The 126,611-nt window shown below is 38.5% G+C and overlaps 2 protein-coding genes across 5 annotated transcripts; one reads left to right on the top strand and one right to left on the bottom strand.

Moving 5' to 3' along the window:
- The first annotated feature begins 47,251 nt into the window (after positions 1 to 47,251).
- On the top strand, positions 47,252 to 107,074 carry RASA1 (RAS p21 protein activator 1). 2 transcript variants are annotated; one of them, XM_052700513.1, is made up of 25 exons: positions 47,252 to 47,646; positions 62,078 to 62,227; positions 65,882 to 66,017; positions 66,635 to 66,705; positions 69,422 to 69,539; positions 70,589 to 70,620; positions 72,323 to 72,375; positions 73,028 to 73,178; positions 76,708 to 76,786; positions 79,521 to 79,641; positions 82,191 to 82,347; positions 84,694 to 84,781; positions 87,275 to 87,352; positions 89,189 to 89,346; positions 89,626 to 89,702; positions 93,288 to 93,460; positions 93,658 to 93,817; positions 94,011 to 94,153; positions 94,938 to 95,053; positions 96,185 to 96,271; positions 98,937 to 99,004; positions 102,169 to 102,257; positions 103,087 to 103,164; positions 104,372 to 104,506; positions 106,209 to 107,074. In XM_052700513.1, exons 1-25 carry the CDS (start codon positions 47,267 to 47,269, stop codon positions 106,290 to 106,292), a joined length of 2,982 nt encoding a protein of 993 aa, XP_052556473.1. In that variant the 5' UTR covers positions 47,252 to 47,266; the 3' UTR covers positions 106,293 to 107,074. The 2 variants fall into 2 exon arrangements, with proteins under 2 accessions (XP_052556473.1, XP_052556474.1); XM_052700514.1 differs by lacking the exons at positions 47,252 to 47,646; positions 62,078 to 62,227 and adding an exon at positions 64,891 to 64,982.
- A 2,972-nt stretch (positions 107,075 to 110,046) lies between these two features.
- Positions 110,047 to 118,658, bottom strand: CCNH (cyclin H). Of its 3 annotated transcripts, none has more exons than XM_052700546.1 (9): positions 118,422 to 118,658; positions 118,167 to 118,289; positions 117,156 to 117,229; positions 116,687 to 116,897; positions 116,255 to 116,418; positions 114,360 to 114,430; positions 112,439 to 112,550; positions 111,831 to 111,891; positions 110,047 to 110,211 (listed from the first exon to the last, which is right to left on the bottom strand). In XM_052700546.1, exons 1-9 carry the CDS (start codon positions 118,536 to 118,538, stop codon positions 110,113 to 110,115), a joined length of 1,032 nt encoding a protein of 343 aa, XP_052556506.1. In that variant the 5' UTR covers positions 118,539 to 118,658; the 3' UTR covers positions 110,047 to 110,112. The 3 variants fall into 3 exon arrangements, with proteins under 3 accessions (XP_052556506.1, XP_052556507.1, XP_052556508.1); XM_052700547.1 differs by having other exon boundaries at positions 110,047 to 110,215; positions 118,422 to 118,657; XM_052700548.1 differs by having other exon boundaries at positions 118,177 to 118,289; positions 118,422 to 118,545.
- Positions 118,659 to 126,611: the final 7,953 nt, after the last annotated feature.

Consider the following 126,611-nt stretch of genomic DNA (forward strand, 5'->3'; position numbering starts at 1 on the left):
TATGAAACCTGCTTTAGCAAGAGTTTGTACTCGATCTCCAGAGACCCTTTCCAACCTCTAAAATTCTATCATTCTGTACTTCTGTGAAAGGGAATTTTTGATCCAATCCATATCTATCTTTCTCAATACCAAGCTTGTATTTTCTCAGCTCAGTAGATGTCAGGGGGATGAACTGAAGGAAAAAAAAAAAAAAACATTTGAACAATATATATGTTTACCTCTTTTTTTTGAGCCTTTAGAATCTCTTACTCTGCAAAGGGTTGGGGAATGCATGTTCACATCTGAGTTAGTAATCACAGCAAAAGAAGACTTGCCAGAGCAATGTCAGAGGACCTAAGGAAACACTTTTATCTGTGTTGTTATAAAACACTCTGAAACTGAGAGTAAGTGAATTGGCTTTTTGTATATCCAAGTCAATTTTTATCTATTCAGTATCCACACTTTTGGGGAATTTGGCTAGTATAAAAAGTAATTTTGGGAAAAAAAAACCACCTTAAGCATGTAGCCATACAGAGCTGTTGAGAGAAAATTGTGAGGTAGAAGATACAGAACTCTGTGCTGACACTCAGTCTTGTCTGCTTTCTCTATTAATTTCTTACTCTGTTTTGAACATGAATACAAGTCCTTGACCATGGAACGATCATATTCTGGCATCTCCTGCTCACCTGATACGTGATCTTACATGGGACATATAAAAACTTGGTTGCTAGAATAAGAACTGTAAGAGTATGGGCTGATAACTCTAGAGTGCTGAGTCATCCATGAGTTACCCAGCTAAGTAATCTGAACATTTTAATAGAAAAATTTCTTAGAATCTATTTTTGAATAACATTTGGAAATGAAAAAAGAAGCAGATACTCTGTGGAATAGGGGGAAAGAAAGAAAAAAAAAAGGGGGGGGGAGAGGGAAGAAAAGAGAACAGGGATTCAGAACAGGGAAAAATTCATAGGGATTTGTTTTCAAAGGAAAAGTCAGCAAAAGGAGAAGGAATACTGGATTCTTCATATGATCTAAAACAATGGAAAACAAATAAAGCAGAAAAAAAATCATAAATATTTTATTTAGGTTTGCTTTTCCTCCTTGTCTGAACTGCAGTTTTCTTGCTTTTTGGGCATTTCACCCTTCAGGTGTCACCACCTGCTTTTCATTTCTGAGTCCACTCTTCTGTGTGATGGAATACTTTTACTTTCTCTCTCCCCATTTCAACTGTCAAATTTTCTTTTTACCTTATGCAAAAACCTGCAGAACCTTTAAGATAAGAGCTTGGGAAACACTAATATTCTTGGCAGTTTACTTTCTATGAGATTTAAGTAGGTGTTACATTATGTTACTCTGAAGTATTCAAATCCAACAAGTTGCTCAGTAAAAAGCTCCTATGTAGTTGTATCTTCTCATGGCTGTAGGGTTTTTTTTGGTCTGCATAAGCTCATTCGACATCTGTTCTCCTCTCCCTTTCTTTAACTTTCCTAGACACATAAAGACTAGAAAACTTTTTCTTGTAGCAGAGGGTAAAAAGCAGGTTGCTTAAATCACTGAGATAAAAACAATTGCATTGTCTCATGGACTGGTTAAGTTCTAAGTATGGTTTCAGGTCTGATCCTGTCTACACGAAAACCCGACATAAAATTTCCCGTTTTCTGAATAAGAATGTATGGCTGAACATGGAGATGAAGTTTAATACTGAAAAAGTTCTCTTTTATTTTTAAGATTTTCCCCTGTACTGAACCACAGTCAGTGCAGCTGAATAATATTTTGGCAGACAGGAAAAAATTCCTCAATTACCATTCTTCCAAAAACTTTATCTGTGGCTCAGAATGACTTAGAAACTTAGTTATTTTTAGCAAATATATAGAGAACTTGAGTGCTGAGAATCGAGACGTGAGACTATCAGTTTCCATCCAGCTAAAGACCGTGATTTCAAGAAGTGGAACTGTGTGTCTTTATTAATCTCACAGAAAATTTATGAATATCCTGAGATCCGTAGGTGCTCCCTTAGGATTAAGCATGAGTGGACTATCATGGAACAAAATGTTGCTAAAACCTAACCATTTCATATGTGACCCTTTTGTATTTTGTTTTTAAAAATGTGGTCTGTTTTGGATGCTGCTGTTTTTGAGGATCTGTGGAATAGTGTCAAAATAACTACCTTTTGTTGAAAATGTAATTAGATGTCAAGCTTGTTAATTGATTTTGTTTCAGAAGTTCCTAGAAGACATTTTGAACAGAAAACAGGAGGTTTATTAAGTATTTGATGCTTATCTTTTAAATAATTCTTATGAAGGGAAATGTGTTTGGCAAAATTATAATTCGTAGATGTGAAAATTGATGCACAATTCTAGAAGCCTTGCTGTTTTTACCTAACTTGTATCGTTACCAGCTGAGATTCTCCTCTTTGGCTCTGATGTATTTAATTTTTAAAAAAGAAGATAAAAAAAACAAAAACACACGATTCTCTTGAACATTTATGAAATATCTCATAGTTATTCTAACCACTTTGCTAACAACAGAGAGGTAAAATACAGGAAAAATGAACATCTGGGATTTAACTAGTCTCACTTTACAACTTATTCCCTTCACAAAACCACAGAATGATTGAGGTTGGCAAGAACTCCAGAACCATGCAGTCCATCCCCAGCTCCAGCAGGGACACCCAGAGCAGGGTGCCCAGGACCATTTCCAGGCAGCTTTTGGAGATGGCTTTTGAGTGCTGAAGATTGGCTTTTTGGGTCTCTCCAAGGAGGAAACCCCATGGCCTCTGGGCCCCTGTGCGAGAGCTCCATCACCCACTCTGTGCTGAAATGCTGCCCCATGGTCAGAGGAAACCTCCTGTGCTCTATGTTGTGTCCAGTGCCTCTGGTCCTGGCCACCATTGAAAAGAGCCTTGATCCATCATCTGTGTACCCTTCCTTCAGGGATTTATGGACACTGATGAGATCCCTGTGAGTTTCTTCTCCAGTCCCAGCTCTCTCAGACTTTCCACACAGAAGAGATGCTCCTAGGCCCTGCAGCATTTTCATGGCTGTTTGCAGGACTCCCTCCTGCATGCCCAGATAATTCTTCTACCAGGGAGCCCAGAACAGGACACAGAAATTTGAGTATGGCACTAATGGTACTTAGGGATATCAGTGCTGAGCAGGGGAGAAAAACGACCTCCCTTTATCTACTGGTGATACTTTCCCTAGTGCAGCCCAGAATGCTGTTAATCTTCTCAGCAGCAAGGACAAATGCTGGCTCATATTCAACTTACTGTTTCCACTTGCACCCCAAAACTTTTCAAAGCTGCAGAACTGCTTCCAGTTGGGCTGCCCCTAGCGTGTCCTGCTGTCTGGGGCTGATCCTCTCTCAGCACTTCTTCCTGTTGTACTGTATGAGGTTCCTATCAGACACAGCCCCCCACCTGTCCTGGTCCCTCTGGATGGCAGCACAGCTCTGTGTTATCAGTGAATTTACTTCAGGTACACTCTGTCTTTGTCCAAATCACTACTGTTGAACAGGACCCACAATTCATCCATGAGTTATACCAGTATCTCCTCACTTCCAACTAGATGAACACCACTGACTTTTGCAGACTCGTTATGATACGCAGTCAGTTTTCAGTTCACCTTGCAGTCTGCTCATCCGCCCCATACACCATGAACTTCTTCATCAGACATGCTTTACTTACCAAACATAGATAGATGAAGAACGAATGGTTCTTTTTACGGCCAGACACTGAAGTTTTCTCTCCAGTTACCTGAACGGTAGGCATAGGAACAATGTTTATTTATGAGCTGCTTAAATGCTGCCTATGACATATGTTATGTCATTATGTTATTAAGTGAAATGGATTACACAGTGTAAGAGGAGTATTTATGGTGAGTTTGCTCTTTTTACTGTTGCAGCTGCTGGTGCTGTCACTTAGTTTTATTTTTTTTTTTCAGTTCAGCTGTTTCTGGTTGCCCAACAATACATTTAGCAACAAAGAAATATTTTAAATGTAGACAAAATTGAGGATTAGTCACCCAGACTAAAGAAGAATAATTCAATGAATTATTGCATTTCAGTCCCAGACAGACATGGGTTGTAGAATTAAATCAGTGAAAAAGAGTTTTGAGAGTAAGAGAATTTGAAAAACAACTGAACCAGAGCTAGCTTGGTAACAGGCATTAGTGCAATGCTGCTCCTCAGTACAGTGAATGATACTGCCCTGAGTGAGATAAAGCTGATAATCCCAGAGCCTCTTCTATTCATAACAGCTGGATGCTTTCCTTCATTCTTTTCAGATTTCTTTCACTCAGATGTGTGGGTCACTTAAATGTTCTTTCTGGTGTAAAACTCTGTAACAATAATACATCAAGGCTTCTGAATCAAATAAGAGGACATTTGCAGCACTAATTAACCAATGCAGAAGTGGCTACTTCCATTGCAAAGTTTTCCTTTTGAAACAAAAAGGAAAAGTACCTGTGAGGTCACTCATGGCTAGAGGAAGAACTGACAGCCAGATGGATGAGATCTGATAAACCTCAGCTTGTCCCTGCTGCCCTACTTGTACAAAATGAAGTCAGGTTGCAAAATGCTTCCTTCTAGCTGACAAATATTACAATAGAACTGGATGTTTTATATCTGTGTTTTTTTGTTTTTGTTTTATATTTCTATTTTTCTTCACTGCTAGAAAGTGAACACAAAGTCACATAGCTATCCCTATAGGCTCAGGGCTTTTATCAGCATGGTGAGCATATTACTATGCTTTGTTTTGCAGTGCATCAAATCCTACATCTCTTCTTCATGCACCAACTGATAAATAACTGCCTTACATTCTCAAAATGTAGATACATCTCCTTTGCAGAGTCTTCCTGCACAGAACTAAACATATCTGAGCAAAGTGACCCAAAGGGTGATCTTTACCATGAGATTTTTATCTTGAATACAAGACAGAACTCTTTGGAGCAAATGGACTCAAGTTTATATGGCAGAAAAAAAAGGTGATGTCTCAGATGAGCTAAAAAAAGTTAGATGAGGTGAATCCACCAGTGTAGATAGTAGAGATACATAGGATGCTTGCCACATATTGTATCAGGAATGTAAAGAATGAAAGACATAGGAACAGTAAAGCCATCATCTCTCAGGACAGATTAGAGAATCAGGAAAGAAATGTTGCTCTCAGTGCTCTGAGCCTTATATACAAGGGTTGATGTAACTTCCATTTTCTGCAGCTAAAAGAGATAATACCAGTTAGACTTCCCTTTCTTTCTGATTTTAATCAATTAACTCTAGATATATTCCTGTGCAAAAGACTAAATTCTTAATTTCAGACAACTCCAGCTTCATCTATCAGCTATTATATACTGAATATATTAGCTATTTCTAACTTTGTGTTTCTTAATAGTTTGCCAACTTTGCCAGCTTATTTCTTCACAAATTTGTCTTTATAATAGTCAGACCACCTTCCTGTGTTGTTTTCTTGTTTTGTTTTGTTTTCTGGTTGTTAATTTGTTTATTTTTCAGAAAGTCCACAGTTTTTATTGTTTATTTTTAGTTAAGTAGTAAACATAATTGAGCAGAAGGTTCCAGATATTGTCAAGAATGCCAGAAAAAAAAAGGGAGATTTTTCCACAAGTACATACATCTCTTTTCTTCTGTAGAACTCTGCCACTGGATGGCCTAAACACCAGCTGTCCAAAAATAGTTTTGTGATTAGATAAATTCATGAAAGAAAGGTTCAGGAAAACTTTCAAGTAAGATGATATGCATGTAATCCCACCAGCCCTGATGTCTGTCTTCTGGAAATCCCCAAATGGCAGACAGCCAGATGCTGGAAGACCGTGCAGCAGAAGTGGCCAAACGTATTGCTCTCTGCCTATGAGATGCCATGTTAGATGCCTGTGGGTATAATAAGAAATATGCTTGGGATTTTTTTTTTTAATCTCATGTCTTCTTTGATGCCTACTAGTGAAGTAATGTTTCTCACCTCCTTCTCCCACATTTATTTTTGTTTTGTTTTTCCCAAGGTTCTTTCTCCTTCTCGTTTTTTTTGTTGTTGTTGTTTGTTTGTTTGTTTGTTTTGTGGTATTTCTCCTTTCTAAAATTTCTAAAAAATTCTCCTCCTGAATTAGAAATATCTATATGCTTCTTCAGTGTGTTCCTTGTTCCTCTTTCTAGAACAGTAATGAAGTCATTAAATAAGACCATTCTCTTTGCCAGTGTCTGGTGTTCCACAGGTTCTTTATCCATGGAATTTAGTGTGCTGTAAGAAAAGGCTTGAATAGACATTGTAATGATTCTTCTCCATCCTTTCCAAGATGGATGCTTTTAATGCTGATTTCTAATACCCACTTTGGGAGTTATTCTGAAGAAAACTCAGTTGTCCTTCCCTACCTAGATCATAATTTGTACCTCATCATGATTTCCTTATTTAATATTTTCAAGATATTTTCAGATATTACCCAGGTATGCTCAAAGTGGCTGCACAATGTATTATGTTTCTCATTGAGCTTGCATAAATTGTAGGGGAGAAAGGTTCAGATGAAACAACAGGGAATTGTAGCATCTAGAGCTTCTAGTACATACAATGGAGAGAAGAGATAATGGGGTTGCATTGATGGAGACAGCTAACATTAATGTTAGGATATAATTACTTGTTTTTGAAAATACTATCTCAGGAAATAGAATTCTAAATATGATACAGCTCACTCTACTTTCAAATTAGTGTTGTTCTTTACAGAAAGAACAAAAATAAATAGTGAGAGGAGTAAGAAAATCTAAGATGGATGGAGACAAGAACAGAACTAACAGAAAGTGGAAAGAAAATAAATAACAACGATATGAAAGACTGTGACATTGGGAATTGTAAGACCTGAGAGATTTGTGCTAGTAACTAAAGCTAATGTGGAAAATAACATGAAAAGACACAAGCACATGGGAGTGGGAATATGAAAAGAAAGCAAAAAGTGTTCCCAGTGAAGGACAGCATCTAGAACTAAACCAGACTAAATCATTCTTCTACTGATAATGAAAGTTTTATTGAGCAGTTATAGTGTTTTCTGTTATAGTGAAGACAAATGATAAAGGTAGGCATCATACAGTGAAAGAAAACTGCTGAACCAAAGAGGCAACAGTCACCAGAGCATACTGCATTGTTTTAATACCAACAGGCAGCTCAGCCTCACTGTGCCACTCTCTCACTCTCTCTCTTTAACCAAACAGGGGTAGAAGATAGGAGGATCTCAGGGGGTAGGGTAAAGGCAAGGAGATCAATTGCCATCATGAACTCAGCATAGGGAGATTAATGTAAGTTATTGCCTACTACTGCTAACAGACTAGGGCAATGAGAACTAAAGGCAAGCTAAAACCACCCTCCACCCACCCACCCTCTCACCCGAGCAACACTGTGGAGCAGGGAACAGGGGCTGCTCTCAACTGGTAAGGGTTCATCTCTGCTGCTCCTTCGTAGACATTCTGCTCCAGTGCGGGGTCTCTGCTCACAGAAATCACCTCTGCAGGCCCCCAGTACCAAAACCTTACTGCATAAGCCCAGTACAAGTAAGCACTGGTTGGTAAGGATTGCTGACAGTGCACCCCAAAAACAGGTAGTTCCTATTAATGAATCAACAGTGCTGAAACCTGTGCTCCAGTGCCTTGGAAATCCTGAAAGATCCAAGCAAGTCAGTGCCAGATCTCACCAGCTCAGGGATCTCTTGTTGGCTGGTTCTTCTGTGTCTTTCTTCTGTAATGCTTTGCTTGATCCACTGGCTCACCTGAAGACTCTACCAAGGGATCTCCCCTGATTTCTTCAGCCTACCACAGTCATTTTCGAAAACGGTCCTCTGCTTTCAGTCTACAGTAACTATGGAAAAGACTAACAAGAAGTTACGCTAACATGAGTCTATGTGAGTCACAGTTGAAGCTTTATTAATACCAGCTGATTTTGAAGTGGCAACTACATTTTTCTAATTAAAATAAAATAAAATTCTGCCACAAATTTCTAGACAGCTCTCCAATAACACCAAGGTTTTCCATGTCAGTAGTTCCTCAGACCAACCTACAACTGCAGTATGAATTTTTTGCAAGAATGCATGTTGTTGACATTGTGGTTTCATTAAGAATAAAGCCACTCTAAGAGCATGCTGAATTGTGACAGCAAGAGGAAATCTGAATCTGTGATTTCAGCTTCTTACTCTCTGTTCTATTAGACAGGTGTCCAGATGTAGCACCCAGGTTGTAGCTCATCAAGTGGAGTGATCAATGGAGATGATCAAAGACCTCTGAAGGAAGGTTGGGCTGTAGATAAAAGCAAATGTAGTGTCTCTAGGAGATAGACTTTGCCCTTTGTATTTGTAACCAGAAGACACACAAATTGTGGCAAAGTATTAATGGATATTTCTTGTATGAACTTCAGTCTTTCTTATCCAGAAGCAAAGAGAAGTCCACATGAGAAATGAACTATGAAGATATTCCAAGGTTAGACCAAATATAGAATGAAGGGGGTTTGGGTAATGTGTTTAATGCCTAAAAGAAGAGAAGAGAAATGAGAGATCACATATTGGAACCACAGAAAAAACAATATACTTTTAAAACATGCTTTCAGTTCCATCTGTATTCTATTCAAATTTTGGCATTCTTGAATATTTTAGTTTGCATCTTTTTTATTTCCTCAATTGCAAATTATCTCAAGAGGAATAAATATTATATATAAAAAACAAGCATTATTCTGTGACTTAATGGGTGGATAGAGATACTTCCAAGCAATGCTACTCTGCACTTACCTCACATGAAAATATTTTAACATAGAACACAAAAACATCTGCCTGTTTTTCACCCTGGAATGTTTCAATATAGGGCCAATATAAAAATGCTTCTAATCAAAATATTTATTGCTCTGAGGGGTTTAAAATCTATACGTACTCTCATACTCTTCTAGTTAAACAAAGATTTAAAAAAAAAAAAAATTGCAAAATATAGTGGAAGGTAGATTTGTTCTTCTTTTTCTTCTCTCTTTTTTTTTTTTTTTTTAATTTCCTTTACAGAACAAGGAAATATATGTTTCTGAATAACTTTGTTGAAGAGAGTGGTTACAGCTACTATGAAAAGGCTAACTAGAACTTTAGACATACTGATTTTTTTTTTATAAAAATCAACTTTTGTTAGTACATTGCAAAATGAGAAATCTTAAAATGTATGATAGGACATGTAGTGAACACCGGGTTGGACAAACACTCACTGATCTTGAACTATAACAAGTTTAATTATTTAAACAATTACTTCATCATAAAATAAGTAAACTTTTGAGTCAAAAGATAAAAGAATTCTATTTTTTGTCTAGCAGAATTTCATTTTAGGAGGAGAGGCAGCATTTTTTCTGGTACACTAACATTGTCACTAATCTACATTAAAGTGGAGCATATCCCAGTAGAAGCACATTATAGACAACATAGCTAGAGTGGGGGGAGCTTTTGTTGGCGTTGTACACACCTGGTGCGGAAGGGAAACAGCCACAACAAGTAGAATTCATCTTCAAGTGTCTCCTGGAGTATGCATGGTTTAATTTAATATGAAAGAAATCTGGTTTGTGCATAAAGACTGCTCTATAGTATGAACTAGAGGCCACCAAATGAGTACCGAGGGGAAATTAACCATTTTAAAGTGGAACATCATTGTTTCTTGTATCTTGGCAGATAAACACAAATCACATTTGCACCAGATGTGTACAGATCAGTATGTCTGAGCATTCTTTCCTTCCAAAACCTTATACAGGTTTGCCAGAAGATATTGCTGGAGTTAGCACCCTCACAAATGTCCACATGTCTCCACACTCAGTCCACAAACCTGTCCTCATTTCACTGTATTCTTGAGGTCACTTACTCCTCTCTCCCAGCTGCTGTCACACAGAGGCATTTCCTCCCTTAACTCTGCTCTTCCAGAGCACACCCAGCATTGCTCACGGCTCAGCTTTGGCAGCAGTGGGTCCCTGTTGGAGCAACTGAGCTGCTCTGTTGTGATAAGGAGCCCAGCTGGGCTCTGCAAAAATAGAACAACACGAAACTCAATAATGTGAGTGGATACTAATCAGAATCAAAGTTGATTGACAAAGGATCATTTAGACAGGAGTGAACAGCTAAAATTAGGTCAGTGCAATAGAGAACTGATTAGAGTTATGCCAAAACTGGCGTGCACATAATCTAAAAATGATGACTGTGGTTTTGGTTCAAGGTAATGATTTTTCAAGTCAGCAGATGACTTGGGACTTCCAAAATCTACTGGGGTAATTTGAATGCCATAGTAGACCTTAGGGTCCATCAGAAGGTGTCAGTGAGGATCAGCATTTGTTTCAGAACATGGTGTAGAGTATGTTCAGGTATACAGGATCTGTGCTGCAGCAAGGGTATAATTATCTCAGCAATATAGTTCAAATAATTTTTTATTTACATTACTATTTTATGCTCATTTCTCACATCTTCAAACTGTAATGTTTTAAATTTGTCAGATTCATACGTCTCTCAACATAAGAGTGGTAGCAGTGGTGCTAAGCAAGGAATGTAACAGATTAATATAACAGATCCTGGAGTTCAACAAATGAAGAAATATTGGCTTTTGACATTTATAAAGGCAGTGAAAAAATACATTATTTAAATACTGGGTTGGAATCTTTCCAGTCTTTCTCAACATATTTTGTACTTAACCAGTTGTAGAAGGAAAACAGTAATAATAGATTTCCAAAACGCACTGCTGAGCAAATAATTCTCTTGCTAACTCTGGAGGTGAAAAGAAAGGGTGATAAACAAGATTCTGAATAAATCCTAGCAACTTTTGCATGGGTCATGTATTTATCTAGCTGAATACTAAGGTTTAACATTCAAGATATAAAAACCTACATTTATTACATAATTGCTAGATACATTGTTAATATGGTGAATTAAAAAAAGGCAGCTCCCATTCTTCTTCCTTTTCTTTTTCAGTGCTGTGGAGTAATTAAAAGTGACATGCAATTTCATTCACTTTGTGTTCTAACATAAAGTGCTAGCCTTTGGATAGTGTGAGCAGGACAGTGAATGTCATGCAGCAATGAACTTCTAAAGCATACTTTGTATGCTTCTTAGATTTTATCTTTAAGGTTGTCATGGTTCTATGTTTTTTGTTTTTGGGTTTCAGTATTCCACATCAAAACATCATGTAGTGTACGAGGTATTAAAGTGTCACTGCCCCAATTCCCAGTACCCATCCCTGTACATTACAGCAGTCACGGGATCTGGCCCTTCCGGGTGGGGGGGCGCTCTCTTGCTGCCTGGCAGTGGGTGCTGGAGGTGCTTTCCTGGCCGCTCCAAGCTTTTCAGGTTTGACTCGGTCCCGGGAACTCTCTCTCTCTCATCTTGTCTGATTTATTGATCTCAATTTCAATTAAATTGTATATATTGTGTTATTTTGTATTCCAATATTATAGTAAAATAAGTTTTCCTCCATAGATTGTTGCCGCTGCTCTTTTCCTCCCTTCCTTCCTTCCCATTTTTGTGGGACTGGAGTGGGGGGGGGGAGGGCAGAGGCCTGTCGCCCCTGTCACGGACATAGATTGATCTGGTCAACTCCGTGACAAAGGTAATGACTGGATAATAAATTCTGATTATTTCTCAGTGTTGACCGTCCTGTACTGAGGACCCCACATCTGGACGTAGCACTCCGGGTGAGGTCCCACCAGTTCAGAGTATAGAGGCAGGATCACCTCCCTTGCTTTGCTGGCTAATTTTCTATTAAGATCATGTTTCCTTGAGTAATACAAAGCATCACCACATTTTTCAATGTGTCATTTTTTTTAATTTCATTTTTGTAATTTATTATTAGAATGACTTGATAAATAGAAATGAGTGTTATGTTTCGTATTTACATTCTTTTTCAGGTGTGATGTTCTACAAACATATTCAATGTCCTCCATGCGTGAGACAAACCCAGAGAGAAAAAATGAAAAAAAGAAGCAATAAAAACTACAATTTTTGTGATTTTACTAACTGAACTTTTAAAATGCAGCATGTTTAAATCCATGGATCAGGTCTGATTCTGCTAGTTTGTATCCTCTCTCTTTTTATTTTATTTTATTTTTTTTAATTCCGAAAACTGGCTTTCAAAAAGAACAAATTTGGCCAGCAACTGTAAAACCAAGGACGGATGGAATTAAATTATCTGGAGAAGGTGAATGAAATACAATTTAAAATTTAAGATACTACTGCTCATGTGCCATTATAATGAGACCAGATTCTTGAATCTCTGGGGTCACTACTTTGACTGCTTGAATTATACATCCCATGTATCTTGCATGAGTGAAGGAAGTTTTAGTGATACACATTTTCTCTTGCAAAAGTAGAAAACGTAATTTTCTAATTTTCACAGCAAGAATGAATCCTTGCTGTGTTGGATTTTTTTCAGTGATAGATTTTCAATACTGGAAAAATTAAACAGTGGTGTTACTAGAAAAAGAAAGTAGGTTGCTCTGAAAGTAATACCTCCTATTTATTTCCTTGGAATCACAGAATCACACTGCAGCAGAGACAAATAGCAAAATAATATGGTGTTACAGAACAAATTCTCAGCTACAAAACGCTACTTTTCAACATAGTTATCACCATTATCTGTGCATTTTCACCATCACTGGACAAGAGCCAGCATGTGTTGCTAAAAATCTGTACTACAGTACAGTAAAAATCTGTGCTAGCGGAGGTGACTCCCTGTCTTACAGATGGTACAACAGCATTGTTGCTAGAAATATGTTGCCCATATAGAATAGAAACATAGAATTATTTGAGTTGGAAGGGACCTTTAAGGGTCATCTAGTCCAATTCCCCAGCAGCGAACAGGAATTACAGCTCGATCAGGTTGCTCAGAGGCCTGTTCAGCTACTTCCGGTACTGATATTGCTGTCCACCAAATCCTGCAGTGGGAAACATAGGATTACTTTGTAGCTGATTTACTTGCTGGTTCTCTCGGGGAGATTCAATGGACCTATCCATGGTCATCATGACCGGGAGCTCCCTTCTTTAACATCCATTACCATTTCAAGACCGCTGTACAAGTCAGTGACCCATGGGCTCACAAAACAATTTTTTGACCAAATAGCATCAGAATGGTTAGCAGTGAATGTATAGCAGAAAAAAAAAGGCAACTATTAATCTCAAATTAAGTGCCCTGAGCCAATACTTACCTTCTTAACATCTACCTGATACATAAGTCACCTAGATTGCTTTCTGAGACCCCACTGCCTCTGTAAGAAATTTCTTCATAGATCCTCCCAGTAAATTTTATGTCTTCCTGGCAGTAAGCATCCCCACTGGATATTGGTTCTCCTGCCGTCAAAGAGAATGGGAATAGATGGGAAATACCTCTCATTAATGTAACACAGTTCAGTGTATGTGCATCAACCCCATTCTAAGTTCTGCACCTTCCCTCACTACAGAAAATCCCCAGAGAGTACAGGACTGTGCCTTCAAACAGGAGGCAGCTCCTCTAAGATGTCCACGATTTCCATCACTGGCACAAAATACACAGAAGAGATCACAGAATCACAGAATCACCCGGGTTGGAAGGGACCTCAAGGATCATGTAGTTCCAACCCCCCTGCCCAGCAGGGCCACCAAACGTACACATTCAGATCAGGTTGCCCAGGACCCCGTCCAACCTGGCCTTGAACACGTCCAAGGACGGGGCATCCACAACCTCCCTGGGCAGCCCGTTCCAGGGCCTAACCACTCTCCTTGTGAAGAACTTCCCCCTAACATCCAACCTCAATCTTCCCTCCTTCAACTTGGATCCATTTCCCCTAGTCCTGCTGTTGTCAGCCCTTTTGAAGAGTTTACTCCCCTCCTGGCTGTAGGTTCCCTTCAGGTATCAATAGGCTGCAATGAGGTCACCCCGCAGCCTTCTCTTCCCCAGGCTGAACAAGCCCAACTCCCTCAGCCTGTCCTCATAGGGGAGGTGCTCCAGCCCCCTGATCATCTTAGTCGCCCTCCTCTGGACCCTTTCCAAAATCTCAATGTCTTTCTTGTACTGAGGGCTCCACACCTGGACACAGTACTCCAGGTGGGGCCTCACAGGAGCTGAGTAGAGAGGGACAATCACCTCCCTCTCCCTCTCCATCTTTCATTGGCCCAAACAAATAGATGTCAGAAGATGCCTAATCCAGACTACACTATTGGTACAGTATGACAGTACAGCCAATATTGACAATGTGCTCCACAGTGTTTAAACTAGTATGGGGCCTGGCGTCTTCTCTGTCAGAGAAGAAGGTCATCTTCTTCTCAGGCCTGTTAGTAAGCATCATGATACAGTGATCAGAGAAGATGATTTGTCTGAGTTCCAGAAAATCCAGGAGTATCCAGAATCCGTCACTCTTCCCTATTCCAGAAGACACCTCACATCACTTTATCCACTGAGAACTGTCTTGAACTTTTTCTTCAGTGGGGAGTTTGCAGTCACCACTCCATGGACTGCTGTCGTGACTTCGGCTCATCATAGAGTCATCACTTCTCATCACTGGTAATGATGTGATCCAGGAAACTGTCACCTTCAGCTTTGTATCGGCACAACAGGTCCTGACAAACTTACATGCAGCATTTTTATGTTCATGTGTGAGCATTCATGGAATCCATCTACAGCAAATTTTGCGATATTCTGATCGTGCCAGTTTTCAATGCACTGATGTCAAATTTCAGCTCTGTACACAGTTCCCTGATTATAGCTAACAAATCTGTGTGAACGAGCTGATTAACATGCTCTCCATTTTACAGTGTGACGGCTGTCTGGAACATGGCTTGTCTTTCACATCACTGTTACCACTGCTGAAACACTGTTTGGTCTCTATCAGGATTGAGCACGAGTCAATGAGTGCGACTTTTTCCACATGGAAGAATTTAGTGACACACCTTTGCTTCATCTCCATTTCCAGGTGAAATGCTATTTTGTCAGACTGCCCCTCTGTTGCCATCTGTTGGATGGAACAAAGTGCAGTAAAATATTGGTGGGAAGGTTCATCCCTTACTGCCATATCACTATCATTCACCTCTGATGCCTTGAGCCAACATCATCAAACAGAAGGCATTATTTTTGGAGCAGCTCTTGTATATGCAGCCTTTCTATCTAACTGCACACCAGACTGGCCAATGAAATGAAACAAAACATGCTGGAAGATTTCATGGGTACTGTCTGTAATTCATCTACTAGTGCCTGCAGCACTTTCCTAGTATGAATGACCAAACCAAGGAGACATAAACGTTTGCAAAGCTATGAAGTAGAAAACATTAAGTAAGTGAATCAAGCTAAGTTGTAACCATAGGACAATGGAACAATGGAGAACACAGAGCTTACAGCATCAATTGAACTGCCTGTTCTCAGTAACAAGACTCAGAAAGGAAGCAGAGTCAGGATTCCATTTCCACCAAGAAGAAAAATCTTGGTGTTGTTGATACTCAGACAGCAGGTTATTCTACAGACATAGGTTAGGAGGCCCAGACTCTAATTAAGTTTGTCTAAATATATGCTTGTCCATGCTTATGATGCAAACCTACCATGTAGTACTATTAACTCAAAGGATTCTGTGTGAGTTGGTTACTGAGCTGGGTGAAAAGTTTCAAAACTTGAAACACATACCATGAAATTTTGTTAACATTTTGAAAATTTTCACTGACCATTTCAAAGTTAATGAAGAAAAAAAGGAAAATATTGTCATGAAATACTTCTGTTTTTCCTCCTGATTATTCTGAGAGACAAGGTCAAGCAGGGAGTTACAATCAGACAGAATCAAACCACTGGAATAAGCCTCAGTTTATGGGAGAAGGATGCTGTATAACTCTTCCTAGTTGATGGAAAGCTTGAGTTGTCAGTTGTCACACACATAAGGCATTTGTTGTATTTTCCTAATACTAATAGTACCTTTAAACAGTTGGGTTCCTAATTGACTATTAAAAAGCATATGTCTCTAGGGCAATTTCAATTCAGAGACATTGCTCACAACAAGACAGAACTGTGAGTTTGGCTTCAAAGACGGACTGTCTCATCACACAGGAAACCAATGCTTCTGAACTACACAACTGATAATCACTGATTTCACCATTTTTTAGAGTTTCAAAGTTGCTCATTCAACTTGTGACTAGAATTTGTGGAATTTCAGAATTTCAGAATTTCATTCTGTGGTTTGAGGTTTGGGGGAATTTTGAACAAAGGACGTGTATAACGTGACCAAAGCGATTCAGAAATTACAATCCAAGTTTATTAGTACTTTCCACCTACTGAACCTGCAAACTGTGTTTTGCACTGAAAGAGTAGTAGTGAGAAACCAAAACTTACTAATACCACTTCCTTGTCAAGTAACAGTTTTTCTGAATTAAGAAGACAAGCATCTCATTTTGGTAAATGAGGGTCTTGTTTTTCCAACATGCTAGGCTGAGATTAATTAATATCTGAGAGCAGGTTGCTTTCTCAAATTAAATTAGGTGTTCAATAATGAAAGTGGGGATTATCCACTGGGAAAAGTCACAGCACAATACAATGCACACTTCCACAATGCAGTAGCATAGAAACTTTCACTCAAACATACACTTTAACAAGAAACACAAATTTCTCACTAATTTTTGTGCAGTGATACTACATCAGTAACTTGAAGCATGTCAAAGAACTCATTTTTTAATGGAAATCCTATTGAATCTAATGCATAATTTGGATAGTTGCAACGTCTCTGATTTTTTATTTATTTATTTATTTATTTATTTAAGATTTACTCCCATTTGAAAAAAGGGTAAAATATTAGCAGTTGTTGAAGCAAAAACTGCAAGCTTGAAGACGAGCATTCTTAAAACCAAATACAAAGTCTTCCGCAGGGGTGGTTCACCACTTCCTGTGGCTGCCTTGCAGAAACTCATTTAGCAGAGAAGATAAAAACAAGAGCTTAATGATGAATAACTAAACACCAGAGATGACTCTGGATCAGGATTTCTTTACACTGCGTACTGGAGAGTGACATTGTGGATTGTTCATTTTTCTTTAGTATAATTTTGTTCTTACGAAGTGCAATGACATTAATATAGTTTTAAATTAAGAAATGTCCAGATTTCAGCAGAAAGACACTACTTTAACAGAAGACCCACTGGAGAGAAGGAACATGGAGGTTAAGGTTAAAGATTAAACATAACTCGTCATGTCCCACTCAACAAATTTACCCACATCTGACTGGCTAGCTATGAACCAGAACCAGATTAAGCTCAACAGTTTTTGCATCTTAACCACCATTCTGTTGCAAGAAGAGTTTTTGTTCTGACTCCCTGTAAGTTATGGCCATCTGCCTCCTCCCATGAAAGTCTCTGAATTGTTACAGCCATCTAATATCTGCATACTAGAAGTCCTCCTCCTTGAATATCACACGTGTAGCAGGTGCATTACAGTCACTGGTACAATGTACCACTCCAGGCACGTAAGGTTTGTAGTCTTCTAAATCTGAACACAGTGACTACAGTGTTTTTTTCTGAAATACAACAAACTAAACCATGAATACTACTGTGACTCAGTTGAGATTATGTAACATGTAGCAAAATTTGAACTTCATAGAGTGCAGCATCAACATTTACCATAAAAGGTCACTCTACAATCATTTCCACCTTTCAGTAAAGTCACCAAAAAGAAGTTAGATGGCAATAGGCTATCTTTAAATGTTCTCCACTCTGCATGGTGCAATGGATACACCAAGGCTTAACGTTTGTGCTCCAAGAAGTTCAGCAAAGGCAAGCAGCTTAACACATTTAACAATAGTCAGAGTAAAGGAAGGAAGAACATTTCTGCAGGCGACAAAAAAGTCATCACTCAGTGCATCACTCAGCTCTTGTTATGTGTGGATTCAACATTTAGGCTAGCACTGCTATGTTCATGTAACTTTGAAAACATATCCCACTGAATCAAAACCCAGGACAGCAAGATTTTCAACACCTCCACTAATGAGGCATCAGTAACTCCTCTGGGTAACCTGTCCCTGTGTCTCAACACGCTCACTGTAGAAAGTTTCTTTCTTAGACTCACTCCAAATCTACCCTATTTCAATAGAAGACTGTTGCCTCTTGTCCTGATACTACATGTCCTGGTAAAAATAAAAATAATGAACAGTCCTGTGGAACCCTGCTGAAGCAAATAGTTTGTAGAAGAGAAGACATACTGTTGACTATGGGACTAAATGTTGAAGAAGTATATCTGCAGCATTGTCACTGTTACTGTGAAACTAATTTCTAGAATGTTCCAGTGCCTTAAACCTGCACTTCTCAGTCATCGTTCCATACAGGGTGAGTAGTTCAGGTGCCTGCGGGACATGGCTGCACCTGAACCTATGGAACACATAAAACCATAGAAGTCAACAAGCATTGCAATTGTGAAGTGCTACACTGTGGGGCTGAAAGAAAAATTAAGAGTATTCCAGATATTGGAACTCACTGGGTTGTGTTGCTGCTGAAAATTTTCTCTTTTTTAGCATACTCTCACAGTCAGCTTTTACTCTGTAAACTTACTACAACTGAAAGAGAGATAAATATCATCCAGAAAGCTGAACTAAATGACAGATAGTTCCCCAGTGCCCAAGTTCGTGATAAGTGAGTTACAGACACTCAGTCTGTTGAGGTATGTTTGATAACTAAGTTGACTGATTTCCTGATATTTAGTATCCCCTTCAAAGACAGATTTAGGTCTACCAGTTCATTATTTTACAATTTTTATTATTTTTAATATTTTTGTGACTATACTATAATGAGCAGACACAAACAAAAGGCAGCTAAAGAAAGATGTGGCTGTTACATTGAAATTTGTTAAGAGACAGGGGGCAGTACCCATCTGTCAACACCGTATGTTTCTCACTAAGAAGAAAAACACCATGTCTGTTTCAAGGTGGCTATCTGATAACCTAAGGAAAGATTTCAGTGGTAGCCTTAGAGGACAAGTGTCACAGCAATCAATCTCTGAGCCAGATACTACCTTCAGTTAATAAACACTTTAAGCCAAAGCCAGACAGACAATGATAGCTGAAATATCAAAGAAAGCAAAGAGTATCTGAAGAAAGACCACTTCATCTCAATAACTGCCAAGTAACAACTAATAAAAAATGCCCAAAAGGTCAACCATGATCTGATGCACATTCTGTGTTTTTGGGTTTGTTTTTTTTTTGCCAGCTGAATACAAGATATAATTCCATAGATACTTGCCTTTGAAAGAGAAAAAAAATTACAATAAAACTGTGGTCTTTTTTTGTAGTAGCTGCATTCAGGCAATCAATATAAATGCCCAGATGCTAGTAGCTGCCAGTCCTTGAAAACCAATGGTACTGCAAATCAACATCAGAGTATTGCATCTAGTCACTGTCTGTTCCTCTTTCTGCTTCATTGAACAGGGTGGAAAAAAGACTTGCTGCACAAGCTGACAGGAACTGAAGAAAATACAGCCACTTCAGAGTTCTTTTTAATTCAAGATTTCTTGCATTTTTAGAAAATAGAACCTCAACAACAGTAACATGCAGAGCAACGAAGGCTGTAACTTTCAGTCAGTTCTAGAAGCAATGCTGTAATAAGCCTAAAGGGAAAAGTTGGCCATAGGAGCAGTGAAAACAACTATGTTTTCAAAGCAACTAAAATGTTGCTATGTGCAAGGAATCAGTCAGACTCCCTGAGATAAATGTAGAATAGAGAGAAGTAAAAAGAACAGATCAGGAGTATTACTAAAAGGTACAGATGTCTGCATGACTTTCTTAGAGCAAGCATAAACAATTGTATTTCTAGAAAAGACAATACACATCTGAGAAAAATACTGTGTATTCCTCAGGAGATTTTAGATGCTTCTTCTTGTTTTTAATTCTCCCTAATATCTAAGTGTTTCTGCTCTCTTTGTAGAAACAAATGAGAGGAGGATGATCTGCTTTATTCTTACTACTGGTTTCTTTCTAAATGCAAAGACTGTATTGCACTGTACAGCGGACTATACAGCTCCTTGGTGAATAACACAGACATATGAGTTGGTTCACCCTCATACATAGGAATATTTTCTCATCTGAAGGAATATGACATTGCATTTCAAGAAGTAAGTTCACAATCCCCAAAACACAAAGCATCAAAGACAAGATTCTTATGAAAAGAAGCTTCCACCAAAGTTGTATGCAGAGCAGTAGTACTTGGTACTGACAGGAAATCCTTGTATTAAACTGTCTTTCTAACACTTAAAGGCAAGATCCAAAGCCTCCTGAAGTCAAAAGATAGCTTTTAAGTAATTTCAAAAGATTTGCATCAGGTTCTGGAAGGCTACAGTTGAAGGTTAGAGATGATGATACTGCTTCAACAATGTCTACGAATTGTGTCAAAAGCAAAAGATTTGAATTCAGCTATTCAGATTGGATTACTGCAGAAAACATATATCTTGAAATAAAGTCTGAAACCTTGATCCTTAACAGGAAGATGAGTGCAATACCAATGCCATTTTCTATGCAGAGCAACCAATTTGTTGGCTAAGACTCACTTATGCTTGCATTGTACTGCTTAGCACTAAGCATTTTGTTGCAGCTAGAACATTCTGATACATATTTGGCTCAAAAAAAAAAAAAAAAAAAGGTTGCTTTCCCTATTTTTCTATATTAAAAACATCTTGTTAATAGGCAGTTCCTTACTTCTGGAAGGAAAAAGAAAAAAGAAAAAGAAAAAGAAAAAGAAAAAGAAAAAGAAAAAGAAAAAGAAAAAGAAAAAGAAAAAGAAAAAGAAAAAGAAAAAGAAAAAGAAAAAGAAAAAGAAAAAGAAAAAGAAAAAGAAAAGGAAAAAGAAAAAGAAAAGGAAAAAGAAAAAGAAAAAGAAAAAGAAAAAGAAAGAGAAAAAGAAAAAAAAAAAAGAAAAAGAGAAAAAGAAAAAGAAAAAGAAAAAAAAAAAGAAAAAGAGACATCAAATCTTTATCATCTTTGAGAAATGAGATAAAACATTTTTCACTATATGAGCAAAAAGGTAATTCTATCACACAGCTCTAATGGCTGGTGCAAATGATATTTCATTATTTAACATCTTACTATTGAGTACAGGACCAACACATTATTCAAGAAATGGATCACAGTCTGAGAAATAGCTTTTGTTCCTTGCAGACAACAGAAATCTCTAAAGTTTTACATTAATTTCTTGCTTTGTTTAAATGACCTTTATTTCTTTAGCGTGACCTTTCCCTCCTTTGATTAACTTCCAGGAGCAGGCTTCAAATCTGGCAATCGCTGTAGCCATACCCAGATCTCAGGCAATTTCTTTTTACTTTTGGGGCACAACTTACTGGACCCTCACATGAAAGCAAGCAAACATACAGGCATGCCTTCCCTTAGTTTCAAAAAAAGCCAAGCAACCTTCCTGTAATTGTCACAGAAGGCAATGTTGTTACCATGCGTGTGGGTGGATGGCAAAGCAGCCTCCTACCTGACCTCCTCGTGACCCTGGCAGCACGAATTTACTGCTGTAGGTAGCAGGATAGTAGCTGAGATAGCCCAGCCTTCAGCATGACTTATTGGTTATGACGGATAAGCACTCCATCTAGAATTTTCCAGGATGTTGCTGAAAACTCAAAAATAAGTTGTGATTCCAGGCAGACTTTGGAAGGTTATGGTAACACTTTATTTTGTTGCTGGTGGCATTGGTATAGGGTGTGGTATGAGAAAATGAAGAAATCTTGTGCAAAAAATCATAGAATCATCATAATTTTTGGAAAAGGCCACTAAGATCATCTTGTCCATGTGGATCTTTACAGAGCCACGATGCACTTATTTTATCCAATTCAGTTTTTCACCATTCTCTGTTATTTGAACCAAAAAAGAGCTGGAAAGAACTCTTCTGCATAGCACACAATGGTATAGTTAAACACCTTGTCTGCAAATTAGAAGGCAAAGCCACAGAAAAAAAACACATATTTTTTTCAATGGTAAGGGCAGCCTAGTTTGAATTACAGGAGTCAGTGGGTGAGATTCACTTCATTTTAATTGGCCAGAAGTTGAATGTTTATTTTAAATTAAGTTGGGAGCTCTATCAGCCTTTTGATTACTTGATGACTTGATACTAATGATTACAGATTTCATGCATTACAAAAGCTTGGAGCTTTGAGTTTGTAAAATATTTTTGTTCTGTATGTCAAATCTGAACTGAGTCTGAACCAATATATAACATATAAGCTTTCATTGCTTCCTTTGGGCTTATATGAGAATTGTAGCAACAGGAAAAAAAAAAAAAAAAAGGATAAATGAAGAAGACTAAGTGCAGTACTCATAAATAACTCTCATAAAGAAGGAAGCCACTCTATTCGGTTATTCCAGAATCACTTCTAGAGGGTACATGTCTCTTCCACGGCTCTTCTGTACAGGATCTTGTCATTGCGAAGGGGTTTAATGATCCCTTAAGAAATCCAAGTGGCTTCCAGTGGCAAGAAAACTGCTGTGAGATTAAAAATGAAGTAAACAGTACACTAAAAATGTTAGCAGGAAATACTAAGCAGGGTGGTGAGCCCCTGGCACTGCTGTTCAGATCAGCTGTAGGCACGCATCCCTGGAGGCACTTGGGGTCATGTTGAATGGGCCCTGGGCAGCCTGAGCTGGGGGGGCCAATCTGTCTGAGGCAGGAAGTTGGAGGTGGGTGGGCTTTAATGTCCCTTCCAACCCAAACCTTCCAAGATTCTGCAATTCCATTCTTTGATTTCATCTCATGGTTCTGCACGTTACGTAGTATAATAGCATGCAGATTCTAAGTTTAACAATTTGTGCTACTGGATGCAGCAATATCTCTAAATAAGAGGAACTGAGATTTGAAGCTGTGGAATGCGTCTTCACTTATTAATGGCACTTTGCCTTGGATCATGATCTAATTCTTTGTTTCACAATAAAATGGAATTATCATTTCAGTATTAATAGTGTGCCTCAGGGTCCATTGCCTTTTGCAGTCTTTAAAAAGTTACTTAAGAAACTGAATTCCTTCTTCCTTCTTTGAATTTAATTATCAAAGAGCAGGTGCACAGTTAGGTAAAATGTTAATTACTATCTGCCAGAAAAAGCTTTTTAGTATGTAAAATAAAGGTATTACAAGTTTACAGTACAACTGTTCTTAAGAAAGAGCAACCTACTTCCAGGCCCCATAACTCTGGAAGATTTTTTACACATCTGAAGAACTGGATCTTGTCTCAAGCTTCTAGGCTTAGTTGCAGAATCCCTGTCCCAAAGATGTAAACTGAGTGAAGCCTCATGGGACATTACTCAATAACAGCTGAGGCTCAACTCGTACTTCTTTTCCTTGTAGGGTTATAACATTTAAAATAGCAACTAACTGCCCTTTTATGCTTTCAAAAATTTCCTCATGTAAAGTTTCTTGCACAGAAACTACATTAGTCTATCCACACAAAATTTGATAAGAATGTAATGACAAAGGGAAAGCCTTTAACTTTTCTTTACTGGAACTTCAGCACAGGCTTTAAGCAAAAGAGAAGATAAGAATCAGATGTTAAGCAGTTGATATAGGTAAGAAAACTTGAAATGCTTTCTTAGAAGAGGAAGTTATGCAGCTAACTGGAAGGCTGGATGACAAATTATTCAGAGAAAAGAGTCAAAATCTGAATTAGTTGTTTGCTGAACTACATTGGAGGTTTTACATACAAAAAGACACTCAGACAATGAAAACACAAGAGAAGAGACAACAGAGGAAATGCAAAGTAAGTTACAACTATCTTTCTTATCACTATTAGTTCCTTTCAGTGACAGTAATACTGTAGCAATAGTTAAACCTGAAATTGCCCTACTTGATTTACCCAACAGATTTATATTGCATTGTTGCTAAAGGCAACTGTCTGCCCTTGTCAAACCAGTGAGCAGAAAGTGCCAGTTCCACTGCTGATGTAAGTGTAATAAGCCTGATAAATACATTGAAAAGCAATGTACAGAATTCTAAAATAACTCACAAAACATCACATTTTGGTTCAAATTTTTGTTTTTCCATTTTCTCCAGAAATGGCAATGGAATGTGAGAGAAATGTGAAACAAACAAAAAGACTGATGCAGATAGTTCACATGGCAAGCAAGCCACAAAAAGAGCAACGTGATGGAAATCATACTCTGAGATAGACTCTTAATAACTCAGATACTCTGAATTACTTTTCAAAAGGAAGTGGTTATTTCTGTGGCGGGGGGAAGGGGGGAGTTGGAGTAGGATGTCAACTATCACATGATATTTCACTACATTTACATTTAGAGCCTTATGGAAGTCACTTATTATTGTCAAAAAATATTAATTATACTTTATCCACTTCTAAAAGCTGCTATAATGGGATTCAGAGAACACAAACTTACGTTTGTGTCCTGCTAGCAGAATCTGTTTTTCAGTATTTCCTGTCAACACTGGGACTAGTACAGTATTGAAGAACTAAATACAGGACTGTTCTGGAATTAGAATGGAAGCGAGATGCAGCGCATGGATGGACGTGAACTTTTATGCAAGATCATTCAAGATGCACTGGTGATCATCTTGCTTATCCAAACTTCTGTGTCTTTGCTAACATCAACCAGAAATATGACAACTGGGAGTGTGAACTTTTCCTTCATCCATCCATTTGCCTTTCTCATTCCTTCCCAAATCCTCCTCACTTAAACCCTAATTATAATCCTCTTTCAGCATATTCCCTTCCTTATCTACTATTAGCACTGAAAATAAAATGATAAGGTTCTGATTTTAAAGGGAAAGTGCCAGATTCTTTGATGAGACCTGATTCTTCTCTCTGAGTATTAATTTATTGAAATAGAATCAGGATAAATGGAAATGGCAATGAGACAGAATTTACTTTTTTTAGTGGAACTTCTAACGTAGCAGCTTTCAAATCTCAGAAATCATAAGCACAGCTTTCAGGGGAGGCTTGCTGAAGTCTATTGCATATAGATTGATGACACCAAGCTGGGTGGTGGGCGAGGCTGAGTGACAGCTAGAGGGAAAGGATGCCATACAGGAAGACCTGGACAGGCTTGAGATGTGAGCAACTGCCAACTTCATGAAGGCCAAACATGAGGTCTTGCACTGAATCAGGACAATCAGAAGCACAGATACAGGCTGGGTAGAGAATGGCTTGTGAACAGACCTGAGAAGGATTTGAGAGTGTTGGTTGATGAAAGTCTCAATGTGAGCCAGCAGTGTGAGCCTGCAGTCCAGAAGGCCAACCGTATTCTAGGTTGCATCAAGAGAAGTGTGGCCAACAAGTAGAGGGAGATGATTCTGCTCTTCTACTCTGCTCTCTTGAGACTCCATCTGGAATACTGTGTCCAGTTCTGGGCCCCTCAACATAAGAAGGACATCAAGCTGTTAACAGGGGTCCAGAAGAGGGCCACAAAGATTATCAAAGAGCTGGAGAACCTCTTCTATGAGGAGAGGCTGAGAGAGCAGGGGCTTTTCAGCCTGGAGAAGATTCCAGGGAACCTTACAGTAGACTTCCAATACCTGAAGAGGGCCTACAGGAAAGCTAGGAGGAAAATTTTAAAACAGAATGCGGAGACAGGACAGAATCATAGAATCAATCATAGAATCATTGAATCATAGAATCATGGAATCATAGAATCACAGAATCATAGAATCATAGAACAGCTTGGATTGCAGAAGGACTTAAAGACCACTGAGTCCAACCACAGCATAACCATACTACTCTAACAACCCTCCGCTAAATCAGGTCCCTGAGCACCACATCCAAACAGTTTTTAAACACATCCAGGGATGGTGACTCAGCTGCCTCCCTGGGGAGCCTATTCTAGCACTTAACAATCTTTCTGTGAAGAAGCTTCTCCTGATATCCAAATTAAACCTCCCATAGAACAACTTGAGGACATCTCTCCTCATCCTGTCACCTGTCACCAGTGAGAAGAGACCAATCCTGCTTACGATGCAATCATTTTCAGGTATTTGAAGAGAGCAATAAAGGTGCTGAAAGCAGTGGACCCTATATTCGGTGCGGGTATGAAGGGCAAACCGTCTAGAAAAACGGACACTGGGGACAAGGCGTGCTTCTGCGTTCTAATCTTTTATTGCAAATGCGTAAGCCCCGCTAGGGGCGCCGGGGGCGCCGTCTCTTGCAGGGCGGCGGAGCGCGCTGGGCGCTGCCGGCCCTCCTCTTGGTGGGGCGCCGGGGCCCCCCAGCCGAGCGCTTCCTGCCCCGGCCGCGAGCGGAGGGGCCGCGGCTGCGGCGCTGCTCGGAGGGACCGGGTGCCTCGGGAGCCGGCTCCTCGCCAGGACCTGTGCCGAGGGCCCCGCTGGACGTGGCGGGGCGCTCCTCTGCGTCGGGACCGGAGGAGCTGCCGGAGGGCACGGCGCGGGGAGCGACGGCGTCTTGCGGGGAGGCGGCGGGACCGGACGGGGCCGCGGGGCCGTCCTGCTGCTCCTGGGCAGCGCTGGGATCTTGGAGGCCCAGCAGCCTCCGGGCCCCCGGGCCGCACCGGCTCTCGATAGCTGTGACGAGGCCGTCGATGAGCGGTGCGGAGCTGGGTCCCAGGGCGTGCTCTGTGCAGTCCACCAGGACGTCCCGGTCCGGCCCCACCTGGCACAGGAATGCCAGGATCACGCTCTTGAGCCAGTTGATCTTCCACCAGCGGAGCTCCCCGTTGCGCCGCAATTCCTGCTCCAGCCAGGGCAGCACCGGGTCCAGGATGTCTCGTCGGTCCCTGAAAAGTGCCGCCCACTGCTCCGGCAGCAGGCCGCCCACTCGCTCCGGCTCCTCGGCCATGGGCACAGGGGACAGCGGTGGAAGGGGTGGAAGAAGGTCCTCCTCGCTGTCAGGGTCAGGGGCAGTGGTGGCGCCGAAGCCGGCGGGCACCGGCACTGCGGGCGGGGAGACGATGCAATCCACGAACTGATTGTCTCCCCGCACAGAGACCCGGATGGTCTGCATGGCCGTCCTGCACAGCGGGCAGCTGTCCCTCAGCCTCGCCCACCGCTGGATGCAGCCAAGGCAGAAGGTGTGATTGCAGGGAATCACACAGGCCGTGTCCTGCCGCACGTCGCGGCACACAGGACACGTCCATGCCTCTTCTGCAGCCATGGTCTTCTCGCTGCAGGGGCTGGGAGAACCAAGGATGACGAGCTGTTCTCCTTCAACGCAGCCGCAGAGGTGCTGTCTGCCCTGCAAAAGAAGGGAGGTCACAGTCACTCGCTGTGCCAGGGTGTGCGAGTCCTCAGCACAAAGCCCTCCCAAGGCCACGACTGGGCCTTCTCGTGCTCCCCGCTGGCACAGGGCCAGGCTCCCCACGGCTGCCCTGAGGGACCCAGGTGTCCCCGCACCACTCACCTCCGCTGCTGCGGGTGCGCTCAGTAGGGTCCCGGCTGCCTGCACTAGGCAGGGCCGGGGGAACAGAAGCGATACTGCGGGGTCAGGCACTGAGATGCTGCGAGCAGCCCCAGGCACGACCCAGCACAGCACAGCCAAAACCTTGCTCGACCTGCAAGCCTCGCAGAGCTGCTCAGCACGGTCCAGGAACGAGCCAGACTGAGCCAGGCTCTGCCGGCACCCCACAGAGCTGTGAGGGCAGAGCTGTCACAATCCGTCACCCGGTGATGTCACAGCCTGTTGCTCGGGGACATCACCATGGGCTGTCTGCCCCCGCAGCACCCACCCGTGTTTCAGATATTACCTCCTTTTCCTGTTCCTGATTTGCTGTATCCTCCCCTTCATTCCCATCCACCTTTTATGCTCGACATTTGACATTAGTGCACAGGCCTTTCTTTTTCTCTGATTAAACCAACTCTAATTGTTCATGTATTTCCTGTGTAAGCAGCCCCAGTTCCTTCATTCTGTCCTCGTAGAGCATATTCTCCAAGCCCCTCACAGCCCTTCTTGCCCTTCCTTTGACCTGCTGCAGCATCTCAATATCATTTCTGTACTGATGTGCCCAAAACTGAACACAGTACTTGAGATGAGGCCTCCAGTGCCAAGTACAGGGGCAGGATGACTTCCTTAGACCTGTTCAACTGTTCTACACACCATTCCTAATACAAGCCAGGATGCCATTGGCCTTTTTGGTCACCTGGGCACACTGCAGGCTCATATTCAACCAACTGTCCATCAGTACACCAGGATCCCTTCCCATCAGGCAGCTTTCCAGCCACTCCTCCCCAAGCCCGTAGGGTTGCCTGGGGTTGTTGAATTTTGGCCTGGAAATTGATTTAAACTGGAAGAAGGTAGATTTAGATTAGATATTAGTAAGAAATTCTTTATTGTTAGGGTGGTAAGACACTGAAACAGGTTGCCCAGAGAGGTTGTAGATGTCTCCTCCCTGGAAGCATTCAAGGCCAGCCAGGATGGGGCTTTGAGGAACCTGCTGTAATGGGAGGTGTCCCTGCCTACAGCAAGGAGGTTGGAACCAGGTGATCTTAAAGGTTCCTTCCAACTCAAATCATTCAATGATTCTATGATTTGGAGAAGGTAGGTCACGCATTCATTCCCTGTTTAGAGATGCTGTTCATTTTGTCTGAATAATGATCACAGTACATTGACATTATTATATAATTTTGTATGTCATAAAAGAATACCTTAGCCTCAACTCAGATGCTAAAACAGACACTTACTATTGGTATTTTAAGACTAGATTTTTGTAAGAACAGAGTTAATTCCATGCTTTTCCATGCTAAAGTGACATAATGGAATTAAGTTCTTCATTAATGACCAGAGTGATGGGCAGCATACCCTCATGAAGTCTGCAGATGACATAAAATGGGGAGGAGAGGTGGCTGTACCAATGGACTGCGTTGCCATTGATGGGGACTTGAACAACCTAGAGAAATAGGCTGACTGGAACCTCATGGGGTTCAGCAAGAAGAAGGGCAGAGTCCCGCACTTGGGAAGGAACAACTGGCATCAACACATGCTGAGGGCACCCCACCAGAAAGGAGATCTGCAGAAAAATATTTGAGGATTCTAGTAAGCATCAAGTTGAGCACAAGTTGACAGTATGCCCTTGAGGCAAAGTAGATCAATGACCTCCTAGGCCGTTAGACAAAGTGTTCCTAGCAGTTGAGCGTGGCAATCTTGTCCCTGTATTCAGTAATCATGAGGGCATATCTGGATTACTATGTCCTTCTCTGAGCAATCCAGAAGAGAGACATGGACATTCTGGAGTGAGTCCAGCAAAAGGTCATAAGATGATTAAAAGCTCCTCTCCAATGAGGAGCACCTCAGAGCTGGGACTCTTCACCCTGGAAAGGAGAATTCCCAAGGAAGATCTTTTACCTATCTAAAATACCTTGTGCCAGGACCAGAGGCTCCAGGAGTGGGGTCTCCACCTTGGAGATCTCCAAAAGCCACCTGGACATGGGCCTGAGCACACTTCTCTGTGTGTCTCTGCTGGAACAGAAGCTGGGACAGATAGATCCAGAGGTTCCTTCCCACATCAAACTTTCTGTGATGATGTACCACATTTGCCCACCAAAAATAAGCAGCTGCCAACTATATCTTCATCTCACCTATGAAACATAAAGCAAGAGGACAACAAGGTTGTTAAAGTAAGGTCTCAAGTGTCATAAAGTTAACGATCCTTTCCTTCCTCCCTGCTTTCCTCCCTCCCTCCCTTCCTCCCTGCCTTCCTCCCTTCCTCCCTTCCTCCCTCCCTCCCTCTCTTCCTTCCTTCCCTCCCTCCCTCCCTCCCACCCTGCCACTCTCCCTTCCTCCCTTCCTCCCTTCCTCCTCCCTCCCTCCCTCCCTCTCTCCCTGCCTTCCTCCCTTCCTCCCTCTCTCCCTCTTTTCCTCCCTTCCTCCCTTCCTCCCTTCCTTCCAGTTTTTCACTTATTGTCACTAAAAATTCCACATTTCAATCTCCAAACGTGTGAACACTGTGGTTTTCTGTGGAAAAGCTCATACTTCAGTTGCATATTGTAAAGTGAAACTCAAGGTTAAAATGTATAGTTGAGAAAATGAAAACTATCCATCATAAAGAACTGAAAGGGAGAAAGCAGGGCGCTTTTCCCTTTCTTTCTGAATTTCTTTGAAGAGCAAAAAGACAAGTCAAACCAAGCCCATTAAACACAAGGAGTGGAAAGAAAAAGCACTATCTTGTTTGATTAATAATCAAATCATTATTTTAAGAGAGTTATGTCTGAGCAAATGTCACTCTTTTCCCGCCCACAAGATCTTACTGGAGTAATGAACCAGCAAATAATGACAACAATGAAGCATTGCATTAAATGTGAAATGTAAACAAATACAAGTGTAAAAGTCATGAGGTAAAATTGTTACCTTTAACATGAATAACATCACAACCGAACATAGAAAACAGGAGATCTTTCGGCATGTCATGAATACAAAGAACACTGAGTAACTCAGTTAGGACACAGCGGCATTCATCTAATGATAAACATAAACTGCTAGGACTTTCAATGACTCATAATGATTTTGTTTATTGTAAAAATAGTTGATAAATGAAATCTATGTATAGTTTTACTGGAATTACCAAATAAACAAAGTAACATTAATATAGTAGCTTCACTGATGGTTTCCTCTAAAGCTATAGATATGTATTGTGAGATAACGTTTTGTCAAGACACGTCAAAAGGTAGGCAGAAAATAACTTAAAGTAAGTACCTTTACACAAACTTCTGACATATTTTAATTTCTGTTATCCTGTCTTCTAAACAAGAAAGAATCACATGCCTCATCCATTCTGTGAGGTTGTACTTAACGGGGCATGAGAAGGATTGTGCTGAGTAACCAATAGAGTTTGAGTTTGTGGTTTTGCATGGGGCCGAGCAGTACCACACAAGCAGAAACAGGTTGTTCAGAGCTTACTCAGGTATTTCTCTTTGGCACCTCTGCTTTGCATGGGACATAGTTTCCTCAGCAGAGTTTCACCACTGTAAAAATTCAAATACTCTTCAACCAAGAAAGAAGGAAACTATTCTGAAACCAATTAGTACAGCCATGATCTAAAGATCCTCTTGCTTTGGCCTGACAGAGCATGCCTAAAATTATCTTTCAGGTAAATCTATCTAAATCTATTAAATAATTTCAGCAAACTTATTCATTTAAATTTCACATTGAATAAACAAGAAAATATGTTTATTTTGTAAAACAAGGCTTATGTATTAACTGCCAGAGTGAGAAAATATTCTTTGTATTAATCATGCAAAATAGTATAAAATCACTTGTATGCGTGTGTGTGTGTGTGTTAGGAGTGTATGATTTAAAGCAGTTTATCTGATCTCCTTTTCATCAGTTACCTCACTTTTATGTACTTTCCCACCCCCTGTGCTCAAGTAGGACTCAAAACACCCTTATTGTTAATTTTCTTCAAATATTCCTTTGCTAATCTGCAAAACGAATGCTTTATTTTTATAGACTACTTTTAAAATTCCTAGCATCACTATAAAAATACATGATGAATGGATGCTTAACTCATTTCTTCTGAAGTGGATAGTAGGATTTAAAAGGAATATTCTTCAAATTGTTTTCTCCAAAATTTCAGGTCATTAGGACTTCTTTCCTTTCAGATATGTCTAAAATTATTATTACTCAAGTCTTCTCACACCTTGATTTTTGCAAACCTAGCCTGTCCTTAGGTGCATATTTGGGCAGACATTACTGTTGTGTTTCAGTGCAAAAAATTTGAGTGTTTTCACACAAACTGTGATATTGGTTGGTTTTGCTGTTGTTGTTGTTGTTTGTATGTTTATTTGTAGTTTAGAGGCACCTCTATCCAGAAAATGAAGTATATTATCTCCAGATTTGTGCTGGGAAGAACGCAGAAGCACACTAGGAGAGCAACTGTGTTTCACTGACTTATCCTGCTTCTTTCAAGTAGAGGATAACAAATCTTGCATTTTAATAGAGTCTCACACACAGTGGCACACAGAAGAGGTTTGACTGCTTGGAGAAACAGCCATAGGATGCAGCAACCCCCAACAAATTTTGATTAAAACTCAGACAGTTCTTCCTCAGATCAGATTAATTAGTTTGGGTAAGGAGTTCTGACAGTCAAATAAAGAAAACATGAAATATGTAATAAGGCATCTCCTAATTCTTTAGTCTATCCCATTCACTCTGAAATGTACAAATCACAATGGATGTATGGATATACTAGCATCTTAATTATGAAGTCTATTAGCTGTTTGCACTCAAAAAAAAAAAAAAAAAAAAAAAAAAAACCTGAAGGAAAAACTGTGATTGTGTTTTGAGTTTCTTCTGTCTATTGGTTTTGTTTTTTGTTTTTTAAGACAAAATCTGGGGCAATTTGAATCCCTGTGCTCACAACCTTCTTTTGTTTCTATGTAAATGTAAGACAATTTGATGTGTGCAAAACATTCATGGCACAATAGCTAGCAGTTTGTATGTTCGAAAAATCAGCTACATAATTGCACATTCAGAGGGTATTAACAGTAGTGTGTCATACATTCATTGTGACTGCAAGCCAAATTATATGCGGCTTTCTCTATAACAAGTGGAAAAAGCAAGTAGATGAAACATCATTTGAAGAGACTATTTTGAGAAATGTTATGTAAAGATGACACTATAATGCAATTTTTATTATTACTGGATGGAAATGTAGAACTGAATAGAAAGGTTGGACATGTCTCCTAAAATACACAGAGGTTCTCATGTGTTGCTTAACTCTGAGTCAGAATGACAGTGTTGCTCTTTCAAACTCTCTGCAAAGGAAACTTCAAGAAGAACAAGTTTGGGACTGGTCAAAATCTTTTCTTCTGATAACACAGTGTATCTTCTGTGCAATGAGGAAATAAAAGCCAAATCAAATTGCTTCAAATGAATGTGTACTTTTTTTTTTTCCAAAGGGACCAGGATCTTCAACAGTCAAATCCAGAATGAGACAGTAACTAACCTCAGCTAGAGAGCAAAATTCACGAAAATGCTCCTCAAAGCTTTTTAAATGGTTCCATATTGACCTTTTTGTTTAATTGAAATAAATCTTTTAGAATGAATGGTATACAGAGGAACAATTATAGCAGACTTTGCTGCTTTTCCTATTTAAATAGGTGTTAAGGGTCAACCTCTCATCTCACCTGCATTTCTTAATCAGTTTCAGAGAATCATAGAATCCTTGAATGTTTGGGTTGCAAAAAACCTTAAAGCCTACCCAGTTCCAACCTCCTGCTGTGGGAAGATCGCCCACTACCAGATGAAGCTGTCCAGGGCTCCATCCAAAATGATCTTGAATGCTTCCAACTATTGGGGTATCCTCAGCTCCTCTGGGCAGCTCCCTCTGTGTAAATGATTTCTTCCTAGCGCCTAATCTAAATCTCCCTTCTTTTAGTTTAAAATCATTTTCTCTTGTCCTATCGCTATCAGACTGTGTAAAAAGTCAGACTCCCTCCTGCTTATAAGCTCCCTCTAAACACTGAAAGTACTCATCTTCAATTTCTTTCTTCAATTTCTTTCTATTTCTTTCAATTTCAAGTTCTAGAAAGAGATTCTAAGAAAAAATTGCTAAGAAAATTACACCTTAAAAATACTGAGATGGTTTAGAAATCATTTTAAATGGAAACATCTGTGGGTTTCCCACATTGAGAATATGAATTGAGATGTTTTCTCATTTCTGATTTGGTATTATCTCATATGAGTTTCTTCTATCTGTTAGCACAATCTTTATCTTGTTTCTTTGACACTGACTGAATGGTGAATATGCAAACTGTGATGATATTCAAAACTCAAATAGGTAAGATAAACTGTATACTCTGTTTTGTCTAGGTTTATATAAGGTAATATTTCTATTAGCCAAAATAAAATAAAATAAACAGAAAAAATAAAACTTGAGAACTGGGCTTGTTCAGGCTGGAGAAATGAAAGCTCAGGAAACATCTCATTTCAGCCTTCCAGTTCTTAAAGAGAGCTCATAAACAGGAGGGAAATCAACTTTTTACACGACCAGATTATGAAAGGACAAGAATGACAGGTTTTAAACTAAATGAGGGAAGATCTAGATTAGATGTCAGGGAAATTTTTCACAGAGAGTGTGGTGAGGCCCCAGCACACACCACCCAGAGAAGCTGTGTTTCCCCCAGCCCTGGAGGTGCTCGAGGCCAGACCAGATGGGGACCTGGGCAGCCTCACCTGGAGCCTGATCTGGTGGCTGGTAACCCTGCCCATCAGGGGGACTGAAACTAGGTGACCTCTGAGGATTGTCCCAGCACAAGCCATTCTATGATTCCACAGCATATTTTGTATTGACATCTTGGAAATATTATATATAGTATTAGATGAATTATTTTTCTATCATTAAGTCATTTACACAACAAATTCTAAATAACAGAAACCAAATTATCTTAACTTTATGAATTGCAAAATATTTTTTGACAATGAATTTAAATCCTGTCCCTGCAAGAGTCATGTGGAATTACATGTAGACTGAGAAGATAAGTGAACACTGCTTTTTGCATGTCTTCCGTGTTTAGAAGAACTTGTAGAAAACACATAAGCAGGCACCCTTTGTGCATTATTTGAATCAGTTCCTTTGCACACCTAATGAGCTGTACTAAGCACATTGTGCATGACCCTTAAGGATGGCAATTGTGTCAGTTTTGTCTACAGACTCAGCATTATACCAGATACTTCAGGCCAAATAAAATCTATTCAGTTGTATTACAGGCTGCATGAAATTACTCTAATTGTCTATTTTTCCATTTCACAATGAAAGAGACTGCAGATGTCAGATATACCATTATAGTCAATTATGCTATTAATTGAAGCATTAAAATCTTACAGCATTATCAGGCCGTAAAATCTTCAATCTTTTTTTCTTTCTTTTCCCCTCCTTTTGTTTTTTCAACTGATGGTCTTGATGTAGCTGGGGAACTATTTAAAAGTATAAGCATTCATGAAAACTTTAAATCCTAGCTGGAGCAGTTCAAGCAAACAGCTGCTATTTGCTGAGAGTCATTGATTCCACATGCAAGGAATTTCCTCTGAAGTATACGTAACTATCATGTATCCCACAATGACTGCTTCTACCACATGCAGGGAGATATATGACTGAATCTTGTCAGTGATCTATTTGTTCTGTAATTGCAAATTAAATTCTAAAAACATTATAAAAAGCATCTTACTGAATACCTTCATAAATTTTAATGCAGGTAACATGAGATGAGAAGCAATCATTATTCATTTATCAATTCAAAACAATTATTGCGTGCTAGCCTTCAGTCCCCAACCACTACTGCTATGAAGCTCTAAGCAATTTGACAAGGACATATTCTGTTTCTTTCGGAGTAAAGTTGTGTGCAGCTACTAAAGAGGTAGTTTTCTGCTGTGAGGTTTTTAACAACTTCTAATTGTCCTCCAGATACATTCATGCAATTAACAGAACCCATGGCCAGTTTATAATTCTCAAAGTCTGTATGTACTTCAACGCATTTTGATCACTTTTATGCTTCATGTGCATTATTTCAGACTAATTAAAAAAAAAAAAAAAAAAGTAATTTTGAAATTTCCAAGCTTTTCATCTATTTATTGTAATTGAAAAAGTATTGTTACAGAGTTTTGCTTTGAACATGAATGCTGATGGCATGTTGAAATTCCAGGAGGGCGTACTCTCCCTAGTGAATAATACAGGCAGGCTGGTAACAATGGACAAGGAGAAGGCTGAGGTATTCAACAACTTTTTTTGCCTCAGTATTCACTAGTAACTGCTTTACACACAGAACTCTAGCAGATGCTTTGGAAAGTGAAATTGTGGGAATGATGCCCCTCACACTGTATGTGAAGATCAGGCTCATGACTGCCTGAGGAATCAGAGCATCCATAAGTCTACAGATCCTGATGAAATGCACCCCGGAGTCCTGAGGAAATTGGCTGATATAGGAGCCAAACCACTCTTGATGATATTTGGGAAGTCATAGCGATCAGGTGAAGTCCCCGGTGACTGGAAAAAAGGCAAATTGGACCCATTTTTAAGAAGAACGGAAAGGATGACCAAGAGGACTCCTGGCCTGTCAGCCTCACGTTTGTGCTGAGGAGGGTAATGGGGAAGATCCTCTTGGAAGCAATGCTAAGGCATATGGAAGAGAAGGAGGTGATATGGGATAACCATATTGGTTTCACCAAGAACAGATCCTGCCTGATCAACCTTGTCATGATGTAATTGCAGCAGTGAACATGGGAGAGCCACTGATGTCATCTGTCTGGACTTCAGTAAGGTATTTGACATGGTATCCCGCAGCATCCTTCTCTCCAAACTGGAAAGATATGAATTTGATGGGTGGACTACTTGATACAAGAAGAACTGGTTGTGAGATTGTACCTAGGGAGTGTTGATCAGTGGCTAAGAGTCCAGATGGAGATGGATGACAAGTGGTGTCCCTCAGGGATCTGTACTGGAATTGGTGCTCTTTAACATCTCCATCAATGACATCAGTGGAATGACAAAGTGGAATCAACCCTCGGCAAGTTTGCAGATTACACCAAGCAGTGTGGTGCAATCAACATGCCTGAGGGATGGGATGGCATTCAGAGAGACCTAGACAGGCTGAACAGTGGGCCTAGGAGAACCACATGGGATTCATTTAATCCAAATGCAAGGTCGTGCACTTGGTTTGTGGCAATCCCCACTAACAGTACAAGTTGGGGACTGAAAAAAGCACAGCCCTGCCAAAAATGATCTTGGGATACTGGTCGATGGCAAGATAGATATGAGCAAGTAATACCTGCCTTGAATTATAAGTGCACACTCAGACCTTCATAGTTTCTCAAAAGCAATGGAAAAAAAATTGCAGAACTGAAAAGATGCTCAAGAATATGTCTGTGTGCCCAGTTTGAAAAAATAAGCATGATATTTCATGTTTTCTCAGAGATATATGCTGGTGGGCATTTATTTTCTAGAAAATTTTCTTAGAGTTAGCATGTGAGCATAAGTGAGCACAATACATCACTGTGACTGTAGCAGAATCTCACTGAGGAAAATGGACAGTGGCCAGGTGGACCACAAACTCCAAGAATAATATTACCTGCTTGGTGTCTCTACCAACCACCTCTCTGGTTTTCATGGTTATAACTACATATTTTGTTCCTGAAGATGACATCCCTGCCATCACTGTTTGTTGCGGTTACTGGGATTCTCTTCTATCATTCTGTCTATTTTTTACTAATTGCCAGTTCATAAAACATTCTATGTCACATATTGTCAATACTGTTTTCATATTGCTGCCATTTTTCTGTACGGAGAAAAAACAAAAATGTGAGTTTCTGTTGATCTAAAAATCTTGAATTTGATGTTAGTAAAAGAAAAGTGTAACTTTCTAACTGACCAGTAAGCTTTTCTTGATAAACAGCAGCAATTAACTGAACAAATTTGTTATGGGGTTGAAAACATATATGTACCATATAAGCAAATGAACATGATTATGAATGCATGTATGTGTTTGCCTCCTGCAAGGGCCCATTGTTGACCCAATCTTTACCATACCTCAAAAGCAATTATTTTTACAGAAGACTCAGGAAAATTCAGGTAAGGTGAAAGACCCAGAAAAGCAATTTCGCTCCCATTTCCTTTATACCAAGAAAGTCATCTAGTTCAGCTCTTTCCTTGATCTCCCCTGTTCTGCACTTGGCTTACAACCAAATAGCCTACATGTAGTTCAGAACGACAGCAATAATTCTTATTCTGTATTTTCCCCAAGGAGTATTTAGGGAAGGAAAGAAGAGATGGTCATGATGGGGGAAGACATAAGAGGCACAGGAACACACAACAATGCTTGGTTGCTGTAACCTTCTTGTCAGCACCTTATTTTTATGAGGGCATTGTAACAATTCATCTGAGACCTTGTTTCTCTATTGCCATTGTACCAACCCTAAATATGTAACATTTTCTGATATCTAGGATTTGGTTTCAATATTTTCCTAGTACAATCCATAATCTTAGCTCAGCTGAAGTCTAACTAAAATAGTATATCTGCTAGCTATGCTGATATTAGAAGTATAAAACTTAAAAGTAGCATACTGACAAGCTCTAGCATACAGAAAAAGATGTCACTCTCTTACGTGGACAGTAGAAATGTGGACATTTCTATTGTTCAGGTGCTCTATTCCTTGAGCAATAGTGGTGATACCAATAGGTGGATGGGCTGGTTAGGACACTAAAGTGGTTGGAAGGGTGAGAAAGCAGAACAGGAAAGCAAATGCAGAATTACTAGAAAGTTTGGCGCAGATGCAACTAAACAAATTTATTTCAATGCAAATTACTTTTCATTCCGACAAGAATAAAGCTTATGGAGGAAAATCTAGTTGCAGAAATGTGAGTTATACTGAAGTTGGAGCACAGTATCACGTGCACTGCTGTGAATCTCTCATACATGCAAGCCCATGATTTTTAAATTAGCGTATAACTCGAGGCATGAAATTGCCAGACGCGGAAAGACAGTTATGGGTAGGAGGTAGAAGTAGGAGGTGGTTGGTATACACAATGCCTCTACTCATACACAAAAACTAAGAAGCACAGATGTTAAGAAGCACCCTTTGTTAGTGAGAAGGGACAACTTTGGTTTCTTGTGTAGGCAAAATATGACCTAATCTGTCACTAGAGAGAGGTTTCTTTCTACAGGGAAAAACAGATTTAAATGAAGGAGCAATAGGTTCAAAATCCTACAGACGTGCACCATTAAAGATGAACTCCCACTGCCATCTCTAACTCCAGCATGAAGTTAACTTCAATTCGTTAGAAGACTGCCAATCTAACTTTATTCTTTTTGGAGCTGCTGACTGCTGTTGGGTATAAATACAGCCACAAGACCTTTGTTCCCCAGAGAGAAACAGCTTCTGTTCTACTGCAGCTGTTTCAAATAGGCTGCAGCTTTTTTCACAAGACCCAGAGGAAAAACTACAGTTTCTTACCCTCCATATCAGAGATACACTGAGTGTCTACTCCAAGCTTTCTTGCCCATCTGACCATGAAAAGCAGAGCTACTTTTAGCTCATAGCATTCTTTCAGTTTCAAGCTCCTTTTCTCAGAAAGCAAAGCCTCTCAAAATCTAATATTAACAGTATCTAGATCATTTGCTTCCTCTTTTTTTTTTTTTTTTTTTTTTTTACAATATTAAACTGTTTTCTTTCTTAGTTTTATAGAATATGGAGCATTTCATCATAGACATTTTGTCCATTTCATGCATCATCTGAATGTGCTTTATTCCTTGTGTGTGTCAAAGGGGTTCTTGGTATTAAAACTCCTCCTAACACTGCAAATGCTCATAGTTTGAAGAGAAGAATTCTAACATATAGCCTCCCCTAATTTTTCATTTACTGTCCTAGTCCCTGTTTTTTTGTAAATTCAATGCATATATTGCATTTTATAGTGCTAAAGTTTTCAGAATAGAGACAGATCTTTGTATCTTCCTGTTCTATCCTCTGACATATTTCTCTAAGCATTTGCACATTTCACATTTCTACATACACACAAATAGAGAAACCTGTGTATAATTTTTAATTACAAGGACATGAATATAACTGCAAATTGTACTATGCCAATGAAAGTTGCAAAGATACTTATGGGTATATGCAGAAGCAGTAAATGAATTACACAACAGCACATTCTAGCAAAATCTTAGGAAAAATACGATCAGTGTACAAAGTTACCACTAAATGTCAAATGTAATTAATATTATTTATAATGAACCACTGCTAAAATAATTACTATTAGGTAGCAGTTGCCATACCTCAGATATTTTTTGAGCATTACATCTTCCTAATCATCAAGAATGTCATGCTGAAGCATGACACTTCTACTCTTCTACTCACTTCTACTCTTCTCAAAGTGATAAGCTTCACAGCGATTTCATTATTGCCATTAGGTTCTCAAGTACCTGACTTAAAATCAAACAGAACAATGGGATGACAGCTATTAAAATATTTTTCAATGTGTCCAGCATTTGGTCAAAAATTTATTAAAATCCATTAGAGTAACTAATGTGTCATTATATTTATGCTACTCTGGAACACATTCTAGCATTATATATACTCTGCAGTTAGTTTAGGCTATATACACTCTGGAATGAGGATAGGCCATATATTCTCTAGAATAGAAATGCACACTAAATTCATAGACTGGAGTTTCTGACTAAAAAGTACACAATTGGATTAATGTGTTATAAAGCTGGGAAGGTTAAGAGGCTGGGGAATTGCCTAACATACACCTAGTAGCATTTCACTTAGCAAGTTCTGCTATTAATATGCCATGTCTTAAGTGTAACTACCTTCATGTATCCTACAACAAAAAAAAAACTAAGGATTGGTTTTGGCATAGTGGATTTTAACATCTCTTCTGTCTACTTCAAGAAAATTTCACAATGAAAAGCATAGTGTAGGACAGGAGACATACGGGAACTAAGCTGTAGGCAGATGAATAGGACACCTGAACTATCCCAGTGTAATACTTGAAGGAACTTGTTTCACAGCAATATGTACATACCCATAAGGAAACAGGAATCTCCATGCACAGAACAGATACTTTAGATGTGTAAATGTGACCTCAGACTCTTACCAATTTTGCAAATATATTTTTCATGGCTCACATGCAAATTCTGGTTTTTGTACAGTCAGTAGACATATTCATAAATTTTGTTGGCATGAGAGCAGCCATTTCATTAATGACTCCTGGTTTCATGCAGACCTGACGTACATGAAATTAGATTTAGCCGTACAACGTAACATATATTCTTATATGTTACATATATGAATGGCCATATGAAACACTACCTCCTTTCCTGATATTTTTTAAAGTTTTCAGCAACACTGTTTGTGAAGACCTTCTTTTAAAAATATCAGGCCAAAGGTGCTGATTACAATGTTTTTTTCGTAACTGGAAATTGAACTGAAAATTTGAAATCGAAAGATATGTTATTATTTCATATGTTCATATAAAACAGCTTGAAAATACCAATATATGGCTACTTATTAGCTATATTAAAGCTACATTTAGAAATAGATATTATTTTCTACAATTGATGCAGATTAAGAGGCTGTTGAGTAATATATATATATATTTAAATTATTTTTACAGATGTATATAATCCAGTTTCCATAAACACTCTTTAGCAGCGTTTGACAGAAATATCCTTTAATGAAATACAGGATATAGGTAGGTGACTTCCATTAAGCCATTGCAATTAACAGTCACAAACTGTGAAGTTAGGCTACTGAAATTAATGTAAAAGATATATTTCTCTATACTGTCATGTTTCTTTCACAGTCTCAAAATGAAAACAGGAAAAATTGCGCCAGCTTGAAATGAAAGGCTGTCCCCCATGCAATGGCTGGGATTATCCTGCATTGGTTACATAATGGTTCTGAGAGAGGAAGTTCTGTAGGTATTATAAGTATAATCACATTTTCCTGTTTGTTCATTCTTATCAGACTTTTTTCCTTTCTCCTGCTCCTGTAAAAGCACCTACACAAACATCCAAGAGACACCTAAACAGCTGCAAAAATACAAAGATGTTTCCCGATGTCTAAATTTTTGACTATCAACAGTCAGAGATACACTGCATAAACCCACAGTCATTCATTACTGAGAGCTTTCATAGATATGAGCCATAATTAGTGGAGCAGAGAAAATCGTGACATGCAAAATATATTCGTATTCAAAATGGGAAAAAAATTGTTTGTCGTTTGTAACGCAGGTTTTGTCTCTTACAGGAAAAGTCAGTATTTAACAAATCAGCTTCCGAAAAAAAGGATACTTTTGTGCTTAATTAAAAATTAACTGGTGGGTAAGTTTATAAATTGAATTCTTAAATACCTCAGGAGAGAAATGCCTCTATTTGAAGGCATAAATATAAATACAGGCAAATAGAAATGAGATCTTTCCCATTTAAAAATATGCAGCACTATGGAGTTAAAGAACTGTGATATAAGACTCACAGAGCATTCAAACAGCACTTGTTCTCATAATACTCGAGGTAAGGTGATATTTTGCCATAGTCTTTCAGGGACATAAAATTTAGCCCTCAGGAAAGAGAATAATGCTACTTCTGCTTAAGAAACTTATCTAAAAGAAGAGAGCCAAACTATCAGACAGAATCTTGATGAGAAAACAAGGTATATATGAAAAATCACATCTGGAAAATCACTAGCAAATCTTCGAAGCAAATAAAAAGCATTCTTTAGTTTTTGTTGTTTTCTAGTTTGTTACTAACTGGCAACAAAATCTCCATTGAAAAAATAGACTATTTTCATAGCTGGTCTATTTTATGGGACCCACATTCATTTACACTTGCAGTTGAAGCTTAATTTTCAGATAGAACATGGATGGGGACAATTACAACTTCTATGCTTTTACCTCAAAAGAAAACTTCTTATTGATTACTATGTATTGAGACGGCATGCCACTACTTGTCTGACTGCAACTTAACTCTTTATCAGCATTTTACCTAAGGCACACTCCAAGTTTACAGACAGCAACTTTCTAACAGTAACCTATCACATGAATGCCAGATACACCTGCAGTTACTGATCAGTCTCATCAGATATCAATAAATTGAAACACTTCCAATAAACAAATAAAAACACATAAATTGTTATTGTCAATAAAAAAACACATAAATTACAACACTTTGTACTGACACAAGGCTGTGCAGGGGTGCAATTTGGCTGCGCTCCATCTGAATTGAACAGTCTGAGCTGTCAACCCTTTTGCTTTTGTCAAAATGTTTTGATAAATGCAAGCAGTCACTGAAAGGTAATAATTGCAACCAGAACACATAAACAAAAGAACCAGCAAAGTGTTCATTATATATGCTTATTTTTAGTATGTTTGCTGCAGGAGGTGCATGTAAAGTGCATCAATTTCGACTTGGCAGGTACAGTGAATCTGAAATCATAGAATCATTGAATCACAGAATGCTTTCTGTTGGAAGGGAACTTAAGAGCCCACCCAGTTCCAACTCTCTGCTATGGACAGAGTTGCCACCCCTCAGATGAGGCTGCCTGGTGCCCCATCCAACCTGATCTTGAACACCTCCAGGGATGGGGCACCCATCTCCACTGGGCAGCTGTGCCAGGGCCTCACCAGTCCCTGAGTAAAGAATTTCCTCCTAACATCTAACCAGAATCTCCTCTCTGTTAGTTTAAAGCCATTCCCCCTTGTCCTATCACTATCTGCCCATGTAAAAAAGTTTGCTTACTTCCTGTTTACACGCTCCCTCCAAGTACTGCAAGGCCGCAGTAAGGTCTCCCCAAAGCCTTCTCTCCAGGCTGAAAAAGGTCAAATCCTTCCACCTTTCTTCCTAAGAGAGGTGCTCCAGCCCTCTGATCATCTTCTAGATGACCCTCTTCTAGACCCGCTCCAACAACTCTACATCTTTCTTGCACTGGGGGCCCCAGGCCTGGATGCAGTACTCCAGATGGGGCCTCAAAAGGGCAGAGAGGAGGCGTACAAAGACCAACATTTTACCACAAAATAAGTGGTCTAAGACTAGAAATCTTATAAACAGAAAAATACAGTACAGGCATTTTGAGAATTCATTGCTAATGTGGGAATAGGTAGGATAAAGACATATACTGGTATCAGTGCATTACACATAAAACAAATGGATTTAAAGAAATTAACAATTAAACAACTGCTCCCTGATTAAATTATAGAATTCTGCATAACATTTAAAATGCATGACACAGAAATTTTACATTTTCCAAAGTTAATTCTCTACAAAATTGCAACACATTCTGAGAAAATTCTGTCAGTTAAAAACAGTATAAAAATATTTCCATCTATGTTCATGAGCAGGTTGATGGGAAGAAATACTGCTACACTCAGATCAGCAAGGAACAAGATTTGCCCGGAAGACTTCGAGCCTCACTGTTCTAACATAAGGTTTAAGATTCAGAATCATGTTATGCTGATGCTGAGTATCAAATTGTGATATCAATTTCTTCTTGAAAACAAGAAGATTTGCTGCGTGCGAAAGACTCATAAAAAAAGGGACTGAAATATCACACTATCTACAACATCAAAAACATGAAATATGCAAAGTTAGGGAAAAAAAAAAAAGCAAAATTATTTCTCAGATGCAGCCTGAAGTAGAGTGAGACAAGCAAAAAACTGTGTTTCTATATAATGGTGCTGTTGTAAAATTGAGGAGAGAAAGTGAAAAATTACAGGCAAGCATACAAAACCTTTTAAAGTTGTTTTCGAATATAGGAAAAAAAAAAAAAAAAGAAAAAAAGAAAAAGAAACCTATAAAGAAAGATTGCCGATTCTTAAGATAGGACAATTTAAACTTTTCAGGGGATTATGGTTCTTAGTTGCGCTTGATTCATCTGAACTGCAGCTTAAACACCGTATATGCAAACTATATGAGAACAAAGTGAGAAGGGACAAAAGACGGAAGAATTTGCAGTTTGAGGTAACAAAAGTGGTGTAACAAAGTAACAAAAATGGTGTTCCAAATCGATAGTAATTTGGAAGTCATGAAACAAAAATGGCATAGGAAAACAAAGGGAAATAATTTTAGAATAAGTTTACTGTTAAAATCTACCCATTTGATATTTCATTTGATACAAATGAAATATTCATGCATAACAATACAGAAGTTTCTAATTTGAACCATGGGAGAGTTGATGGACTCAAACATATAGATAGTGATAATTACCTTTTAGTTTAGTTTTAGGATAACAGCTTTGGAAGGTGGAAATAATCTCTGGCAGAAGAAAGAAGTAGGTTTTGTGCTAAACTGAGCAGTAAAAGAGAAAGTTATGCAGAGCTTACATCAGCGATTCAAGTAACATCTACTCCATAAACAGCAGCTCACTGACATACTGTATCATTCAATTTACGCTGCCTTTCAACCCAATAAGCACTAATGCTTAACAGTTTTCAATTTCTTTTTTTTTTAAAGCTAGTTAATTCTTTGTCAGGTGTCTGTGTGAAATAACAACTTTACTGATGAAGGAAGTGTAACCTCGTAGAAATTATTTACCCAAGGCCATGCAATGAATAGGGAATGAAAACTCCTGAGTTCTTAATCATATATTCACCTAACTGGAACATGCCACCACTGTCACCATGTTTATGGTGCACACTATCGTATAAGTCCCCGTCGTGTATGCTTTTCAAAGGAGGTTTGGTAGTACTGTCAGGGGATATCACCAATTATTGGTGATATCCAATATGGCAGCATTTATCATATGCAACAATGTGTAAGAGTCACTTTTGGCTTTCCTTCTGACTACTCTTTAGATTAGAACAGAAAAACTCTATTATTGAAATTCTAATATTTCAGTAGTAGACCGAGACTCAGAGACACCACACCCAGCAGCCGGCAAAGAACAAAACTGCCTGTATTCTCAGATTTGCCATCCTGCAAACCTGCTCTGGGCCATATGCAAACACACTCCTCAGAAAACCTAGTCCAGCATCATCCACAGCAGGACATTTATACCTCAGCTTTTATACCTAGACATTTATACCTAAGTTTATACCACTACAACATTTATACCTAAGCTTTTGTGAAAGCAGAACTGTAAATGTACAAGTACTAAGGAAAGTGTTGTTACACTTGTCCTTCACCCAAACATTTTCCTTTAAATAAAGCCTCATCAAAGCCTGGAATTCAACTTGAAAGCCTTTAAAAAAGAGGAAACGCAAGGGGTGTGTGTTACGTGGGACAGATGACTTAGTTGGCAAAGTGGAAAGAAGCAGTGTGTGAGGGGCAGGGATGCAACAACTTGGACAACCTCACAAGAAATTCCTTTTCTGTGGAATCTTTGCCACATTTAGAACTGCTCTCCCCAGATTAAATCTCTTGAAGGAGTGCTGCAGTTACATTACTTCTATGCTGCAGGAAATTCCTAGCACAAATATCCTGGTCTCCATCCTCATATGTACATGCTGTCATCCTTTAAGGCACTTAGAAAAGCCTGCCTACTCAAGGCAATCTTATAAATATTTACACTGCACCTCTATGTTTAGGAATATCACTTTTACAAGACTGTGCTAAAATCATTTAATTTAAAAACCTGTAAGTGAAAGCAAACAGCAGTAAACAGAAGTCCACGGAGCCTGGGTGTGGGTTGCAAGACAACTTAGAGTTACATATATGATCGAAATATGGCAATACAGAAATCAAGACTGTAAGAGATGGCTGCTGAGACTGTAACTTCTTTAACAGAACAGCAGGGTATGAATGTGCAGCGATTCTGTGAGCTGAGGGACACAGCCTGCGTCCGCTCTGAAGCCGGGCAGCAGCCCAGCACAGTCCCACGAGTACTCGCAGCGTTGCAGGTTCTGGAAGCAGATTCTGCCTTCGGAAGGCAAGATACGAAGGTTCATTTCGGTAGATAAAAGGAGGTTGGCTGCAGGGCGGTGGAAGCGGGAGTAGGAGTTTGTTTTAGTGGCCTCGGGAGAAATTCACTTAATTCTTTTGGTAACATAAGGCTTTGAAAACCTGAATGTTTAGATGCCTTCTGAGAACTGTTGAGAGGCAAGTGTCAACGTGCTGCTATTTGCCAGCTCTTTTATTACTGAGAAAGAAGAAGAAAAAAAAAGCGATAACAAGAAACAAAAAGTATCTCCACGGTATATTGTCCGCCTGTAACACAGCGCCCATAGAGCACGAGGTTCTTTCCTACCCGCTCAGCTTGACGCTCACGTAGCAGAGCCACGCGCAGTCCTGCGACAGCCTCGCTAACGGTGGAACGCCGCACGGGCTCCGCACGCTCCGAGCGCACCGTCCCCGCAAGCCCCCTGCCGTGCCCCCGTGCCACCTGCCGCTTTTCCTCGCTTTTATCTCCTACAGCTTTTTCTACTTCTTTCCTTCAAACGGAAGGTCGGCCACCGGTCGCTCGAACCGCCGCCCCGTCCCACCGCATCAGCGCGGGGCGGGCCGCAGGGCCGCTCCTAAACCGCATTTTCCTCTCCCACGCGGCGCCGACGCTCCCCCTTCTTTACGCACCCTGCTCCGCGCACGCGCCCGTACGGATGAGGCGGGGCAGAGGCGCGCATGCGCGACCCGTCCCCCCGTTCTCCCTCCCTCCGCCGCCCTTCTTACTCCCCTCCCCCCCACACTCGCGGGCACACGGGGGCGGGGAGAGCGCGCGGGGCGGCGGAGCCGCTCCCCTGGCGGCCGGCGGGGCCGAGGCAGCCGCGCCGGGGCCCTGCGGAGCCGCCGTGAGCGCGCAGCCCCCGCCCAGCCGGGTATTGTTCGCGGCCCGTCTCCGCCAGGAGAGTTTTGCCCTCGTCCCGGCTCCGTTCCCCGCCGGGGCGGGGCGGGCCGGGGCCCCTTTGTCGCCACCTTCCCGGCGTGCGGCGGCGGTCGGGCGGGCGAGCGGCGGAGGGGAGGGGGGGGCGAGGCTCAACATGATGGCGGCCGAGGCCGGGGCCGAGGACGGCGGTTCGGTCTCCTCGACCGGGACGGCGGCCGCCGCAGAGCCGGGGCACTGCCGCGGCAAAGCGCCGGGGCCGCAGGGCCCCTTCCCGCCCGGCTCCGGATCCGGCGGGGACAGCCCGGGCGCCGGCCCAGCTCTGTGCTCGGAGCTGGGGCTGCTGGCGCTCGGCTCGGCCGGAGCCCCGCCGCCGCCCGGCGAGCCGGGCGCCTCCGCCTTCCCCCCGCTGCCGCCGCCGCCGCCCCTGCCCCCGGCCGGCGGGCTGGCGGCCGTGGACGAGGGCGACTCGCTGGACGGGCCGGAGTACGAGGAGGAGGAGGTGGCCATCCCGCTGAACGCGCCCCCCACCAACCAGTAAGTACCGCGCCCCTCCGCCGCACCGCGCGGCCCCCCCCGGTTCCGCTCCCGGAGCGCAGGAAGAGCGCGGCTCCGCGCAGCGCCGCGTGTCCGTGCGGCGGGGGGAGGCTGGGGGCGCCTCCCGGAGCGCCTCGGGACCGCGTCGGTAACTTTGTAACAGGCGGAGATCTTGCTATGGTGCAAAGCAGGGCTTTCTTCGCGTTATCCTTCTGCATTCCGTTGTTTATAACTTTATTAAAAAAAAAAAAAAAAGCGAGCAACAGAACTTTTCCTATATCGTACAGGAATAAAACGGAGTTTGCACGCACGTGTTTGCCTTCGTGGAGCAGGGAGTATGAGGCTTGCTCGCTCGCTCTGGAACAACGCGGGTTTAGAATGAGTAGGATTCTTCCTCTGCTTTAAAATAGTGGGCGGGCTGTTCTTATAGAATAGTGCCTGACTTTGCTGTTCAGCCTGTTTAAAGCAAGACTGTTTTCAGTTTGTCTATATGCAGACAGGAGGCATTGGTGAAAAAAAATCTCACAAACCTCCTGCTGGATTTCATTCTCTTATCTCTCTGTTAAAGTGAATGGAAGTCCTGCGGTGCTGGTAACAGAATTTTGCAATTCGAGTAGAGCAGTTCTGAATTTATATCGTGTAGAAAATGTAGGATGAGATAATGCTGTGTGGAGCTTGTTTAATTAATGAGTGTTCCATGCACAACCTTTGGATTGAAGTATAGGAAGTCTGCAGGTTTGTGTGAAGCACTGCAAGACATGTTTCAGTAAGGAAAACAGTCCTCTGAGGGGGTGTCTGGTTATTTAAAAAATGAAGTTGCTTCAAAAGCTCCATTGGTTGCACCAAATAGTCTGGAAATGTGTTGTTCCTGGAGTTTCAGGGGATAGTAGATAACATTAGGCTTCGAGGTACTGAAACAGTTGGACTAGATGATTGCTGTGGGCTTTTCCAACCTTAATGAGTCTGTGATTCTGTGAAACCAAGAGGCTGGGCAGATATTTTCGAGGCATGGATCAGAAGGACAACCTGAAAGGCCATCTGAACTTGGATTCTTTGTTGCATTCTTTCCTAATTCCACTAACAGAGACTTCTGCGCTATTGTTGTATTTCCATGGCTTCAGAAGCCACTGAAGTCATCAGTAGGACAGAAAAGTGTACTATTATGGATCCTTTTTAAATTCATCTCTCACTTTGACGGTCTTCCTAGTAATCTGCTGATTTCTTGACTTTTTCTGTGGAAGTTTGGTAACATAAGACCTTGTTTTGTGTAGACAGCGTTTGAACAGTCTTTGACTGGCATCACTAATGAGCTGGAAATATGATCAGGCAGTTCTGACAAAGGATCAGGAGGGAAATAGAGGCACGTGAATGTGAAATCGCTTCTTCAGAATTGTCTTGTCAAATCACTGGAATGGACAGTTCTCTGCTTCTGTTTTTCTCTCTGGAAGATCAGTCTGCTTTTTTTCCCCATTAGATTCAGTTATGTTAGTCAGAGATAGTGCAGTCTTTTTTGGAAGTGTCTTTAGGAAATGGGGTGATGGATTATAAATGACCACCTGTTTGGTCCTAAATACCTTAGGACATCCATAGATAGGAGCGGAACTCGCTGTCAGAGCATTGTCCTATGACTCAAGTGCTGGAGCAATGTCTGTCTTTAGGAGTTTTGACAAGTGTGTGCTGAGGGGAAGGGGAAGGCTGCACAGGCCCCAGTTTGCTCTGGTTAACAGTACCTTATTCAGACAAAAGGGAGACGGAAGGCTTTGCAGAACCGGAGCGTAACTCTTGAGTTGAGCTTTCTACTCCTGAAGAATCCTTCATTAAAAAAAAATCCAACAAATGAAGAATTTTGGAAGATTTATTCATACCTCCTACCTCCATGTTCTTAACAGCTTTTTCTTTGTCACATAACCCTTGGTGTGTGACTTTTCAGTAAAAAATTGATTGAATAGAACTGCATTCTCATTCATCTCATCTATGGTGTCAGTTTTCATCGTTTGTATTTAAGTCATTCAGATTGGCCATATGCTGATAGCAAATCACATCCTCTCAGTCCTGCTGTTTTATTTTGGAAGGGCCCTTTCTTTCTAGACGTACCATCTGCTACTATGGAATTAAACTCCTGATTTATTACCAAAACAAAGATCAATATTATCTATAATCTTATACAGGAAAAGGTCTGGTATAAGTCTTTAGGAACAATAATTGAATTTATAGTTAAGATTAAATTTGTCCAGTTGGATATGATTACAAAACTGCTGTTCCATTTGTTTAAATGTGACTGCCAGCTCCACCCTTTCCCACTTCCTCCTAATTCATTCAGTTTTTATGGGAGGCATACATGATCGGCTTGATGGATAATTCTGGGACTTTGTTTTGTTTCTTTGTCTTATTTGCTTATAAATAATGTGTTTGCACCTCAGAAAATTGAAACTGCTCTTCCCTTTTGGCTTTGCTTTATGTGACATTATCTCTTGTACAAGAATGAAAAGAGATTTTATTTCACAACAGTCAAACTCACTGGGCTTCTTTGCCTTCCCTTGGCATGCATCGCATTTCAGGATTTACTGAATTGCTGGTTACTGACTCTATACAAAATAATCTGGTAAAAGCTGCTGCTGGTATTTCCTAGTTGTACTGCAGTCTGAAGTTGGACTTTTATGCATGAAATTAAACAAATCTTTTTGTAGAAACTTAAGCACAACTTTATAACCTTTCTATTTGCTGATTTGCTTTGCAAATTAAAAAAAGTATATCTGAGTGAATTCTCAGTTTACTAGTTTGTGACCATAGAGGTGTTATAAATGACATGCTTTTTTGTATGAGTAAGTTTCTAAGCACCATGTATGTGATATGCAGATTTTCACAGTAGCTAACCTGAAGAGATGAGAAGTAAAACAAATGCAAATTCTGCACTTCCCAACAGGATACTGTAAATACAGTTTGCTTGGAGCATCAGGATATGTTCATCTTTGATAGCAAGCACCTAGTAAATACACTTTCTTTCTTCTTTTCCACATGCTAAGGAAAAAGAGAACATGTCTTCTCTCAATATGTTTTCCTGGATTTTCCAGCATTAGGAGGACACTGTAGCATGTAACAGGTTCTCTGTAACCAAAAGCTCAAAATTTCCAGGTAGTGTTGTTACTCATCTTCTTTGATACTGAGCAAAGTTGACTCAGGACTTGTCTGTTCAGCATGCGTGTGTAGTTTTCCATTACTCTGGAGTGTAGCAAAGGCATTTTTATGTTGTAGTTTAATACTGGGTGGGAAGCACACAGGATGCTAAGGAATAAAATTGGCAATTCGGTGTTTTGTTCTTGGTTTTTTCTCAGCTTTTTTTCTCATTTGCTAAGCACAACTGACAGGTTGATGGAGGTCTGACCTGTTGTATGGGATTGACCTTCAATGCTACCTAATTTAGTAACCAACCAGCAATACGTGAAATAGGCTAGATGTTTGGATATTAGACTAAAAATCTTACTTGGCACGATTATTTGGAATGTCTGTTCTATTAAAGCAGCAGAAGCAGTTACTGGGTATTTCATCAAAATTTTCGTTTTCACATGGTGTTTTTTAAACAATATTAGCAGTTTTAAGCAGAAATCAGTTGAAATTGAAAGCTAACAACATTACAAAATGAAACAGGCTGTCAAAATACTATCTTTTTTTTTTTTAAAAAAAAAAAAAAAAACTTACCCAAAGCAGATATATTTTTAGTCAATGCTCTGTTCAAGCAATATAATAGTGAGATAAAGCTGAAAAGAGATGCGTAAGGAAACAGTAAACAAGCAAGGATTGCAGGAAATAATATTTTCATGTTCAAACGTAGAGTGAATTCCAGGTTCTTCAGGTAAGTTTGTCAAAGGTGGCAAGTCCAGAGTTGTGCAACGTTTGTTTATTTGGGTAACTAATACGAAAAGAACGTGGTTTTTGGAATCTTTGTGTTTTTGTGTATGAGGTTCCATTGCTGTTTAATGTTATTGTAGTTAGCAGCCCGATTTACTTCTTTCAAAAAAATGAGGTTTTTACCTTCTGTGGGGAGCAGGGATTGATAATTATCTGAGGTGGCTGAGTAGTGTGCTGAATTGGCCAATTATAAAATTGGTTTGAAAAAGTGTAGTTTTAGTTATGGTTAAATATGTGGTATAAGAAGTGCTGTCTTCCATGCTTGGTTAAGAGCAGCAGAGCAAAATTGCATGTAACCGTATGAAAGAAGCAAAGCAGTAAGTAAACTGATGTGATAGATATGTATACAAAAGGAAACTTTAGATGAGGAGAAACGCCAGTAGAACAGCACTTGATGCTGGTTTGATGAGCAATTTTCAGTATTTCTAGCTAATATGAGATGGTGTTGCTTCGTCTGCAGATTGAATGTTCCCTTATACTTTAATTTGTTTGAATTTTGTCATATATCAATTTCCAGAATATTAGTGTGAGACCGACTGACTTTGTCTCTGGCCTGACCTTCTGAGAAATACAACACTGTGCTATGTTCCTTTGCCTTTTGTTATTTTCATATTTTGTAGAGGGGCAGTGGGGAGAAGCACGAATTTACCAGCATGGGTTTGGGTCTCTTCAAATGTGGATCCTGTCCATTGTTTCCATATTTCTGCATTAGTTTTTCACTTCACCCCTTATCTTTCTTCCTCCTTTATTAAAACTAAACCAAGAAATCTTGGAATTTATTTCACTAGTGGATATAATAGAAGGCATCATGTTTGAATGTGGTCCCTGTGCTTCATAGAAGTGTTCCAGTGGAACAATTCTGTCTTCCTCTGCCTTTCTTCAAATTATGCTCAGCACCAGTGAAATGTTAGTGTTATTCAAATGCTTGTCAGGTTCCCTCTCCTGTTTTATATGTATGCAGGCAGCCTTTACTATTCTTTACCTTTTGCATAAAACATCTGGTCTTTCCATCCAGAGTGGAAGAAAAGTTTGTTTTCACTTTATTCTGTCTTTTTGTTGTGTTTTGTGTTGAAGGCAATGGATAGCGGTCTGCTGAGGAGAATATTGAACTTAACCAACCAGATTGCCTTCTACAGTGAGATCCTTGGCTTGGTGCGTGCTGGAGGATTAGTGAATGTTGTTCACCTCGTCTTCAGTACGGCTTTTATCACTGTCTCCTGTAGTATATAGCAAATAAGTTAACAGCACGCAGGTTAGGTAAGTGGACGTGCGGTGGGTTGAAAAGCCGACTTAGAAGTTGGGCCAAAGGGTCTTGGTGGTCAGTGACATGAAATGAAGTTGGAGGCAGGTGTTCCTCAGATCGTACCCTTGAGCCCATAGTGTTAGCGTGGTTATTGATCACAGTGATGGGACAGAGTGCACCCTCAGAAAGTTCACAAACAGCGACAGAACCAAGAGGTTGATGTAGCTGGTGGGTGAGGTAAAGTGGTGTGGGATCTCTTGAAGCTCAGCAGAGGAAATGCAGAACTGTCCCTTACAAGAGCTAGCACCAGTACGTGCAGGGGAGTGTCTGGGTGGAAAGCGGCTCTTCACAGCTGTGTCAGGACCAAGTGGTTCTGACAGACAAGCAAAAAAGAGTAGCAAAAAGAGAGTTATCAGTGGTGTCTCAGGTGACATTACAAAGACCTGTGTCCGTGGGTCTGGGGAGGTAGTCTTCCTCTCTGTTTGATGTTGCTGAGGCACATCTCAGGTGTTGTGCTGGTCTCCCTGTAGAAGAGAGAGACAGATGTGAGGGAACAAGTTCATTGCAGGACCACGAAGATAAGGGCTCGGACTGTTTTGCCTGGAGAACAGATTCAAGAAGACCTTATCCATCTTACACATGATGGGAGGGAGCAAAGATAAGGCAGCCAAGTTCTCCTCCTTGGTGCCTACTGATAGGACAGGAGAATGTAGGAAAAAAATTAAAAACTTGAAATTACTCTTGAATACAGAAAAAAACCCCAATATTTATTTGTTTAACTTTGGTGGTAGTCAGAATGCTCAACAGGCTGCCCTTAGGGATTATGAAGTCTCTATCCTTGAAAATGCTTGTAACCAGGTCCAGCACAGGACCACCAAGGTAATGGTTTGGATCATTTTGCCTGCGTAAGAGGCTAAAGGGGATGTTACTCATCTTGTAGGTGGTGGGAGGGAGCTAAGATAAGAGAACAAAGCTCTTCTCCTTGCTACCTAGAGACAAGAAAGAAGATAGAAAAAAAAAAAACTTGAAATTACACTTGAATACAGAAAACAAGTTTATTTTTGTTTGTTTAACTTTGGTGTTAGAGTACTTCAACAGGCTGCCTTAGAGATCATTAAGTCTATCATTGGAGATGCATGTAACCTGTAAACTGTGGCTCTGAGCAGCCTGCTGTATATGATCTGCTTCAAGAACTGGGTGGAAGTACAGGCAAGCAATCCCCAATAGCTGTTTCATAATGATGGTCTAAATGATTCTATGATTCTATGTAAATGTGCTGATTATATAGTTGAAGATGACTGTTATGATGCCTCTTTGCTTGAAGTACTCTGGAATCACCTGAGTGACATCAGCTAATAGCAAAGGCTTTAAAGTGCAAGAAATCCTTAGGAGAATAAATAACACTTCAATATTTTTTATGTTGACAAATCTAATTTTTACTGTAAAAGCTCAGGAATTTGCTTTTTAAATAAATTCTAGGATAGTTCATAGTGCTGCTTAATTATGTAATCAGTTTGCTTTCGTATGTAACTTTTCCTTTTAAGTTATCGTTTTATTACTTTAATAGGTGTACTTTAAAGGTTGTGTAGAAACCACTGTTGGTAAATGAACGTGAAGGCTCTAGGCACATTTTAGAGGAGGAGGAAGACAAGAGCAGAGTGACGACGGAGGACAGGCAGAGATAAAACACTATAGGCTGATGGCAGCCCTTATTGCCTATTCCCTTCTGCTGCTCAGTGAGAGGAGGTAGGAGTAGTTGGGTAGGAGGAAGGTAGTTTAGCTTGCTCTTAGTTCTCACTGCCCCAATCTGTTAGCAGTAGGCAATAAATTGTATTAATCTTCCTATATTGAGGCTGTTTTACATGTGATGGTAGTTAGGTGAGTGAGCTCTCTGTTCGTGTCTCAACCCATGAGCATCTTTATCATTTCGTTTTCTCCAGCTGTGGAGTACAAGAGCAGCATTGTGGTGAGGAGCCACTGGTAATGAAAGCACCAGTAGTAATCAAGCGCCTCCTCCTCCTGCCCTTCCCCCCAAAAGAGTGATTTCTCATCTTCAAGTTTCAGTTTGTTTGGGTTTTTTTTAGGGTTTTCATTTTTGTTGAATTGAAACAGTAGTACTCAACCATCCTCAAGTGATAGCTGTTTTTATTTGTTTGTAAGTGTAAACTTTCCTTGCATTGGAATATACATACTAATGTAGAAAAATTTTAGTTGCATGTATTTGAACAAGATGACTTTGCAAGTACATGGGGGTATTTGCAATGCCATGATTTTCTGTTACTGCCATTGCCCCAGCAGGAGTGTTTATATTATTTCTCTCATCCTTAGCTATTGGAGATACTTGCACAGAAGTTCTTTCTGTGAACTTTCCCTTGTAGAGTACACTGCTTTCTTTCATGAGGTAGTTTCAAGAAGCCGTGGGGGTTTAGTCAGTCTTTGATAATCAGCTCAAGAATCATATAATTTTGTGAGGATTTATTTTTTTTTTTTTTCTTTTCCTAAAATATTTGGTCTATTATTGTTTTGAGTCCACCTGTTTCCTGTGAAATTAAGCATACATATAAATGCTGACCCACATGTACTACACACAAAAGGATATTCTGTCTGTGGCTTGCTGGGTTTTGTATGCTTATTTTATATATGAACTGCATCAGGCTTTTGTGTATGAAATTTAAGAACAAAAGTAAATCTGCTCATTTTGTACATCTCCCTCTGTTAATGAGTAACAATGGAGGCCTTACAGCATTTGTATTTAGATATTTTGTTAATCTGGAACACTGTGACTTACAAACATTAACTTGTTCAAACCACAGCTATTTCTCAGTACCTTTTCCCTAGATCTTTTCTTTGAGAGATTTTTGTTCATTTTAAGAATCTGCAGAGATTTTTTTGTTATTTTTACTGTTTCAAAGATATACATGGGAAATACCTTAATTCTTCCAAAACATCACAAAGCCTCTGCAGTAATTGTTCTGTAATTCAATTTTAAAAACAGGTTCTGTCTTTGCTCTACACATGGTTTTATTGATGTCATAACTGTTAGGGTCAATGGTTGAATGAATTGTATGCAATTGAGTATATTCTCTTGTTATCTCTATTGTGTGTGGGAAGCATTGGACATCTTTTACTTTATGTATTGTTCCTAGCTTGAAAGTCTGGAGCTGCCAGGATTCTCTCCTTAGAGGAGCAATTCTCCATGGGCAAGAAGCAAAGAAACGTTCTAGCATGCAAGAATGAAGCACAGAACAAAAAGCTCTGCTTGATTCCTTTGGGTTTTAACCCAGTTGTACCACTGACCAGGAGGTGAAAGCCAAGCTTTGGCACTAAGAAGCAAAAATTTGTTTCAGTTAGTGATGATTGAGCAAATCTGGCATAGCTGGCAGAAAATAAAAAGACAAGGGGAATGTCCAAGATGGGATGCAGGAGAGGATAAGGTGCAGGGAGAAGGAAAGTTAAGGAGCTAATGATGCATTTCATGGAGTTATCAGCAGTAAAGATTCTTATTATCCTAGAAATTAATCAGTTGTTGTCAAAGAATATCTTTTGATTTCCATAACAATATTGGCGTTGTTTCTGTAATAGCACTGCTCTTAGTTTAAATAGATAAAGAACTTTCTTTGACTAGAAAGTGTTAGTGGGAAGTGTGTGAAGATGAGTAACTTTTAAAAATGAGAAACTACTTGCTAAAAACTGTATTGAGTTCCTGAATTCACATCTGAACTGACATTTTACTAAGAAAACGCAAGTTGTTTTTTGGTGTCTTTAGTTGTATTTCATTTGTTTATAAGTTGCTTTTGCAAAAAAGAAATAGCAGACAGTGTTCTTCTTAGCAAGTAGGTACTAGGTAGGGTTGGAAATGCGCCTTTGCTTGCGTTGTGTACTGTTGTGCTGCTGTCACATCTCTGTTCTAATAATAGTATGCTGTTCATAAGCTGTTTATCCCTAAAGTACTAAAACTTATGGAACTTCACTTGTCTTAATGAAGTTGTGTAGATTATTGCTTTTTGAATGTAAGCCTGCTTCATTTTTTTCAGCTTGGGTTAGTCTTTGTATTGAGATGTACTGATTTTTGTTGGGGCTGTTTTTTTCCCAAGTCCACAGTTGGTATATCTTTTGCTGAAAGGGTTTTAGTGGTTTTTGGGGGGTATGTGCGAGTCCTAGCGTGGGACTCATATCTGTTGCTTGGTTCCTAGTCTTCAAGTGCAGCATGGCTCTGGTTTCTATCAAGCGTTTCTAAGGGGTTTTGGAACAGTAAAAAGATATCAGCATATTTATTCTTAATCAGGTTTACTTGCACTCTGCCTCTGTACAAAAATGTGTGAGTATGTGAAAGGTATTAACAACCCTTACTTAACCTACAGTAGTACTGAACATTCCAATTTCATCCATTTCACTGGACAAAGAACACCTGCGTAGCTTCAGGTTAGTTTCTTCTTCCAGTATTTTGCAGATGCAGCCAGTGTAGCAAATGATCCATGTTTGTAGAGCTTTCTCAGGCAGGAAGTTTTTTTGCACTGCTGAGAACTGCAAAGACCCTGTCAAAAACTGCTGACTATGGAATGATAGACTTAGCAGGACAGAATTTGTCAGCGAATTTACAAAGATCTGAGTGGAACTGCTTGGTCTTTGCAAATAGAATACATAAAGGATGTAGTGTAGCTTTACATAGAATGCAGCTTTATGAATCCGATAGATGAAGGATAAGGTGTTAAGGGGCAGCATTGGAATGAAAATGGTAGCACTGAGAATATGCTTCAAACTGAGGAACTGGCAAATTTGAAAGGAGACAGACAGTGGATTTGAATGTCAGGTCTGCCATCGTTTATTACCAAGAATGGAAAGTTTGAGAGGGAATGGCTTGTATTAACAGAACGATAAGAAATAACAGCACAGGGTATCTTGCTGGTTTTGATTTCGTGTGTCCGTGAGACTGCTCAAGATAAGATTGCTGTGCCATTTTAAACTTTTTTGAAGGATTTTCCTAGTCTAAGGTAATCATATCTTTGCTCTCTTTTGCTTTATGAAGGGAGCACAGTTTGTGTGGTCTCTGAAGGGAAAGAAAGTACTGAACCATTGACTGTGTGTTGTTAAGAAGGGAGCTCTGACCACATCTCTTAGCAATTCTCTGTTTCTTTTGGATTTTGTTTTTAGCAGCAAGGTGTGTGATCATCTTTAGCAGCAAGGCTAAGATGAGCTTTGAGTGAAGTGGATACAGCATTTGATGATGGATTTTTCCTCTGTGCTGTAATATGTTTCTAAGTAGTAGGAGGGAGATCTCCACTTATTATCTGTATCCTCATTTCTACTGAATTGCGAAAATTACTTTTGCAGTCCTTTAGTGCTTTTTCCTGCTTTGCCCTCTTCCTGGTCTACATTGTCTCCAAGTTAAGACTGCTGCATGCTGCAACAGCAAGATGCTTGAATAGAACAACAAATCCTCATTTGCTTTTCTTGCACTTAAAAAGGAAACATGCAAATAAAAGTACTTGTTTAAACAATGTGACATGCTTCCACACACAGTAGCAGCTGCCTCCTTCCAGATGGCAACTCCACCATCTGCTTTGCAGCCTGTCCCTCTTTAATGGACTTAGTAGCACGTCTGTGGGGCCAGAAGTCCTGTTACTGTACCACGAGCTTCTTTAGGGATATGATGTGATCAGATTTCTGCTCCCAGAAGGAAGTGTTCGCTAGATTTGATAGGACAGGTATGACTGGGTTTCTGCTGCCCTGCTTCTTCTGTGTTATGTGGAGAACCACTGGGCTCCTCTTCTGCTGACCAGAGGTACCAGTGCTGGCTCCTCTGCTGTGGCTGCACTGCCAGCAGCATTCTCCTGGGTCGCTACATGGTGCGTGTGTCTTCATAGAAGCTGCTTGTGATGATGCAGTGTTTTCTTTGTTTGCTTGCAGTAACTAAGATTATGGTACACAGGGTTGAAGTTATGAATATTCTGCTTCTGATTTAAACTAACAGATGGAAGTATTTTCTTGCACAGCATCAGACTAGTTTCTGAAACAAGGAAGTCTGTAATTGATACTCTTAGAATTAAAATAAAGGTCACGGTGTGAGTAATAAGTTTGTTACAGCAGTGCCTAAACAGCTGGTCATGGAAACAACAACTGAGATTATGATCCAAAGCTGGTAAGACATTCTGTAGTTGAATCGTTCCGTAACCTTCTGTGACAAGACTACTCATGTTTTTTCATACCTTAAAACATCTAAAGTATCAAATCACTGCTGTTCGATTCTGTGCTGTTTAATAATGTTAACTTAAAAACCAAGAAAAGAGTATTATTAACATATAAATATCTAGAAAGCTAATGTAAAAAATAAGTGTTCCTAGGTAGGATTAGACAAGAAAACAGAAGTGACTAGCAATGATAGGGGTATCGCTTTTGGCAGCGATAAAGGATATACATCCAAACAGCAATGAGTTACTGTTGTGAGTGCTCAAGCAATAAGAGTCTCAGCCAGGGGAGCAACATTCTGTTCAGGAACAGCTGCACAGTTGTTTGCATTTGACACCCTCCTATCCAAACCTTAATTTCTTTAATGAATCTTGTCTTATACTGTAGGTAGGACTCAGTTTTATTCCTGTGAATGGGCTGTGTTTCTTCCAGCTACATGTACATTACACTATGCTGAAAATGCTGAAGTTGTGACAGTTCTAGTTCTGTAGAGCCTTCTAAGAGGCAAAAGTATGTTTCAGTAGTGCATTTTGGAGAAACTGAACTCAAGCTTGCTGGAGATACTTGATTGAGGAAGAAAGTCAGAGGACATGGCCTGTCCTTCAGATTGTCTATACTCTTTATTCTCTGAAACTGCAATGATTAGGACTGGTTGCACAGTTAAAGTTATTTGTTTTTTTGTTTTTTTTTTTTTCTTCCAGATAGCATTGTGTGTTGGGTGGGTGTTCCTTTGTAACACCATGAATTATGATATTTTTCACTAGTATGAATTTGTGCTCATCACACTAGTTAGTGTTGAAAGAAAAATTGATCTGTGGATGTATTTCAAAACAAAAACAAAAAACCCACAACAAAGCCAATCTATGGCAAAAATGCAGTTGCTTCCCAGCAAGCATTTTGCTTACTGTCATGGTGTCACAGAAGCTTGTACTTCAGTCTGTATCCTGTTTTCTGAAGATGTGTGCTATCTGCAGAGGCTTCCTGAGGATATCACTTGAGCTGTTTTCTGTTATCACTGCTGTGTATAGACTGCTCTACTGGCACTTGTGTGTTACCTTCAGTTGTAAGTTAAATGCAGGGCAACAGCTGCAAGGGCGTCCTCTTTGTTCAGAGCTTCTGGTCTTAACGCGTTAGCATCCAGGTTAGTAGTGACCATTATTGTGAGAAATCTCAAAAAGGTGAGCACTTAATTGGCGAGTACTCCTGTGTTTTTTTTATCTAATATGTTTGTTGTTCTTCCTATTTGCACTCCATATTACTGACATCATCCAGATTTTGAAAATGTGCCTTAAGTTTGGCATCAAAGATAATGTCTCTCAATGAAGCTATGATTATTTTTCTTAAGTGGGTGATAAGTAGGAACAAATAAAAGCTGAGTGAGCTCATTGTTAGTTTAAAATAGACTTCACGGAATGTTGGATTCAAATAATTTCTTGATCAGGAAAGTTTCTTGGTTCTTCTGGGAGTTCATTCCTTTCAGAAAGCCAGTCTGTCCAGAAGAGCGAAGCCAGGTTGTGGCATGCTTGTAATTAACAGGATTTTAGCCACACTGTGCCTACTGACGAGCAGAATATTTTGTCCTAGGTTGTTTGGAACAGACCATCCTGATTTAGTTCAGTTACACAGAGGGCGCTCAGAGCAGTGCCATCCACTTGTGTGCAGGCTGTTTGTAAGCCGGCAGTTCCTGCCAGCAAGGCTGTGCGGTTCTGGAATGCGGTGAGCAAGGCACCAGCTCTGCAGCCTGGTTGGCCTGCCGGAGCCTCAGCTGCTGCGCGGGCGTGCAGACAATGTGGCATTTTTTCTGGTTTAGCTTGTTTTCCTCAGGATGAGGAAGAGAAGCAGTGGAGACCTATACCAGCAAAAATACCGCCTTGCCAGGGCAAACAGTATCTGCACAGGTGCTGCTGCTCCTGCAGTATGTGATGCTTATCTGCGGAGTCCGACTGATCTTCACTCTGATAAAAGCTGCCCTCAAGGAAAATTTCTGCTTTCGCTTCCATTTCGTAAAACAAATGTTTCTGGCTAGATTTCATCAGCAGCCCAGCTGTTTGGATTTTTTTTTAAGGTACTTTTCACATCTGTTCCAAAATTCATTTTTTAGAACTCTTACCTGCTCGTGTATATCTGCAGAATCAAGTGGCTGATCAGAATTACTAAATGATTCAGTTACTTTGTAACTGTGGCAATATGAAAACTGGTGTTTCCCTGAGTGTAGAAATTGAAGTCTGAATCTAAGCATCATTAGTTGATGGATGCAGACCGAATAAATTACTACATTATGTAGCTCTAGAACATACTGCAACCTTCAAATGGGCCTGGATACATTTCCTTGATTAGCACATGAGAACACCACTTCTTAAATTTAAATTGCTTTTCCTTTACTTCTTTTTATTTTCCTGCGTGTGTATGTAAACCCAATACTGGATCATTTAGGAGAGGTTCTGGTGGGAGCTATATAAATCAAAGAACTGAAGTACGCTGATTAATACTTCTCTATTAACTGTCTTTACCTTACAAACTGAAACTGCAGTGCTCTTGTGATATTTTATGGTCCGAATTTGCTGTTTGTCTGCACTAGCTTGTATCTGATGGGGCATGAATTGTGATTTAGGAAAGACTATTCTGGGACTGGACAGTGGTTTGGTTACTGCTGTCACTCTTATTTGATGCAGGCTTTGCTGCTGGATTATTGGTGTGTGTGGGATGAGAACAGGCACTTTGCAACTCCAGCCTGAAATGAAGCCTAGGCTTCATTTTTATATTAAAATGCAAGAGTCAAGTCAGGTGTCATCTCTGATTCTGTTTAAAACAGCAAATCGGGGAGGAGGAAAAAGATGACATATATAGCCTCTGCCTCTTGAGTTCATTCAGAATGTGAGTTATCTGGCAAAACAGGTTATCTAAAATCTGTGCTGTCTTAGAAGCACTTACTGTAAATTAAGAGCTCACACACGTAAGTATGTAATAAATATTTTTTTAAATGAAATTGCAGTTACCTCAGTTCTGAGAGCTTTCTTTGGCTTTGCAAGTCTATTCTACAAGAATAAACAAAAACTTTAACTTCTAAGGACACATATTATTGTGCTTTTCTTACAGGTGGTATCATGGAAAGCTTGACAGAACAATTGCAGAAGAACGTCTTCGGCAGGCAGGAAAACCTGGAAGTTACCTTATTCGAGAAAGTGATCGGAGACCAGGTTCATTTGTGCTTTCGTTCCTTAGTAAAACAAATGTCAATCACTTCAGGTGAGAACAAAATGTTTTCTTTTAAATTACTGTAACCTGCTTATTTTTAACTTATTTTTTTATGCCAACAGATAAGCACTGTATTATAATAGAGTATTTTTGACTTTTTATTTTATGGTATACTTTTTAACTTGTGCTTAGTTATTCTAAAGCATGCTACTCTGGAATCCTTTTGCAGGAAACCCAGCATCAAAAGAGAGACACCTGTTTTAAGTTGTTGTGAATAGTCTTAAAGTAACGTGCAGATTATGTTAGCCATGAAGATGGTTTTGGACCTGGTCTTCAGTTGTCATTTTAGTTCACAGGGCATACTTAAGTGTTAAAGTACTAACAAATCTGATTGTCTCCTTAAATTGTAGGAATAAAATAATAAGTGAAAAGATTATGTATTTAATAAGGGTTTGCTTAGAAACAATTTGCAGCCTGTGTTAGAATTAATTGTTCCAAAAACAAATAGCCCTTTATCCAAACTCTAACTAGGGTTATTTCAGCATTAGCAAGCTGTGTATATATGTTAATGAACATATGTTCATTTATTCTTTAGTGTAAATGAGCTGTGTGCTTAGAAAAGCTTGAATGTTAGTTAACAAATCAAGTGTTGCAATGCAGTGTTCATTTTCACAAAACAGGAGAGCAAATAAAGAAAAATGTAGGCCAAATAGCAAGTTTCTTTGGAAACAGAAGAAACCTTTGACAGGAGAACAATTAATAGAAGCAACAAATGCAAACTAAATTCTTTTACTCGTGCTAGAGGGAGTTATCCAAGATACCATCATATAAGCCAATATGTGTGTGACTTACAAATGTAGGGAGTTTTTGAATGCATCTGCTGTGTGATGAAATGTAGTTCATAGGTCCTGATCTAACACTGACACAAACTCTCTTAAATGCAGACAGTGTACCACACATATAGTATGTCATGTTTGCATCTTGTCATCTGAGCTAACGATTTTGGCTTCTCAGCTATACAGATAATGGTTTAGGAGCAGCCTCTCGCCTAGCAATAGGAGAAAATTGTAGTATACTAATGGTGGCTTTCTATTATTGTTCTGGAGTCCTGCACTATTAGCTTATTATTGAAGCCAACCTCATCCACTTGAATATTGGCAGTGCAGGTTGAAAATTGTCTTTAATGATTTCCAATTCCATAAAGAAAGTTCCATTAAGAACTTAAATAATCATTCATTCCAGCATCCCTAAAATACACACATAGAAAAATGACTATCTGAAGCAATTAATTTGTTTGTTGATACTGTGCTTCAGAGATAGGGTATGTTATTTAAGATCTCATTTATTTGCTGCATGTGTGCTTTCCTTTGTTATGAGAAAGGCAAGTACTGCACTCAGAAATACTGTCAAATTGAAGACAAGTACTGTACTCAAAAATATTGTCTGTAAGTACTTTCAAGCAAATATGGGGATGATTCTCCTGCATCCCACAGAGCAGAAGTGGTTTTTCCATCAGGGCAGATAGCCTACTAGAAATGGGTAAACGTTCACTGCTAAACAATCTTCCTCTGTTTTTTTACCATTGATTTCCACAGTAAAAGTAAAATGTCAACATCAGGTGAAAATGCTTTTTGTGCCATGCAATTAATGGATAGCATATCAATCTGCTGAAATCATTTTTTTCACAGAAGTGTTGGTGAGTTACTGAGTGATATCACATATTATGGGAGGAAATATTTGTTTCAGTCTTTCCTATTGGATTTTGTGTAATTACAGAAGGCTTCCTATAGTGTTGGGCTCTGTGTTTTGAAGACAGATATAATTTGTGCTTGAATTACTAATCTGAACCACAACATTTTAATTAGAACCTAGTCTGTTTAGTAACTTCACAGGGAATCTGGCAGAAAATATGCTAAAATATCTGGCCTAAATCATTAGTTATATTCTTATAGCACTGAAAGTAGAGTCAAATATGCTTAAAAAACAATTTCATTTCTGAAGGTTCATGTTTATTTATGCTTTATGCTGATGTGTGGAAGCAATCGTTTAGTTCAAAATGCTGACTGAGTAGAAAGATTTGTAGTGTGTGAAAATAGTGACTTGTTAAAAAAATGGAAATAAGAATTTCCAAAAGCAGTTGCAGGTGAGCAGCATACTCGTTTTGGATGAGGGATAAGTTTCTTGGCAGTTGATTTTATTTTTGTTTTCAAATTGCTTCCAAAGCTAGAGAAGAAAATAAGAAGTAAGTAGGGCACTTCTACTATAATTTACTATGAAATATCCTAAAAATAATTTGTTTGCATTATGGAAGCTGCAAAGTGAATTAGTGTTAGCTCTTAGATTTTATTTTTCTTAACAAGCAAAATGTGCTCAGTTTGGTAATAATTTGTTTCTCAATTTCTTGACTTTATTACTCATATTTTTATCAAATGATGAATAGTAGTATGTATTTTTAGACTTTAATTTGTAGAGGTGTACATAAGATTTTAAAAACAACTGACATTCTGCAACCAAAATTCAAGAGAAAAGTAGGAATATTTTTTCTACTTATGATGCAGTTCATTTGAAAGCTCAGCTGCAGATTTGATTTAAACAAAAACCAGACAGTGATGTTTTATAGTTGTACCAGAAACAATGATTGTATCGATGAGTGTTTCTTTATTTTCACTGTGCAACTTAACGAGCTGCTCGGTCTCTGTACCACTGTCTTCTCCCAGCTCCCAGTTACTTTCCAGGTAGCAGTTTAAGGATGAGTGGGGTATTCTCTAGCCTGCTGTCTGGTCTCTGCACTGCTGGAAAAATTTAGGTCTGCCTGATGCCACTGATTTAGATACTTGTGTTTTTTTTTTTTTCTTCTGATAGTCTGGTCCAAACTGCTGATTGTTTCGTATTAAATCTTTTCTTAGTTTTACAAATGAGTCTTGAGCATAACAGGAATGCTTTTAATGCTGTTAACCCTTTTACCTAGATCAGTTATTTCTGACTCCTTTTAGAATTTGTACTGAATAGCAGTGAGAATACAGATTATGATTCCCATTTTTGATATGATAGTGTTTTCGTGAATGTGCATCTTAACAAAAACAGACCCCTTAAAGATAAGCAAACAGTTCTGTAAGAACGTTGTTGTGTTAAACAACTGCAGAGGTTTTCTTTGCTCTTTCCTGTCAAATAGCAAATCTTGGAAAAATTGAAATATCTACGTATTCTTTATTTCAAAGTAATTTCTTAATTTCTGTTTTTTAGCATGGGTACTAAATAACTTCAGGAAAGTGACTAATCTTTGAAGTTCTTTCAGCGTTGTGTAATCAAGTAGATTCATTTGTTAATATAATTTGATACTTTTGTGTGTCCTGCACGATGCACATAATAATGTTGTTGTGTATGCTAAAGCACTATGTCAGTTTTCCAGGACACTGTTAAATACATTTTTCTGTTAAATTTCTTTAGTTTCAGTAAGTTGTATTTTTTTATGCTTCCTTTGCAGTCTTGACGTATTTATTTTCTCTGATACTTATCAGTAATTTTTGACCAAATACCCATTAATTAATTAATAATTGCATATCTGTTTGTAGAGATCTTGTAATATTATATTTTACTGAATGTAGTCACTCTGCTTCAAAGTCTTTTCTTAAAAGAAAAAAAGTAGGAAAAAACCATTTGTAGACAAGAAGTTTCCTGTGTCAAGCTTCCTTCTTTAATTAACAGAATTATCGCCATGTGTGGGGACTATTACATTGGTGGACGTCGCTTTGCTTCACTCTCAGACCTAATTGGTTATTACAGTCATGTGTCCTGTTTATTGAAGGGGGAAAAGTTACTATTTCCAGTAGCACCTCCAGAGGTAAGGAGTAACATTTTTATAGTGATTTTTTTTTTTTAAGAGCCAAAGTGTCTTTACTGAAAATTTCCAGTGAGAAAACTCATTATTACATATTGCTGATAGCTCTGAAAGTAGCAGTGACTTCAGTGAACAAGTGTGCAGTTCTCATCTAGTAATGTAGGTAACTTCTTGGTTTGTGGTATCTTGTGTATCTAACAGATTTCTAAATGATCATTTTGTAGATAAAAAAGGATTTTGAAAGTGAGGCTTCTTTCAAGTGCTCAGTTTACGAGCATTTATTAAAACCATGCAAACTATGCCCCTAAACAAAGATGTCTCTGATAGTTAAACTTCTGTAAGTGGAAGAAAGTCTAGAACTACACCTCACACAGAAATTACCCTATCATAATGTATTTTGAAGATGCCAGTGTTACCTGTCGTGCTTCAAAGACAAATGACATGACAGCTTTAGAAGCCAGCTGTATTAATTGTGGTTTTTGTAGTGGTTTTGAGCTTTGAAAATTTTACACTGCTTGGAGGGATGTGACTGTTACAAAGTCCTTTTCTTAAGACTCTCTGAAGTGCTGAGGAGAGCAATACTAAGAAAGTTTTATCTTTGCTTTCATTTTAAATTGTAGCCTGTGGAGGACAGGAGGAGAGTTAGAGCAATTCTGCCTTACACCAAAGTGCCAGAAACAGACGAAATAAGGTATGCTTTAATAATACGAAGCTGTGAATCTCAGAGTATTTATAAATACTAATGGTTTAAGATGTATATTCATGTGCAAGATAAACAAGATTTTTTTTTCCAGACACGTCTTAGATTTAATACATGGTTATATTAAAGAATGTCTTTTTTTGTTATTGGGTATAGCAATAACATTTTTTGTGTATTTGCATTAATTATGAAGAATTAGACTGATGAACTAAAATTAGTAATGTTATGTTTCTGAAGTAAAATTTGCAAAGACTTACATTCTTATAGAGAGTAAATGTGTGTGACAGAGTTCTATTCAAACTTATGTTGTGTGTTTGAGCTAAATGGGCTAGGCTTTTTTTTCCTGAATTGCCTGCAGAAGTAACTAATAGCAAGTAAGTGTTTGAGGCCAAATCAGTCCCGATTGCTGGGACTAGAATGTGAATATTGACTACTCATAAATTTAAGAATAGTGCTTTTTAGCACTATTTAGCACTAAAAAAAGCCTATTTAGTGCTTTTTTTGAAATAAGAATATGGAGCAGTGTTAAAAACAAGCAAACAAAAACCCTTGTTCTTTAATGTTACAGCATAGATTTTGTAGAAGCTTGGTGACTGTCAATTGCTAAGGTCTAACTCATTGTCTGTCTTTACCTGGTGGAAGAATTATTCCTGCTTCCCATCTAATTTCTCTTCCCCCTTCAAAAATTCCGTATTGAATGAATCATGTTTAAATGTATAATTTCTGCTAATCTTAATGTTTTACTTATTTGTTACACTGTCACTCATTTCCTTTCTAGCAGCACTAGTATCTCTGTTATTTCTTGGGGCTTGTCTGTACACTGTGATTCTTTTGCATTTTTGTTATGTGCTACATAGGAAGGAAACAGAACCAACAGTCCCACATCCAAATGAAGAGCATATGTTAGTTACTTGGAATTGATACTTTTTTATTGATATCTTAGAGAGAGAGAGATATATATATATATATATATATATATATATATATATATATTATATATATATATATTTTATATATATATATATATTTTATATATATATATATTTTTTTTTATTATTGGAAAAGTGGGAGAGTTTGAAAGAGTTTTCTTATCTTGGTTTGACTTAGTTGATTTAATATACCACTTGAATTGAGAATTGGCTTGGTTTTGGGAATATTGACCTAAGCATAGTGTTGGGCTTGATGATCTTTGCAGATCCCTTCAAACTGAACTACAGTAATTTGTAAAAATACAGAAAAAAGTATATCCTTTATTTCCTTGATATCCTCATTAAGATCAAAGAGTATCCCAAAGTTTGCAGTGCAATCCAGTCTGATCTCTTCAAATAATTTTATGAGAATTTTCTTCACTGAGGTGATTATTTCCTATAAAGAGGAGGAGAAGTTGGTAGGAGTTGATTGCTTATTGCAAGTAAGACTTCCTGCTACCTGCAAAAATAAAAATACCAGTGGAGTCCAAGAAGTACCTTGCTGCATGTACCAGCTTACAGGAGAAAAGTGTTTCATTTCTTTGCTATCATAGTACAAATCTTAGAAAATCACATTTTCTCCCTTTTGTAAAATACAAAAGAAATGCAGAGTTCTGTGCTAGGCTTGTGAGACATGCTTGGTTAAAATAGTTCTGTTCCTGGCACACTGCAACCAGATCTCTCAGTTTATTCTAGATCAAATTAACATGCACTTGAAGATGCTATTTGGCTGAATCATAATTTAGAATTTTGTAAATTCTAACCACAACATTAGAGTTCTAAGTATTGCAGGGTTGATTTCATTCTGTCCTCCATGCATTAACTTATTGAGTAGTTCTTTGCAATAGAGCTGATGCAGTCAATGGAATCAAAATTGGAAATCACTCATTCTTAAAATTTGGGTCCATTACAATCTGAATTCATTCCCTGTTTCATTGGGATTTTTTTGTTTGTTTTCTTTGTGCTGTTTGAAGACTTTTCTGTTAGCTTGTCTCAAATGAGATACATTTTCTTTGAAATTTGCTATGTAAATTTGAGCTGGATTTATAGTTAATGAATGAGCTGCAATGTCAGTTGATACTTCCTGTACCCCAATTTAACATCTAACTTAACTAAGAAGTCCTGTTGTGCTGCTGTGAAACGTTCTCATATGACCTGAGTTTGTGATAACACTGAATTAGCCCATCCTTCCAGTAACGAAGCTTGCTTGAGCATCTCAGTGCTATTTATTTGTTTTTCTTGTAGCTAATTGCATGGATGTTCTAGTAACTATTCTGTACTCTGTAGCACTTGTTTTTGTATATGAAACGATTGGTACGCCACAGGCTTTCATTATATGAGATTAGGTTTGTTAAACAATATTAAGGAGTAAGGAATGTTATTTTCATATAAACTATTAATGGCATATTTGATTATTTTCATGTTCTTTATTTGATAAAAGAAAACTGTTTCTATCTTCTAATACTGTTGCGGTGTTATTTCTGTTCTGTGCCTACTTAACATACTTCCAAGCTGATAGAATTCAAGTATGCATCAGATTTTGAATGTAAATCAAAGTATAAATATTCATATATGATAGCTGTGAAAAAATACATGTGTGCATGCTTGGGATATCAACTGATATATTTTCACATGCAGCTTATCTCAAGTGTTTTGCCAAAATAATGCTCAATAATTCTTTGTCTTAAAGTTTTTATTATGAGCCTGTTTCTAACTTTATTCTTACTGTAACTCTTCAGTTTCCTTAAAGGAGACATGTTTATTGTCCATAATGAATTAGAAGATGGTTGGATGTGGGTTACAAACCTTCGGACAGATGAACAAGGTCTTATTGTGGAAGATTTGGTAGAGGAAGTGGTAAGTAATTTTATATTCAAGTCTCTTAAATTATATTTGTACGCATATATATGGTAAATGTAAATTGGTGAAATACTGGAATTTATCTAAACCAATGACACTGCTTCACAGAATCACAGAATTGTAGGGGTTGGAAGGGACCTCCAGAGATCATCGAGACCAACCCCCCAATTTCTATTCCAGTTATGTGCTTTTCTAATCCTAGTAATTGAATCTGACTGTTTTAAAATAGTGTTAACAGACCTGTAAGCCCAATTCAGTATTAAAAAAGCTCTTATTCACATATTGCCCTAAGAAATATAAATGAATGGTACTGCAGATTTACTAAGCAGTTTCCTAGACTTACCTCTCTTAATAAACAATCTGAGTTATTTAGTTGCATTTGGGTTTTGTTTCCTATTCACAGTCTAAACAGAATGTAATTTTGTGTTGTTGTAGGAGGGTGATTTTTAAGGATAATAGATAAAAAGCATACCAGTGAACTGATTATACCTAGACAGGTAGAGCTCAAGAAGTTAACCAGGTGACATGCAGATAATTGAGTTACTGCAAGGGAAAAGAGGGTTTAAAGGATGTTTTAAATAATAAGAGCTTTTTTTTTTTTTTTTTTTTAACCTCAGCACTTCTTTTGAGTCCTGATAAAGTTTTCCTGTGTAGTCTAAGTATTTTTGCTAATAGCATAATTACTCGCAGCTGCTTTTCAGAGATATGTGTTATAATGTGGCAGCAGTACTGGAATATTAAACTGCAGTCTTCTATAATCTTGATTAAATTAACCTGAGGAAAGCTGGTTTTAAAATTTGTCACCCTTAAAGAAAGACTTGAAACATGACAGGATTATCTCAAAGAACATATTTTGGCTGAATTTCCACTTAGAGAATGAAGAGGAAAACTGATTTTCCTAGAACTGCAGTTAGCCCTTTTAGTTCAGAAGCATCCTAGAGTCTTTTTTTTTTTTTTTTTTAACAGAAGATCTTAACCTATGAAGTTTATTTTCTGACCTAACCTGTACTGTTGTCATGCACTTAATATGTCAATTTTCTCATTAGGGAAGAGAAGAAGATCCACATGAAGGCAAAATGTAAGGATTTTTTTGTTTGTTTGTTTATTAAAACATAAAATACAAACTTCAGCTATGAGGTTTCTTGGCTTTTGGAAGGGTGAACAGAAGATGCTTATCTTTTGCCTTAGAATTTTTTTTCTGTTTCAGCTGCTGAAGATGCGTGGAAAATAGACCTTAAAGTCTTGTAATAGTGATGTCTATTGGTAATGGGTTAAAATCTTCAGTGAATCTTGTATGGTAATGTTCAGCCAAAATATGCAGTGGAGCAAAGGCAGTTTTTGCCTTAGAGATAGCCTTATTCAGAACTTACTCAGCTGCAGATGCTGGAGACAGAGCAAAGTACCAGCAGAAGAATGGTGGTGTAATAACTGCATCTTATTTTCATTATCTCCATGTAATAACTCTTAAAGGTGGAAACCAAAGGCTGTGTGATAATTGTGCCCTTTCCTTCAGTATTTGAAATTTTTTTTTTGGAGTGGATACATTTCAGGCTTAATTCTGTAGTGATACAGCAGACTGCTGACAGTTACACTGTTTTCAGTAGTACAGACCAAAGCAAGTTTCAGAAAATCTCTAGGCTTGGCTGTGTTGTCTGTCCTGCATTTGCTTGTGGTAACTGCAACTGCTGCTTCCTGTCTCTCTTGCCCTCTTTGCAGTCTCCAAAAGGGTGATGGCTGAATAAGGCATTTCTTGTTATCTTAATTGGCAAAAGAACATCACTGATACTTATTTTGCTTACTCTTTCCTAATGTTCTGCTACTCGCTTTGGCAGCAGGGAGCTTTTAAAAATACAGGAACATATATTTATTTATTAAGAAATCTGTAATTAAATGCTTGGAGGTTGACTCTGTTTACAGATATTTGCAGTACTCAGAGGAATTCTGGGGAGACAGCATTGCTTCAAATATTCCAGTAGCAAGAAAACATCCTCTAAATCTTTTACAGAAAAAAGATTTAGAAATAAAGCTCATTTTTAATGCATAAGAGAGCCTTCTGTTCCACACCCTGGCCAATGTAAATGTAATGAACTGTAGGCCATAATTTTAGATTCCCTTTATAGGGTAGAATGAGATTTTAACTTGTAGCATGTGATGTGTTGAACCTAAACTATAATGTCAGCTCTTTGACTGCTGGTATCAGGCTGAGACTAGATAGAGGCTACTGAAATTTCTTGGTACATTGCCCTTACACAGGGCTCTGCAGAGCATAAAAGATTCTACATTGAAGTCGTTTTCATTCAGAAAAACCTAGGTTTTTTTTCCACAGCTTCTGGCAAAATTAGTTGTGGTTTTTTTTTTTTTTTTTTTTTTTTTCCTCATTACTGTGTTTATCCTCTTTATTTTTGCCTTGGATTTCATGATTTGGGAAATTCCTGTATAGGATTAACTTCACATAGTGCCTATTAAGTTAGCTACCCTTTTAACGTTGTTTCTGTTTGTTTGTTTGTTTGTTTGTTTGTTTTTGTTTTTAAATCTCTAAATGCAGTCAGATTTGAACATCAACTCCAAGTGTTGGATGTTTTTTCTTGAAAATAACTTAATGCCTGTTAATCTTACCTTTTTCGTGCTGTTGGTGTAATAGAAGCATTGAGTAGCATAATCTTATCTCATCTGTTATGCATTAGGTCTTTTAAAATAAATTCATAGGTGCCAGAGCCTTGGATGTCACCACAACGAAAAAGAGATCTTGCTTTCTAATTTTTCTCTTCATCTTTGTTAAGATGGTTCCATGGGAAGATCTCCAAACAAGAGGCTTACAATTTGCTGATGACAGGTACTTGTATTTCTGAGATAGTGGTAGTTAGCAGCACAAAGCCATTGTGTGTACTGTGTGACAAAACCTGTGGGTTTTCGTGTGTGAGTATATGATTGTCTTTGATCAGACTCTACGATTGTTACTTCAGTAGAATACTACACTGTTAAGGCTGAGTATTAAGTATATTTAAATTCTTAAGTACAACTAATTTAATAATCTTCATTAAAATAATAAAATACTTCTTGATTAATATATGAATTAAAAAAATACCAGGTTTTCTCAGGAGAAAACAATAGTTTTAGACCAAAAGAAAATATAATAAAGGCTTTCCAAATCTTTTCAAAGAGGAAATACTTACTGAAATGAAAACATCAAGATTTCTGACCCTTACTGTAAAATGTATACTTCAAACATAAGAAGAAAAATGAGTTTTTGAGAACAAATTATGAGATGTTTTATTGGCGCTATGTAAGTAGGTTGCCATCTACACCTAAACAATTTTGTGTTAACATCTGATTTGGGATCACTCTTGAAACTTTCCGCATCAACTTTGTATCTCTTTTAAGTGGACAATTCTTTCTGGTTTATATTGAAATTTATGAGATTTATAAGTAATACTTATTAAAAAAAAAAAAAAATAGCATTAAATAACACTGTCAAATCTTTTCAGTTGGCCAGGTGTGCAGTTTTCTTGTGAGGCCTTCAGATAATACACCCGGTGATTATTCACTTTATTTTCGGACCAGTGAAAATATTCAGCGATTTAAAATATGTCCAACAGCAAACAATCAGTTTATGATGGGAGGCAGATACTATAACAGGTAAGTTTTTGTGGTACGAAGAATTGTGTCTATTCTGTGTTCATGTAAGATTTCTGTATCTGATTCCTGTATCTTATACCAGTTATTGACTGGTATAAGACTTTGTTTTTCTTAACAGCATACTGAATATTTTGCCTAGCTATCCTAATAGTTAAAACCAACAAAGTTTTTGAGGACTGTGCATAGATTTTGGTTTTTTATTTTGAAGTGCTCTTCTGCAAACTAGTTTCTGCAGTCTATAAATTGTGAATCATATGGGTCGTGTGTGGGGTTTAATAGAATGCTGTGTTGTCTTGGAAGCTGCTGTTTGTAATAGAAGTTCTTCTCCATTTGAAAGAGATGAAACTAAAATCTTTATATTCCTGAAATATTCCACAGGACTTTCAAAGTGTGAATAAGAGAAATGGGTATTTACAGGGAAGGGAAAAAATATTTTCATTTTTGGAAAAAAGTTACTAAATTGCAGTGTAGTAAGTAAGTGATACTTTGGTAGGAATTGCAGATGACTCCATTTAGAATGAGGAAACTTGGAGTGCATTTGTTTTGCCAATGATAGAACAATACAACAATCTCAAAAAAAAAAAAAAAAAACCAAAAAACCAGAAACAATGAGATGTATTTCTCATTTTCTTTGAAGAAGCTGTCAGTCCATCATTGATAATCATACTTAAAGAATTTTTGTAGGTGCAAGACTTCACAGTGACAAAAGCTCACTGCAGAACAACCAGATGGTCTTTTAGCTATATGCTTGAAGGTCCCAGTACATAATATTATATATAGCGTACACAGTAGGAGAAGATCACAAATTGCTCCTTTAATTGCCTTAGTACATTTTCTAGGAACAACTGACAAGATCAGTTCTTAGTGGCTATATTGAGTTCGGCTAGTTATATTCTTACCATATGGTGACATGATTGGGATTTGTAATGAACTGTTGATATACTCCGTTGTTTAGGCTGTTGCTGTGTGGTGCTTGTACAGTGTTGTTTTCCAGAGACCTATACTGACCAAAGAGAGTCATGAAGGAATAGAAATAGGAAGGGCTGTTTGGTCTTCTAAGGTAGCTGGTCAGAGTTTGGCCATCAGTTCTGCTTGTAATGAATGATTTGTCTTTGCATCACTGAGCCTTCACCTCCACTTGCATCTTCTCTCCCTGCCACTTCTTCACTTACTGAATTGTCTTTATCTTGATTCACAAGTTTTCTCACATTCTGTCCTGTTCTTCTGAGGGTAGAGAGTGAGGTGGCATTCTTAGGTGTCCTGCTATGAGCTGGGTTCTGCCCTCTGCCATCCTTTTAACATCTCTCTCTTCATTCTCCTCTTCACCTTTTATTGCTGAACATGATATCATTCAGTATGGAATATCCTTTCTGTCAGTTTGGCTCAGCTGTCCTGGCTGTGCCCCCTCCCAGCATCACCCATCTCCCTCCCATTTGGCGGAGGGGTGGATAGACCTGGAAACAAGAGGTAGAGCCTGAATGCTGAAACTATTGCTTAGTAATAGCCAAAACAAATGTTGTGCTACTATCACAGTGTTGTAGTCACAAATCCAAAACAAAATACTGTTGAGGCTGCAGTGAAGAAAAGTAACTGTATCCAAGCTGACCTAGCACTGGTGATTTTGCTGTGTTGGTGATGTTGCTGTGTCAAAAACTCTCAATGTAAAATCAGCAGTTACCAGCATGGAGCAACACTATCTTAGATGTGTCTGATTTGATCCTGTCTCTGAAACTGAGCAAGGTAAAGTTGATTTGGAGACCCTGGAATGCCATGTCCAGGTGCTGTAGGCTTCTACAAAAGTGCAAAGTTTGGAACATACAGGCAGAGACTCAGAGAGCTGAGTCTGCTTTAACCTTGAGAAGGCCTCAGGGGATTTTACTTGAGTGCATCAGTACCTGATGAGAAAGAGCTCAGAAAACAGATCCAGGCTCTTACTGATGCTTTATAGCAGCAGGACAAGAGGCATTGAGCACAAAATGATATACAGGAAACTCCATTTAAATGTAAGGCAACTTCTTTTACTGAAAGAGTGACTGAACACTGAAGCACATTGCCTAGAACGTTAGACAGACTGCTGACCAGGGTCCGAAGCGATCGGCCTTAGTTGACCTTGCTTTAAACTAGGTGGGCAGGACTAGGTAATCTCCAGAAGTGCCTTCCACGTTCAGCAGGCCTGTGGAAGATTTTCATAAATGTTCAGTTACGTGATGTTGTTTGTTTTAAATGATGTCAGTGTTGAATTTTAGAAAATGTGGTAGGAGATAAGTATCAGGCCATTTCTTCTGCCCTTTCCACCTATCTTCTTTACTAAATTCAGCCTACATGGCAGTTGAAGTTAAGGGGTTTTGTTTGTTACTTGTGATTCTGTTGCAAAGAAGGTCAGAAATGCTGACTCAACATTTTTAGAGTGAATTTGAGATTTAATTTCAGCGATGAGATAATCTGAAAATTGGTTAATTGGAAATTATTTTTGTTTCCAGTTGATGAGTTAGTCTGTATTTTCAAAGTCTGAACATTATGGATCAAGTATGTTCATTCTTTTTCTTTACAACTTAACAATGTGTAGAGTGTTGTTGCTTATTCCTGCTTTCTGGATTCTTCATAATTTGAAATGTCAGCAATTGGGGTAAAACTCAATTTGCCCCTTACGCATTACAAAATAAAAAGATACTGCTCGTGATGATGAGATACTGTTGAAATTGTCCAAGGAGCCAATTCTTGAGGAACAAGCTCTTGTGCAAAGCATTTTAAAATGTCTACTATAATGCAGTATTAAGATCCATCTTTGCAATTGAATATCAAAACAAGTTTAATAATGATGTTGCTTATTTATATTTCCCTTATTTCTACTTACTTAATTCTTGTTTTTTTCCAGGTTGCTGTTTAATATTTGTATTTGTGTGATACACGAATACAGTGGTAATTTTCACAAACTGCAAAAATAAGTTAGAGCCACTCTTACCTTGATTTTCAGTTTGTATTTGTCATTGTTTCTCTCCTAAGCCTTCCAACTTGTCTAAATCTGATAATTACAATGCAGACTTCTGAGGAGTGCTATTGATTATGTACTTCATTCAATATAAAAGCTGTGCAATTTCTAAATATAATCTCCTAAAAAATCCTTCTTTATTTTCTCCTCCTCTCCTAGAAATAAATTGCTTTGATCAGTGCAGTATCTACAATCCCCCTTCCCTAGTTAGTAGAAGACTTTGAAAATTCTTGCTAATGAAATAACAATTTTCAGCCTGTTTGGAGAGCTGGTAATGCATATGCACTATTTGAATATGGAAAAAACATTGGCATGTTAAGCAACAAAATATTTTCCAGAGTTCAGTGTAGTATTGGAATTCATAACATATTAATGGGATATATTGTATTAGTAAATTCTTGTTGCTACAAATGAGATTTTTGATATTTAATACCAATTTTAAAAACTGTAAGAATTTTTCTGTGATTTGAATGGAAAAGCAAATTTATAGGAAAAGCTAACAAGTTTAATATTAAAATCCTATTTTTCTTATTGAAACAGTATTGCTGACATCATTGAGCACTATAGGAAAGAACAAATTGTTGAAGGATATTACCTTAAAGATCCTGTTCCAATGCAGGTAAGATTTCATTTCTCAGCATTTGCTGAAGATCTGATCATCATCAAATCTATTTATAATATAAGAATGTGTGTTTCTTTTGTTTTATCTTTACATGCATTCACTTATCAAAAGTTTTCTTGTAGTCGACAGAAAATATGATAAGTTCTGCTTGTGCCCTGAAGTGTTCATCCTCTGATCTGTGCCCCCTGCTTTGGTCCATGGCTGAACAATGCTGTGATTTAATCTTGTGCTGGGGAAAACCATAATACACTCCAATCTATAGTGTCTGGTGCTCTTCTCCTCCCAGAGGAAACATAGTACAGTTGCAGGACTTATTTAGGAGTACTCTTGGCCTTTCACAGAAGGTCATTCTGTCCTGCAATTCTCCCTTAGTCAGCTCACTAAGTTAAGCATGTTGAAGCTATTTATTTCTCCTCACACCATTTCTTCTTATCTCTACTCTATTGTGACTTATTCCAGCACAAGCTCATCTGTTCTGGATATGATGGACCAGAACAGCCATATCATTAATATGAACGGTATCATGATATCGTATAAAATATTTTTTTTTACTTAAATATTTAAATAAAATAATTAACAAAAATTCTTTATATTCTATGGTTCTGTGAATGGGTGGTGAGGCCCTCATACAGCTCGTACGGGCCCTCGTACAGTTGTGAGAGCCCCATCCCTGGAGGCATTCAAGATCAGGTTGGATGGAGCCCTGGGCAGCCCATCTGCTGGGGGCAGCCCTATCCATGGCAGGGAGTTGGCTTGGGATGGGCTTTAAGGTCCCCTCTACTGTAAGCCCTTGTATGTTGATTCTGTGTTACCATCTGTGTCATTTTTTGTGGTAGGCTGGCTCTAGTGAACAGCCAAGAGCCTGCAGAGCTGCTTGTTTATTCCCTTATCCCATGTAATGGGAGAGAGATTAGGAAGAGCACAACTTAAGAAAGAACAACTCCTGGGTTGAGACAAATTTGTAGCAAAGAACAGAAAAAAATACACAGTTCCTGTGATGCAAAGGCAGTCACTCACCACTTCCTTCAGGCAGACTGTTGCCCAGCTGGTAGCTGAGCAACAGTTGGTCCAGAACACAAACAACAACTCCTGATTTAATGTCATTGAGATGTTAGATGGCATTCAGTTCCACTTCAGTTTGTTCAGGCCTGCTGTTTTAGCTGTGTCCATGCCTGGCTTCTTTTCCTTTCCCAGGCTCCTCACTGTGAGGTAAGTGACAGAGACTCCTTTGGTTCTGTGCAAGCACTGCTTAGCAGCAGACAAAACCCTGGTGTGTTATCAACACTGTTTTGGCAAAATCTTCTGTTTTCTAGTGATAAATAGCAACACATACAGCTTCCATGCAGCATCATTCCAATCTTTCCTGTGTTGTTGATAGTCTCGTGCCACTGATGCTCCCCAATTGTTTGCTGCTGTTAACTTAAGCTCAGTAATATGGTTGGAATAAGCAGCAAATGTGTATCTGGAGACTAATCATTGAAAGCTTTGCTAGTAACTTTCTTCATGGACTGTAACTTTTGGACTGTAGCATAAATTGTTAACAATCTTAGCTTGTTTTCATATGCATTTACAGTTCCTTTGCTGATATTTTTTTTCTGTTAATTTTTCTTATTATAATTTTCCTCGAGACTACCTTATATGCTTTAAAATTATTCATGTTTGTGACTTAATTTTGTTTAAAAAATGACCAGTGATGATTTTTTAGGTTTTGCTGTGTGTGGCCTTTGTTTCCTCTAATGTATTAGTCTATGTTCTATAAAAAATAAAGTTCAGAAGTCATGCTTACAGTTAGTGTGGGTGTGATGGACTTCCTGTGTCAATGGGAAGGTTGCTGTTCTTGCATAGTTACAGAAATCTTAAGGTCATAAACATCTTGATGTTGTTTCCATTGTGGGTCCTGCAATTCCTGTTAATACTACGAAAGTATTTTTCACCTTGGCTTTATTGCTTTGTTCAAAATTGTAATTCTTTGTACAGCTAGGAGTAAAGTAAAATACTTATTGTCCAGCCAATGCTCGTATAATTTTTCATCTGAACTTGACAGTTCAGTTTTTCATTTATCTTACGGCTCAAGACCTTTTACTGATCAGATTACTAGGAAAGGCGAAATTTGTCTTGGCTAACTGAAGGGGCACAGAATGTCTTTGGTCCATTTCCATTTGCTACTTGACTTTTACTTACATTTGCTACACACAAATCTTAAAGCTTTGTGTGATTTATCCTTTTTCTGTTTCATGTTTCTTTCTTCTGTTGTCTTCTATTACAGTTCTACCCAGTTAGAACATATGAATTTCAGTGATGTTAAAGAGAAAGTATGCAACTTAGTGAGCATGTCAATTTTAACTGTGATCTGCACCATTCTTGTAGCTTCAGAATAAATTTCTCTTATTATTCTGTCTGAAAACCTTTGGTAGGAATGGGTGATTTTCAACAAGTTTTACAGAAGTTGCTGTGAGAGATGCTGCTTTCTATTTAATATTAAAAAGGCACAGGTGGTACTTTGTAAATGTTGGTCTGTATTGGAGACTTCTTTGATAGTTCCATAGAAAACAGTTAATACATTTCTAGCCAGGGTATTGTACTAAAATTTCATGCATTTTAATAAAGCAATGTATTACACAATACTAAGGAGTTTGTTAGTAAGATAACTTAGGTTGCAGCATTCAAAGTATGTGATTTTTTTTTTTATAGCAATTACTGAACTTAAAATGTTTTCTTCTTTCTTTTCTAGCACCAAGAGCAAGTGTTCAATGATACACTAGATGGAAAAGAAATCTACAATACAATTCGTCGCAAAACTAAGGATGCTTTCTATAAAAATATTGTCAAAAAAGGCTATCTTCTGAAAAAAAGTGAGTCTTACTGAAGATTTTGTTGTGGAACAAACATGAATGCACGTTTAGTAACTTATTATATAAAACTGGTACTAGAAAGGGCATAATAGAAGTGAACAAGATGGAGAAAATGTGTAGAGTATGAAAAAGTCTGTTTCCTAAGCAGAGTGTGAAAAGCACGGTAACCAAAACTACATGCAGCATGAAGGTGATTAGCAGTTTTTCAGGAAAAATATGGAGTACATTACATCTATTAGGAATGTTTGTCATGAATAGATTTCAAGCACATTAAATGATGTGTATTTTGAGGAAACAATTATATTTTATTTGAAGCTCATATTTTTGCAGACAGATTAGATTGAAGCTAGAAGGCTGTAAATCTGGTCACTGAAGATGGGAACTGTTTTGTTATTCCAGGGTAGATTGCCTATTTTAAATTAAAAAAAAATTTTTTTTACCTATAAGATACATAGGGACTTTTTTAGAGTTGTTACCATGGTACCATCAAACAACGTGTAATGAGTACGTTAAAAGTTAATGGCTAGACTCACATTATTGTATCCCTGAAGAATTCAACAAGAATTGCACTTTGATCAGAACAATGCCACACAGCATGTAAGTTTGGGACAGTGAGCCTGGAGAGTCACTGAGGAAGTCTTTAAAGTTCTGAGGCAACTAATCCCTTAGAAAGTTTTTCAATTCTATTTTCTTTTTTTTTTTTTTTTTTTTTAAATCAACAGTAATGAAAAGAGAAAAACTATTAATGGTGTGTTTTTTAGAGGAGAGGGAGTCCGTAGCTAAAAGGGTAAGTTCAGATAGTAATGTAGATAGCAAGCAGAAAAAAAAAAAGAGAAGAAAGGTATGATTTTAAATACTGCCAAATACAAAAGAGAAAAAAAAATCCACAAAGCCACAGTTTTTGGTCAGAACAAGGAAACTGTTCTATTAAGAGAACTAGTTCTCAGGGATGTACAGGGCTGTGCTGGAATGAAGAATCAGATGAGAATTAAGTGAAAACCTTTTAGCTGAGAAAGAAAACGAAATACTTGAAAATGCAAACAGGAGTTCTGTGTAGATGTGGAGAGATGGCCACAGCCACGTGTGGAACAAATGTAACATAATCTCTCTGCCACCTAGCGGACAGTGTGGTAACTGGATGGTAGGGTCATGTTTTCAAAGGCATACTGCTGCTGTGGTGGATTTATCATATTCAAACTATAAAGATAAGTCTGCATTTTTTTTCTAAAGCATACTGTGACTTATATATGAATTAGTTCCAGAAGTTCAGGGTTCAGGAGTAGCTCTCTCTTTCTAGAGTCTATTTCCTAATTAAAGGTTGTAATAAGTAGGATCAGAGAATCAGGACATAAACTGTTAACTGTACAGATAGGGAGTCTTTATGGTCATATGAACACAGTGTCCCAGCAGCTCATATGCACTTGCTTTTACCTTGTTGAAATTAAGATGTTTGAAGAACTTACTGCAACTGTATGTAAATCTGTGGTGATGGTGTAGATTGAGGTCTGTGTTGCATAACATTGAGTATGCATACTGATATTTTGCCTTGCGTGATTGTCACGTCCTGCCTGTAAGGGGAGGGAACTGATGAGCAAATTTGCAAATGCTCCTGGTTAGATTAAGGTAAAATGATGCATAGAGGTCCGCATGCAATCGTCAGTTTTCATGATAACCTACATGCTACAATTATCCCCAAAATACTGGCGAACAACTATCCCAAAATGCTGACGCTCCAATACTTAGCAGGACAATTTAAGATGGACTCTAAGCTGTATGGCATTAAGGAACCAAAATAATCCTGGAACTTAACGACTTTGACTTAACAACTGTATGAGATACAGCTTTTAAGAAATTGAAATAGATCTAGTGATTACTTAATAATTTTATGAGAGAAAAGGGATGAAAAGAAAAAACTGAGGAAAAGAGAGAAGGAATGAGAGTCAGGAAAAATTAACAGGAAAAAGATGGGTCACCAGACTATTTAAAAGGTCTGTTTCAGAGAGTTCTGGTGTCAGCCTGTAGTGCTAGAGAAGGGATGGGGGGAGGGTGTGTGCACTTGTCCAGAGATTGTAGTTTTGAATCAGAAACAGTAATGATGACCACCAGCAATATGAAGGTGATGACCCTTTGGGGACTTTCTTAGGTCTCTTTTGATGCCTGCTAGGTTTGCAGGTGCTTTGTCCCAAGATTGTAAACAAGAAAGTTTGCCAAAACAAAACTGTAACAAACAAGTTTATAGATAAAATTTACTGTGGGAAGAAGGGCCAGTTTGTCAGAGAAGGATTTATCCCACCAGAGGACAGGCTATCATACTTGCTGACATCGATCTTTGACTGGGTGCCATTGTAACATAATCAAGTACACCCCACTAGGTCAGAAAGTGTTTTTTGTTGATCTTTCACTGTGATTAGCATGTCATTGTAATAGTGGTTAGCTAAATGTCCTTCTATTTGACACTTGACAAAAACAAACTGCTCTGTTTTATCTTACTTTACAAAACTGATATTTTCTTTAAAACAATCATAACTTCTGGCTTTACTTTTCTACAGGTAAAGGAAAAAGATGGAAAAACTTGTACTTTATATTAGAGGGAAATGATGCCCAGCTTATTTATTTTGAAAGTGAAAAACGAGCCACAAAACCCAAAGGACTAATAGACCTTAGTGTGTGTTCCGTCTATGGAGTACATGACAGCTTGTTTGGCAGGTAGGATGCTGGCTCATAATTCTTGTACGTGCAGCAGGAGACTTGACTGCTAGTTTGAGACATGTACAATGCAAGTGAGATTTGTTGCCAGTGAGCTGGCTTGTATTGACTGCAACTGTTCATTCATACTCAGTTGGTAGTAACTGTTCCTAAACAAATTATAATCAATGATTTTAGTGTTTTAAGTTAAAGCTTTTTTTATGAAGTAAGGTGTGGCAATTATTCAAACTTTTGCATTATTGTTTTTGAATATTTGAACATAATAATTGTTCCATGTTTTGTGATAGATACATGCAAAATGATGAACTAATGCTGAGGGTTTTAACCAGTTAGAACGAAGAACTGACAAGATTAAGGGTTTTATCAATTCTGAAATATCTGTGTACCTTTGATAGATATTTGAAAGCTACCTTGGTTAGGCAGAGTTTATAAAGTAGTTTTCTATTTAAGATAAGTTTTTGTTAGAGCTATACTCAGAGACCATTTTTGCATGAAGTCTTATTTTACTGTAATATTTTTCATCAAACTATGCTAATTGCAAGGCAAGTGATTACTAACAAAGAAATTGAGAATAAATACTCTTTCTGATATTACTTGTTATTAGCAAGAAAGAGGTTATGTTTTTGCTTATTGATAGTTCATAATTCCACCAATTTGTACTTAATGCCATAGAAGAGCAGTATGAATACTTTCTACTGGAAGTTTCAGATAGAAAAACACATATACAGAAATTCTCATATCTAATTGAAGTGATTTGCAGCTAACAATACTATTAAAAAAACAACAATAAAAAAACTGTCATATTAGATGTCTGAAACTGCTGGTGTTTCTTAAAGTACAAATATTTTGTTGTCTTATTCCAATAATTCTTTTTACTCTTCTCAAAAATTCTGAAAATCCATGGAACTAACCATAATTGAAATTGAAATTTTTGACTATTGAAACTATTGAAATTTTCTGTATGTAAGTTAACAATTATGAAGGAAGCTTTAGTGTACATTTGTACAGTGTAAAGAAGAACAGTTTGTTTAGTGATTACCCCTTAAGAAGTACTCTGCTGTAAAATTGGGCAGTAAGTGGTTCTGAATGTGGGTAGAAAGAAATGCATGGTTGCATCAACTGTAGGAAGCTGATAGTGAGGAACTGTATAAAGTTCCTCCTGTACTTTAAGTAGCTGCTACTTGAAGAAGGAAAAAAAATAAAACAAGAAAAACAATCCCAAACTCTGTTTTTACCCTTTTCTCAGAAGGCTCAGTGAAGCTCGTAGATCTGCTGGTTTCTTTGAGGGTAGTGATGTAAATAGCCCCAGCTCTGGTTACTTCCTGCTCTTCCCCATCCTGTGACATGCACGCAGTTCATCGGGCAGTGAAATGGATGGAGAGCAGAAGGCTGAAAAGGAAATGAGATTCTGTGTAACGTAGTGATTGGGACAGATAAGTTTCCTTAAACATAAACTGGAAGGTTGTGAATGAAGTGTCATTTAAAATAGCTTGTAATTTAACACTTGGTAGTGTTTTTGACAAATGGATGGTGATACAAAATGGCCAAGACACCGTAATTCCATGCAGAGATTTAGAGGTATGTATCAGATGATTGGTGTGTGACCCAATAAACATTTTATTGGTCATGAGACCTGTGGGGCACAATCATGTAGGGGATTTCTTATGATAGCATTTCCTGAAATCCTGAAAGAACAAATCCTTAATGTGTCTTTAATTGCTTGGCAGCAAATGCTGAACCTTTGCTTGTCTTTAAAAGCTTGCGGGAATAGATCTTAGTGGCAAGTCTTTCATGTTCCAAGGTGATTACTTGTTGTCTTGACTGTAAGTCAGTATGCTCTTTTAAATATATATTCTAACATTCAACAAGTCTCTTACTGCTCATAAACAAAACAGCTGTGCTATAATTTTCTTAGAAGAAACATGTTCAAGCAAAAAAGCAATTTTGAAATACCTGAGAATATTTTTTGATAGTCTTTCCTGTCTATTTTGTGCTCAATGTTCCTTTCACAAAATGAGCAGAGAACTGTTAGTTCAGTGTAAATTTTGGCACAGAAGGATTAGAATCGTTCAGCTGAAAGGGACCTTCAGAGATCCTGGAGACTGACCACCTCAGGTCTAACCAGAAGTTAAAGCACATTACTGAGGGCGTTGTCCAAATGCTTCTTAAACAGACAGGCGTGGGGCATCCACCACTTCTGTAGGAAGCCTGTGCCTGGGAATGTCTGACCACTCTCACGGTGTAAAGAAGCTATTCCTAATGTCCACTCTGAGATTAATAAGTGAAGGTGTCTGTAAATATTACAAAGATTAATAAAACTTTTTTGTTGTTCTGTTTATCTTTAAGGCCAAACTGTTTTCAGATAGTAGTTCAGCACTTTAGTGAAGAGCATTACATCTTTTACTTTGCAGGCGAAACTCCAGAACAAGCACAGGTGAGAGCTTTTGTTGGTAAATATAATTTTTAAAGTGATGTATTATTTTTTGTTGGCATTGCAGTGTTCAGCAATTCTTCAGTAGGAAGCAAGGGTACCATAAATGAGATAGTGGTTGAGCTTATATCAACCGGTGTTATGATACAGGAGTAGGAGGTCTAGGAGGGACAAACTATTGTTGGGAATCCAGTACCTATATTACTTGTACTTGGGGATTTTTACTTTGGACAAGTTCCGGTTCTGTGGAATGAACTTAGGTTATATTCTTTTGTACATTTTGCAAAACACAACTTCTGGCATAATTCAGTTCAGAAAAATAATTTGCTCTCCAACACTTTTCCTTCAAGAGTATTTTCCTGATGTGAAATAAAACAATAGCACATCTGTGTGTGCTGTGACCAAATTAGAAGGTATAGCTATCTTCCACAGTTTTCCTGTTCCTGAATCAGTAATTTTTCATAGTTTCGGGCCCTGATTGTGCATGAGAAGTGATGTGATTGTATAGAGCTTAGTGCTCTAAAATCCTCTTACCAGCAGGAGAGTGTAAGTTGAGGCAATGCTCTTATTTATTAAGGTTACAATTTTGAAATGTACATGTTGCATCAGAAGTTAGGCTTTCCATTTGGTTTAATTTGAGTGGAATTAAAGCTTTTCAAAGAGTACTTACAGTAGGCCGTGTACATTCAATATTTTTGTAGAGCTGTATACACAGGAAAGAACACATTTTCTTGTTGAACTGTCAAAAGTTTATGAAAGTCACTGGGATAACATCTGAATATTGCACTGATGTTTATCACACAGCTGTCAGTGTATCATCTCTGAGAAGCAGCATGCGGTCATTGAGAGTATATCCATTAATTTCTGCAATCATGAACATGTAGGTTCATTTTTGCCACGTCCAGTGTCTTGTGAGTTGTAGAAATTAAAAGAACGTGTAGAAAGCAGAACACATGCCTTATTCCCCAAGTGGTTTGATTTAATCTACTTCTGATTCTGATCGATCTAACACACTGTTCACTGTATTCTTTACAAAGCACAGTTCTGTTAATGATGCGGTTTTGGTTCATGCACATCAGCTCTCATTTAGATCTGTTCTGAGAAGATCACGATTTTTTTTAGTCAAACATTTTATAGAGGACTAAGTTTTCTACATATTAAGGAAAAAAAAAGATTATTTTTTTATAGTGTAAATAGATATCAAAGCGGCCATCTTATGGAATGGGTCACATGTTGTCCTTGTTTCTTTGTTAGAAGAATGGTGCTATTGGTGCATTGTTCTCACTGCTGTCAGTTTTAGCATTTAAGAAGATAGGTTTTCCTGTAGTGATTGGGTTTAGGGATGCACTGTGCATCTGCAAGACATTTACTGGTTCGCTGTATTTAGGAAGGCTTTGGCTCTCTCATTGCTACTACTTTAGAATAAAGGAACAAGCCACTAAAACTTCGTGCTGCACACCTGGAAGCTTTTCCTTCTGTGGTAGGCTTGGAAAGTTGAAGCCTGACTCAAAGTAGTGTAGCTAAGAATGGCTGCAGTAGATGATGCTCCTGTATTGTTTTTTAATATGTGGAATGTGCAGTGAAGGAGAAGATTCAAACAATATTGTGGGTTTTTTTAATGACACTGTTAAATTATACTTTGGGGATAATTGGCGGCAGATCTTTGAGATAGACTTTAGAATGCAGCTGATCAGAACCTACGTTTTGAGCTTTGCAACAGCAATAGAGAACATGATGGCTGTGGGACAGAAACAAGAGGAAGCAGCTGTACCTTTTCTCCTATCTTCTAAAGCTAAGACTCCCATACAAAACTCTTATGTTAGGAAGTTTCATCAACTTTTTCGGAGGTGGTCTGGTGAGGTGATGGTGCCTCTTAGCAGCTTATTTGTATAATAATGGAAAAATAAGCACAAATTTTCTTCAGTTTGCTCCTAGGTGGCCTATTCATTTTCTATATTAAAGTGGATTCCATCCATCCATTCTACTACATCAGGCTATGAGAAGACAAAAGGAGGATGTAGGATATCCTTCTTTTGTGTTTTTCTGTTAACGTTGTTTAGTTTACATTGGAATTATATGCAGTATTATGACAGGAATACAGATAAAATTGAGAGGAAAAAAACAGCATAGTTTGTCTTGTTAACTTATTTTTTCAAAAGTAAGCAGGATTTGCTTCATTTTATATGCCATTTACAGTTTAACGTGATGTTACTAGACTGGAAACTCGTTAAAGGTTGCACTGTCTGTGTATATCCAATTAACAGTGTTTGATATTTCCAAAAAAGACATTGCTTCTGATTTGCAAATGCTTAATTCTTATTTACTTATTGAAGATAATTTTGCTTTATTATTCAAATTTAGATATTTGGAGTGGCATAAAAATTGAAGCTGAGGAATAATTAAGATATTTAATGTACCCTTTGAGATGTCTAGTCCCCTGCAAGAAGCTGTACCTGACTTTGCTTTATTATGCTATTCTGCATCCTTCTCTTTTAGGACTGGATGAAAGCTTTGCAGATGTTTTGCAGTTTAAGAAAAACCAGTCCAGGAACATCAAACAAACGTCTACGCCAGGTGAAGCTGTACAGATGTTAAGGGGTTTTGCTTTATTGGGGTTAAAGTTCTATGCTGTGCAGATATATTGACAAATAAATCTTCCTTTCAGTATTAGTAAGTTCTGCACATTCTTACTTTCCTTTTTGGAGTTATGCAGAACCAGAATGATTTCAGTTTTGTTACATGTATGCATAAAGAACAGTGTTTTCATGTAATCTGTAGATACTATGCTAGATACTAATTTCTGATGTCATATAACTGGGATAAAGTCAGCTTTTCTTTATCTGTTTAACTTAATATTTTAAATTGCGAGAGACCTAAATAAACAAACAAACAAAAAACCAGAAAAAAACCATACAAACTTCAAATCATCTTTTGTGTGATGTAAACAAAATGTTTGTTCAAATACTGTTACTCATTTTTTTAGTAACCGGTGCGTGCTGAGCCGTGCTTTTGGCTTAAAATTTCTTGGCCTCTAGAAAGTGCTGCTTTGGCCTTAATTGTCACAGAGGTTGGAGGACTGATGGTCAGTTATGACCAAATCTGTAATCATTGCAAAGTTACATATGTACTTCAACAATCCCTGATAATTCTGAATGTTGGGAACAGTGAACGTAATTACTGTGCAAAAACAAATGCATTTTCCAGGACACACGGAATTATTCTGTAGTTAGCATTAAAGAAGATTAAATGCTTCTGAAGAAAATAACTGTATTAAGTGAATTGGTAGGTGAAATTGGAGGCTTGCAAGCTGCAGAAGCTAAGCAAGAAGGGTGGCATTTTAAACTAATTCTGTCCCTCAAAATACAGTGTTTTTCTGCATAAAGGTGAAGAACAGAAGAAAAGTGAAAAATATAAGTATGAATCATCTAGACAGGAAAAAAACAAACACCTCCATTTGGAGGAAAATTACAGAAATTATATCAGGAAGCAGAGTTTGAGAAATGTGCTTCATCAGTTACTTAGTATTGCACGCCTGTGAAGTGTGATGGAAAGTAAAGCCTTGCTAGTGTTTATTATAGTGACTTTTATGGCATGGTCAGTCTTCTGAGGGAATATACAAACACTAATGTGAATTCTTACAGTTTTTTTAACTGTCCTTCAAAACTTGTATTGCTGAATATTTGAATTTGAATGAAATGTTGACCGAATTAAATGCAGTAATTCGTGTTCTTACCATATTTATTTGGTATCAGCTGTTATCAGTACATGTTGGATTGAGCTGTGAATTACACGTTGTTTGGAATTTTGTAGAAAAGTAGATCAAAATATCTTCCTTGATATGAGTAAGATCTCAGAAAGTTCACTTCTCATTGTTTGGAAACGTGGGGTTACCAATTGCTGTAGTCTTGAGAGTCCATATTACGGACTGAGTGTTTTCAGTTTAGGGGGAAAACTGGTTAAAATGTGTTGCATGACAAGAGTTTTGTGTGATCTGTTGGAACAGCACAGTGTAAGCCATTCTGCTTAGAATCATCTGTGATTTTACTCAAGATGCCAGGTTTTGGTTTCTGTAGAATTTTCTTTGTGTAGAAAAGTTAGCATTTACAAATCCTAGTGTTTGTTAGAGGTAAGTTAAATAAAAACCGTCACCACTAACAAATAGGTCACATTAAAAACATGGTGCCAGAGATTTGTTTTCAGTAGTTGATACTGCTCTTATTTTGTCACTGGTACTTGTTAAAATATTGATCCATTACATCTGTTCCTTGCCCTTTCTATTAGGAAGTAATAGTTTGTGATCACTACTCATAAGTTAACATTAAGCCTCCACATAGAGGAAGAAAAAATTCATATTTTTAATGTTTCTGTTCCAGAAAAAAAGGAGTAATTTTATTCTTTTTTTTTTTTCAGGTCAGCAGTCTTATTTTGCATGTAGAAGAAGCTCATACGCTCCCAGTAAAGCATTTTACTAATCCATATTGTAACATCTACCTGAACAGTGTTCAGGTAGCAAAAACACATATCAGGGAAGGGCAGAACCCTGTGTGGTCAGAAGAATTTGTTTTTGAGTAAGTCTTACTCTTCTCCAGTTCTGCTAAGATGCTTTGCATTTAAGATCATTAGCAGTCTGCTGTTTTGCATGTGCTTTTAAAAGTACTGTGTGTGTGGTTAAAGACCAGCAGCTTTTTATCCATAAATGTGTGAGCAGATTTTCTGTAGGCGGCTAAATATCTTTGTTAATGTGTATCTTTGTCTGTAAATGGAGTTCAGGTTTGAAATGAGTTTATTTAAAATTAAATGCCAGCCAACTGTAAGTATTAATTGAGGCTTTCTGTCTTTTCTCCTAGTGATCTTTCATCTGATATTAATAGATTTGAGATAAGTCTTAGTAACAAAACAAAGAAAAGTAAAGATCCAGATATATGTAAGTATTTTTCTGTAAAAGTTGCATATGTATTGCAGCAGTGGATTATTTCTGCAGTTTTTATGGCTCTTGTGAAACATTATCACAAGAGAATTAAGTGTATTTTTATACCTACCACTCTACTATTTGTATGTTTTGGATGTCTGTTAATGGTTTTGCATTCATGTTTTTACAGTGACAACTTGCATGGTTTTTAGTACTGAGATACACAGTAATCCAGTCCTAAGTACCTCCTGGCTTTCCTAGCTGTTCTTTAGAATCATCATTATGTGATGGAGTGACTGTGCTTACAAAAAGGGAAGGTCAAAAGAGAATCTATCAGTAATAGTCTGCTCAGTTTTACTGTGTCACTGAGTTAACTTATTTGAGCTGTTTTAAGTATGCATGTATGCAATTCCTCATTAATATTTTTGTTGTATTTACTGGGAACGAGGTAAGGGAGCAAATGTGTTACTTCATTTAAAAATGAATCAAAAATATCCTGAGAGTCTCTGGAAAATTTGCCATTTTCTTTGTTTCGCATCATCTCCATTCTTTCCTGGCATGACTTTTAGGCTTAAACCTGAAATTACCTCAGTATCACTTCAGGAAAGAATCCATAGGTTCTTCCACTTTTTACATGAATTCACAAGATTTTTTTTCTCTTCCTATTAACAAGACAACTGCATCTTCAGTAGTTGATTTGTTTCTGTGTATTTCAGCAGGTTAGTAGCAAGCTAGTAAGGCAACATCAGCTTTCTATGAAGAAAGGACTCATTTTGAAAAGCATGACTTCTGAGCTCTTCTATATTAAAAAAAAAAATGGAGATTATGTTCAATTCCCTTCACACATAATATATTTAAAACCTCTTTTCCTAGTAAAACTATCACTTGCTGTTTTGCTTCTCTAAGAGCTTCAGCCCCTACCCTCCTTGTTTGTTGCCTGCAGTGCAGCACTACCCCACCCACCCTCAGTTTGTTCCAAGAATTATTCTTTTCCATTGTGTTCAGACCTGCCTGCTTTAAAGCCTGGCAGAGTACTTAGTCTATTGCAGTTGTTTCAGTTTGCATATATTGTGTCAGTAGCCTGTTATCTATGTCTCTGTTAATTTTGTGATTTTTTCAGAGAAGAGATTTAGAAACTGTGATCAAAGTAGAATTACTACTCAGATTGAGTGCTCTTGTAGAACTCAATTCCAGAGTGCATTTCCAAAACTTTGTCCTTCCTCTGACTAGAAAAATTCTCATATAACAGGAGGAAAAATGATGTCCCTCTGATGCACAGAACGCCTTTAATCATGGTTCGTGTTCTTGCACTCTTCTTATATTTGAGTAGAAAAAATATCTGGCTACCCCAGTGGTTCAGTCAGTACAGGAACCACTGCAATGATAATTTGTGAATTGAATGTTTCAATTTCTTTTAAATTGTTTTTGTCATTTCCTTCTTTGTCCAGATTAAGATTATTGGCTTTGGATGCATCCAGCTGCTGGAAGGTGATAGGAAGTTTAATTAGGGGTAGAGTTACTTAGCTCCCCTCACAGCATAACTCAACAGTAATTTAATTTGGGGACAAGGATTAGACAAAGTCAAGTTGAATTAGTATGCATTTCTGCCATATTATAAATGGAAATAAATGAGCAATACCAGATTTTATCTAACAGACCAGGATGCATTGCCTGAATAACACCTGAACTCTCCAAAAGCAAGAAAATTCATTTCTTCCACAAATATTTGCTTCCCAGCTGCGGTTGCTAAATGTGGATTGCCCTGAAATGGGAACCATGTGACTCTGGTACTGTTCTTCCCCATTATTTGGTTAAGTCAGCTTTCCTGCTTGTTGCTTCTGCTGTAGTAAGCAGACTGAAGGCCCACTAATACGTATGGGTCTCACTGTTTTCATTTCTTCCACCATTTCTTTCATTTTAAATACTAAAATAAGAGCATGAAGACTGGTTTTTGGTATTTTAAAATGTTTTGTGAATTCTCAAGTTTTTGACTTGGATGCTTGTCTGCTAAAAGTAATCAGTAATTATTGTAATATTCCCACCTTGTAAAAGTATTTTACAAGTTTAACTAAGGAGTTTGGTATCATTTCTGCTCAAACCTTTTCTCTTTATTTCTCTACCAAAGAGGAACTAAGTAACTTGTACAATGATTTATTTGCATAGGCATATATTAATGTCTTAAAAACAAACATGAAAAAAATTCAATTAAGTCCTAATATTTAGACTTTGTTTTGCTGCTTCTGAAAACTGGGATGCTCAAGTTTGATTGGACAACTGAAGCAATCAGTCTGCCAGGGCAGTACTACACAGTATTGAACTGTAGTGGAAGTTCTGGTTTAGCACCACAATATTTGGTTAGTTTCATTTAGTTAATGGAGAAAAACTGAATATTTTTTATAAAGGAGGAGGTCAGCACTTGTGGGCACGTCTGTAAAACACTGTATTAGCCTTTGTTTTTCTTCTGAGCGTGGTTCGTATTTGCAGAAGTGCCACATGGTTTTGAAGCTGGTAGTTTAGGTTATGCAGCTGCAGCCAGGTGGAAAAAAGTCACTGTGGTGCCACAGAATTGGCAAATGTACACTGGGAAGTTATGTCTGCTCTGGCAGGCTAGGGGCTCCTCTGTTGTTCAGGCAATATTGCAATTACAAAATACTACTGTAGCCACTGGAAAAAATAAATACATTATTCTAGATCCTGTATTTCACTGTCCCTATCAGTGTGCCAGTGTATGACACATGCCATATGTTTGCAACCAAAGAAACCAAACACATTGCTTAGCTGCAGTGTATAAGATTTGATGGGAAGAAGTATTCTTGTAAAGTTGGTTAGTGGGATTGTGGTCCCATCCATTCTGGTAATAAGTAGAAGATGGAAGAATTATTTTTCCAGCTATTTAACTGACATGAATGAATTATCTTACAGGAGTTTATCAGCTCCAAAGAGCATGAAGTAGTAGGCAACTGATGTGCCCTGAAGTGAGCATTATGGATGTGGTGCTATTCTATTGGGGTATCAGGTGATTACCTGATAACATTGCAATACTGAGGCAATGGAAAATCTGCTAGAACTGCTGACAATTTCTGGAAGACTTGACTTTGCAGTAATGGAATTTAAAAAGAAAAAAAACTTTTTGGAGTATTGTAATTTCAGTAGTGTTACTGTAATAAAAGTAAAAAGAAAGTGGTGAGGAAGTAGGCCTGATGATGGTATCAGCCCAAGACTGGTTAAAAAAAAAAAAATCACAGTGAATTCTGAATACTTCATCTGCTTTTATTTTCTGATGGCTGCTGGGAATTGCAAGGTAGAACTTAACTTATCTGCTGCTTGGGTGTTACAAAGGAAACAGTATCTGTGTGGCATTCTTGAATGCATGTTTATGCATTACTCACAGACTGCTTTGTGTTTCCACTTCACAGGAATATTCTAAACCAGTGAATAGAGAGCCTGCTAATTTATTGATGGCAAAAGTCTTGATTGCTATTATTAATACCCTTGGTGAAGTAAGATGGCATGTGATGAAAATAGTTATTTTATTTGATATGAACAACTTGATATATTTTGCTGGAGGTAAATTAATTGAATAATGCTTTTTTCCTGAAGTATTTATGCGCTGCCAATTAAGCCGATTACAAAAAGGACATGCAACAGATGAGTGGTTTCAACTCAGTTCCCATGTACCATTAAAGGGTATTGAGCCAGGATCTCTGCGTGTTCGAGCACGGTATTCTATGGAGAAGATCATGCCAGAAGAGGAATACAGTGAGTTTAAAGAGGTATAAAAATGTTCAACTTTCCTTAATTCACCTGTCAAAACTCACTTTGTTATGTGAGACAAATTTTGAAAACAGTGCTTGACACAGTTTAATTATATTTATAGTGACATCTATTTTACTATAGATATATGGCACCAGTTTCTACTGAATAGTTACATAAGTTTCTGAATTTTATAAATTCATTCTTTTTCTTTCAGCTTATACTCCAGAAAGAACTTCATGTAGTCTATGCCTTATCACATGTTTGTGGACAGGACAGAACACTGTTGGCTGGCATTTTACTGAAGATTTTTCTTCATGAAAAGCTTGAGTCCTTGTTGTTACGAACACTAAATGACAGGGAAATAAGCATGGAAGGTATTGTTCTATTTATACTGAAATTTACTGAAACTGTGGGCAGGTAGGGAGAAGAGGGCTGTGGTGTCTTACTTTTTGTCGTCTTTATTTACAACATACAGTTGTGAGCAGCAGTTTTTTTTTCTTCTCTGCTCTTTATTGTCTCATTTTCTCAACCTTTTAATTCACTCTTTTTTTTTTTTCCTTCTTTCAGATGAAGCTACTACCTTGTTTCGTGCTACCACTTTAGCAAGTACACTTATGGAGCAGTATATGAAAGCCACTGCGACACGTTTTGTTCACCATGCACTGAAAGACTCTATATTAAAGATAATGGAGAGCAAGCAGTCCTGTGAGGTGATAGCTTGAACTATGTTTGTGAACATCTTGGTTTGTTGAGATAGTTATCTACTGACTGTTATATTTTATGCTTGGATTAAATGTTATCTTTAGAGATATTCATTTATCTCTCAGAACAAAACTCCATTTATGCGATTACTACAGGATCTAAATTCATTTTTTTCTAGTGTTGCCGTGAGCAATGTTCATGATAGCGGTTCTGAAGTGCTGAATTTTTAAATTCACAACTTTCAAGTTAGGCATTTACTCTGTAGCTAACAGAAGTTGTTCTGCAGCAGTTACTGAGCAACATGACCTGAATAACTTGCAGTAAGCACAAGATGTCACGCAGGTCAATTTCTGAACTTTAGTTCTGATTTTAAACTCCCTGATGCTGCTTACTGATCTTGCTGATTTTTGGGGGGAGGTTTCAGGGTAGGGTTGGAGGGGAGGGGATTTCTTTATTTATTTATTTTAAATTATTCTCCTAACTTCTGTGTTTTCCTGCAACTTCATTGTGGAAAGGATGGGGGTCCTCAGAATTCTGAGTTAAAAAGATACAAAAGGGTCATGTGAATGGGCAGTGTGGAATATCTTAAGTATTAAAGGCGTAACATACTAGAGCCTCTGCTGCTCTTGATTTCCTGTGTAGCCACTGAAGCAGATGTGGGAGTTCTGTAGGAGTCTGAGATTTCTACTGTAGCAGCATTTTTAATTTACTTTGAAGAAGTCTTCGTTGTGTAGTATTATGAAGCTGTGTTGTTCTGGTAGGAGTGGAAGCCTAATCATTTTCTCTTTTTAGTTGAATCCTTCAAAACTAGAGAAGAATGAAGATGTTAACACTAATTTGGCACATCTACTCAGTATACTTTCAGAACTGGTAGAGAAAATATTCATGGCTGCAGAAATACTGCCTCCGTAAGTTGGCACTTTTCTGATTTGTATTTGAAAATTCCTGCTTATGTGGTTTACATTGCACCTTAAAATGGTGTTTTTATGGGATCACCTTCTGCTAATCAATCACAAGACTGTTCAGAGTTGGTAGGGTCTTCAGGATAATTTGTACAGTGGAATACAGAAGGATTTAAAACCAACATTTTCACGTATAAATAGTGCCTTTTTACAAAAGCTTCTTGCTTTTCAGGGAAAGAAGCATAAAAATAATCAGTATTTTGTTTCCTGAAAGAGTGTAGAAAACAATTTTAATTAACTTTAATTTAAAAAAGTTTAATTAACTTTTAATTTTAATTTAACAAGTTCTTATAATTCCTCTTCTGGGGAAGAGAGACAGAATTATTAACAGTACATCAAAAATATAAGCAGAGTATTAGTGTGCTGTGCTATGATTATTTCTATCAAGGAAGTGCAGAGGTTAATTTTTTTCCTTTTTAAGTGCCAATGCAACCTCTGAGTTCTTATTTTAGATCTGAGCCATCTAAAAAGAACTTGATAGTACTAACAGTTCTCTTCATTTGCATTCAAAGTAAACAAACTCTTTAATAGTAGATAACAGAAATGTTTGTTTTCTGGTAGTGCTGGCAAGGTTAAAAGGTGTGTTCCTTTTAATTTATGTGATGCAGTTCTCAACACATGGAAAGTGCCACAGTTAATATTGGAGAGGAGAAATTTTGTAGTTGCTTAGACACTTAACTATTAAAATGTAACCCTTATTTATGGAAAGAAAAGTTGCTACTGACTTAAAAGTAAAAAATAAATCCAAGCATCAAATTTGTACTTTTTTAATAAACATAGGTTTTTAAAAAAACATGAAACGTTAAATGCACATTTACTGTTACCTACATGAACAGAACTATGCATCATTGGAAACATTTTCCTAGTTCATAAATCTACTTTTTAATGAACAATTATAAGCTGAGTTTTTACAGATTTATTAACTTACAAATTTTTAATTAATTTAAATGTCTAAATAGTAGACTTGGAATTGATAACATTTGTGTATCAAGTAGGCAGTTGGACAGGATCCTTTCTGACTAGATTTTTTTTATTCTCTGATCTTATCTGATGAGTAATTAGCTACCATTTTTACAGGACACTGAGGTATATTTATGGGTGCTTGCAGAAGTCTGTTCAAAACAAGTGGCCTGCTAATACAACCATGAGAACCAGAGTTGTTAGGTAAGCTGTGTGTTACTGTGTTGAAAGTAATCTTTTAATGTCTTACCTCTAACAAGCTTCAGGGTGCTTAATCTATTTTTCTTTGTGACAAAACTTCATAATACTTACATAGATAATGACATTGAAGATAGTTATGATACTGAGGCATGATATCCCAATTAAGGATTATGAGCTTGCAAGAAGCACATTCATAGACTTTTGCAGAATAAGATGTAGCACAGAGGTCAGGATGGCTTTACATAATAGTTTTAACTTCAAATTTACTTGCATTATGTGAAGTTTTACGACTTAAATAATGATTCCCATTTTCATGCAGGGGAGTGAGGGGGAAAAAAGAAAATTGCTTTGAGAGAAATATTTAGCCTTCATTAAAGATTGTGATCCTGTCATATGCCACCTGAGAAGACATTATTCAGCTACACTTATGTAAGCATATGTTGATTATTGGAGAAAACCTACAAAAGTTAGGGTCACTGCCCCTTAAAATGCAGAACCAGCATGGTGTGAAATCTTCTCATAAAGGTAATCCAGGTGTCATTAGGCTTCACTGAGCTACTGTCTGTATTGCAGTATTTAGTTTTCTGCATCAGAGAGAGCTCCCAGTTGCTGGTGCTGCATGATCTGATGCCAGTCACTCTTATTAACAGTGTTGGCTTCTGAAACCATGTAATTCTATACTGTATTAGGATCCCTCATTTCTCTGTTCCAGACTTGCCACATTGGAACATATCCAACTTGACTCCTCTGAAGTTACACTGGGTACAAAAACTCCAATCTGTATTCATAATCCAAAGCCATATACAAGTCCTTCCTCTAACTACCTATTGCCAGTCCAAAAAAAAGATGTGACCTTGACAAAATCTGTTCCTAGATGTTAGCGTTTGAGGTCATGGGCAAGTCCCATCCTGCACTTTCCTCCCTTCCCCGGTATCTGGCAATCATGATTTGCTGAGGTTAGATTTTCCTCCTGTTGGGGATTTTCAGAAGATTTGTATTTTGGCCCTTTTTTTTCTTTTTAAATCATTTTGACACTAATAGCTGTGGCTTACAGAATTGGGGGTACTATGCTAGCTAGGGCTTTGCCTTCAAATCAGAGCTGCTCCTATTAGGAGAGCCCCGCTTATTCTGAAGGGCTACCATGTTGCAGGGCTGTAGAGCTCAAGAAAAGTGACATCTTTCTCTACTTACTTAGCTCCAGAGAACCACATAGATTTCCTTAGGTGAATGCAGCTTACATTTTAAGTTTCCCTAAATGCTCTAACTTTTGAATCTCTTTTTCCTGTGACCTTAGTCTTCATAAGTGGATAGTTGCAACTTCTTACTAGACTGTTGCAACCTTTTATGAAGGAAACTGTTTTATAAGACTAATTTTTAGATGTCTGAATAGTTTATCAGCTATCTCATTCAAAAAATGTTGCCATTTCTACCTGATTTCCAAAACCCCATGTCAGTATTCATTATTATATTATCCGTTATTTCAGGACTCCACATCAGACTCGTTATTAACACAGGGTGAAAGAGTAAGAACCCCCAAGTATTCTGTATTAGCAGGATTCATACCTCACAGGTCTTGTTAGGCACTTAGGAGAGATTGGTGTGTATTCCATGATTTCCAGATTGCATACTTTCTCATATCTTTATATTCACACCATAGGCAATTATTTTTATTTTTTTTTTTGCTCCACTGAGGTTCAGGACTGTTGTTTTACCAGCCCATAATTTGTGGTTCTTGGAGGAAAAAGAAACTTCCTTACAAGTATGTATTAGAACTCAGATGCCTTGGGCATATGGAAGATATGCTAACATTACCAATAACCCATGCATCATTTCCAAATAATATGAATGTTAGTCACTCTGCACTCAACAGCAAACAAGGCTGTGTGACATCCCCTTCCCTTCCTTGTCAGTTAAGGTTTTGTTATCGTTACAGTGAAGAACAGTCTGCTGGTCCAAGCAAAGTGAAGCATGATGTAAATTACCTTAGCTGGTCTTTATGTAACTTCCTCTTACAGCAGTTAGTAAGAATTAAGGTTGACGTGAATTAGATGTATTTTACTTCTGCTTTTGAAGAAAATTAGATTTTTCTCAACATAGTTGAAAGTTGCTTTATCTTGAATGATACTTTTCTTCAGCTTCCTAAGTGGCAGCATTTAGTTCTGGGAGGAACACAGCAAATCCCATGCTATTCTTCTACTACAGCATACTGTCATCAGGATTTGGATCTGCTTAGCTGTGTTGTTGCCAAAAGAGAGCTTTCCTTCTGCCCTTGTACTCCTGCAACACTTACATTGGTTGGGGGAGTCAAAGGCTGCATGATTATGCCTTCTGTAGAAAACTGGAAAACCTCTGGGTGGTAGAGGACCAGAGACTTATTCTTTTTGAAGCCAGTGTGGTCTTAGCTTCATAGTGACTTCACAATCAAGTTCTTCCCAGTTGGTTTCAGCAATCCACCTTAATTGGGAAATCAGTATGCCTCCTCTTCCAGTTTTTTGGTAGCTGAAGTCATACCAAGACATTCCTAATTAACAACCATATTCCCAAAGTGCAGGCTGATTTGTTGTTGTTTGTCTCAAAAAGATTTCCACATTAACTTGAACTGTTCAAGATTACACAATTTTACGTTAATATTACTATTAAACAAAATACAAATTTCTTTCAATTTCAGTGGCTTTGTTTTTCTCCGACTGATTTGTCCTGCTATCCTGAACCCAAGGATGTTTAATATCATCTCAGGTGACTATATGCTTCAGATCAATTTCATGCATTGTATACTAATAGACATGGATTTACTTTAGTGTCTAACGTAGCAAATTAGGAAGTTATTGAAGAGTGTCCAAACTCATGTAATCCACATCACTTCATGTCTTTCCCTAAAGTGATAAGCATGTGCTTTTCACCCTCAAAGATTAGATGGTTTTTATCTCTAGTGTTGCTGAATTTAATAACATGTTGTGGAGTTGAAGTCTAGCAATGTGCAGTGTATTCTAGAAGTGTGGAAAAATTAAACGTGTGATCTTCAGGTTTCACTTTGAATACAATGCAGCACTGAACTTCATGGCTGAACTTCATGATATGTTTTATGTGAAAAAGATCTATAGAGTTGACGTGTAGAGTCTGTGGAGAGCTATGCAAGATCTACAGAGACTGTACTCAGCTGTGACGAGGCTGCACCTTGAATATTGTGTTCAGTTTTGGGCCCCTCACTACAAGAAAGACATGGAGGCTCTGGAGTGTGTCCAGAGAAGGGCAAGGAAACTGGTGAGGGGTCTGGAGCACAAGTCTTACGGGGAACAGTTGAGGAAGCTGGGATTGTTTTGTCTGAAAAAGAGGAGACTCAGAGGTGACCTTCCTGCTCTCTACATACCTAAAGGGAGTTTGTGGAGAGGTGGGGTTTGGCCTCTTCTCCCATGTAACTAACAATAGGACTAGAGGGAATGGCCTCAAGTTGCAGGAGGGATTCAGGCTGGATATTAGGAAACAGTTCTCCTCAGAGAGGGTGGTCAGGCACTGGAATGGTCTGCCCAGGGAGGTGGTGGAGTCACCGACCTTGGAGGTGCTCAAGAACCATGTAGGTGTTGAAGATGTACTGAGGAACACTGTTCTGTGGGAAATGTTGGTGATACGTAGATGGTTGGATTCGGATGATCTCGGAGACTTTTTCCAACCTTGCTAATTCTATGATTCTGTGGAAGTGTGTCTGGGGAGCCTGGAATACCTGTGGGCCTTTAGTTATTCAAGAGCAATTTTCTGGATTGAATCTGCTGCTTAGATAACTGCCACACACTGTAGAAGTCTTTGCTTTTAGTCATTAAGTGCAGTCAATTTTAAAGATGAAAGAGAGGAAGCATTACTTGAATCAGTAATCTCATTTGACTTGCAGGTCATAAATAAGAGTGTTCTCATGAACTTGCCCAAGTAAATATTCTCACCACATTTTAGTTAACCTGGAATTTTGCTGCTCTCTTGGTAGGGTGCATCTGTAGTAGTAACTACAACAATGGCAAGGGAACATTCTTGTTTGCAAAAGCAGAATTGCAAAATTGATCCGTGGCAGTGCCGGCCAGCATCAGATAGCATTCTCTGAGCCAGCTCTTTGACAGAAACTGAGATGTTGGCATAACCAGGGATCACGTCTGACACAGCTGGCATGGGACTTTCCTGGAGTGAACTTCTGTTGTAGTCACCTAGGAACGTTTGTGGACATTTTAAACTTACAGATGTGAGATTTTTAAGATGGAACATCATTATGTGTGTTTTAGATAAAAGGATGTATTGAGGAAAATGAAAATTGAGATTTTGCTGTATTCCTTATGTAGGAAAAAGAAAGGAAAGGTGTGAAATGCTGAAAGGAAAATTATTGAAACTCAGTTTTTAAATGTTTGAATATATTGTACCTCATCTTTGTTGCCACATATTCTGGCAAAGATGACCCCAGAGTAGAGGACATGTAGCTTGCATGAGCCATGGCTCTTCTTCCTTCCCTGATTTTACTAGTAAGATGCTGATTTGGATATAAGAGGAAATAAGAAATTGGATACAGGAAAGCTTTCTTTCTAATTTTTCAGACAATGTAGCGTATTTTCTCTTTTACACTCTAAGATATCTAGATAAGAAGGGCTCAAACAGAAAGTATCAAAATGTGTAACTCCTTTTAAGCTTGTCTTGAAGTCCTCGGGATATGTTCAGCTAATTTACTACTGCTAAGGTAAACTCACAGATACAGCTACAGGATTTAGAGCTGCTGGGAGGAAAGAAAAAAAAGTGCTGGGGGAGGCTTCTTCTTTGGGAGCAAGTCTTCCAACATACCTCAACTTCAGTAATGAGAAAAAAGTATCCTGAAGGCTGGGTATGGAGCTACAGCTCAGTTTCAGCAGCGAGTCATATACCCTGCGTAACTGTCCTGAAAGAATCTTTGCTCCAAGCATACTGGAGTTGTTTGAAATAATATACGTGTTTACACTGGTTCAGTGGACTTGATGTTCTGGATTGCAAGGTACAAAGGTTACCCAGCACTTCGTCAAAGAATTGCACTATAACACTAGATACTATCAACATCTGGCTTTAGTTGCTCAGTGAGTGGCTCAATCTAAACTCCAGCTACGCAAGAGAGAAACAGAACTTATTTTCAGTGCATTGCTGGATTAGTAAGTAGGAGGGCAGGAAGACAGAGAAAAAGATGCAGTTAGACACAAACAGTATGTACCATATTTACAGAGAATTAGAAAATTCTGAATTTATATGCCAAATGTGAAAAAATTTAAACCTGGCATTTGACCAGGCTGCCTCCTGTAAAGTAGGGGAGGCAGAGATGCACCTGGTTCTGTCACTTTAAAAAAAAAAATAAAAATGAAGTTTTAGCTGACTGTGAGGTTAATGTAAAGTGTTAAGTGCAATACTGAGTACAGTAAGCAAATGTAATTTCATGGAAATATAAGCTAGGATAGCACACTGTGTTTATTCTATAGTCCTGGTGCAAGTAACTTAAAGTATAACTTGTGTGATGCTTAAGAGACTGCTTAGGTAGGTATACACAAATAAGGAGAAGTGTAAACTTTTTTTAATATTTTAACAAGCAATCCTCCTTTCTGCAGAACTATTTCGTATTACTGAAAATGTTTCTCATTTCACATAACTCATACTAAAGTTTGTTTGGCATATTTCTTCAGTATAAAAATAATAAAGGAAATCCACACGTTCACATTTATTTTTGTGGATATAATTACTAAAGCATTCTAAGTTTTGCATCACCAGGTGCCATTTTCCACATACTGCTCCGTTACAACATTCAAAGCATTTAATTCTATTAAAAACACAAGCTGCAGAAGAGGTTTGCTTTCTTTTGGCTGGTGTTGGATCTGTATGCTATAGCCAGTAACAATACTTTGTATTCCTATCAGATTCTCCTTCCCCTACTGCTGCAAGAACACTGACGCTGGTCGCCAAGTCTGTGCAGAACTTAGCAAATCTGGTTGAATTTGGAGCCAAGGTGAATATTATACACGCACACACACACCAACTAGGATTGTGTTGCTGCCATTTCCATATGCAGAGCTTGTCACCTGACATGTTTGTCCTCATCAGTTCTTGAAGCGTTATCCTAGTTCTTGAAGTGTTTTCTGTCTTTGGAACTGAACAGGGTATTGACCTGAAGTAGGGCAGTAGTAGTCTAGCTGCCTTGGGAAGAGAGGCCATACTGTTCTGGGAGAAAGAAACCTGTCTTAATGTGTGATGCCTCTACATACTGATGCTATGAGAACACAAGAAACTCAGCAGACATCTCTGTATATAGCAATTCATTTTCAAATCAAACTCTGAGGTTGGTGTACAGCAGGAGCATCCAACCTTTTGGTTTGCTTAGTTTTGAAAAAAAACCCATGTCTTCACAGGCTCACACACAGGCATGTAGGTAGGCTGGAACATTACTGGCAGTCACTGCATGGTGCTTGCCAAATGGCACAACTGTACGTATCGAATAAGGCGCTTGGGTTTCGATCTGACTGAGCGCTGTGGGCACAAGAGGCAGTTAGCACTGCTCTGTGCTCTCTCCTCCACTGTGTTCTGTTGTCCCATATGCAGTCTGTGCCCAGTCTACACACAGGAAAATATTGCTAAAAATCACACTTTTAAAATTTACAGTCTTGTAAATTTGCAATCATTTTTTATTATACTTTTTGAAAGTAGTATTTGTTTATTGAGGCTAGTGTTGGAAGAACGTGCATATTTCAGAAATTTTGGATTGCATGCCAGTATGTATTTTTATGAATGCATCTAATGAATGTATGAATAATTTAATGAAGACTTTTAAAAATTACTAGGAGCCATATATGGAAGGGGTAAATCCGTTCATCAAGAGCAACAAACACCGCATGATCATGTTCTTAGATGAACTTGGGGTAAGTGATTAAAGAATTCTTCATTGGAAGTTACATGCTACACCATAAATGAAAATTTCTTTACCCTTTTTTATGAACTAGCTCAAAAACATATCAGCTCTTAGATGATTTTTAATGCTTGTTACTGAATAAAATTTGTCTTCTGCATCTTTGAAACCTGCAGATCAGTGTCCTGTCACACAAAACTAAAATCATCAGATGTCATTCGACTTTATTCAGTTAGCACCTCTATAGAAGTGAGAAGCTAAAATATCTACGTAAGAATTATATACTTTGGCCAAAACCTTTACAAATGTATCTTAAACCAAAAAATTCCTGCTTATAATCTGTTGTATAGCTTTTACCAAAGATTTAAATTTCTCTTCAAACAATATGCTGCATTTCAGTTAACCATTTCCAGATGTCTGCTAGCACACTAGATATTGCAGTCTAGAACAAGAACTGCTCTATTACAAAACTCTGTTTTGTGTATGACAGCTGTAAAAGGAATTAGAAGCTCATGGGTAGATCTTTTGAAACAAATGTTTATTTTATAAATGAAGATGAAGGATATGTGCCTACCCTCCTGAACTGATTCATTTAAAGTGACTTAAAGGATGTCCTAGAATGTTTTGATTAGATTCAAAAATGGATATTCTTTTCTGGCACTCAGTAGGTTGCTGTATGTCACCTCTTCTGGTTCAACTTTAGCTTCTGTATGAAATTATGTGTCAGTTTTCTTTAAATTAGTTTGTATGAGGTCATAACAACTGGTTTGAGAATAATGGTTGGATTAATCTGTTTTAATTACAGTGTTACTGTTTTATGATTGGTTTAACAAGTCTGTTAGTTGATATTACAGACTTTACTCTATTTTTTGCTGCTGATGTTCTTTTATTTAAATTGAAAAGGGCACATAATAGATGGATTATCCCCTTATTTACTGGGAGGTTGAGTCTTTATCCTTAATAGTTTTCTTCACTTAGTGGTAGTGTAGCAAAACGAGATTTTTTTTATTGAGCTATTCTAGCAGGAATAGAAATTGCTTATATTGGAGAGGAAGAAACAGAAAACATGGGTGGAAGAATTAGCTCAGGAGACTTAACACTGCCGTACTACTTTGCAGTGTAAAACAACTGAATTGACACACCTGTACAGCAGTAGCATAATTTCCTGTATATCCAAGTATTCACCACCCTTGAATCTGCTCTCATTGCTTTTCTTGAAGAATGTCCCTGAGCTTCCAGACACTACAGAGCACTCTCGAACTGACCTATCTCGTGATCTGGCAGCCCTGCATGAGATCTGCGTGGCACACTCAGATGAACTTCGGACACTCAGTAATGAGAGAGGTGTAATGCAGGTAAGTTAGAAAGCTTAACAGTCAAATCAGAGATACAAACAGCATATCTCAAGTTATTCTGCAATGTTGGGATTCTTTTGCAGTACTTCTGAAGAGCATTATACCTGGTAAACATCTCAAAATGTGCCTATCACCAGGAGTTTATTAACTATAAAGGCCAAACAGCCCATAGTTGTGAGCTGCTGCTTCATGCAAATAAAAACAAGGATGTTTTTTCACAGTTATGGTGAAAGTTCTTAATTTCTAGAGGAAGACATAAGTCCACAAAATGCATGACAGGTTCTCTGGATTTTGGGTTTAATGGTCTTACTGTTTTCAGCTGGATGGAATTTGCTTTCCTTAGCTTTCTATTGCTGCCTTCCCAGTTTTCTAGTACATCGATAAACATGGCAAACTTTTCTATCGAACCCACTGTGAACCTTTATTATTCTGCCAGCTGTTAAGCAGGGCTACTGTAAGTAGCTAAACCTGCAGACTAATTTGTAACAAATAGCTTTATAAAACATAAAAAGGAATAACTTCAAATTACTTCTGTAGACTTTTGAGATAATGTATTTAGTAATATGCCTCCTTTTCGTCTATTAATTACAGTGAACTTCAAGTAAGGATTTCTTGTTACTGCACGAGTAATGTTTAGTATGTGGTGCTATGCAGGAAATGCCTTTTTTTTGTTTTTCAGGGCAGGGACAGCTGCTGTAGGTGAAGATTTGGAGATTGATAATTAATTCCACTGCTTCTAAATACTCTCTCATAATTACCTTTTTAAAAAATTATTTTCAAGGCCTTAACTTAAACTCCTAAATCTGTATGGCGGATTCTTCTGGAAGCCGATGAGGCCTTTTACTCAAATAATGTGTATTTCAGCAGTACATTTTTTTCCAAACTAGAGGAAAGAACTTGTGTGATGATTTTGCACAGCCTGAGAACACGTTTTTATTCAACTTTATTATGTTGGCAGGAAAAAAAGCACAAGGAATATTGAAATGATCTTTTCTATTAGCAGCAGCTCCAATCTAATCCAGGTTAATAAGGGCAACCCAGCAGTTTAATAGTGAGAAAAAAATCTGTCATGCTCATAATTCAGTCACTGCAACTGGTACTCTTGATGAACAGCAGAAAAACAATGGCAGGGCTGGCAAGGCAGCACAGAAGAAGCTTGCAGTACTACATTCATGTGCTTGTACAAACGAGTGTTGTTTCATTCACAAACCCTCTCATGGAATACTGTAAGTTTAAAAAAAAAATCAAAATAGATCTTTAGAAAAATCTAATATACAAGATGATGAAAGATGTAGTTCTGTTTGTGTCATGCGAAAAATTAACTTTCTACATCAAAGGACAAATTTTTTCTCATGGGTTTCTTCTTTGGCAAAATTCCCTTCTCTTTTTTCCATAGATGCCCTAATGATTCATGGTCACCCTATTTAGTTAAAAACAGTTCTACCATAGTGGGTGCAAGAAAGAAAATAGTCTGAATATCCAACAGTATGTTGGCAGTGCATTTTCTTAGCCTCTGGTAAACCAGAAAGTAATAAGATCAGTGCACACAACGATTAGATTTCACAGTGTTGTTTTCAAGTTCCTTTTTTGAAATTATAAATAATGTCTTATTAATTAGGGAATTAGTGCTGTTGAAAATGCATATCAAGACTTTTTTTCTAGTTGCTAATAATGTCTTGTTGTACTAATTCTTTTTCTACAGCATGTTCTTAAGAAGCTGTTGGCTATTACAGAACTGCTTCAACAAAAACAGAATCAGTATTCAGTGTCTAATAACATCAGGTAGCAGCCCTCTACCTGAATTCTGCATGGATCCAGCATGCCCGACATGGCAACTCACACCAGTATCACTTTCTTCTTGCTCTTGCCAAAAATAGCACACCCTGTCACATTCCCAGTGATGTGTGAACTATGCAAAAAGAAAACAAAGATTCTGTTGGTGAATGATTGTACCAGCAGCTTTTTAAGCTATCTGTGCAGGATGTTTGCACTTTTTTTCCACTTGGAAAGAGTTTTCACAACCTCTGAGCCTTGGTGTACAATTCACCTTCTGCAAAGAAAATGCTGTGACTGTGTCTTGAACTTTGAAAATTACTTTCAACACCTCTAATTGCCAAAGTTTGCTGTCTTGTTGGAAAATATATCAACTGACAAGGAAAGAAATGTTTTGTCTTGACAGCTACATATAACTGGATAACATTTCTTACTGTAATTTCTGACTGGTTACAATAATTATGACTTCTGACTGTTTCAACCACTTTAACTTGTATTTACAGTTTTCAGAATTTGATGTTATGGTAGAAACAATCTTTACTGTACACTTTTATACCATACTGTTTCTCTTGCTGGAATCATGTTGAAAGAGAATATGCAGAATGGATCTCATCAGCTTTATTTTTTGATGTGCCACTGATTCAGTATGAAATAGTTCTTCCATCAAGGACTGTATATCCAGATAAATCACAATGCTTTTGTAAAATGTTTACAACAGTAAATAATTTGAATTCAGTAAATTTATTGATCATTGTATCAGACATGCATGCATTCATTAAACCATTTTATAAAATATGTATTGGTTGGTCTCTTGTGTACTGTAAGTCTACCATGAATCTTATTTTTATACATGAAAAGTAAGTTTTGGAAATAAATCAAGCTGCAGATCAACTCTATGAAAACTGGCTAACTTTGGCTGCTGTGGGATTTTTTTTCTCCTGTCTGCACACATGATTATACTTTGTATTTACAGTGTACCTACTGTCTTTAGTTTTGTGGCATCACTTTAGTGTTTATTATGAATCCGCAGAACAGTACTACCATACTGGTATGCAGTGTAACACACAGAAGCTAGGAGTTTGAGTAAGGGAGGGGAAGAATATTCAGTATGTACCTTTGTGGGTGCTCAGAGTGCGTTTCTACATTCCTCATTCACAGCAACTCTTGGGACTGATCTGATAAGGAGTAAAAGGATGCTGAGAGTCACTGACAAGACTAATGAGATAATCACATAAATAACTCTTGTGTAATACAAATGCAGCTGTTAAGGTATTACACAGCATTTCCCGTCTGTTAAGCATTTTGCTTTTACTTTCACTCTAATGTGAAAGGACTTCATCTGAGTCTCTGCTGTGACACTTCCTTACATGTTCTCAAAATCTCCAATTGCTTTCCAGCTGCCTGCCAGCCTTACCTCAGAGCAGGCAATCTTGAGTGCCATCATACAGCATGTGTGGACAACTGGGCATCAGGCCCAGCTTGCATGGCTTCATGAAAGGCAGGTTCTGCTTGCCAAACCTGATCACCTTCTATAACTGAATGACCCATCTGGTGAATAAGGGAAAGGCTGTTGATTGTGGTCTACCCAGACTTCAGCAAAGCCTTTGATGCTGTCTCCTGCAGTATTCTCCTGGAGAAGCTGACAGCCTGTGTCTTGGACAGATACACCCTGAGCCTTGCACAGAACTGGCTGGATGGCTGGGCCCAGAAAGCAATGGTGAATGGAATTAAATCCAGTTAGAGACCGGTCACAAGTGATGCTTCCCAGGGATCAGAATTGGGGCCTGTCCTGTTTAAAATCTTTACTGAGATGAGCCAGCAGTGTGCCCTTGTGGCCAAGAGGGCCAATGGCATTCTGGGGTGCATTAAAAAGAGCGTGGCCAGCAGGTCGATGGAGGTGATCCTCCCCCTCTACTCTGCCCTGGTGAGGCCTCATCTGGAGCACTGCGTCCAGTTCTGGGCTCCCAGTACAAAACAGACAGGGATCTCTTGGAAAGAGTCCAGCGGAGGCCACAAAGATGGTGAAGGGCCTGGAGCATCTCTCCTATGAAGAAAGGCTGAGTGAACTGGGTCTGTTCAGCCTTGAGAAAAGGAGACTGAGAGGGGACCTGATCCAGGTCTATAAATATCTGAGGTGTGGGGGGCAGAATGGCGAGGCCAGACTCTTTTCAGTGGTGAGTGGAGACAGGACAAGGGGAAATGGCTGGAAACTGCAGCATAGGAAGTTCTGCACAAATGTGGCAAGAACTTCTTTACAGTGAGGTGACGGAGCACTGGAACAGGCTGCCCAGGGAGGTGGTGGAGTCTCCTTCTCTGGAGATGTTCCAGACCTGCCTGGATGCCTACCTGTGCGACCTGCTGTAGGGAACCTGCTTTGGCAGGGGGTTGGACTCGATGATCTCTGGAGGTCCCTTCCAACCCCCACAGTTCTGTGATTCTGTGATTGATGACCTGAATGAGGGACTGAGTGCATCCTTCATATGTTTGCAGATGACACCAAGTAGGAGTGGAGTAGGAAGTCCCTCTGTAGCAATGTGGACAGGCTGGACTGACGGGCTGTCGCCAGCTCTAAGAGGTTCAACAAGACCAACTATTGCTTTGGTCACAACAGCCCCATGCAAAGCCACAGGCTTAGGGCAGAGTGGCTGGAAAACTGTGGAGTGGAAAAGAATCTGGGAGTGCTGACAGCCAGCTGAATGCAAGCCAGCAGTGCCCAGACAGCCAAAAAGGCCAGCAGCATCCTGGCTTGTATCAGAAATTGTAGCTAGCAGGATTGTAGCTAGCAGGAGGTGATTATTACCCATACTCAGCACTGATGAGGCTGCAACTCAAGTACTGTGTTCTTGAGTTTTGGACCCCTCACTACAAGAAAGACACTGAGGCAATGAGTATGCCCAAGAAAGGGCAACAAAGCTGGCAAAGGGTCAGGAGCACAAGTCTCAGAACACAGTAAGGTCTGGTCAAGTCCATTTTAAATTGCAGCTCATAGGAAAAATGAAGTAACAATATTGTTTTCTTCACTACCAGGCTTGCCTGCTTATGTAACACAGCAAGGTAATTAATTAAAATACAGAAATCACAGGGCCAGTTTATAACTTTCCTTTTTTTAGTGCTCTGCTAGCAGGTTACAGCTAGTTCAGAACATATTAAGGATGGCCCATTAAAAGGTGTTTCAGTTAAATCACTCTTCCCTTGGCTGCTAGGTACTATGTAAATGGTGAGGCCTCCTGAGGTGAAACTATGATAGGCTGAGCAGTCAAGGAAGAAAAGCAGCTTTGCCACTGTTAATGATGACTTATGAAAAGCATACTGCCTAGAATAGGTCATTTTTAAAATGTGGTTGGCTGGGTATCATCAGTATAACACAGCAAAAAAATAAAACAACTCTGAAGAACAAATTTGCATCTGCTTATATAAAATAATAATAATGAAAAAAAAGCAATGATGAAAATAAATCTAGAACACTTGAGAAGAGCTTCTCAAATGCAAAAAAATGTTATGAGCAAGGTTATATTCTTCTAGCAGTTTCACTGGCAAACTGGGCAGAGGACAGCATCACATCTTGCTCTTAAGTACTTAAGAATTTATTAGCAGATCTGTGTTGTCCATGTATTTAATCACTTTGCTAAATGCCAGAATTGATGTTAGATACTGCTGTGCTGTAAGCCAATTCTTAAGTTGCATCTGAAGGTGCTGCTAAACCAAAACTTGAATACTTCTTACTGACCTTGGATGGTGAGATGTTTTAAAATAGAGCTACAATTAACTAAAATTTAAAATAAAAGCTTTATTGCAAAGAAATTAAAAAGCGATGTAAAAAAATACCTCCTGCTTCAGTCTACAGAACCTTCGATAAGCAGGTTCACGTGTGCCACAGAACAGTAAGCAAAGGAATAGGCTTCACAAGTCCCCAAGGTCTTCATCAGTCCATTCTTCCTAAGGAAAGGAAAACAAGTGTCATTTTGCAGTAAGGTGACCAAGCAATACAAAACTGTGCACGTGATAGTGCTGCATGTAGTAATATCTTTTATATACATGTTGCTTAAAGAGAGTTCAAGTAATACAACCAACTTTACACTAATCTCTACACTGTGCCTATTGCAAGTAAATGACTTAAACAGCAAGTTTAAACTGATTTTAAAACACATGCTTTATCTTGAGGGATGCCCTTCTGCCAAAATGCTGGTGCAAAAGAAGCACATTAATGATTGACAATACCTTTCCTGCATACTGACAATCTTCTTGCTCCTGACAACCAGCAAGAAACACTGTCATTCCTACCTAATATGTGAGACCAGGCTCCAAACAGAAATACAAATTTTTTCAAGTTCTACACCAAATGTATATGGACAGCTCTGAAAATAATGCCTCCCATTTATTTCCATGGAAACTACAAAAGATACAAAGAGCACACAATAATGCTGTTTGATAGAGAAAATTTTGATACAAAACACTACTTTTTAACACAGTCACCACCATAAGCTGTGCATTTCCAAGAGCAAAAAACAAGAGCATGCCACACTTGTAACTGTTTTGCAAGCAGGTATTCCACTTGGGCTCTGCATCACGCACTGGCCACACAGGTACAGTGTGCAGGTGGAAAAAAAGCCCTGCAGAGCCTGAGGAGAATTAAAAGCAGGAGAGAGGCTGCAGCAGGGCAGAGAGAAGTGCACCTTGAAGCAGGGGACGCCTGGCTGGCACCACCTTTGAGTGTACCACCAGCATGTTCCTTCTCTCTCCTTTCAGCGCTTTGCCATCTCTCAAGGGTCAGCAAGTATAGTGAGTGCACTTGCTTAGGGAGCTTCTGCTTCCTGCTTATGGGCATTATCTAAAATGGATGCCTGTGTGTATGAGTCTGTGCATGTCGAATAAAACCTACAACCCTCTGTGCTGCTCTAAGTGCAGTTTGCTTGCATCTGCTCCTCAGACATCCCATCTCGCAGATCTAAATGTACCCTGAAAGAGCCTTCAACAAGTTCATTATCCATCCAAAAATCCACCCTTCAAATCTGTATCTTTCCAATTTAGAAATAAGAATGAACTGTGGGATGATGTCAGACTTTCCAGAAGTGCAGGTAGAGGACACCGGTTGCCCTTCATCTACTCATAACATCACTCCCACCACAGAAGGCCACTGGAATGGACTACTCATCTGGAGTACCACACGTCCAGGCCAGGGAAACTGAGCACAAGAAAGGCTGGAGCACCTCTCCTACAAAGACAGGCTAAAGAGCTAGGCAAGTCCAGCCTAGAGAAAAGATGACACTGGGGAGACCTCATCATGGCTTTCCAGTACTTTAATTAGTACAGTAATTTAATTATAATTAGCTTATAATCATGAGGGAGACAGACTTTAAGTGGTCTGGTAATGACAGAACAAGAGGAAATGGTTTACAAATAAAAGAAGGGAGATTTACACTAGATGTTTAAAAAACTTTAAAAATATTCTGAGCAACTTTTGTAATGCGAGAGGCAGAAGTTTGTCTCAACAATGTGCGGGTTTTGCCAGTTACTACTGAGTGGAAAAGCAATGTCTTGTACATTAACTGACCTCATCCATTTTAGGCTTTTTTGAGTTATATTCATCATCTTCACCAATTTTCCTCTTCTTCCTAAGCCCCAAACAGGAAAAAACAAGTTTTAGAGTCAGACTCATTATCTGGCACAGTATTTTAGATTAGTTTATGAACAAATCTGTCACATTAAAAAAAAAAAAAAGCTATCAAAATTCAAAAATAGCAGCCTACTAGAAGTTCACAGTGGGTACTAAAATGAAAAGGGCAGATAGAAAACATTAGCAAGGCCTTTACCTGCAACATCATTCTTAAGAAAGTATTAACTCCCTACAGAATTCACATACTTCTGAAGACCATGATTCTCAAGACATATGAGATCATATTTAGAAGCCACTCGGGATTCCAGTTTTGTGTTAAAAAATAAGCACCACTAGGGCCTGCAATGCAAATCAGCATAGAACGTATGTAAGCACTGTTTAACTACCTGATCCTGAGAACCAAGAATCTGAACTGACACTCTTACAATATGTTGACATGTTTTCATTTTCATTCACTGCAAGACCAGCATTAAGTAATGTTCCCACCACATTAAAAAAAAAAAAGAAAAAGAGGGATAATACATTACAGAGCAGTATCTACTTACGTGTTAGTGTTAAGTGAAAGCTCCGGGCTGTGACACTTCTCTAACTTCTGTTTTAGAGCTGCAACCTCTTCAGGTCTTGGCAGTTCGTACTTCTTTATAAGATTTTTCATGCCTGTGGTGGCAACAACATATCTCTAAGCAAATCAGGTAACTCCTATTTCACAAAGTGAACTACACAAGCTCAGTATCAATCAGTAGTGTGGCTACTTTCATGGCTTATCCCTTGTATCTAACCTTCAAATATTGTTTCATCTTTCAAACTTCTGCTAGGTTTTGAAAATATTGTTACTTGTTTTCTAAAATAGACTTCAACAAGCTATAAGGCAAGTATAACAGAAGCTGAAACAGAAAGCTTTCCAAATAAAAACCTTGTATTTTTTCAAAGCAAGCATTAGGTGTTCCAGGTACTAACTTCTCCAGCTCACATAACATTTGCTTATGAAACTTTCCATCTAACAGAGCATTCCAACTTTGGAGAAATTACATACATATGACTTGACTATCATCTCACCATAGTGGTTTAATTCTAAATAACATCAAGATACACCAGCACTGAGAACTACACAGAAACTGGCTGTCAGCATCACAGGTTTGGATTTCAAATGAAATTACAGAATTCACATTGCTCTGCTAGCAAGTTTCAAAATAGGCAATTTTTGTATTCAGCACGGAACCTTACTCTTAATAAAGTTTGTCTTGTGAGAAAGAAAATCAAACTTCTAACTGCTACAGAGGAAACATGACCTCCTCTACCACCACTTCTATGTAAAACAAATTATTCACAGACTTAGCACCTCCACTGCTTCAAAATGTTCTGTCTGTCATCCTGCGTTTGCAGAACAGCAGCCTATAGGGTAAAGGTATCTTCCACAGGATTGCAAGTGAAAGTTATGTGATCCCAAAGTTCCCTCTGCATTTTACTAACAGAAACCAAAAGATCAAATGAGTCTGCTTTTTTGTTCTGTTTTGGGGTTGGTTTTTGTTTTGTTTTGTTTTTCTCTCAGCAAGAAGAGAGAGGGGAAAACACCTCAAAGCTTTATAAATTCAAGTTGAATTGCAGACCTTGGTGACTTGTACTCACTACTGAAGTCGGCTTACTCAATGGGCCAGATTTTTATTTATTTAATTTATTTACTTTTTATTTATTTTTTATTACTAATACTCTCCCATTCTAAATACATGCATTAGCTTAGAATATTAAGAGAAGTGATTACATATAATTCCATACTCCAATCCTGCCATTCAATTAAAAAAGGTAATGAATAATCAGTGCACCATACTTCCACTGTCCTAACAAAACCAAACCATGCTACCACTCTTGGTGTTTCACATAATGTACTTTCTTTGTTTTGCATAAGCAAACCTAAGCATCTTTTGAACTACCTTTATGGCTACAAAACAAAGTGAGTTATAAATCCTGGCAGATCACTTATCACTTGCTAACAAGTCATCTTCTATTAGTAGAAGCAGTTACCTGCGAGCTTTTGTCAAAAGCTATACCCTCAAGTCAGTGAATGGAAAAAAGCTATTCAGCCAAGACTTACACAGAAACATTACTCAGTTTGCCCAAATTGGATCTCTCACTTTTGAAAGTACATCAGTTGCTAACACTTAATTCATTACAACATACATGATTTGAGAATCATCAGGTCCTCTGCTATTTTAATTTCATTTGCTTAACATCAAAGGTAACTCTGAGTGTCTCTCCCCCTGCATCCGTCAAGTAGGAAGTTCACTCTATTGCTAATGTTTTAATTATCTTTGGTAAGCCTTGACGTGAAGAAAATTGTTTGAAGCACACTTTTATTCAAAAAGCAAAAGCTTTAAGTGAAAAAGGTTTGGGGTTGATTTTTTTCTTTGTTTTTTTTCCTCTTCAGAGATGCATTTTCTTTCATATATACTTTTTAAAATATTTACTTACTTTTCATGCCCTCCAGTATTTTGGTCAAGAATGTCCTGTTTTCTTTCAGCATAAAACACTCTGATAAATAACTGCAGAACAAAGCAAAAGAATAAACTCTTAAAGTGCTGTAATAATTTGCAACACCTAGCATTACTTAATAAAATGGATTATTTGTAATTTCTATCTGCTAAAGCTATACAATTCGATTTGATGAAAACACTTCTGTTGCGCAAGTGTTATAAAGTGATAAAAAGTGAGTTGTTCACTTTCAGCATTATTTGTCTACGAAGAACTTGACAAAAGTATTTCCTAACCACATAAAGAACCTAAGGTACCGGCACTGCAGAATTAAACAACTCAGTAAGACTTTGTTAACAGTTAAGTCAACTTAAGATTCTATGAAGTATCACACTATGCATAGTGTGACTACAGGCAAAGCAGATGCTACAGAAGAGTACTCTTCGTGCAGATCAACTGACAGGAAAGCTTGCAAGATGAACTGCTTCCTCTGGCAGTGAGCTCGACCACTGGAAACAAATCCCAAGCGGTCGCTCAGAGTTTGTGTGCACTGCCCTCTCAGATTCAAACTTCCTTTTAGCAAGAAACAGAACACAGCAGAGGAACACTATCCCAGGAGTATTTATCACATTCCAGTGTTAAGGAAAAAGGAATTTACGTTTCCTTAGAAGGTGCACTTCAGTAATGAGACAATACTGAACATATTCTACGTGGCTTCTGAGTAAAAACATGAAATTTGGAGTGATTTCACTTTTAGCACTAGCATTTGCTTTCTCATTTGTGCTTCCACACCTTAAAGCAAAATAAAACAAGCAAAAAAATAAGATGCACACAGCACCTGGCCAAAACCACAAAATACATGAGCAGCAATCCTTGCCAACATCACTTTTTTTTTCCTTGCTGGGAAACAAAATTTGTAGATAAAATTCACGGCTTGGTCTGTGCAAAATAACAATTTATTCAACTCAGTCAGCTGCAGCTCTCAGCTTTCTGATGCACCAGCCACCATGAAGACAGTAACTGTTGAAGACAGCAACTGAGAGCTGTCCAGTTTATAACACCTACTCTTGTGCAACTTTAAATGAATTTTTGTGCTGACCTCATAACTGAAGCCACTATTTGCCAGTGCACAGTTGCAGTTTTTTTTTTCCTTAAGTTGTAACTTTTTGTATACAAACACTAACACTGTGGGAGGAAGAGATTTTCAAACCTCTAGAACTCTATCCTAACCTCAACCTGTCATTTGTACAGGTCAGGTGGAAAGTAAGTTATTTAAACAGAATTGTTTTACTTTATCATCAGCCCTTGTGACTGCAGCGGTTGCACTCTTGATGCAAAACTCAAATGGAGTATCATGTGGTTATAAAGTCCAAATACAGTGGATGCAATTGTATTTCTAAAGAAAAAAGGTCACTTGAGTCCTCAAGCAAAATAAATTATGTCTTTCAGCAACAGTATCAAAGCATTTCATCACAGCTTTGCAAGCAGAAGTAGACAGACCATTCAGAAGAATAGTGCCTTAACACTAGCCTATTTCCAGGGAAATTCAAAGCTCAAGTACAGCACTTACAGTTTCTGCATTCCTATCTGCCATCAGTTCAAAATAATATTATTTGACCCCACAACCTCAGACATCTCTTAAAAACTTTTTTTTTTTCTTTCAACAATTCTTTATGTATTTCATACTCTCACTTCCTATAGTATTTCCAGCTTCTCTACTTCAGTCTTCAGGATTAAAAAATTATCATTACTGCTTTAGTTTTGAAGCACATTTAAGGAATGTAGCAGATTGCTACCAATGAAATAGATACAAATTTCTGTTAGCCAAGAATGTCTAGAGCAAAACAATTTTAAAGACGACACAAACAAAAATTTCAAAGAAAATGAAAGACTACCTTTCTATATTAATTCCTGCTCTTGAAGCACTAGATACTATAGCAGCAAGAGCTATCTGTGAGGGAGTGAAGAGCAGATATGCATCTGTCAGAGCCACTCGATTGAGGAAGTCATCAGCTGTTTTCCTTAAAACTTCAGGGTTTTCCAGCAATGGATACCGAGTCTAAGAAATATTTGGGAAAGTTAAGCAGCTATTCCTGTTAGTCTGTGAGCTCAACACACAAAATTCAACAATTTTCTGTAAAGCAGAAGAGTGACAAGCCATCTCATTCCTAAAATGTTTAAAGACCACAGCAACACACACCTCCTTTCAGATATTTTCTGCCTATCACTTTAGAACCCATACCTTTATGAGCACAGAAACAAAAGCATAAAATCCGTATTTGTATTACATTAAAATATAAAGTACATAGCAGATAAAACGGCATTACCTTCAAATCAATTAGAATTCCCTCAAATGGCCTGTATGGATTGTGCACAATAAGATGGAAGTTCAACTGCTGAATAAGCAGTAGTTCATATTCCAGTATCTGTTCAAGAGCTTTTTCTTGCCCTAGGGGACTTTCTCGAAGGTTACCAACAAACTGAGAGCTGGACACATTAAACTCATCTACTTTACAGGCTAAGAATGCACATGTTAGCCTTGAGCAGTTTGGGGGAAAGAAAAAAAGCAAACAATTAATACATTCAGCCTTTTATCGAAAGTTCCGCGCAGATTTATTATTATTTTAAAAGTTTCTGAAGTACTACATTAAGAATATAATAAACTTTTCCAAGTGGAAACGGAAAGTGACCACACTTTTTGCATTTCCTTTCCTATTTTGTTCATATCTTAACAAATAAAGTAATACTTCTATTATTCTGATCGGTACAATAACTCACAATGTGTTGAAAACTCACATTATTATCCGAGGATGATACTCCATCACTGAGTTATTGAGATAAAAACGTTTGAAATACATGCAAGCTGTTCCCTTAATTTTTAGAAAGAGAAGGAAAGAGTTAAATGCAGAAATAAAAGTGGATTAAGAAACAATAATAATAAAATTCATAAAACAAAGTCTGAATGCGTACTATTGGCATACAAGATACACAAGCACACTAAAATTCACAGAATGCCGTGTCATTCAAAGTCTAATTCATTTATGCATGCAAAAACCCTACAAAATAGCAGTTTTATGTCATTTTTAGATGTTTATTCATGAATACAATGTGCAGTCTAGAATACCTTCATTACAATCTCATCATTGTATACTTCAGTCCGTCAGTGCCAAGTTTCCAAATTAATGTGAACTCCATCAGCACAGATCAAGTATTTCCAACCTCTTAATAGCGAAGTTTGACTCAGCACATGTACCTTACTGGGCCCAGTTCTCAAATGTAAAGATGGGGTTCACAGCACATAACAGTGCCTACTGTGACACAGCCAAAGTGCATACAAACAAGACGCTCATCATTTTGTTATTCACCACAGCAGCCAAAGAGACTACTGGTGGGATGCTTCCGAACAACACGCTTAGAAGTGAAGCACAATTCAATTCCCTGCTTCAGCTGTAAGTCCTCCTTCCTCCCTCTCAATGCACTCAAGTCACTGGGGAAACTTTAGAGGGAGAAATTTTTCATTGAGGGAGCGGTGAGGCCCTGGCCCTGAGGGGGTGGTGAGGCTGCACCGGGAGCTGCTCAGGTCCAGGATGGACGGGGCCTTGTGCAGCCTGAGCTGGGGGGGCAGCCCTGCCCACAGCAGGGGGGTGAGCTGGATGGGCTCCGAAAGCCCTTCCAAACCAAAACCAAAACGGAAGTAAGCCCAACCGAGCTCAACTCCTGCAGGACCACTAAGGAAACCAATCTTTTCCCGGACGGCAGAGCCATGAGGAAGCGCGGAACACCTCACGACGGAACGCTTCTGCTTACCACCACAGACCGTGGCATGGCTGGCTTGAAGACGGCACAGAAATCCAGCAGCCTCTTCTCGTAGTACTTGCATATCGCCAGCTCCTCGTGGGCCTCCAGCAAGAAAGAGTCACCCTGCTGCACCTGGGGGAAACACACCGATCTGAAGAGGCCCGGCCCGAGCCGCCCCTCCCCTCGGCGGCCCCGCAGAGGCGGCCCAGCCCACCACGTCCCCCCCGCCCCCCCCCCCCCCCCTCGCCCCGCCCTGCCCCGCACCTTCCCGCCGGCAACCGCTTTGCTGCGGAATTTTCTGTTGGCATCGGCCCGGCTCCGCGCCAGATCCTCCTCGCTTCGGAAGGTCCAGTACCGCCGCTGCGTGCTGCTGTAGAACATGGCTTCCCCGCCGCCAACCGGCCGCGACGGGGGACCGAACCGCAGCGCGCACCGCGGAGCGCTCGCTGGCAGCCGTAGTGCGGAACGCCGCGGCACCCAATATGGCGGCACTCGGGGGCGGGGAAAGATGGCAGCGCGGGCTGGGCGGGCCGCGCAGGCTGCGGTGAGCGCGGGAGGGTGAGACCGGGCTGCACGGGCGTCGGCTGGTTAAAGGAAACGGGGGAGGTAAGCCAACTGGCTGCAAATCCGGAAAACCGAAAAAAAAAACCAAAAAACCCATAAATGTTAATCTGCTGCTGGATCTTTCCACAAAACGGAAAACGAAATGGGAGCTTCGGGGAGTGAGGGAACTGGGGTCTGGTCTGGGGCGAGTGCAGCTTGAAATACGTGCAACTATAGGAAAATTCAGAAATGAGCAATCTGCTTTTTCTTTTGGCAATCACACACCTGGAGGACTTGCTGCTGCTGCTATGGTTGGACTTACGTTTTCATTTATTTGCTAATAATAACGACAAAATCACAGAATATCCCCAGTTGGAAGGGATACACTGGGATCACCATGCCCAGCCCTGGGCTCCACATAGCAGCGCCGAAACGCCAGCGCTATGTCTGAGTTGTGTCCAGACACCCCCCTGAGCTGCAGCAGCTCGGGGCCGTGCCCTCTGCCCTGTGCAGCCCATTCCGTGCCCACCGCCCTCCGGTGCAGACCCCTTTCCCTGACCCCGAGCTGCCCCTCCTACGACACAGCTCGGCCCTGTTGCTGTCACAGACTGCACAACTCAGTGCTGATTCTCCCCTCCGGATGCAGCTTCCTGATTTCTTTCTTCAGGCTTCTTAAAACTGCTGAGAAGTATGCTAGAATGCTGTTTCTAATGCGTTTCATTTTCATTTTGGTCAATGTAGCTATGAAACCATGTAATTTATCAACATCAAATAGTGATACATGTAGGGGGGAAAAAGTAAGGAATCATTTACGTTATGCCAAATGAAATCAATCTTCAGGATTTTTCAATGAAATATTTCAGAACAAATGATGCTCTAGTGGTTCTTTGTTCTCCTATGTAATGCCAGGATTGGTGTCATTATTGCTAAATTGTATCCTGTAAGTTGATGTATTTTCTCCATTAATATCTCTGTGAAGGTGATTTAACAGCTTGTCATGTTAGCTAGTCTTACCATTTTGCTGACTGTATGGTTCTATCTGGTGTTTTACACATCTCCCCAGTCCCAATGGAAAAGGACTTGGAGGTGCTGGTTGATGAAAAAATGATCTGGCATTATGTGCTTGCAACAGTAACCTGGGCTGCATCAACAGAGGAGGAACCAGCAGGGAGAGAGGGGATTGTCTGTTTCTTCTCTGCCCTCATGAGTAGGAGTACTGGAGTACTACATCCAGGCCTGGGGCCTCCAGTTCGGGAAAAACGTGGAACTGTTGCAGCAGGTCCAGAGGAGGCACTAGGATGCTCAGAGGGCTGAAGAATCCCTCATTTGAAAAAAGGTTGAGAAAGTTGGGATTGTTTACCTTGGAGAAGAAAAGGCTCCACGGAGACCTCTTTCTGGTTTTCCAGCACTTAATAGGAGCAGGAGTACATGCAGGAATAGAACTGACATTTTACATGAGCAGATGGTGAGAGAACAAGGAGGAATAGCTTTAAACTAAAAGAAGGGAGATTTAGGTTAGATTTTAGGAGGAAGTTCTTTACTCAGTGGGTGGCAAGACCCTGGCACAGTGTGTCCAGAGAAGCTGTGAATGCCCCATCTCTGGAGGTGTTCAAGGGCAGGTTGGATGGGGGTCCTGGACAGCCTGATCTTGGCCAGGGGTGGTGAAACCAGGTGGGCTTTGAGGTCCGCGATTTCCTGTCAATCCTTTCTTACATTATTCAAAAGGCATAGGTAATGTCATGAGTAATACACAAAACCCATGATTTCTTAGATCATCTAAAGGCAACCGGGGAGGACCAAAAATCACCACATGCACCACATAAGAGAGGAATTTTGTTGTTTGCCCTGTAAATTCTATTGTTGAAGCATTAAGTATTCGTAAAAACTTTAAACTTCATTGTCTGTTTTCTACTTTAAAAAAAAAAAAAAAAAAAAAAAAAAAAACCAAACCAAACAAACAAAAAAACATAAAACAACATGTGGAAGGGTGAGAATAGTTATTACAAGCATATTGCATGCAGATGAGTTGTAAGACTTATTTTCACAGAACCACAGAATTGTAGGGGTTGGAAGGGACCTCCAGAGATCATTGAGTCCAACCCCCTGCCAAAGCAGGTTCCCTACAGCAGGTCGCACAGGTAGGCATCCAGGCAGGTCTGGAACATCTCCAGAGAAGGAGACTCCACCACCTCCCTGGGCAGCCTGTTCCAGTGCTCCGTCACCTCACTGTAAAGAAGTTCTTGCCACATTTGTGCAGAACTTCCTATGCTGCAGTTTCCGGCCGTTTCCCCTTGTCCTGTCTCCACTCACCACTGAAAAGAGTCCGGCCTCGCCATTCTGCCCCCCACACCTCAGATATTTATAGACCTGGATCAGGTCCCCTCTCAGTCTTCTTTTCTCAAGGCTGAACAGACCCAGTTCACTCAGCCTTTCTTCATAGGAGAGATGCTCCAGGCCCTTCACCATCTTTGTGGCCTCCGCTGGACTCTTTCCAATAGGTCCCTGTCCTTTTTATACTGGGAAGCCCAGAACTGGACACGGTACTCCAGTATAACTTAATATAATATAGTATAATGATATATAACTATAATATATTCATAATATTCAAATTCCTTGTATGCAAATCATTACTGGAATTGCAAGTGTGGGTCTTCTGATAAGTATTTTTGAGTAGCTGTGTCCACAGGGAAAGCTCCTTATTCATTTTTTTACAAAATACATCACCATTTTGATATTATTGTTAGAATGAGTTTTTAAACATTGTTCTAGATGAAGCTCCTTATTACAGTAATGTAAGAAAAGGACTGTGTCATCCAAAAGCCAGAGAAGAAGATGTTTCCTTGCTCAAGCCATAACCAAATCTATACCACCTCTAGAAGGGAAGTTTTTGCCAGTTTTCATGAAGGAAATAATAGTGTTTCCTGTAGTACAATCATGTTTACCTGGAATTAGGAACTATGGCTACTATTTTTCTTGATCTACCATCTTACATGGGTCATGTCATTTATCTTCAGTTTTCCGATACTTCTGTTAAAGTTGAAGCAAATTAGCCTTGTATTTGTTGCTTATTTTTAATGACCATAAATTTAAAGTGCTATTCAGTGGCCTCTGAGTATGAAAGAATTAGCTGATTCTTGAAAGCAGATATAAACTGAATTTAATATTAGTGTTTTCATAATAAACCAAAGATGGGAAACATGCAGAAAAATCAGTGCTGTGTGTATTCTAAAACTCTGCAGCAGCTCAGAGGAGCTGTATTTCATCAAATAGTAAAGGAAAAAATATATTGGATTATGCAAATGTTGAAAAAACAAAACAAGTCTGTGGTATGATGGTAAAATTATTTCCCGAGGTTTTAAAAAACGATCTAAATTTTAGTTTGGTCAAAGAACTGGAATGCTGTGAAGCTACTGCCAAGGAAAATTGTTTTCAGACTGTTGTTGCCAGTTGTATTTTCCTCATTTCAGGTTCTTTACAGGTCCCCAGCAGTTTAGAATCAAACGTTCATTTCCTTTAAAATCAGTGGCACCACTCCTAGTGATTTCCAAGAGAGATAATTCATTTTTCCCGTGATTCCACTGAGTCTGAGGATAGTCAGTTTCATTTTAAGCCTAACCTCAAATACTACCTTTTGTTATTTAGCTTAGAATGTGATGGTTTAATCTTGTGTACTTGGAGAGGATTAAAACCCTGAAAGGGGAAAAAACACATAAGTTTATTACTATATTATTTTAATATTCATCATAGTTACTACAACTGCAAATTTGTCAGTGGTGTTGAATTCAATGTTTCAAGTACTATGTTTTAGTCCTCAGTCTTACTACTGAAATACTAGCTAAAACTAGATTCTCTCCTTTGTTGCTTTTGCTATGTATTGCTTTGCTTTTTGTTTTGTCTTACTCATGATGCTGGGGAGATTTTTTCTGGAGTGCTAGTCCATGATTCAATGAAGATTGGTGATAGGTGATGGCCCTCAGAGCTCTGTACTGGAACCAGTGCTTTTTAATATCTATATCAATGATACTGACAGTGGAATTGAATGCACCCTCAGAAAGTTTGTGAATGACTGCAAGCTGTTTGGTGTGGTTGACACATCCAAGGAACGGGATGCCATTCAATGAGACTTAGGCAGTTTCGAGCACTAGGCCCAGGAGAACCTCATAATGTTCAATAAATCCAAGTGTAAGGTCTTTCACCTTGGTTACGGCAACCTCTACCATCAATACAAGTTAGGAGATGAAATGACTGAGTACAGCCTTGCCAAAAAGGGTTCTGGGGGTACTGATGGGTGGCAAGCTGGACACATTGAGCCAGACATATGAACTCACAGCCCAGACAGCCAAACATAGCCTGGGGTGCCTTTAAAGAAGTACAGCCAGCAGGGAGAGGGAGGTGATCCTGCCCCTCTACTCTACTGGTGAGGCCTTGCCTGGAATACTGTATCCAGATGTGGAGTCCTCAGCACAGGAGGGATGTGGACCTCTTGGAGCACATCCAGAGGAAGTCCACAGAAATAATTCAAGGGGTGGGAACACCTCCCCTATGAGGACAGGCTGGGAGATCTGGGGCTGCTAAGCCTGGAGTAGAGAAAGCTCCAAGGTGACTCGAGAGTGGCCTTTCAGTATCCAAAGAGGGCCTGTAAGATACAAAGGAACAGACTCTTTAGCAGGGCCTTTTGTGATGGGACAAAGGGAAATGGTTTCAAACTTAGAGAGGGGAAATTTAGATCGGATATAAGGACAAAAAAGGCTTTTTATTATAGAGAACAGGTTATCCAGAGACACTGTGGATGGCCCTTTCCTAGTGACAGTCAGTGTCGGGCTGCACCAGGCTCTGAGCAACCTGATCCATCTGTAGATGTGCCTGTTCATAGCAGAACATTTGGATTTAAAAGCCCCTTCCAATTCAAATGATTCTACTATTCTATTATTCTACTATTCTCTTCTGTGTGCTAGTATCTGACTGCTTTGAAAATTTCTTTCCTCCTATGAAGGAGCCCTGCTTTTGCAGTGTATTTGAGACAAAGTGGACTGAGAGACTAGATGGAGAATTCAGAAATCATCTTCAGGTATCTGTGGTACCTGATTTAAACATGATTTAGTGACGGGACTCAGTCAATCTGATGATTAGACTTGATGAAGTTGAAGATCTTTTCCAATCTAGATAATTCCACAATTCAGTGATTTTACAGTCATGACAGAGATATGGCCACTAGCAGATTAGCTGTTTGTATTTGTAACATTTATTATATTTATTCATTTTACAGTTTCTTATAACCTATATAATCTACACAGTAACTGGGAATTGCATCAGTTTTATCCACAGCCAACCTCACAAATGAAAATAAACTTTGAAATTAAAATTAAAAAGTGTCCTGATCAGACTGGATCCCTGTTTACAACAACTGACCATTTTTTTCTGATATTTTTGAAATGCACTTATTAGGCTTGTTCCCATCTTCCTTATTCTCTTTTTCTCTTTTTTTTATTTTTTTTTTCCTGTTTTTTTTTTTTTTTTTTAATTTAAAGGAGGATGTTTAAGCAAGGAAGAATGGAGATTAAATGTTTGTCTTTCCACAACACTCCTTCTTTCTAAATAAGGCACTTACCAGCCAATTGCCTTCTTTTTTTTTTTTTTTCTTTTTTTCTTTTTTTTTTCTCTAAAGATGAAGACAGGAATAGAAAATAAAACGATTGTCAGTCTCAGGACAATGAACTGGGAAATTGATACACTCCCAGCAACTCATGGTCCTCCAACTAGTTGGATCAAATAATTCCTTCTGTTCTCCATCTTTTCCACAGCAGTGTTTTAACTGGGATATTCAATATTTGTTTTGCTCACAGGAGCTTAGAAAAGAATGCTGTCCAAAGCAGTGCAGAGTCTCACAGGTTACTTTCACACATCATTTGCATGGCCATTTAGGATGCCATGACCTATACTGTTCTGAGAATTGTTCTTTGCTGAACTGAATGGAATTTATTTATTTATTTGCTTGTTTGTTTGATTGTTTTTGTTTTTTTTTTATTGCTGAGATCATTGCAGGTGGTTTTAAATGTTTTGTTTGTTTGTTTGTTTGTTTTCTTCCATTTAACTCTTTTATTGCATTAGATTGCTGTAAAACACTTAGTGATTATCTGTCAGAAATGCCATGGTTACGAGGTGATTTTCCCTTGGCCAGTCAGGTATGTGCCAAACAGTTAAAAATTTCCTTCCTTCCTTCCTATACTACTTGCCATGTAAACTGATGTCATATGCTAGCATTTTGTCTGTACAGCAGAGATAGAATGTTTTACTAAGATTAGAGTTTATGAATATTTTTATTCACATTTTACACGCACACACTACATTAATGGAATATTCTTGATTTTAATGTAGTAATTAGATAAGTTACATGATTGGAATATACTGTACATATCCATTCATAGGCATAACCCACTTTTCATTTGAGTGAAATAATCGTAGTCATTTAATTCCGTGAAATACGCTACGCTCTGATTATTCTAGGGTGCTTAATGAAGCACCAAAATACATTTTCAAACATAACTCAACCTTGGACTATGTCAGATTGTAATTCAAGAATCATTATTTACTCCAAAATTCTACTTTTGAACTACTTTTGAAATGATGCATCTGGAAATATCAAAATACACCTAATTCAGAAATACGGAGGTGAACATGTAATAATGATATTTGGTTATAAAACAGGATGACAGATACTTCATGCTTAAAATTAGAGTTCTTTAATGTGTATGCCAAAGGAGAAAGTTGGATCTACTAAAACCTCTGCTATACAATCTGGGCATGAGAGGACTCCCTGTTTCAAAGATTACCTATGGAAAAACATGGTATCTTTTCCTGTACATAAACAAGTTGAACTTAAGCAGAGCATTCCTTTCAAATGTTAAGAGAGATGTTGATGGAATACACAGCATGTCATTCACATCTGTGATTCAAAACACTTGGTAGAAAATGAGCTGATAGATTCTCCTGATATTAGGAGAGAATCGCATATTAACTCCACACATTTAGTGTATGGCTTTGGGGGAAAATATTGGAGGTATTGTACTGAAGCCACTTGCCTCAAAGGTAAAGGAATATGACCCATTTTTTGTGTGAGAGAACTTGATCAGGAAAACAAGTTGTGCCTCAACTCAATTATGCATCAGAAGCTGTCCTCATTTTCCTTTAAAGAAAACTCATGTTTTTTACACAAAGGCTAGAAATGTCTTCGTTTTTTGGAAATACATTTACAAAAGCACAACAGTATCAATGGTGCTAGTGTAAATCACTTTGACACTAGTACAAAGCAGTAAAAGGAAACGGAAGACAGAGAACTCATGTGGTTGATTACCTTTTTATTCTGATACTAATGGGCTGTTCTTTTATCTGATTGCATTGTTTTTCAATCTTCTGCTAGCTACATTATTCTCAATAAACTGAAGTATAGAACTCTGTTGAATTTATTCTCGTTCCATAGTACTTCTAAAATATTTTTTTTTCCAAAAAAGTGAACATCAAATGCAACAATAAAAGATGTGGAGATGAATTTATGCTTCAGTGCTTTAGGCTGTTATCTTCAAAATTAATCTAAAAATATTTTTCTGCTTATTAGGTACTGTGTTTCAGTCACACCAGCTGTGAGTTGTTGACATTACTGTAAGTCATAAGCACACAGCAAATACAGATGCTCCTCAATTGAAGTTTTTTTTTTAAAGTATAAAGTCATTGCTGTTCTAGGTTTTGCCCAGGGGTATATTCCAAACTTTACTTTTCCTCCTATTATGGAATGAATTCAATAAGTAAAGCAGAAGAATGGCAAAAAACTCATTTTCCTCCCCTCATTTGAATTAAATCTATAAAGTCAAGACTGTGACAAAAAGAAATGTAATCAAAGCTGCTATATATGGACCA

The sequence above is a fragment of the Tympanuchus pallidicinctus genome, unplaced genomic scaffold, assembly GCF_026119805.1.
Source record: "Tympanuchus pallidicinctus isolate F22 unplaced genomic scaffold, pur_lepc_1.0 scaffold4, whole genome shotgun sequence".
Lineage (NCBI taxonomy): Eukaryota > Metazoa > Chordata > Aves > Galliformes > Phasianidae > Tympanuchus > Tympanuchus pallidicinctus.

Excerpts from the sequence above, each read along its gene's own strand:
- CCNH (XM_052700546.1), bottom strand. The coding sequence starts at position 118,538 with ATGTTCTACAGCAGCACGCAGCGGCGGTACTGGACCTTCCGAAGCGAG. Across the intron at positions 116,419-116,686 it reads GAATTCTAATTGATTTGAAG|ACTCGGTATCCATTGCTGGA; the intron begins GTAATGCCGTTT and ends AATATTTCTTAG. Across the intron at positions 112,551-114,359 it reads AATACTGGAGGGCATGAAAA|GCATGAAAAATCTTATAAAG; the intron begins GTAAGTAAATAT and ends TTGCCACCACAG.
- RASA1 (XM_052700513.1), top strand. The coding sequence starts at position 47,267 with ATGATGGCGGCCGAGGCCGGGGCCGAGGACGGCGGTTCGGTCTCCTCG. Across the intron at positions 66,706-69,421 it reads CCAGAAACAGACGAAATAAG|TTTCCTTAAAGGAGACATGT; the intron begins GTATGCTTTAAT and ends GTAACTCTTCAG. Across the intron at positions 93,461-93,657 it reads AATACAGTGAGTTTAAAGAG|CTTATACTCCAGAAAGAACT; the intron begins GTATAAAAATGT and ends TTTTTCTTTCAG.